The sequence below is a fragment of the Desmodus rotundus genome, chromosome 6 (assembly GCF_022682495.2).
Source record: "Desmodus rotundus isolate HL8 chromosome 6, HLdesRot8A.1, whole genome shotgun sequence".
Taxonomy (NCBI): domain Eukaryota; kingdom Metazoa; phylum Chordata; class Mammalia; order Chiroptera; family Phyllostomidae; genus Desmodus; species Desmodus rotundus.
The window spans coordinates 29,328,094-29,438,227 of NC_071392.1; the positions used below are offsets into that span (position 1 = coordinate 29,328,094).

Here is a 110,134-nt window from a genome sequence, read left to right on the forward strand (position 1 = left end):
TGCCTTAAGCGAAATCATAAAACATTCTCATAGGTACAGAGAAGAGATTGGCGGTTAGTAAAGGTGAGGGCATGGGCGGGGCAAGTGGGCAAAATGGGTGGAAGTGGTCAACAGGTACAGACTGGCAGTTATAAAATAAATAACTCCTACAGCTCTAACATACTGCATGATGTCTACAGCTAATAATACTGTATTCCATACTTAAAAATTTCTAAGAAATTAAACCTTAAAATTGTCATCACAAGTAAAAAGTATTGTAAGTATGAATGATAATGGACGTTAATTAGATTTATTGTGAACATATATATAAATATACATATATAATCATTATGCCATATACCTGAAACTAATATAATGTCAATTTTATCTCAATTTAAAAAATAATTTTAAAAAAACTAATTCACATCTAATTTCCTGTGTTTATTCTCAAATAGGTTCCAAAGAGAAGAGATGAGTGAACACTCTCCCAGATCCAACCTTGGGCTTTAGTACTTAGTACCAAGGCTCACATCTAGTTCTCAGAATTGGGCATTATTTCAGTTTGGGGCTGACAGGGTAATTTGATATTCCAATGTTTTGGTCCTAAAACTTGTACAATACCATCACCCCACTTCAATGAATCTTAATAACTCCAGTCAGTAATAAAAGTTGGGGTGATACTCCAGTGACTCAAAGTTGTAAAAATGAGCAATGCATAGTTTTGAAATCAATTGAGGCAAAAGAAGGTAGGATGTGGTGGTATTTTACTAGACATATTCTAACATCGGGTTGATGTAAAGAAGATATAAATAATGATGGAAACTCTTGGAAAAGAAAGAATGTTTTTCATTGTTTTTAAAAAGGAATTTTATTTATAATGAATTTTCATGCGAGGCTGTGTTGGGATACTGCATCTACCTATTTCTTTCTTGGCTTGTGACATGGACTCCTTGAGAACTAGCCAAGGATACAAGTCATGTAAATGATAATTTTAATTAAGTGATTTGCTTATGTAAGGACTATAAGATCAGATATAAAACAGTAATTAATGACTTTTCAGAGTTTCACTTGCTCTATTTAGAGATTGTCTTGGGTCAAATGTCATTCTGTGAATTATTTTGAGTTACCAGGAAGTGGGATTCCTACTGTAATGTGTCAGCTACCTGTAGGGATTATCTGGGAATAGAATAAGGGAATTTCATAGTGTGCTAAAAGGGTGTCTTTGGAGGTTAATTTGGGAGGGAAGAACCATCTAGTCCAAGGGTGTCAAACTCATTTGCACCGGGGGCCACATCAGCCTCGTGGTTGCCTTCAAAGGTCCGAATGTAATTTCAACGCCTTAACAATAAAGGAGTAGTTACATTTATACAGTCCTAAAATGATTTTGGCCCTTTGAAGGCAACGACAAGGCTGATGTGGCCCCCGGTGAAAATGAGTTTGACACCTCTGTATCTAGTCTCTCTTTCTCCTACTGATCCTTTTGGATTCTCAAATACTAATAGAAATAAACATTTAAGAATGTCTTTTTACTCTAGAAAAAAGCAGATGCCAAAAATTAAGAGTCTTTTTCTATACTAAATGATGATGTCATAGTGCCTCTTCCCAAATGACTTGGGCACCCATGGTGGGTTGGGGTGCCTGGCTGGAGAGTCATCGGGTGCTCTCCTTCAACTGCATTAGGTATCTCAGTGTCCGGTCTGCACCCAGCACTGTAGGCCCCAACACCTGATCTAGTGTCTGGCACTTTAGAATAAGTTGATAGTTGTTTAACACACATTCACATTTATTCATTTACCCATCCATTCATCCCTCTGTTCGTCCATCCATCTATCCATTTACTTGTTCACTCATTTAATTACTTAATTATCCGTACAGATTTATCTCTACGTATATTCAAAGAAGCCAGAAAAAGAATAAAGGGTGTAAGATTGGGTATTTACTTAATCTATGGCACATTAAAGAAAGCAATTGAACACACATTTATTCATGAATCTATCCATCCATCCATCCATCTGTCATCTAGCTATCTAGCTATTTATTATTTATTATTTGTCATTTATTATTTCTCCATCTGGATTTCTCTGTACATATATTCAAAGAAGCCAGAAAGGGAATAAAGAGTGGGGGTTGGATATTTAATTTCTCCAGGAAAATATTAGATGCTTGGGTAATAAGTTAGCTATCACGTATTTTATAGGTAAGCCCCAAATATTTCCTCCCTCTCGTTGTGCACCTTATTTATGAATTCAAAAGCATTCATCTTAGTTTTGGTTGCCATTATTATTCCCTGAATACTCTGTTTACCCTCCTCACCATTAAGCTCTTCTTTCTTCTTGTAATTCTTGATTTATCTGGAATTCATTTGTGTATTTTTTGAGTAAGGATCAAAAGTGATTCACTAATATCTAATTGCTTTTATGTGTTTTTAAAAGTTCTGTATTTTCTCATTGTTGTGTTACTTATTTTGTGTTACTGATATAATTTATTCAAGAACAGAACTCAGAGCTCCAATCAGTGAAACAAGCCTCTTTCAAGATTGACAAATGAATGTACATTTGTGTGTTTTAAGTTAATATGTGTGGTCCTCGTTTTTAACAATTGTTTTCATTAATGACTGGCATGGACTATACTGGATAAAAGGGGTTCTTGAAGCAATTTCTGCAGCTATAAATAGACTTGTTGATATCCCTCTGGGAAGTCACTGTTTTTCATAAAACTGGTATGGGTTTCAACAAATATTACCATTGCTGTATACAGTTGAGTTTAATGTTCTGTACTGGCCTTGTAATAGTCTTGAGGCTCAGCAACTTTTATTGTTTCCCTTAAGTTTTGTTTAATCATGTAACTTATGGGGAGGAGTAGGGGTCAGGATGGGGAGGAGTCTAGGTATAAAAAACAGGGATAGATATATTTCAATTTCCTTTCAAGTGATTTGATTACTAGCTTTTATACCACATTGTTTAAATAAATAACCCACCAAAGAGGCATTTGATAGTCATTTGACTGTGCACCCCTCCCAGTTTCTCCAGTTCCAACCACCACACTGTCCCCCATGGACGCCTGTGAACTCTGGGCTAGATGGGCAACTATTCAGGGCACCCTGCTTCTGGGGAGTTTTTAGTTGTTTCCATATTACCGCAGATCTTTGCATTTAGTTTGTCACCATGTGCTATGTATCCTCAGTAAATCCCTGTGTTTATGCGACCACCATGTCACATGAACCCAGCAACTCTTCAAAACTGACACGTCAATGAGTCCCCTTTTCGGGGTTTTTTTATTTTTATTTTTTGGTGTGGTGGGAATGAGATGGCTAGGTTTTTTTCCTGTTTTATTGGGACCTAATTGACATGCATCACTGTCTAAATTTAAGGTGTGCAGCAAAATGGTTGGATTTGTATGTATTGAAATGGTTACCACTATTAAGTTAGATCAGGTTTTCTACATGCAACTTATTATTAGACAACTCTAATGTCATTATTTTGGAAATCTGATAGGATGTGTGCCTCCCAAACCTCATTTGTCACTTTCAGATCACTTTCAATCACTCTGATGTCAAAAAACATCACTACCTGACTTCATTTGGTATGTCTTTTTGTCCTCACTAATGTTTTCAATTAATAAATCTCAAGTATTCCAAGTAAAATTGGTCATAAATTTTGTATAGGTCAATAGAATATATTGTGTGGCTTTATGTGTTAAAGCTTTGCAGCTTTAAATTTTTGTATTATGTCAACAGTCACTATTAATTGTGACTTCATTTTACACAAGTTTTGCAACTGCAATAATTTAGTCAACTTCCTGGAGTATTTGGATAATTGATACTGGCTTGCTTGATGAATGTATTCTTTAGTCCACTACCCCTGCTCCATTTCCAAACTTGCCCCCAGCTCCACACTCCACACCCCTTCTTCCCATCCCCTACCCCATCCTCTGGACTCTTCCCCTATTGCACCACCCTCCTCATTCCTCCATATTCCTTCCCTCTCCCCTCTACCACTCCCTATTCCTGTTCACTCCCCCACCCTATCCATGCCCCCACCCTGTCCACTCCCTTACCTCTCCACTCCCCAACCCCAACTCCCCCACCCTGTTCCCTTGATCATGGTGGACGCTGAAATGATCAAGACACAATTTGCACTTAACCACTAAATCTTTATTAATTGAATTTATTATAACATCAATGCAATATTAGTAATTTGAGAGAAATATAGAGTAAACAGAATACAGCAATAATAATGGGAAAGGGTAGAGATATAGGTAGAAGGTGTAGGGGCAGAGAAAAGAGTCGGGGTAAAGAGGAGGGCCACCGATGGGAGCAACGTTTCTCATTCATCATTTTCATTTCTCATTCATCATTTTCATAGAACTTCCATGAATATTCATCACAATTCATCATTATCAATGTCACTTCAGTAACAATTTCTCCAAGAGTATCTATCCACCCTGTAACTCTCTAAAAGACTGCTCACAATCTTGTTCCCTGGAGTTAATACCCAGGGCAAAGAGCCTTTATTAAATGATCAATTCAGTCACCTTTTGACTTTCTTCAACTAAGGTTTTTATCCATGTTCAAGTTACCCTAAACAGGTCAGTCTCCCTGCAGTTCCCTCCAAGTCTGATTAAAAAAATTAAGGGTAGCAATCACAAGGTAAATGATCACGAGTAAGCATATGCATCTACTTATAGAGATATCTAGTATATAATCATGCTGCTTAACTAATCCCACCCACTTAAGACTACTTAATAATCCCTCCCTCCCCTAAAATTACTTATGTTTATCTATATCCCCTATTACTTAAACTGATTAACAAAAATTTTCCACAGACCAATTGTTATCATTCTACAACCTGAAGCAACAAAGAACTTCCAGTCCCACAAGATGTGCATTCTTTCTTTAGATGACAATGTCGGGTGGTTCCCACCCAGCTTCTCATCTCTGCAGGTGGTCCTTCATTTCCGCCCAGGTCTTTCCCAGCAGCGCTCTCTGTTGCCAGCCATGGAATTCAATCTGATGTTAGACGTCTGTGGTAGATGACAACTGGATCAATTCAGGAGTCTAAGAGGTACCTGCAAACTCAAACAGAAATCCAGACTGCACAGAATCACTGTGCCCATCCTATTTCGTGCACCTGCTGGTACACTTTTCCACCTCCCATGATTTAATCAAACTAACTCTTCATACTCCAGCACCTAATACAAATACCTCATTGCTCAAACTAAATCGACCCTTCAGAGATATATAACAAGTTCTTCAATATCCTAGCATGATGACCTTAGCTAGTTCTCTCCATGTTTGCCTAAAAATGGGAGCTCATCACTTCTTCCTTGATTTTTAAATCAACACTGCCAATTTGGGCCAAAAGTCAATCAATTCTGCCAATTTCTTTCAAAGGGTTGACTATTGGCTTTGTTTCATAATTCTGATATTGACTGATTTATCTCCTTTATGTTTTTATTCTGCTCCCTTTCTAACTTTAGAGATTTAATTACTTTGCTCTTTCCTCTCTTAAGAATAAAGGCATCTGTTGGAATGCCAAAAATTTTTTAAGTATCCAATTAACATAAATTTGATCAATAGCAACAAAATGAATCAATTGAGTAAAAGGAAACTTAAAATTCTGATGCCGTGTAACAATTTGAGATGACTTATCCTTAACACCTACATTTACAGATAGCAATAGGGCACAGTGCACACTGCCAAACATCTCGCACAAGCTTTACTAAACAGCCGTCTGTGTCAGGGACTTCACCCACGGGCTGTTCACCCATACCACCGTGCTCTCCCCGACTGCTGTCGCCGGCCAACATCTCCAGATGTGCTTGCAGTGATGGCAAATGTCCGTGTGCACACGCTGCGGCTGCAGATGCCAGCCCATTTCTAGGCCCCCTGCAGCTTGAAGATCAATTGACAACTGTAAGTTTGACACAGCACAACTTGAATTCAAATATATGGAGGATGGATTGGTATCTGAGGTAAACCGAAGTGACGCTTCAAAACAGTCCAGAAGCACAAATGCACCGTGTAAAAAATAATCACGTACTCTAGAACACATGAGTGACTGACACGTTTCCTGATTCCATTGAAAAAGGAAAAAAAAAGTCGTTTTGGATTAAAAAGCCAATTGGGTATCTTCTTTGACTTTTGCATATTTTTGGTGTGACTTTTAAAGGCCTAATTGATAAAACTGAACTTACATATGATACTAAAAGAAAAGATTGAAGATGAACAAGATGAACTATTATACAAAACTCCAGTTCTGAGGAGCCTCTCATTCACAGTGTTTGTAAGAGAAGTTCACAGTAAAGAGATAGTTTACACTACGTCACTTACCAATTGTAATTAGCTTCACTAACACACTAAGAATTGGATAGTGCTCTGTAGTTCAATGGAAATAATTTTTGAGCAGTCACCACTTTAAAACACTATTAAAGGACACCACTAATCTACAACTAAAACATTTAAGTATTTAAACATGCAAGAATAAGTATAGATGATAGTGAAGATGTAGAAAGATAATGTTGATGAAAAATGAAACTTCACCATTAAGCTCCTCTTCCTGATAGGCAATTTAAAATATACACCGTGTTGCTTTCTGCTGCCTAAACCATGTTTTGGCAATTGGGGATCGTGTGTTGAAACACGAGCTCCTTGAAGCCTGCTTCTTTCTCTGTGCGTGGCAGCAGAATGGAGTCTCAGCAACCAGGCAGGCAGGATGACACAAATCCTGCAGCTGGGTTAATGGCAGTAGTAAAGGATTAAACAGAAAGGGAGGTTACACAAACAGTTCAAGGTAGGAGCAAGGGACCAGGATGAAGGAAGTCAGGCAATCCCGCCTTAACACAAAGCATCCAGGAGCCACCAGGGTATCTCACTGGACTGAAGACAACACTTGTGTTGTCTGCTGCTTTGAGTCAGAGTCACTTGAGTTGCCTTCTGAGGCCTTTCATTCATTGGCAGCTGGATTTGAAGCTCACTGAAGAAGTCCATATCCTCAAGACAGTATCCAGCACCCCAATTTCTCTTCTTCAGAGACACCCCTTCCAGGCATAACAGTGTGGGTACTAAAATCATTTCCCTTCCCTAGGCATCCTGATGCTACAGTTTAGTGAGGGGCCCGATGATGAAATGCCCAGATGCCTAAAGAGGCAGAGATGTGGGCAGATGCTCCTAAGACTTCCAGTAATTGATTTGCTAATTGTTAGCCCTCATGATTGACAGGTTTCACAAACATCTAACACACTTGGAGCCACCAACAGTCTCTGGTTACCAGGTCCAACATTTTGTGGAAGCCAGTGCTGGCATGATGGTAAGGTGTTGTGACAAAGCCAGATTTCTGGGGTACATGTGATTCACACCAGGAATGTGAAGGTACACTCAGCACACAGGAGTCTATCTGAAAGGGTGCCTCCTTCTCAAGCATGAGGTGCATCTGTTGCAGGGACTTTGCCTGATCCTGAGAGATCTGGTTGGGCTGCTGCTCCTTGAGAATTAACAGAACCATGAAAGAGGAGTTTGAAGATGGTGAAGTTTCTAAGGGACAGCAACAAAGATCATGGAAGCCAGTTCACACTGCACCAACTGTGGCTTCCTTAATAAGGCGTCAGTTCTCCAAAGAGGTGAGTACTGCAACTGCAAGAAAAGTCATGTCCTCCTCCTCCTCTCCCCCTCCATACAGAAAACAGCATCTCCTGTGTGTGCATCAGCTTCTCTGTAAATAATAATCCAGACTTGTAAGATTTACTGGGAAGTACACTTATTATGAATTTCAGCATGGCAGTTAAGGTGGAAAACAGAGATAAATTGTTGGTCAAATTTCTGTCATTCCCAGAAAATGGTGGAGATCTTTTGGTGCTTTTAGGTTGTGTGCCAGTCCAGGGTGGCCCTGGCCTGTAGCCGTTTCAGAGGACCGCACCTCTGGCTGGCCTGAAGATAGAGATTGAGAAGCTGCACAGGAACATTTAGAGGGCAGAGATCCCAAAGGACATGACAGTTTTTCACAGGGGACTGTAAGACGGCGGCGGCGGCGGCGGCGGAGGCGGCGGCGGCGGCTGCGGTGGGGGGTACTGGGGTACCGGAGGCTGGCGGTACCAATGCGGATTCCAGGTGATCATCACAGGGACATAGAGCGGGCGTCCATGTCCATCTCGTCCCACTGGGTACCAGGCAAATCCAACCGGGTAGGTTGGGTAGGTGCCGTATGCAGGGTACGTGGGGTATCCAGGTATCTGAGGTACATATTCAGTGTACGCTGCCAGGTGAGCTTGGTCATCCAAATTTGGAATCGACAGTCGAGGATACTGATTCTGGATGGTGAAACTGTTGGGAGCTCGGCAGTCGTAAGAAACCTGCAGCTTCCATCCTCTTTTCACTTGCAGTACTTGGGCTCCGTTAGGTGCGACTGTTGGAGTAATCAGCCCATCTTTCACATGCCTGGCCACGAAATCACGCAGAGCTGCCATTTCAGGCTCGGACAGCGAGTACACGTGCCCGCTGGGAATACTGTGAGCTCCAGGTATCATTTCTATGTTGGGGTCCACCAGACGGTGATCTGGGTAGACGTTTTCATCCACTGGAGTATACACATTCTGGACATAGTAATACCTCACTGGTTGGTAAACTCTGTATCCGTCAACTGGGTAGTAAAAGGACGGCTGTGCTGGTGGAGGGAGAACTGGTGGGATTGGAGAATACATCCGGCAGTGGAATCGGCAGTATTCAGAGTCGAAGACGATCGACCGAGTGCTCCAGGTGATGTTGGGATCATGTGTGCTCAGCCAGCGCACCCCCAGGACGACGGGGAAGAATGGAGACTGAGTCACATCGAATGACAGCACTTCACGGTGTTCTCCCAAGTCGACTACCAGGTCATGGGTTTCGTGGACAACTGGGCCCGATGCTATGGGACGTCCATCAATCGCTTCCACAAGTATTGGCCAGTCCTTGATTCTTAGAGGAATTGCATTCTGGGCAACATATTCGTGATCAATGAAGTTGCCAGAGGCACCAGAGTCAATCATGGCTCGGACGAACAGGGTGTGTCTGCCCGGAAGATGAATCTGGAGCATCACTTGAAAGTGAGATGAAGCATCATCTGGTGGGGACCTTATTATTTCCGGCCCGGTCGCTGAAGGTCCCTCTACAGCGGGGCCGGGGAGTTTCCCGCCGGCGAAGCCTTCGAGGCCTTGGCAGGACAGTTGTCAGCGTAGTGACCTCCATTCCCACAGTAGAGACAGAGGTTCAGCTTTCTGCGTCTTTCTTTTTCTTCCTGGCTCAGGCGCATGCGCGCACCTCCCACAGGCTCGGTGGGGTCCACCTGGTGGTGGTTGGAGATGCGAGGCAGCACCAGCGCACGCGGAGGGGAGCGTGGCTTGCGGGCCGCGGCCGCCCTGGCCAGCCTTCTCTCGATGTGGATGCACTGACCTATCAGCGCAGACAGCGTCTTGGCAACTTCAAGGCGAGAGAGCTCAGCCTGAATGTGGTCGCTGAGGCCCTCGTGGTACTGGTCAATCAGCGCTGGTTCATTCCAATCCAGGTCCTGGGCAATCATCTGGAAAGCATTGGAATAGTCGACGACTGACCCCATGCCTTGGCGCAGACGTCTGATCTTGCGTTTGGCTGCCTCTCGCCTCTGGGGGTCTTCAAAGACGTGCTTCATCTCGGTCATGAAGGCTGGGTAGTTGTGCATCAGGTAATGAGCTCTCTCCAGCTTTGCGGATGCCCAGCGGGCAGCACGGCCGGTCATCATGCTTGTCACGAAGCAGACGCGGACACGATCAGCTGAGAAATCTCTGGTGCTCTTTTCCATGAAGAGTTGGCACTGGGACATGAAAGGAGCCAGCATGTCTGGGTTGCCGTCGAATTTTTCAGGAAGGTCTTCTTGGCACTCTTCCTCCTCGGGAGGGGGCGGGGCTGCAGCAGCTGCAGCGCCATGGAGCTCGAGGTCATCCTCCTCTTCCTGGGGGGTGGGCTCCACTTGCTCTCGAAGGTTTGAGTTCTCCTCTGTGAGCTTCTGCACCTGGTTCTGCAGGTTGTTGTTCTCCTCGGACTGCCTCATGACCTTCTCTCTAAGGTTGTTGATCTCTTCAGAGAGATCCTCCCGCCCACGTTCAGCCAGAGTGGGGATGTACTGGTCTGACTCGCAGCAGTTTGGGGGGGAGGTGGGGTCGTTGGGGGGAGGAGGAGGAGGAGGTGGTGGGCAGTCGGGCCCCAGGGTGAGAGTTGGGGTGGGAGGGGACCTCCCAAGTGTTGCTTCAAGCCTGTGGGGATGGAGGCCTGGATCTTGGCCTCCTCTTCCGCCCTTTCTTCTTTTTGTTTTCAAAAGCTTTTTGTTTCTGTAAATGAGGATAAAAGCATAATTCAACATGTCGAAGCAGCACAATACAAAGATTTCAGCTTTAAAGTACCTACTAAAACATATATTTAAAGTATCTCTCTTTAATAGTTCATAAACAAAGTCTTACAAGCAGACAACAGATAATAAAAAGCACCCCCTCTTTTTGATGTCCAAATGTTTACCTCGTCAAAAGTCACCTGTTCATTATGACTCAACAATACCTAATTGTATCAACAGTACACTGCTTAACTCTACCAACTATAAAAAAGTACTGGGACAGTCCAAACAAGTAGTTTGAATCCAGGGAGCCAGGCAAGAAGCTTTTAAGGTAAAGATGGCTGCCAAATCAATTACACAAAATAAAGCCAAAAGGATAATTGTTATCAAAGAAGTTATCTGAATAACAGATAATATTCCAGCCACTAAGGAGAACAAAACAAAAAATGCCACAAAACCCACGGGACTAAATTACTTTTCTGACCTTAATTCGATTTCCCAAAGAGAATTCTCTATGGGACAGAAATGGCACTGAGCAGCAATACATGTGTATCAGTGTTCCTCCTTATCATGGAGGCAATCAACAAAACGTAGTTGCTATCTCCTAGGAGAAGCTGGGCTATATATATAAAGCGGGACACTGGAAGAAGCCCAATAATAGTGCATCTCAAACTTATAAGATTTAATTAAATGATGCAGATAAAACATTGTGAGTTTTCAATAACTTGGCTATTATAGTTATTAAGAAGAAAACAGAAAAATAACTTTGTGTGTAAAGAGGTTAGGATTAAAACAGGGATGGGCTGCAACTATGGCAACTTGGGCATGTATTTCCCACCTAAAGATATTTTAATACTGCATTAAACAAATCCAGGGTCCCATTTGACCTGTAGGTCACCAGTTTGCAACTCCTGCTTTATAAACAAGATTTGTCCATGCAGCCCCACCCCAAAGTTTGTAACTTACAGTGGATTGAGGCTGAACTCCTAGAGGTGAGTAGTGTGGGGGTGGGGGTATGGGGGAGAAGAGATTAAGTGTCCTAATTTGTGTATAGTGACAATAAATCACATACAAGAAATCCCCACACAGTGCCTATCTACTTCCTGAATACAGGGTTAAATGTTTTTAAGTACAATTTATTTGAACTTTCCAATATTTTTTAATGAGCATCAGATTCTCCTTTTTGGAAAACTCTAGGAAAGTGCTCAAAAGTTTAGAAACAACATGAATAAAGCAGGCAGACTGCCTATTCACTCAATTTTAACTTGGCAGGCCTGTTCTCTGGCCCACAAAGGTAAAAATGGATACCAAATTAATTACATAAAATAAAACAAAAAAGATAAACACGTATTATTCAGAGAAGTTAGGTCGAAAATAGCTATTTCAAATAATAGGAGGGTAGAAGTATTAAAAAAAAAAAGGTGGTGGTAATCAAATATATTTAGCTCTGTCCCTGGCTATAGAGAAATACCCCTTCCTTCCTTCTTCCTAAAACCCCTCCTAATCCTTCAGGACCCTCCCTTGCCCCAGTTCCCTTACCCACAGCTACTTTCCTTATGACCTGTGGTGTTGGTGTGGACTCTCCAAGGAGTAGCTGTACAGCAAGCAGAATCCTTAAGGGATACATTTACCATGTATCTTAATACTTTAAACTTTCTGTTTAAAGTACTGATTGACCAGTACTTTAATAAATTAGGCTACAAAAACAATGAATAATTGACATTCAAGATAAACTATTCAAGTGTAGGAAATAATTAGAAGATACAATACAACATAGTTTGACATTTAGTTTCATTTCCAACTCCTTAAAAACAACTTTATTGGTGACACTTAGAACATAAAATCACAAGACAATGCAATGTTTATTTATTAAATGTAATGAATAAAGAGTGTTACTGTCCCATTAAAATCCTAATAAGCACAGATCAGGTGACTCAAGATGCCATTTCTGTCATCTAAACATTAATACTTTCAAAATACAGAAGACTTCTGAAAAAGCCTGGTACAGCCGTCTGACCCAGGTCAGGAAGGTTAAGCTACATGTCAATCACAGTCAGTAGGGTGGGCCTTATTGAGGCCCAGGTCTGATTGTTTTAATCATCTGCAAAACACAATGATAGGTTAGAAATTAATAACACATCAAGAAATTAGCAAATAATCACTGAATTGTTTAGGCAAACAATATCAATAAGGGTTTAAAATTCAAATGCTTTTGGTAGACAGGAAAGTAATATAAAACAGAAGAGACTTAAGTTTACACAACAGGGAGGGGCTGCAACTATGCAATATGGGGATGTATGCCCCCTCTCTCAAAATACATTCAATTCTTTTAATTCTTTAAAGTTTTTTAAATCCAGTGCTGGTCAAACACGTTCAGGGTCTCATTTGGCCTACAAGCAAGATCACCAGTTTGAGACCCCTGATCTTTATTAATATCAGGCCTCAGGTCCCCACCTGTAGGAATTGTAATTTTGGAGTGGGACTCTGAAGTTCTAAAAGAGGTAAATGTCCAGCACACAGTACTTTAACCATTAAAAGTGCTGGGTAGTGGGCAGGCAGGTTAACTATTGTAAGCAGTTTTAAAACATTTTTAACAGCAACTGGAGCACAGGTTAACAAGGGAACAGGAGCATTGTGACTGGATTTGAAATTACAGAACTATAGATCCTTAAATGTCCCCTTAATAGTGGCTGGATTGGGGAGGCGGGGGTCAAGAGGCCTCTTTCCTAAAACCTGTAAGGACACCCAGCATAAAGCCAAGTCACGCCATTTTTACATGTGGAAAAGAGTTCAGTGTTAGTCTATTTAAAAATGAAATACATACATTTATTTAATCTTTGATTCATTAGGATGATCTCTAAAAATTTCTATTCCCCAAACACACCAAAGAACCATAGTAGCCAAAAACTGCTGTACATTAAACGTCCCATTAGGAAACGACGTTTCGTTAAGCAATTCTTAATTGTTTTATATTTTCAAATGTTCAAATTTCTTTGTGAGTAGTATGTGCACTATTTGTAAAATGCAAGTTCATTGGGGTGGAGGGATGAGGAGAAAAGGCATACAACTGTAATTGAATAACAATAAAAATTTTTTAAAAATTAAAAAAATGCAAGTTCATGAACATGCACGTTTTTACCACTGTTTTGAACTTCTTTAAAATGCAAATAGCAAATTTCCAAGAGGAGGGGGTGGGTCAGGGTACCAAGGTGGGTAAAAGAGGCCTGGGGACTTACTGAAAGCTGTAGTTATTATAAGCACATTTGTATACTTGTTGGGGGGTGGAGTGGGGTGTGGCAGATTTTGGGGAGCCATAGCCCCCAACTGCTCCCCACAACAAAGATTTGGCTCATGGTTTGTAATACATAAAACTACATTTTAGAATTTTTTCATTTATTTAGAAACATAAACATGGTACATCTCACTGGCAGAAAAGTATGAATTTGTTTTATAAAGGTGTTTAATAATGCCAGTTAAAACCCTCAATTTATATTTTGTAAATGTAACCACATTGTTAATTATAAAAATGTTAAATATGACAATTATGTACCATTAAATAATCCACTTGCCCCAAATTTAAATTATTTTGAGTATTTTAAATTTAGTTGTTTTGTATTAAAGTTACAGCTTACATTATTATAATGTAAACATTCATACTTTTTTTAAAAAAAAAAAAATCCTGTTAAATGTGAGAGAGATAAGGCAAGCAATGCGCCACGGGAAAGAGCCAGGAATAAGACACCAGAAAAACCCTGCAGACACCAGGGAAAACACCGAATAAAACAATTTACTCTAGTTATTTAACATGTATTTAATGAGTGCCTGCCATATGCCAGGCAGAATTAATAAATACGTAGGTAAATTAGCCAGGGCTAATACCCTAGAGTTCCAAGGAAAAAAAAATTAGCTTTATAAGCACACAGATAAACACCTCATCCTTGCTCAGAAGCCAAGCCAGCAGCACCAATGAGCCACTTAAAACTCCTGTGAAACAGTTCAAGTTGTTCCTTATTTTGTATCCACCAAGGCATGGAATTCCAATAGGTACCACCATAAAGGTCCAGTAGTGTTATACACACACACAAAACCAACCTTAAATGTTAAAGTATTTAAAACGTTCTATTTTTCATTTGTAGTAAAAACATTTAGCCGGATTGCCTTTTGAGTTTTGCTAGCCATGCCAGTTTAAAACCGTCCTTTACAACCCACTATCAGGATTTTAAATTGTGGGATCATGCTATGTAACATATGCAAAGCACTTATACAAAGTGCATGTCAATTCTAGGTATAATTATTGTTTTTAATTGTTCTTTATTATTCTTATATTAGATTTTCGAGGACAGAAACTAAAACGGGAGCACGGGGAAACCGCAGGAGGGCGGGGCTGTGCAGCCTGGCTGACACAGAGAAAGCCCGCAGGCACAGACGTTGTCCTGGTGGGGGGGGGGGGGAGCTCATACTGCGCAGGCGCGTGAGGCTCTTGTAGGGCGGGGCCGCGGGCCAACTCAAAAGAGGCCGGCTCAGGGAGGGGCCAAGCTTTGGACAGGCGTGGTCTGGGGGAGCCCCCTCAGAGGAGGCAGGCTCAGAAAGAGGCGGGGTCTGGCGGTACAGCCTTGGGGGAGGCGGACTCGGAGAGAGGCGGGGTTTGAGTGAGCCGCCCGGGGGGAGGCGGGCTCAGAAAGAGGCGGGGTCTGGGGAGGCAGGGTCTAGAAGGCGCGCTTGAGGAAGGCGCGCTCTAGGAAGGCGCGCTCTGGGAAGGCGCGCTCTGGGAAGGCGCGTTCTGGGAAGGCGCGCTGCAGAGGAGGCGCGCTTTAAGTAGGCGCTGGGAGGCGCTAAGCCCGCTGTGAGCAGATACTGCAGAGAAGGCATGCTAGAATGGGCGGGGCAGGTCCGAGACGGGCTGCATGCCTCTCCCAAGATCCCCCCCTCTCCATACCCCTCCCACCAGCTTCCAACAGCCAGATTCATTTCATGCAACAAGAGCAATCCCTCCAGATCCAATCCACCCCCCCCCCCTCACCAGCCCCATGCAAGCAAACCAACAGTTCCCACAAACTGTTGCTGGACGCTGATTCGCGCCACCACAACTATACCGCCACTTCAATCAAGTCCAACTAGGAAAAGCAGTCCGCTCTGCTTCCAACAAAATATTCTCTTTTACACTTAAGTTAGGACCCCTCCACTCCACTGCTATAGCAGGAATGGTGTGGGCAGAATATTAAACACTAATTTTTGCCTGAGGCTCCATTTTGTCTACCACCACCAGCATGCAGCGAACCGTCCTGCAGAAAAACATAGTGGGAGCCATTCCAAAAAAGGTATGTTAGAGACAAAGGGTGGGGTCCCCACGCTAAGAAGACTAGAGTAATTTTTACTCTGCAGCTCATATCCCTCTACAGCTCTTTTCTTTGTAGCGTCCAACAGTGCAGCTTAGATAACTCTGCAGCTGTTACTACTTTGTAGCACATTTGAGGGTATAAATTGTTCTACCGCTCATATACCTCTGCAGTTCCTGTGCAGGGTAGCGGAATGAAGCGCTGTTTTAGTGCAATTATTTCTTTTTCGTAGCGCTAATCTGCAGCTCAGATTTTATAGCTCATTTAAAGCGCAAATCAGTCTGCAGCTCATATCGCTGCAGGTCCTATTCGTCTGTAGCGAACTGGAGCACCCATCAGTCTGTAGCGCAATTGAAGCGCTTATCAGTTTGTAGCGCAATCGAAGCGCTTATCAGTCTGTAGTGCATGAAGCGCCAATTAGTTTGTAGCGCGTATCACTGTGTAGCGCATTGGAAGAGCAAAGTCCAAATTGGACCGTAGCTAATGTCTGTCTGCAGCTCATGTCTGTCCGCAGCTCATTTCTGTCCATTACCCGTATCTGGACTTCGGTCCTGGAAATCAAAGCCCTGAAGGCTTGGTTTCACCACTCTGGTTTGGGGTACAGCCATGAAGGCGTGACAAGGTTTGCATGGAGATATTCAGAGTGCTACTCCATCTCCTGCAGTTCCCAATAAGAACAGGGATTGAATGTGATCTAAAAAAAAAAAAGTCCTCACCGCATACTCACCACGCGAGGACTCCTCTGCGAAGACAGGGAGGACCGGGTCCCACACCTGTGCCAGGCGTGGGCTCCGCTGGGTGCTCCGCAACCCGGAGTGGCTCCGGTTGCGAGCCCGCTCAGCGGACCTTTCGCGAGGTTCGGTGGACCCTCTCCGCTGTTCTCCCAGGTCGCAGTCAGGTTTCTTCGACACACACCAACCGAAGTTGAAGCGCGTGTACTCCGAGCACGGACTGGGAGCCTTATATAGGCAGAACAGAGGAGGGGGGCGCCAAATCCCAGCGTGCTCTGCGGTTAGGGGGCGGAGGGGGTGTGGGGGCGGGAGGGATGGGGGTGGGGGCGATGGTCTCGCTACACTGGCCCGCCGCTAGAGGGAGTATGGGATTAAGGAGGGGGTGCAGAATGCTGATGCTGAACTGGCCAGGCTGGGAGGAAAGAAGAAAGGGAGGGGAGGGGAGAATCGAGGACTGCCGGCCTAGCCAGGCCAAGAATGCAATTTCCCTGGTGGTGGGAGCAGGGCGACCCTTGTGCTTGGACTGGACAGGGTTGGGGGACACGCAGGATGAGCCCCTCGACCACTGGCACCTTCTTGCTGACAGGTTAGTGGTCCGCGCGCGCGACGGGAGGTACTGAGGCCAACAGGCCTCTACCTCCCCATCCCCCGCCCAGGTTTTGGGTTCCCCGGGTGCATTTTCTGGGTGTCAGCCCCTCTCGGTGCCTAGGTTCCCACGGCACCCCCCTTCCAGGACACCCGCACTCCACTTTCCGTCCTTGTGCGTTGTTTCTCAGGTTTGACCCATCGCCTTTTCTTTTTCTCTGTGCCCCCGCAGGCCCCTCCCTGCCCAGAGAGCACAGAAATGATAATCGTCAATTTCCATTGCCAACCCTGTGCCCCCCACTCCCACCCCCACCTCCATCATTGATGGTGGTCCTCTCCCGATCTCTGCAGCAGAGAGCTAGGAGTTTTTGCCCATTTTTTTCTGGGGGGCCCCGTTAGCCCTCTATTGGGGCTCTGCCGCCCAGGGGCGAGCCTTTAGGAAATGGATGTAAAAATGCGTAACCCCTCTACACAAACACACCTTTTTTTTTCCTTTTCTTGAATCTGATCCGAAGAGAACAGAAAAACGTATATTTGAAACATTCCTCCCTCCCCCGCCCCCCCCCCCCCCCGCCTTACTAAGCGCATTTCTTGGCGGCGGATATTTCGTTTTTCTTAGGTTTTAAGGAGCAGGGAAGCGGAATCATGAAATGCTGGAACTAAGCAGGCATTCAGGTCAGGGTTAACCCGGCTGGGGGGCCAGAGACGCTGCAAACGGCACCATTTGCCCCACCAACTGCACTATTTCGAGAAGGCGAAAACAATTAAAAACAGCTGTGGATGCCTCCAATGTGCTTGGCGGGCTTCGGAGGCTCGCAGCCATGGCCTTTTGGTGGTGATTACGAGGTTTTCGCAGAGACCAACTCTCCCTGCACCGTTACATTTTTATAAATCTTGTAGAGAGAATGTGTACATTTAATCACGGCAACCTCATGGTAATCCTTTGAAGCGCGTTGCCGAGATTTTGCCACAAATATTTATGTGTTATCTCTACGTATTAACGTATATATTTATATATGTACAAATATATATCTTTTATGTTACAGAAAATTGCAATAAGCTACAAGATAATTAAAATACTGATGAGGAAGGATGCTTAAAAAAAAAAAAAAGCGTTAACGCGGATTTCCATTTAAGCGCCCCAGAGTGTTAGATGCCCCAGAGTGTGAGAAAACAATCTGTTGATAATCTGAGCAAAATAAGTTAAAATGGAAAAACAAATTGTCTACATCTGAGTAAGCTTCCTTAAACGGATGAGACACATTTGTATTTGAAGCTAAAATTCAGCGTATTTTAGTATCATGGCTACAGATTCTTTTATACGGAGAGGATAAATAAGAATTTGACCCATTATAGATGACAGGGTGGCAGGAATCTTACTTAAAGCGAGCCTTTCTAGGAGTAAACAAAATTGTAACAGATTTACTGAGATTTTACTTTTTTTATCAGAAATAAAATGTTGACCATTAGATTATGAATGAATGAAATACAGATTTCCAACAATGAAAGATATTTTTTGAGGAACTTGGGGGGAACACAATTATACTTTTTAGCAGTGCCTTTTAATCTTTAGGATGTCCACTCTTTTCTGCAAGATAGAATAATTTTAGGATTTCTTACGTTTGCTAGAGGACTGCTGCGGTGACCACGGAACTGTCAAAATCTTAGGTTTATTTTAATGCAGAAAAGTTACATCACCTAGTTGTTAACTAATAGGTATTCTTTTCTTAAAAGTGGTATTAAAAATTAGTAGAGCTGGTAGGAGAAATTTAACTTTAAAAATTATCCCAAGACTTTTAAAGTTTGAACCAATTGATTTTTTATTTGAAAATGTTAACCACTTTTTTAAAAAAAAGCTTTAGTATTATTTTTATTAGAATAAAAGTAATTTCTATTCATTTTACAAAATTCAGGTAAAAATACTGCAGAAAACCGGGAAAAAAATACAGAAGAAAATCAAGATCACCTGTAACCTCTTTATTCTAAAATAATCCCAGTAAACATTATAGAGTTTACTTTTTCAGAATTTCTCTAAGCATATATATATATACATAGCTAATATATATTTTTCAGAGAGTTGCCTGTATATAAATTCTGCAATTAAAAATGGGGTCAAATTAATTTTCTCCATTATTTTCTTTCCAAAGAGACTTACCTGTCAAATAATTACATTTTCAGAGTCTTTAAAAAGGAAATAATATTAATTACTTTTTCTACTTAAAATTTTAAGTGAACATTAGTATATGAAGATTTATAACCAGGGAACTGAGAATTTTCTCTGATCTCACTACTCTAGCATACACATAGTTATTATTTTGGTGTATTTCCTTGGGTTGTTTATTTCTCTACATATGAAATAATTTTTACTTTGCCTTAGAAATAGAATTTTCAAGGAAAAATAAACATCAGTAAATAAGTAATTTTGATTAATCTTTCTTATCTATAACAAAATGTTAAAAGTAAAAACAAAATACACAATACTTTAAGTAATAGACAATACTTTGAGTAATATTTTTGTGTTCTCTAAAGCAATAAAACAACACTAAAAACTAACCACAAAAGTATTAATACTTTTACTTTTTTGACATTTAGAATCATAAGTGAATTTTGGATTTTCTCAGGTAATTTGTACCCAATGTTGACTGTTTCTTACCCATTTTGTACAAAATTACGTTTAAGGCAAAAAAAAAAGTTGCTAATGTGCATTATCTATTTTATCAAATCTAACTGGGCGTTGTATTTAAACATTTTAATCCATCTTAATGAGAATTTGCTGCGGATCTATGATGCTGTTGGTTTACCACCTATATGTAACTTCCAGTTTAGTGGGAAATTGTATTTCAAACCAAAGTGGGATTTCCACCTGCCAAATAATAACTAGCATTCTAGTTGGACATTTTACCTATTTCATGACAATTTTCCATTTGTGAAGCTATTGATTTACTTAATGTACTTGGCTTAATTTCTCTGATGTAGGAAAATTGTATTTCAAAACAAAGTGGAATTTTCACTTGTCAAATAATAACTGGACTTCTTAGTTGACATTTTTCCTGTTTTAAGTGACAATTTGCTATGGATGTATGAACCTGCTGATTTACCACATATATTTGGCTTCACTTCTAGTATGGTGGGGAGGTTTATTCCTAAGCAAAGGAAAATTTTCAGTGGTCAAATATTAACTGGACTTAGTATTTGATAATTTCATCCATTTATTATAAGAGTTTGCCATAAGCTTAAAAGCTTGTGATTTACCTCATATATTTAGCTTTAATTCTAGTACAGGGGACAAATTGTATGTCTACGGAAAGTGGAATTTTCACTTGTCTGTAATAACAAATGCTGGTGCGAGACATCCTCAAAGAGGTAAAGATGCCATGTAACCAGTTTCTAATACTGGTTTCCCACTGATGAAAACCGTGCTCCAACCAAAATGCTCAAACAGTGAAGAAACCCCAACTTGTCAAAATTTCTCAATCAAATAATCAAATTGTTTGGGATTCTAATAAGTGCAGTATTCATAGATCACATTTTCTCCCAAGTAGTCCCATGGTTCCTTTTTCTTTTTCCCTAACTGACCACACTTACTCCGTATGACCCCTTACCTCAGTTCTAACACCCCTGCAAATCCTACTGCTGGTTCTACTCTTAGTGTTAAAGGGACTCTCAGTGAATAGAGGATACGGGTGTTATGTGTCGGCCAGAGATTCTTGGGCTGGAGCTCTGTTGCAGTCAGGAGCTTCACAGACATATTAACATGACGATTTCGTTTGTCTTTCCATTCTTTCCAACGAGCAGAGACAGAGAGACAGACGTGACAGACAACACACATGCAAAAACACTCAGTCTTTTTCTAAACTTTCAGGATCCAGTCTGCTGTCCCCCTGATTTCCAGAAATAAACATTGAGCCCAAAACAGCAATGCAAACTTAAAAAATAAGAAAGAAGCTGGTGTTTCTAAGGATCAACAAGTCTTTTCAAATGACTGTTTTTTTCTGATTGGGGTTTTCAGGTTGGTGGAATCAGATAGAGAGCCTCAGTGCTTTCAAAGCTGTTTCATGCAATCTGCCTCCAAGCCAAATGCTCTCTAAGCAAAATTCCTGGTATCTTCAATTTTTCGAACAATGTAACTATAGCAAAGGCAGTATCGAATAAAAAATGATCTCCTCAGACTGGCATTAGAACATTTGTACTGATGCTCCTACCTTTCTGGTATGCATGTGCATATATATTTTTACCTAAGTATAACTTTAATATGTGTAGTTTTTTACACTTTGTTTTTAAAGATGAATGAACTTTGCTTTCAATAAAGCATTTGTCTAGGCTTTAGGATACTCCTGTGTGTGACGTGGGGTATAGACTAGCAGGATTGCTTTGTGAGCGTGAGGCCCGCTGAAGCAGCACCTGCCAGGTGTGTGGATTACTGAGTTTGGGTCCGGGAATGGTCCCTGATGAAGGACCACAAGCCTTTCGCTTGGTATACCTCTTCAAAATTTTATGAATGACTGACAAAATGCTAGAGTGCTTGCTTTAAAATCCACAGATGACTTAAAAAGGAGTAACTGTTACAAATAGATAACAGAACTTAGCGTTAACATGGATTCAGTAGTCTGCAATGCTATGCAAAAAAGATTTTATACTAGTAAATGCATCGTAATTCATTGAAGTATGAGGAAAGGGGTGACTTTATATGGTGGTGATTTTTTGAGGAAAAAGGTTAATATGAACTAGCAGCGTGATGTGGTTGCAAAAAAAATCAAATTTACATTCTAATACTAGTATAGTGTCCATATGTCACAGAAATTAATAGTGCCCTGCTCTAATTAACGACATCTGTAGTATTGTGTCTATTTCTGGCTGTCACATTTAAAGAGAGATGTTGACAAATAAGACAACTTCCAGAGCAGTCTGTGGGGATGGTGAGGGTCTGGCAGCCCTGTCACAGGAGCTATCCTCAAAGGGTCTGCAAATGTTTAGCTCGAAGACTAAAAGTAGTCATAAAATCTTCTGTTTGCTTTGGAAAGCTGAACTAGTGTCAGTGGATGAAAGGTAGAGATGGATTTCACCTTTAGCTCTTCCTAACAGTGCAGCTCAGCAAAGGAATCAACACTTTTACTCCGTCTATTCTTTTAAAATATCAGAAATATTCACCTTTCCTGCAATGAATATTAATTCCAAAGCCACAATAATGTTTTAATATAACGTTAAGATACTTGTGATGAAAACATTTTTTTTTTTTGTGATAAGCTGTCGGAAAAGAATAGCCCTGTGTGTTGCATGTTGATTTCTTAGAACTTGAAAACTCCTGCAACAGGTCGATTTAGCACATTCCATCCTCCCTTCTCATTCTGTCCCAATCATGGAATTCTGAGAAAGCTTTTCTATTCTTTTCTTGCAAGGTGTCCTGGCCTTTACTTGCTTCCTTGAATCACTCCTTCCCTGAGGTTTCTAGCTCACTGGGAGCAGGCTTCTCTGGCAGAGTGACCGCAGATGCTGGGGGTACCTGGGATTAAGGGGAGTAGGGCACTGCTGGCCATTTGTCCAGGACAGCTCAGCCCTTGGCTGGTAGAGACTCTAACTCAGGGGTACATGTAGGGGAATTCTTCCTTCTGCAGTCCTCCCCACCCCCCTTTACATGTCCTTGCAGTGCGTACAGTGTTTTGCTTTATTTTCAACAGAAACCAAAACCTTTCAATCAGAAGTGGTTTCTGACATGGTGCTCTTTTATCAGTTTAGCCTGGTTTCTGACTGCCTCAGGGAAACAGTCTCAGTGTCTCCAACATGTCTCAGGGCAGATTTTTCTTCTTCATCTGCCTATTGATTATTTATTTTGATTGCCATATCTAACTTTGAAAATAGGATCCCTTAGAAACAATTTATATGCACTGGAGCCTTGAAAACTGAGGGCGCCCAGTGAGAGATGTGAAGAAAGAAGAGAACATTCTTCAGTTATCTCTTTGAACCCACTTTGTCCTGCTTCTTTCACTTCTGCCTCTTCCCTCCACACCCAGTCCTTTCATCCTCTACCCAAATTGGTAGGTCAGAAATACAGCCACGGTGTATAGTATATTTTTAATGGTGAACAAGTCTCTCCTTATTTTCTCTTTTATAAAAATGGTCGTGCACTCCTGTGGGACTGTAATAATGCACAGGGCAACTTCTGATGGCTGGCTTCCCAGTTGTTGAAGATGCCACAGGCAGTCCTTGGCTGAGCTCCTATTTCTGAGAGAGAGAAATCCCAAAGATGAGCTTCTGGCTTGTCACCGCGGGCTCACCTGACCCACAGGCGGCTGGCTGCTTGCAGTTCCTTGAATGTAATGCTTACTCCTGCTCCTGGGTTTGCAAAGCATATGGTCCCGGGTGTTTAAATCCTAAAAATTTGAGAACGCATTTCAGAAATGAATAAGATGCCTCAAAATATGAGCTGCTGGCATGATTATTAATGTTGGATCCTCTGAAAAACAATGTTAGTAAAGATAAAGCGCTCTTTTCTTCTTTGATCACTTTGGTAGAATTTTTATTTTTTGTATCTTTATCTAAGAATTTAATGCAATATGGATGCATTAGAGGTTTCAACGTGCTCTGCTACTTTAAAAGCACTCATCTTTAGCACGTCTCACTTTCTGCTAATGGCCTTGGACTAATCAGACTTTTGGAATAGACCTGCAGCATTCTGTGCCCCAGGAATCGCCGCGGCATCTGTGGTGACATGGAAGGCAGGCTTTTTCCTTTCTGACAAACACAAGCCGCTCATTTCAAAACTATTTAGGAGTTAGGCAGCTCTGGTGTAAATTCTTTCCCATTCTTTCGCTTTTCACTCATTCATCTGGTCACCCCTTTGATTATTATGGAGATTTGGGGTTCACTGCAAATTTGAAGGAGATCACAGTTAATTTTCCTATGATAGGTAAGTGAAACATTTTAGTTCCCAATTTCTTCAGCAATAGGCGATAGAAGTAAAGTTGATTTTTCACCTTGGCATGCAGAAAAAAAGGAAAAGTAGAGCCTGAGGTGGTTTTATTTTTTTCTCCTTAGGAAATTGGTGGTTCTCACTGAGCAGTTAAATGACATTGGCTTTTTTCTCCTATGAAATAGTTAATCAATGTAGCACCTTTAACATCTTTCATTTTCTGTAGTTAATAGAGTTGATTCTAATCAAAGACCAGTACTGCAGAAGTGGAAACAGAACAGGTTGCTACATGTGCTTATCAAAATTTGAAATGTATGTTATTTTTTTTTGTGTAGCTGGTTTACTTCTGGGAGTTTAGCTTACAGATATATTTGCGAAAGGGCTCAAAGATAAAGGTGTAAGGATGTTTATTGTAGTATTGATAGTAATAATGAAAAACTGGACAAATAGTGGTCATCTTTACTAAGTACTAATTCTTTTATTCATGTATGTTGTTGATGTCTCCTGGTTTGGAGACCCCGTGTGAGTTGCCAGGGAATACGCCGTCCCAGCCATTATGGAGCTTTTACACTATTGGTGTTGACAAAGATTAATCAAATAATCACACGTATAATCACACATGTGAATTATGGTGAGTGCTCCAAACACTACTAGAGTTTCTCGGCTGGGGATTTAGCCAGACAGGGGGATTAAGGAAGGCTTCTCTGAGGAAGTGCTCAGAGCTGAAGGATGAGTAAAATTCAGTGAGGCGAAGAGGAAAGGTATATTTGGTAGAAAAGAAGGAGCTCTGTAGAGGCCATGAGGCAGGTTGACAGGGCAAATAGAAGGTGCTGGAAGAAGTCTAGTGCGGTTGGAGTGGAGAGAGAAGGGGGAGCACCATGAAAGGAGGTTAGATAGGAGGTGAGGGAGCAAGTTTTGCAGGACCCGCTAGACCACTTCAAAGAGTGTAATCCTATGGAAAGTCTTTGGAGGGGTTTAAACAGGACAAGATCAGATCCGCATTTCAAACGGAGCACTTTGGCTGCTTTGTTGCAGAAAGGGTTGAAAGGGTCAGGACAGATTGCAGCAGACCAGCTCGAAGGCTAGTTTCTGGTTTCGTAATCTGGGCTAGAACTGTTGACCTCCTGGGCTGGCGATGATGGGGTGATAAGGATAAGAGGGGCATTTTGAAGAGTAAAGAGTAGCAGGGGTGAGTCAGGGATTGAATTTGGCCAGGCAGAGGTGCCAAGGACAATTTCTAGATTTCTGTTCATATTGTGAGGATGAGAATGCATGGCGGTGAATTCATAGGATGAGGAATGCCAGAAGAGGACCAGACTCTACGGGAAAGATCAAGAGTGCTAGTTTGGACAGGCTGAGGTTGAGGTGCCGCTAAAAAAACATTGTGATGAAGCCACACAATATTAAGCTACGCAGCCTTAAAATGCAATGTCATGTAAACACGTTCAAGAGAGACGCTAAGTGAACACTGTGTGATCGCATTATATAAGAAAATTATGTGTGTATATATGTGTGTACAAACATGTTTCTATATGCATAGAACGTGGGAAGGTGCAAAGACTATAAAGAGTGGCAATGGAGGGATGGCAATAGATACATGAAAGGGGATTTTCATATTTTACACCTCCTGCTGGTTCCATTTGAATGAATTACAATGAGAATGTATGGCTTCCATAAAAAAAAAAAAAAAGAAAAAATTAATGACAGTTTCAAGTAACCAGCCAAGATGACAGTATTTTCTCTTTCAGAGTATTTGTAATTAGAAAACCTTGTAAGCATTATTATATTTTATTTCAAACAGATTTCCCCCCACAGTTTTACTTCCTTAATCTAGCAGCTCTTACACTTTGCCTTTTAATCTTCCACTAGATTGCATTATTATAGATGCCACAGAACTTACATATCATTTTGTAGTCTGCCTTTCACTAATTTTATTAATTTCAAAACAGTCCAACATTTTGCCGATGAGGACATTAAATTGCGATGGTTCATATAGTGACTGCATATGTTATGTATCCCTTTTGTTATGGGTCCCACTGGTGCTCCTTACTCATCTAATATTTCTGAGTTAAAAGACAGGTAGCACCTAAAAAGTAACACCACAATAACCGTGTGTTATTAACCGTGTGTTAACCACAATAACTGTGATGATGGGTGCCACACTTTTCCCGGTGATCGCTTTGTAACTTATGTAAGTGTCAAATCACTATGTTGTACACTCGAAAATAATATGGGATTGTATGTCAACTATACTTTAATTAAAAAGAAATTGACATTAAAAAAATACAGATAGTACCATTTCTGGGTAGTGGAAACCCAGTAATACTGTAAATGCCTTGGTTGGGCTTTTTGAGTAAAGCTACCAGAAGTAGATAGCCCTCCCTTTGCCATTGACTTCTATTAAACCAACACTTACTCTTTTATGGACATTAATTCCCCCCACCGCCCAGCTGTCATATGTGTAATGCAAAGTTGAATCCTGTGCTCATATACTTTTGCTTTTGTTGCGTTATTTCCTCAGAATAAACCCCCGGGTTTATGAGAGTCAGAGGGTACAAGTATCAGTAGAGCTCGCTTCTCCTGGTGTTTGCCCTTCCTCAAAAGGTTAAACGGCAGCTCTCAACCAGTATGCCTTGGCGGGTGCTGAATTAAGACTTGCTCAGATGCCATCTTCTTAGCCTTGTGAGAGGCTGCGGAGAGTTTAGGAGGGCGGGCACCCCTGGGCTGTTGCCTTTGCTTGGAGCAAAGGTAAATGCTCTGAGCATTTACCCCACGCTGCCTTAGAAATACTATCATTTTTCATGTAACTTTTGTCCGTGAGAAAAAAGAGAGTGCTATATCTTATAATACCAACTATAGTGACACAGTTTTCATTTGAACATCTATTTTTTAAAAACATGTAAAAAAATCTAAAATGTTCTTCATGTTAGCTGAAGATTAAAGGTAATAACAACTCACGGTTTTTGAGAACATTATTTGTGCTGAACAGTCTTAAGCACTTTTCTAAAGGTTTTCAATATATCGTTTTGTTTAATACTCACAGTGTCTCTATGAAGTGGGCACTATTCTGCCCCTACCAGATGAGGAAACTGAGGTCCAGAGACAATGAATAACTTGCCCAACAGACAAAAATTGGGATTGAACCCAGACATTCTTTCTCCAGAGGCTGTGGGTGTTAAACACTACTTGTTTGTTCTCCAATTTTATTTCACTCTGAAGCCTCGTGTCTTACCTAGCTTGTGCTGAAGTTATAAAAGTCTAATGACTTTTAATTGTATTAAATAATTACTTACGCTGTGCCTTGCCAGACTCTTCTGTTCTGACAAAGTGTGGAGGCTTCTTACTCTGGCATTCTTGGTTTGAAGTCTTGCTATTGCACTTCTCGTAGGAATATCTTTTCCTGACTCCCTTCAGAGGTGGGGGTGAGTCGTCCTCCTCAGCAAATCCTTTTTTTCTCCACAGGTTCCAACTAATGTTTTAACCTTGTGCTTTTAATGAGGGGTGTGTGTGTGTACATGGTGTGTGGAATCAATTTCCATGGGCATTGCCTGCTTGCTAGCTATTTCTAACCCAGCAGTTCAGGGGAAACTTGTTATTTTCTGGAAAGAAAAATAAATTGAAGATGACCTACTAGTAATAGTAATAATAATCATAATATCTTAAATTACATTAAAAATGTATAGTTTACAAAAGGCTTTTCCATTTAAGCACATGGGGGTTGGTTGATGAGGAGACAACATGAACTTTGGAGTCAGTCAAGAAACGGGTTCAAAATTTAACTCTGCCACTAACTAAACGTATGACCGGGGATGAGCTACGTCATTTCCTAAGACTTCTTATCTTTGTAGAATGGAACTACCTACCCTTCTTCACAAAGAATGCTCACTTCACAAAGCTGATAGCATAAGGATTAAATAGTTAATATGTATAGATCCTTTAGTAGTGCCTCTCCCTTAGCACTCAAAACATGGTAGCTAATAATAATGTCAACTAACATTTTGTAGGAAAGAAAAATATAAAACTAACATGAGACAATTTAAAAATATTATGGATAGTTGCATGAAGGAAGGGAAGAGAAAATGTAGAGGGCAAGGGAGCGACACAGTGACGTAGGGAATGGTGAGAGAAGGGACGTGGTGGAGGGGTGGACGCCATGCATTCAATTTATGGAAACAAGGTCAGGGTCCCCTTCCAGGAAAGTATGAATGGACATGAAACATTGGACTCACCTTGGTTCTAAGGTGAGTGTATTAATCAGAGTGAATTTCACTTGGCATTTCCTGCTGTTTACTTGGACAGTGATGTTGGAGTAAGTTATTATTTATTACTTCTATTCCTTGACATTCTGATTAGCTCATCAGCAATCAGGCACTATTCACAGCTCTTCAGTTGCTTTTATTAAGTAGCAAACTCCTCCCCCAGTTGGCAAATTATTCATGTTTGGGAAAGAGTGATGTCTCTTGAGAGAGTGCTTGCCCCAGGCCAGATGACACCCAATCGTGCTGCTACAGGACTCAGAGTGAGTCATGGAACTTTAAGACAAACTTTGAGTATTGTATGGTTTCTAGGGAATATAAGGGCATGCCAGCCACCTTTGGATTAATTCCAGCTTTGATGATTTTTGAGAGGGAGCATTGAGGAATTGAATAATTTATATAACTTGATATGCTAGCTAATTTTGTGAATATGTTCTTAGCTGGGGCTGTGTAAACACACTGTACATACTGTTCTTTGCTTTTGTGTTTATGAATTAGAGCAAAACTCACATGCAGGTACAACTGTAGCGTAGGTTTTCATGGGCCCGGGAGCACAGTGGAGTTCCTTTCAAGATTTCTGAGGATTGTCCTTTGTCTTTATAAAGAGTCCAAGAGCTAGTCTATACAGGTTGACTTTTTTTTTATACATTAAAATTAATCTTGAAAAATTATATAAGAGAACACTTTTAAAATTAAGTCATATTTTCCCATCCTAACTAAGGAAACTTGTTGCCACAGAAAAAAAAATACTGTGGTCCTTTTTCGTATGAAAATCAAACTTTAAAGTATTCGCCTTTTTTATGCGTATTCTGCCCTTGCCCATGTACAGATCACAGTAATCTTTTTTGTGCAGGAAGTTAGTCGAGTTGATCCCCACCATTGAAAACGAATAGTTGTCACATTACTGAGATTGGTCCTTCAAGACTTGAATGTTTAAGCAGACACACCATCCATGGCATTCTGCCTTTAGTGACATTATCTGGTGAGTAGAGACATAAAAATCCGTCTTTTTATTTAGATTTATTGGGCTGTGGTCTTCTGTGGCCAAAGTAGGACTTTACATGGAGCAATATGAACTTTTAAAAATGAATGTGCTGAAAGCAATGCTGGCCTTAAAATAGAGCGGTATCTATGGGATGTGTTTAAACTGTTTTATTCTGCCTCTATTTCATAACAATTGAGGCACCAAGCAGCTTTGTATTTTGAATCGTGTAAAAGCCGACTGCTCTGCCCTTCTACAGGACCTGAACGCCCGAGCAATGGTATGTAGATTCCCAGGCAAGGACACAGAGTGGCGTTAAATCTCATGCTGGGTTAGTCAGGTTCTAAAAGCCGGAGTGTAAAACAAAAAAATCCAATAGAGTTATTCTAGTAATTTCTTTAAGTTGCCCTTAAAGTACAACATGTGCAGTTTTGTGTATGTAACTCCGAACAGTAATTCTTATGCACAACATAGTCTGGAAACCACTGGGCTAGAATAAAGGGAGGAACAACAGGGGTGCTGTCTGCACACTCCAGCTATTGTTTCTTTATGGTAACTCCCCAGCTCATGGGAAAGGGGAGAATTCTAAAGAATCCCGCTTGCCTGCACGATTTACTCCATTCTTCTTTAAGATCAAGCCTCTGTGCTCTTCAGACTTGTTAATATATTCGGTTGGTAATTTAAGGATTAAACTAGACAATATACATGAAAGCACCTTGCTCCGGACCAGGTGATGTGTGTGATGGTTGAAGTGTTGCTTGTCCTTGTTCTTTGGAAAGTTGTAGAGAAGAATTTGCCCAGCTGCTTCCTGTCTTTCTAGGTTGGGACTTCCCACTGTCCAGCAGTGACTTAACATGTTCTTGAGAATTGGCTGCATCTGTGGGCCAGTTATAGGCAGCAGTGGGTAAGGTTTTCGTGTCTGAGGTTTCATATCAGCCCTACATTTGGCACTTATGATGTGGCTCAGATGACTGTTCTATGTACCCTTGGGATCCGTTGGTCTTCTCTCGGCCTTCTAGAGTTCAGATTTGTGTGTGATGAAATTGTGTAACCCACCTACCTAGACGTTCCATGGTGAAATTGCAAATCTGTGTTTTTAAATGTTCTTATTATGTATTTTGGGGGTGTATGCACAAATACATGTCTTTAGAGAGCCGCCCAGGTGATTCTTATGTAACCAGCATAACCCTGGGAAGTAGGATATTTTGCCACAAGAATCTATGAACATTTCTCACCCTATTTCAGCTTAAATTATTTAGGAAATGACTACTGTATTTTTCATGTAGGTTGAAAAGCACATAATTTCAGTTATTAAGTGAATCAACCATTTATTAGGTGAATCAGCCATACGATTGGCCTTTTGGTAGATATGAAATTAGTACACTTAAGTGTACATGTTTCAAAAATTGAATAGCGATCAAGTCAATTACTTGCTCGGGGGTGCGAGGGCCTTTGATTTCCATTCTGAGGTATCTTCTGAAATGATCAGGTTTTATTTGCTTGTTTTTTTCTAATAACTTGAGTTTTCAATTTTTTCCCCACTTTGGAAGGTAACTTAGTATTTCTCATAATTTAGTATAAGTTCAGAATTTTACTTAAAATTCAGTTTAAAAAGGAAATATACATTTCATCTCTGATTTACTGAGATGAGGAGCCCTTTTAACATTAAGTTTCCTATACCCCAATAAATGTTTCTGTCTTCACCTTCTTTTTTATTCCCCTCTCCGCCGCCAACAATCACCCCCTGTTGTCTGTATCCATGAGTCCTTTTTCCTCACTTTCTGATTCAGGAAGTCTTATCTTTACTTGCATGTACTTGGTCCCACCCGTTCCAGTGTCTCTCGGACTGTGTCTTGTCAGCTATGCTCCTTTGCTGTATCCTTCATCTCTTTCTCTCTCGCATGTCTTTCCCCCAGCTTATGCATAAAATCTGTTACCACACACTAAAATAACCAGCCCTTCTCTCCACCTTACTCTGCTTCAGTCTGCCATGTTATTTTATGTATGTTTCTCTACTCTGGCCAATGTTCTTGAAAGATTAACTATTTGCTACCTCTACATCTTGCTTCTACACTTACCACTTTATCGGAACTCCATGTTAAAGGAGTCACTAGTAACTTCTCATTTTTCACATCTCGCTGTCTTTTCTAAGCTCCCATTGAGCTCTGACCTTTTGCAGTATTTGAGGATGCCGATCACACTCTCTGTGTTGACATCTCTTCCATTGACATATGTGACACTTCAGGCTCAGTTGTCCAACCTTTGTGATTGCCTGTCCCTTATTTCTTTGCTGAATCATCCTCTGCTTTGGCTATATGAATGTATTTATTAACATCTTCTTCCACCTTTGCTGTCCCTCCCACTTTTGTGCATTCCTCTTTGCTATATTTCAGCTCTAGGAGATAGGGCAAAAACGTGGGGTACACCCTAGGGGGTTCTTGGTATGAACCCAGAAGACAATACCTGAGCCACCAAAGGAAGGGAGACCCAATGTCGCAGTTAGGAAAATGGGGCCCAGATATCAAATCTGAAAGGTAAGGATGACAGATGGGAAAGTAAGCAGTAACACTGGCAGTTTGTGTGATGGGAAATAGGATGGACACATGGGTCACAAGCATAAATGTGTATTTTCTCCAGATCACTTGGTACATGAGGGCCTAATGCGTGTTACCTGGGCGCATGGTCTGTTTAAGGAATTGCGCTGGGGCTTTGGCCTCAACAGTTATTTCTCTGGGGGCGGGGAACCTCAACTCTGCATCTGAAGGACCATTAGATTCTCCTATGAACTAGAGCTCTAGTTCATTTTCCTCCTGGATGGTTTCACCTGAATATGTAACTGGTCCCCCCAATTCAACATATGCCAAATTAAATGTATTATCTTTCTCTTGAAACCAACTCCTTTTGCGGGGAGGCTCCTAATATATCATTGTTCTGTCATTCTGAATCAAAAATCGAAAGCTGTTTTCAATTCTCCTTTTAGCCCACACCCAGCAATTAAAAAGTGTGGTCAATATTATCTCCTTGATGCCTTGCAACTGGCCCTGCCTTTTGCTTCAGCTGCTGACTTATGGGCTGACTTCCACTTGGCACTCCAGAGATGGCCCCTATTGAGTATCCTTTTACCCCAATTCTATTCATCACTGCCAAAGCAATGTTTCCAACACTGAACTGTGAATTTAGAAGACAATTTAAACTTGTCATAACATTCCCAGCCAGAGATAATTGCTTCCCCTCAGTGTTTCTGTAGCACTCAATGCTTTGTACCATTCTGTATTTATGTGTGGTTAATATATATACTCTATTATATATTATGTATATATTGCTATGTGTGAATTATAAATCCCTGTAGATTGTGAGGTCCTTGGGGGACAGGAACTGTACCTTATTTACCTGCAATTATCATATATTCCGTGTATTGACATGCACGAAATATTTATTGAATGGAATTAAAGAGCTAGCGGGGCTGCAAGGAATCTGATCTCAATTAATAGTAGGTGCTCTCTCTATATATATGCAAGTCATTTTGATGTAACATTAATTTCATTTTTTGTGCATTTGTTTTGTTCTGAAAAGCTTTATTATTAAGCCTTGCTGATGGCATAAGTGGAACAGTTAACTGGAAGACCAAACAGGCCAACAGTTTTATTATCAGCAGAAAAATGGCTGCTGGGAAGGAACGTGGTGAGTTCAGGTGGCAAATCTCAGCCCCTTCGGGGGGTCAACTGAACGTCTGCCTCCGATGTGCCCTGTCCTTTTCCAGTCATGTGTGGCGATTTTTTTAAGTCAGTCTGAAAAAATTATATTTTGCTTCCCTAATCCTCTAAAACTTCTGATTCTCTGTGTTCTTAATCCATTATTATTCCTTTTTTTTAACTAAAATAATTTTATATTTTTAACCTATTGTTGCCCCTTATCCAGTCACTGGCTTACCACTTACAAAAATTGTCCCAGTCTGGCTATTATAACAATTTACTTACCACATTGAAAGACAGAAAGATGTACATTTAGCATAAATCTTTTCAAAACAGTATTTTAATAACCTTAGAAAAATGGTCATACAATATTTTGGCTAATTGTGAGTGATTGATATGTTTTGCTATTAAATAACTAGATGACACTTATTTTGTATTGGAAAGATGAGCTGACCATTAAATGATTGATTGTTCCTTCTGAATTCTTCTTTCATATGTATAAATGTATCCATTAGCAATGTGCTGGGACCTTCGGAATACTGCATTTTATCAGGGAGAAAAAGACTTACGTAGTAACCAAAATGGTAGTTGTTTTCCAAATATCAATTATTATCACAAGCTTTCAGTTCATGTTTTATTTCTTGTTTATTTGCCTTTATGATCCCTCTTACTCCTCACCACTACCAGCACACACACACACACACACACACACAATTTCGACTGTATGTAGTCGTGAACATTCATAATTTGGGGGCAACGAAAGTGTCTATAAAAACAACAATTTTAAAATATTTTTAAAAAGAGCAGTAATTTATGAGCCAAGATGGCCTTGCTGCCAAATAACCACACCCCCCCCCGCCCGGGTACCTAGCAGGAGTGGTTCCTGGCTTATCCCATTTTCTTTATGTGACCCTCCAGCTGGGGTCACTGACTCTTTCCCAGCTGGCTCCAAATTATCCCTCGGCTGGAATCCTCCAGCCCCAGATCTGCTTTACAGAAAGACAAAACTTCTCAAAGTCTCTTTTACCCCCCTTCTTTGAAACAAATCCACACACGCCATTGATGATGTCGGTACGGAAACACAGAGTTTTGTAACAGTAACTCCCCATGAGCAGATTATAAAAACGTGTCCTAAAAAGCACTAGGTGCACTGTTCCAGGACCTGCCCCCATCATCTCGTAGTCCCCACCCTACCCTCTTCTTAGACATTCTCATGAGATTCTCTCTGATTTCTCTGAGGAAATCACCCCTGGCTCCCCATATCTGGCTGCTTCCTTAATCAAGCTGAAGGCCTTCAGCTGCTTTGGCACATCCACTCGTCCTAGTCATGGTCATCAGATGGCCCTCCGCGTTGCCACCTGCAGCGTGCTTCTGCTCTGTCACCTCCCGAGGATGTGGGGCCTGCCCTGATTCTCAAACCTGACTCGAGATCCCAGAGACTTCCTGTGGGCTCGACACCATGTTGCCCTAAATTACAGTTACCATTTGCTTTTCCTTCGGTTTCTTCTCTTTAACTTTGATCCCTAGAACTTCTGTCCTCTTTGAGCTTGTCCCTACATTTGCTTTTGAATTGCCAAAAGGTACTCTCTAACCAGCTGTTAAACACAGTGGAGTCATCGACTATGATGCTGTTCTTTGATTAATTCACTACTTCAGACCCTTTCACGTAAAGGTACTTGTCTCTTCCAATTTCAAACTTCATGCTGCCATTGGACCTCAAACTGATGTTCTTCTTGGGACCTGAGTGATAACTGTAGTTTTCAAAATAGAAATGATTAATGCATCTGGAACCAGCTGAAGTAACTAGTTCAGGTTACCACATTCTGTTATTTCCTCAGTTTCTCTTAAACTCATCCTTTAGCTGCTTCTCCTTTTCTGGTCTCTTTATTCGATTTAAATTCTACCATTATGGTTCTGTATTATCAAAATATACAGACAGCAATTAAGTTTCATCAGAATTGTTTCCAGTAGATTACTGTATTTAGCAAAGGCATTAAATTTTTTTTAAATCCTCACCCAAGGACATTTTTTTCATTGTTTTTTAGAGAGAGGGAGGGGGCAGTGGGGGAGAGAGAGAAAGAGAAGTGAGAGAGAAACATTGATTGGTTGTCTTCTCGAGCACCCCAACCAGGGATCGAATCCACAACCTGAGTATACTCCCTGCAGGAATCAAACCCGCAACCTTTTGATGTACCAACTAATTGAGCCACACTGGCCACGGATAGCAAGGGTATTTTAAATGCTATCTCAGATCTATCAAATGTTCTGTGAGATTTTTTAAAAATCCTCACTCCAGGGTATGTTTTATAGATTTTAGAGAGAGAGAGGATGGGGGTAGGGGGAAGAGAGAGAGAGAGGGAGGTGGGGCAGAAAAAGAGAGAAACACCGATGGAGAGAGAAACATTGATTGGCTGCTTTCCACATGTGCCCCCCAACTGGGGATTGAACCCACAAACTTTTGTAAATGGGACAATGCTCCAAACAACTGAGCCATCTGGCCAAGGCTGTGAGATGTTCTTGACCATGAATCCCAGCCATCTGTGTTTGACAATTTCAAGAGAGAACAAAAGATTATAAGAGCATTTAAATAGGAAAATAAGTTTGGCAATTGTATTTTTTGTGTAACTTTCTTTTTTAAAAAATATATTTTATTGACTATGCTATTACAGTTGTCCCAATTTTTCCTCCATTGCCCTGCTCCACCTGGTAGTCCCTTCCCTCCAGCATTCCCCCCCCCCCCCCTTAGATCATGTCCATGGGTCATGCATATAAGTTTTTTGGCTTCTACATTTCCTATACTATTCTTAACACACACACCCCCGCCCTGTCTCTTTTGTACCTACCAATTATGCTTCTTAATCCCTGCACCTTTCCCTTCATTATCCCCCTTCCCCTGCCCAGCTGATAATGTTCCAAATGATCTCCATATCTATGATTCTGTTCCTGTTCTGGTTGTTTGCTTAGTTTTTTAGATTTAGTTGTTGACAGTTGTGAATTTGTTGCCCTTTTAATGTTCATAGTTTTGATCTTCTTTTTCTTAAATAAGTCCCTTTAACATTTCATGTAAGAATGGCTTGGTGATGGTGAACTCCTTTAGCTTTACTTTGTCTGGGAAGCTCTAACTGTCCTTCCATTCTAAAACCTTTGCTGGATAGAATAACCTAGGTTGTAGGTCCTTGGTTTTCATCACTTTGAATACTTCTTTCCAGCCCCATTTAGCCTGCAAAGTTTCTTATAAGAAATCAGCTGATAGTCTTATGGGAACTCCTTTGTAGGCAACTCTCGGCTTTTCTCTTGTTGCTTTTAAGATTCTGTCTTTATCTTTAATCTTTGACATTTTACCTATGATGTGTCATGGTGTGGTCCTCTGTGGGTCCAAGTTGTTTGGGACTGTATGTGCTTTCTGGACTTGTACGTCTACTTCCTTTGCCAAATTAGGGAAGTTTTCTTTCATTTTTTTTCAAATAAGTTTTCAAATTCTTGCTCTTCCCCTTTTCCTTCTGCTATCCCTATGATTTGGATGTTGGTACATTTGGAGATGTCCTAGAGGATCCTTACACTATCCTCATTTTTGTTATTTCGTTTTTCTTCTTGCTGTACTGGTTAAATGCTTATTTCTTCCTTATGTTCCAAATTGTTGATTTGAATCCAGACTTCCTTTGCTCCACTGATGGTTCCCTGTAGATTATTCTTTATTTCACTTAGTGTAACCTTCATTTCGTCCTTTATGTTGTTGCCATACTCAGGAGTTCCTTGAGCATCCTGATTACCTGTGTTCTGAACGCTGAATCTGAGAGGTTGGTCATCTCTGTTTCATTTAGTTTTTTTTTGTTTTTTTGTTCTGTTCTTTCATTTGGGCCATATTTCTTTGTCTCCTCAATTTGGCAGCCTCCCTGTGTTTGTTTCTGTGTATTAGGTTCAGCTGCTTTAACTCCTTGTCTTAGTAGTGTATTCTATTGTAGAAAAAGCACCTATAAATTGTGTGGGGTGGAGCCTTAGGTAATCGCCGGGGCGGAGCAACCTACTTCACCACCTTGTGGCTCTATGTGGGGGGAGGGCTCGTAGAGGGGACATTGCTGGTGCCTGGCTTCTGGAGGTTTGCCCAGCACTTGCCCCATTTCCAGTCACTTCACCCACTTCCCATATGTGACTGATGCCCTTCCAGCTGTTGCTCTGATGTGAATCCCAAGGTGGGTGGGTTTTTGTATGTTCTAAGTCCCTGTAGGCCCTGTAAGCCTAGTCTCCTGAAAATCTGGTAGTTTCTTCTGCCATCCCAAACCCCACTGGTTTTTACAGCCAGAATTATGGGGATTTATCTTCCCTACACTGGAATCCTGGGCTGTGTGGTCTGGCCTGGGGCTGGGATCACTCACTCCCAAGGTGTCCCTCCTGGTTTTTTCCACCATACATGAATGTGGAATTGTTTATTCTGCCACCGTTGCTACTTCTTTGTGCCACACCAAATCTCCACGCTATTCTGCCTGTCTCCACAGCTCCGCCCCTCCTACACATCTGGAAGAATGTGACTTCTTTTATTTCATGGTTGTCACACTTGCATACAGCTCGATTTTCTAGTGGTTCTGGGTGTTATTTGTTTCGGGATCTGGTTGTAATTCTTTCTATGGTTGAGCGAAGAGGCAAAGTGTGTCTACCTCCGCCTCCATCTTGACCAAAGTCCACCTTTCTTTTCATATAATGTCCCAATTCTTAATTTTAGCAGTGGAATGGTGCCTTATCTGAAATAGGATTTTGAGGAATTTAAATGTCCCAGACCAACACTTTTGGCATATTCTACCTCAATATACTTGAGGTGGTTGCAAAAATCAGAAAGAACACTCTAAATATGGATTCATTTTTCTTTTTCCTATGGTGGGGGTAGAAGAACTTAATTTAACCCTGGAATAATTTAAATAAAAAGGAATAAACCTTTGCATTACTCATTTACATACTTTACTTAAACATCTTCAAATTCTTCTTATTTAGGGCAACTCATGTTCTAAAATGGGTTAGCTTTAGGTTTACTGAAAACTTCTATTGCTTTTTTCCCCCTAAGAAACAAAGAGAAAGTCAAAATGATCATGAGCTGATTTCCTAATTATTTTCAGCTTAAATGTTTAAGTTTAATTGGACATGCATGGGTATAAAGTAATATGTACTCAAATAATTTCATAGAATTCTCTATTGCCATCCTAAAGGAGGCTCTTCCTTAGCTTACTGACACAGTCAAGAGACTGTGTGGCTTGAAGACAGAAATATCTCTCTAGATGCCTTTTCCCCCCTCTTTTGTTGGAGAGGAGCAGTAAGTACTCTTAGGGCTTAAAATGTATTCTTTGCCTCTGAAAAGTGGCAGAGTCAGGAGGAAGGATCACCACCTTCTATGACTTCAAAAGGCCATCTGCCGAGATGTTTCTCTTTCTAGGATCTGGCTTTTAGGGCTGAAAGGTCTCCTTCTAAACTTCCAGATTTTTCTTTCTTTAAACAAAAGAAACTTCAGGTTTGTTTCTTGAAAGCATTATTGTCAACTCACTTTTTCCAGTGGTGCAGTATAACTATGATAACTTTCTGAAATAACAGAACGAAGTTGGCTTATTGGGTCAAATTTTGATTCGTCATAAACACAAGAGAGAGAAGTAAGTTAGGGTGTTATGCAACACAACTAGCTTACTGTAGTGGGTTTCAATAATAAAATGCACAGCATCCAAATGCATTACCTTATGTTTTCAAAGGAAATACATATTACCTGGGTTCAAGTCCTGGCTCTTCCTCTTACCAGTCTTATGGCCTTGAATCTGTCAGTCTCGCTGGGTTCAATTTGCTTAGGACTGAAGGACTGAACTCTTTAGGAGAGCGAATGCATGCCGACTCCAGTTGGTGGTGTCCGTCACGAATTCCGAGTTAAGTAGAATGATGCGGCCATATCCCAGTAGGAAATACGCTACGATCTGTCTCGTAGTAGAGATATTTAGCATGGCCAGGCAGGATGGCATCAAAAGCCCTTTTCAACTGCAGCGTTCTATGAGATTACGTTTATTGATCACCAATTCGTAATGGTTTGCAACCACTTTCCAACTGACATTTAAGGAAAAAAACAGCAAAAACAAACACATTATTATTACATGAAAAATCAAGAAATTTAACCCAGTTTAGAAAAATGGTTTCGGTAAGTGGCTTTAGTTGGGGGAAGGGAGAAGAAACCCACTGTTTTTTTTTTTTTTTTGTAGAAAAGGACCCAAGTAGTAGTTTCTCTTCTGCCTCCTGAAGAAAAGTGGCCATATCTCTGAGGAATGAAATTTAAAAAGGCAGTTTGATGCCTTCTTGGTGATGACTTCTATAGTTGAGGCATGGGCTATTTATGGCTAAAATAAACACAGTAACTGACCACCTACCCCCGCCCCCCACTGAATGGCCTGCAGCACTTTGATGTTGAGTAAACTCATAGGTGAAGAGCAGACTGCTGAGAAAAGCTTTTGTTTCAAAGCCAAGATTTTGAAAGCTGGATTGATAAAACGCAAGGTACATCTTAGGAGAAAAAGCAAAACATTGGTTGTGTACCTGGCTGGATATTGATGTGTCTCAAAATATTTTTCACAGCAATTATTTAATTTAGTGATTAACTTTCAGTTTGACTTTAGAGATAACACATTAAAAAATAAATTAGGAAGGTGACCATAAGTATATCAGCCTTGGAAAACCCCGAAATGAGTTCTCTTGGTGCAGAGATAGCAAATGGGATTCATCTCATAATCAGTTCCAATGAGTTGGTAGCAGCTTCTTGGAATGTGTGTACAGGTGCTCTGAGACTCATAAAGAACTTTGCACTGTTAAAACTATAAAATGTAACACAAGCCTTATTTTTCCTGTCAGTACCTACAAGTTTTAATGATCAGGGATGATCATATAGTTAAATAAGTTAAGCAGCTGTATTTTGGGTATAACTTTCTTTTTAAATGATATTCCAATCCTTACCTTTTGCATGGGGCTGGTGATTCTTTTGCAAATAGGATATTGAGGAATTGGGATGGCTGATTGCTTAGGCAAAAGCTTATTTTACATGTCGTACCAGGTAAGTGACTGGTATTATCTTTATAATATAATGAAGAAGATTCAAAAATCTTCTTCATTATTCTTATCCCGAATTATGTCCTAGATAAAGCTTATTATTAAGACAATACTATGAACAGTTGGGTCATATCCCCTACATTATCTAAGGAATTTACACTCATAAAGCAACCTTGTTATGCTCCCCAATGATCAGTTTACATCTTCAAACTCTAAACATGAGAGACAGATTACAAAACTGAAATGCTTTTGAAAACAGACTTTAATTTCTTATTAATACATGACTTATCAATTATAATGTTATAATACTCTTAGTCTGGCTTAGCTATTGCTAAAGGTAATATATCACTTCATCAATAGATCTCTTTGCTTAAATTATACATTATATTTCCCACACATCAAACGTGTAAGAAATTATTTTATACAACACATTGAATTCATTCATTTTGATTTGACAGTTCATATTTATGGAAGAGATGGATTGAATGAAGACTTTCTAGGGAATACTTATTTGTTTCCGAATGCACGTCACGTGTGGAGTTCACGCTGCCATCCCCGCAAGTAATGCCTGTATCCCACCTGTAGAAAGATCATTTATTCAGAAGTATACTGCGTTAACTAAGAAGCAGGGTATACGCCACAAGACGGTCTTCGGGTAGTCAGAAATAGGTGCTGCGAGGGCAGGCTCTTGCTTCTCACGTCTCGCAGAGCGTGCATTAAGGCAGTACCGATTTGTTCCTACTTTAACGCGCAAGCCCACCTCACTTACTAGTCTGCTTTCTAAGCCTGTAGCAGGTTAATAGTGGCAAATTAGAAAGGCTAGAGAAGCTGATATAGGAAACATACTGATGGCAATCAGAGATGACAGCTGACAACTTGTCCTCAGATGAGAAAAGAGAAAATCTATAAGACACACAGCCTTAAAAAGCATTAGCTAACCAGGACCCGCTAGCGCTAGTGTGATCGGTAAATGACAAAGCAACCAGACAGTCCTTGAGGACGTCGCGGTGTAATAGAACAACAGAGTGCAGTAATTGATGTGCCGAGTGATGATCTTCTACCATCGTGAGAAAGGATCGACCTCGGAGTACTTTGGAAAACTCGGTCCTCAGACATGTTTCTTTCCCGGGGTTCCTAGTAACTAAGATTTCACAGTATTTTCTTAAACCATGAAAATTAGTAATTGATGATATAAAGGGACCCTTTGAAGCAATTAATTTGTCGATAACGTATCTATGAGAGAAATATGCACATAATAGGCACCTAATAAAGGTCACTTGGACATGAATATGAAATTCTGACTTCTCAAAGATTTCAGAGGAAAGACGGCTTTAAGATTGAAATATAATCTTACACTCAGCAGCTAGTTCATCCTTATAGCCTGGTACTTGTTCTTGGTGGCACAGAAAAAGGTAAGTGTTCTCTGGACTTTTCTTTTTAGAGAAGAGACTTTGTATGTGCCCGTATGCCATTAAAAATAATCATTGTAATAATCATTATGTGCTATAGATTCATTAGCAATGAACTACCACAATCCTTTCAAAATTTAATGTTTACTAAATACATCCAAATTTGTTTTTGTTTTTAAGTAATTGTAAATAAGCAGACCCTCATATTTTCATGACAGTGTTGCTCCCGTAGGGAGCAAATGTCAAATGACTAATAAAAGAAAACAGGATGCTATTTAGCTGGATTGAGGTCCTCCTACTTTGTTGCTATTGCCATCATCGTCTGCTCCTTGGTTCTTGGCTTTCTGCTGTCACATATATGTATTGTTGATACAGTCTGCAGTTTCTATACCTTATGATGAATATGGCACAGCTTTGTGAAAAGATTTTGCTAGCATGGTAACAAGGGACATTGGAACTACATTTAGAGAGGGTGAAATAATTACTCTGGCCACACCTGAATACCTTTTCATTCTTCTCAACTCAGATATGTAATTTTTCCTTTAGACATATCTGTTACTTATGACTATGGCTTCAGTTTTTAATCTTGGCAAGTCTGGCTACCCTTGCTGTTTGAAGATGCTGGTTTAGAGCCCCTGTGAGTTGAACTTTTGGCTTAATTGTTTTTCCCATTAATGGTGATGGATTTGCACAGATTTTAGCCACATGGTGGTTTCCCGTTTCGTTTGGATCCAGTGGCATGTTTTTGCAGAGGTAATGGATTTGCAGCTGGAGACGCTTGCAAAGCCCTGTGATACACAGGCTGCAGACCCTGTGGCCTCAGCTTCATTAGCATGGCGCTGTACACATGTATATTTCAAAGATTATTGGATTTTGGTACTGTGGATTCTTAGAGTGCTTAAATTTGATTTTCAAGACTTGCTTTTAAGGAAAACAATATGCTTCAAGCTTACCGTTTGAGTAGTACCTAGACATAGGAGAGTGCAACATGTCAATCACAGCCTTTGTAGGTGCCGGCGCCGATCCTGTCCGCATTATTTATATAGCTCATGTTTAGAAGAAGAGCCTAATTCTCTGTGTCATTTGTTGTGTTCGAAAGGAAGTGAGGTGTGACTACTGCCCAAATAGCCTCTGTTGAAGAGCGATTTGTTTTACAAGTTAACACACTGGAAAGGGTACCGTAAGGGAAAGGTGTGGGTGCACATAATTTAAACTGGTGCTACAGAAAGAAAGTATTACTTTCAAAAACAAAACACAGTGGCTTAGTCATTTTCCATGTTTGAATGATGAATGTGGCATACATCTGTATCGTGTTTTTCTCCAAGTAAATGGTGTCCTATATACTTAAAATGAAGCGGGCTTCACTGTGGAGTTGCCAGGGTAACTGACCGGCAAGCAGTCGCAGATTGCAGGGAGGCAATAGAGTGTGCACGCATAAGGAAATGCACGTGTCATCTTAAAACCCAGGAGAGCCACAGTGGACTGTGGTTTGGCTCTGCAGTTCGCAGCAATGTTTTTCATGAAAGCAGAAGCTGAGATCGATGTTCTTTACCAGTCCTTGAAGTGAGATGTTCTGCAGGAGTAGGTACCCTTTCATGGTTTCATTTCAGGACCTGCCAAGGGCTATATAGAAAATAAAATCATTTCAATATTTATTTATCTAGCTATCTTTTTATTTATGTAATGCATTTTTAGAGAGAGGGAGGGAGGGGGAGAGAGAGAGAAAAAAGAACATTGATTTTGTTGTTCCATTTATTTATGCATTCATTGGTTGACTCTTGCATGTGCCCTGACTGGGGATTGTCCCCATTGTGTATCAGGACAATGCTCTAACCAACTGAGCTGCTTGGCCAGGGCTTCAGTACTGTTTGATAAGGACAACATTTCTTGTTGCTTTTGAGCTAGCTCTTGCTCCCTTATAGCAGCCAAAACTAAGGGAAAGTGTTAGTAATTCATAATGTAAATGGAAGAAGGTAACAGAAACTGCTACACACATATGAGAACTTATTATAAAATTTAAATTTAACTTGAATATTGTATATATTTAGTCCATAAACCTGAGACCTGTGTTTACCTCTACAGTGCTTTGTATTGGAATGAATCCATCCATTCACTAGGCGTTGGTAAAGTCATTCAAATATGCCACATTCCTTTTAGGTGCTGAGAAAATAATGAAGGTAAGTAAAATTCAGTGCTGAACTTCAAGGTGTTTTTTAATCTCCAGAAGGAATAAATTAGATCAACTCTGAAGAGATTTCTTTAGATTATTGAAAACATTCCTGTGCTTTGGATGTAGGATTGTGATCTAGATGTAAACCCTCTTTTACACGTAGCACGAAATAACTGCTCAGCAGGAGTTCACAACTCTCCATAATTTGACTCTTCTTCCCAGTTTTTCTCCCTACCTGAAATACACCCCAAGATGTAGCATCACTGGTTTCATTTCCTTCCTTGAAAGAACCCCACAGTCTCCCACCGTTGTGTCAGGCACGCATGTTCACCGCAGAAATCCCCGAATTCCCATCTCTGAGTTTCAGAATCTTGCTAGTACTTTAAAAATCATATTGAATTCTACTCCTTTAAAAAAAAGATTGTAATTATTTATTTTTAGAGAGAGGGAAAGGAAAAGAGAAAGGGAGGGAGAGAAATGTCGATGTGAGGGAGAAACATCAACAGTTGCCTCTTGTATGTGACCCAACCAGAGACGGAACCCAAAACCCAGGCATGTACCAGGAGTTGAACCGGTGACCTTTCCTTTGTAAGACATCATCCAACTAACTAAGCCATACCAGTCAGGGCTTGAATTCTACTTTTTACATAAATCTTTTCCAGCTCTTTCTAGCCTCTGTTGCTCCTCACCATTTCCCCAGGTATTGTCAGGGCAGTTTACTCCTCTGGGATCATACCCAGTTAGGTGGGCATGGGTCTCCCACACCAGATGGTGAACTTGAGGAAGGCTGAGCCTGGCTCTCCTCCATCTCTGCCTTCTCCACAGCACTTTGCCTTTCGGGGGTGTTATGAAATTCACCTGGTGAAAAATCTCAACTTCTCATCCTCACACTTTTTCTATGATTCATGCACCCGAATTTTGGAATGGGAGCATTTCTCCTGGTGAGTGAATTGTTCTTGGGTCAAATGGCTCGAAATGCCGTGGGGAGACCACTTATGCATACTCACACAAAAGAAATTGGGAAAGAATGAGTCGCCCTGCGTACCCAGGTTAAACCTAACTTGCAGCTTCCTTCCCTCTATTGCATCGCCTTTGAAGTTATGTTTAGTAGTGAAGCTATGTATACGTGAAGCTACAAGCCAAATATTTTTAGTTCAGTTTTACATTTTTGGCAGCCATCCACAGAACTTGCAGGAACAAGTTTTCACAGATAAAGAAACATTTTGTGGGAGTTCATATTTTTATGCTGAAAAATCGACTTGTCAGGGATCTTGCTATCCAGGGCTTTTTAGTTAGTTGTGAGCTTGAAGTGAGCAGCGTTTGTGTTCTGAAGGTTAATTACTACGTTTACAAATCCATCAGTGATTAAGAGAAATAACTGGCCTGATAGAGTTTATCTGTTTAAAAATTGCAGCCACTAGCCAGTCAGGAAATAGAAAACCAAAAGAGATGGTAGAGGTGACAAGGGTAATGGCAGTAATATGTTGGCGGAGACGCTGACATCAGAGGAACAACAATAGGTGGAAAACGAATCAAACCAATTTGGCCATTTCGGGGTACTGCCATCCTGTGTCTTAAGTAACCGGTACATCATGAAATCTGTCCCACTTCACTTAAAGCAATTACTGGCACTGAGTTTTACCATGCAATTGTTATTGCTTTAGGATGTTGGATTATACTGCATGAATTATTAAATGTCACAATCGGGCAAAAGGGAATAACTCATTTCTGGGAGAGTTATGGGAAATAACACTCATGGAAAAGGTATCGTTGCATTATTGTAAGTTTAATGAAAGTTGCCATACATATATGAATATTTACTCTCATGTGCTTCGTTTAGTGAACACTTAATACAGTATAGATTCTGACCATTAAAAATTATTCTTTATATATGCTTTGAACAAAAGGGAAAAAAAATAAACTGTAGCCATTATGTAGTCGGTCAGTTCTTATGATATATTTTGTGGGTAATAATTTCATAAAAAGAAATTACCAAAAAGATACTATTCATGTCTTCATTATTTAATAACAATTTAAAATATTAAAATGTGCATAATTTTGCTCACATAGTATTTGAAAAGCGTCTAAACATGCCAACTTTAAAGAGTTGTCTGGTGCTTTGTGCTAAAACCACTTTCCTTTAAACAAACTTCTTAACAATGTCTTGCATGTTGCTTCAGTTTTCCCAGAAATTTTTACACAGCAAAACCCTTCAACCCTCCATTACAGTGGAAGTGGGTTATCTAACGCAGATCTCATTATTCGTCTCTTATCCTTCCTCTTCGCTTCCAGTGTACACCATCCTCTCAAAGGTGCACTCGGATCGGGACGTGTACCCATCTGCTGGCGTCCTCTTTGTTCACGTTTTGGAAAGAGAGTCCTTTAAGGGAGAATTCCCACCTTACCCAAAACCTGGTATGTCCTGAGTGGGGGAAAAAAGTGGTCAATGTGCTGGTTTTGTCTTTTCGTTCAGTGTGCGTAATCTAGGTGACATATGCTAAAATCTTGTTAACGTTATTTGAAATGGTCTAGGTGCATGATAAATGCATCCTTGTAAGATATTTCCCATTTTAAGATGAGAGATTTAATTACAGAAGGAAATAATTCATTTTGAATTTTAAAGAAAGCATATTTTTGGTTTCTCAGCCTTGAGTTCTGCATTTCTGACAAATGACCTACCTATATTTACATAGAAGTAATTATAGTTGTACAATTACGACTTTTCATATTAAAACTTGGAATCTTACATAGTACATTGATTTTTGGAAAACTGTACATGTGTTATAGAAAAGAATGAAATATGGTATTTAGAAAGAGTTCTCAAAAAACTTTTTATAATATGAAATAATTTTATATAACTTTATAACAATATAATGAAGATTAATTTTTTCCTTAAAATAATACCAACTACAAAGTCTTATTTAATTTACTATTGGTTTAAATTATGTTCTGTTGGATTGTCACAAATGCTATGAAATTAATGAAGAGATAGACTAGCAAGAGAAAATATATTAAATTATTATAATTCTTCCTTAAATAACAAATAAAAATGAATTTTGTGAAAAGTATAGCATTAAAATTAATATAAATATTATTTTTATATTATATGATAAAAAGCATAGCTGAACACACTCATAAAATATAGTTAAACATGTTCTTAACAGCATTCTAGAATAAAAGCTGGTCTTTTCATCAATTATTTTAAAAATGTTTTCTTTTGTGGCATTCATTCTATGTTCGCAAAACTATTTAGCTAAACCTTTTGAGCAGCCCCAAGATATGAGAAGAAAACATTCAGTTAAGAGCATAGTTTCTGGAGACAGCCAAGATTAAATTCTAGTTTTACCACTTACTAAGACCATAGAGATGTTACTTAACATGGAAAATTACATATTCCATCCATAAAATTAGGGCTAATGACAGTACTACTTTTGTAGGTATATTTAATAATCAGGTGAAATAGTGCATGTATAGAGTCCAGGCACAAAAAACAGGGCCAGGCATGCGCTAATAAATGATGCTATTACTATTGTTTTTCATTAGTAAATGTTGTCATTTCTACAGTTCTTTTGGATTTGTAACGTCTTTCTCAACTCACCTTCCATTATTTTATTATGATAGTTTTGTAATCTTGAGATGTTCCTTAAGATTTGTTTGATCATGTCCAGAGTTTCGTGAAAGGAAAGCTCAAGAGAATGAACACATCAACATGATTGGATTTTTCTAAAAGACAGTTGTCTCATTGCCAGAACTTAGTGACTCCTAGGTGACAGAAAAAAAAGAAAAAAGAAAATTTCCCCTGAAGTTGCATGAGTCTGCTTTCTTTGCTACATTAGATTTTAGACAAACTAAACAACCAAACGGGTTTTTCTTTACATGGGGCCCAAATCTCAGTTCCCAGACGGATTTGGGAGTTTTGTGTGTATGTGTGTGTTATGTGTGTTTTAGTTTGCTGCAAAGGTAAGAAAAGAATTTTAGACAGAAATATTTTGATTAAAAACTACCAAAGCAACATGTGTGAAAATATCTGACATATCTTAATGCTGTGTTTCTTATCCAGGTGAGATTAGTAATGATCCCATAACATTTAACACAAATTTAATGGGTTACCCAGACCGACCTGGATGGCTTCGGTATATCCAAAGGACACCGTATAGTGATGGAGTCCTATACGGGTCTCCAACAGCTGAAAATGTGGGGAAACCAACAATCATTGAGGTAACTTCTCAGAAAGAACAAAATTATACTTTACTTTTTTGTAATTTGAATTTCAAATGTTGAAATTAAAATTACATGGCAGTGGTTTCCATTATTTTATGCATAGAAACACACTAAATAACATTTGGAAATGTACCATTCCTTTCTGCTCATTTACACAGTTTTTTAAAAATTAAATGTATTGGGGTGACATTGGTCACTAAGATTATATAGGTTTCAAGGGTACTTTCTATGATACATGATCTGTGTATTGCAGTGTGTGCCCACCACCCAAAGTCCAATCATCTTCCATCACCGTATATTTGGCCCCTTTACCCTTTACTACCCCCCAACCCTCTTCCCTCTGGTAATCACCATGCTCTTGTGTGTCTGTGACTTTCAGCTTGATTCCCACATACGAATGAAGTCATATGGTTCTTAGCTTTTTGTGACTGACTCATTTCTCTTAGCATAATATTCTCAAGGTCCGTGCGTGTTGGTGCAAATGGCAGTATTTCATCTTTTCTTATGGCTGAGTAGTATTCCACAGTATATACGTACCGCATCTTCTTTATCCGGTCCTCTATTGAAGGACACTTTGGGTGTTTCCATGTCTTGGCCACTGTGAATAATGCAGCATTGAACATAGGGTGCATATATCCTTGTGAATAAATGTTTTCAAATTTTGGGGGCAGATACCCAGAAGAGGGATTGCTGGGTCATATGGTAACTATTCTTAATTTTTAAAAAATTCTCACCTGAGGATATGTTTATTGACTTTAGAGAGAGAAGAAGGGGGAGAGAGGGAAAGAAAATATTGATGTGAGAAAAAAACGTGGATCAGTTGCCTCCCATATGTGCCCCACTGGGGGATCAAGCCCACAACCTAGGCATGTGCCATGACCAGGAATCAAACCCGCAACCTTTTGGTGAATGAGACAGTGCTCCAACCAACTGAGCCACCTGGCCAGGGCCTATTCTTAATTTTTTGAGAAACTGCCATGCTGTTTTCCATAGTGGTTGTACCAGTTAACATTCCCACCAACAGTGAATGAGGGGTCGTTTTTCTCCACAACCTCTCTGACACTTGTCATTACCTGTCTTGTTGATAACAGCCACTCTAACAGGTGTGAGGTAGCATCTCATTGTAGCTTTAATTTGCATTTCCCTAATAGCTAGTGAAGTTGAGTATCTTTTCATATATCTGTCGGCCATTTGTATGTCTTCTGGGAAGAAGCGTTTATTCAGGTCATCTGTCCATTTTTAATTGGATTGTTTATTTGGTATTGAATTGTGTGAGTTCTTTACATATTTTGCAACCCCTCGTCACAGCTGCTGTTTGCAAAATATCTTCTACCATTTGGTTGGTTGCCTTTTTTCATTTTGTTGGCAGTTTCTTTTGCTCTTCAGAAGCCTTTTAGTTTGATATAATTGCATTCATTTATTTTTACCTTTTTTCCATTGTCTTTGGCGTCAAATTCATAAAATCTTCTCTAAGACCAAGGTTCATAAGTTTAGTTTCTATGTTTTCTTCCATGTAATTTATTGTTTCAGGTCTTTTATTTAGGTCTTTGATCATTTTGGATTCACTTTTGTACACGGGGACAAACTCTAGCCTAGTTTCATGCTTTTGCATGTGGCTTTCTGATTTTCCCAGCACCATTTATTATAGAGGATTTCTTTTCTCCGTTGTATGTTTTTGGCTCCTTTGTCAAAAGTTATTTCCTTGCACACAAATGGTTTTTGAGCTCTCGGTTCTGTTCCATTGGTCTGTGTTATTTACACATTTTTTTGTTTGTTTATTTCAGCTTTTATATAAAAACAGGCAATCCAAATTAGTGGAAAAATTAAGACATTTAAAAGAAATAGATTAGTATAATGTGGATTCTATTTAAGAAAAGAAATGCAAACTTATTTGCTCCATATTTGCATTTCATGTTCATTGAGATACAGTCGTTATGCAGACATTTTATGAGCCGCTGCCGCACTCTGAGCTTCACGCTAGGTGCTGGTGAGAGAAAGATGAAGACCAGGTGAGTCTAGAAGCCGAAGCACTGAGTGGAAATCCATACCTAGCCAGCACTGACAACACTGTTACACTAAGAGGGCGTGATGCAGAGGTGTAAGAGGGTAAATAGGGATTCACTTCACAAAATAAAAGGAAGGCTATCTTAGGCAGAAGAAAAAGCACATCAAAATATTGAAGGTATTAACGATCACATCTGTCTCAAAAGGATCAATGGTATATATCTGAAGACAGTGCCACAGATCATTGGGGACAAGGACGTTTACTTACTGGATGGTACTCAGACAATTGGCGAGCCATGCGGCAAACACAAATTAGCTTCTTGCTTCACAGGAAGTGGAAAACTCAGGTCTAGATTGAGGATTTAAACGTGAAAAGCCAAAGTTTATAGAAGAATTTTGTGAGTTTAGGTTAGGGAAGGACTTTGTAAATAATACCTAAGTATTTTTATTTAAGAGAAAAGATTGATAAATTTTTTACTATATTAAACTTGTAAACCTCTGTTCACCAAAATAAGCCATTCAAAAAAAAGACAACCCACAAACTGGAAGAAGATACTTTAAATATGTATATATCTGACTAATGGTGGGTATCTAAGATTTAAAAAAAGGACCCTTATAATCCAATAAGAAAAAGGTATGAATAGACATTTCATAAAGAGGAGATATAAATGCCAATTCAGTAAAGAAGCTTACTCTCAAATTAAGATCACAAGGAGAGTTTTACCCCCAGTAAAATTCATGATGGGTGGATGTGGGAATTGGCACAACCCCTTTGGAAGACAGTACAGAAAATTTCACACAAATACATGTCACTGTGCCCCGTGACCTAGTGGTCCCCCTTCTAGGTACATATCCAAAGGAAACACGTGCAGGTGTCCACTTGGAGGCATGTACGGTCATGCTCACCAAGCAATATTTGCACAGAAAAACCCGGGAACCCCACAAAGCAAAGGCCACCCGAAAGTTCATCAGCAAGAGCACAGGTGACTCAATCACGGAGCAGTTACGCAGTGAACATTCACAGCCACGATGGACCTACTCTTGCCCACTCACAAGGATGAGTGTTTTAAACATAATGTTGAATAAGAAACACCAGTCAAAAGACTACATACAGTTTACCATTCTTATTGGCAAGCTCAAAAAACAAGCAAATTAATATATTTCAAGCATACATGCATTTATAATAAAACTATATTTCAAACGAAGGGGATGATAAATACAGAATTCAAAATGGCTGTTTCTGGTTGGAGAGACGTAAGGGGCTGGGACAGAGAAGGATGTGTTGAGCGAGGATTCACAGGGGTTCATTATGTTCTCATACCTTATAACTAAGATAGGAGGTTATGAATATGTATCAAATAATATACTAAAAATATAATGATGAAAATTTAGCTTATCCTTCATCTAACACAAGTAGTAAATATCCATGTGTTATATATGGGCATGTTAATTATTATTTATTATTTTTATGTCCATATATGGTAACGTGTTTACAATATTTTTAAATATTCTGTTAATAAGTCAAGAGTTGCATATCTTGAACTAACATTTAATCATATAAACCCACTGATTATTCATTCAGTAGATATTTGTTAAACATCTGAAATAGATCAGCCACTCTTCTAGAAATAGGGGATAAGAAAGCATGCATGCTTTTTTTTTTTTTTTATTTTACCTGTCTGCTATGAAGGACTTCACATTAGTGTGAAAAGGAAAATTTGATTAAGAATATTATAGTATTTACATATCTCATTAAATTGATAGGACTACATTCCATTATAGTTGTTTAAAATTAAACATTAAATATAAATTCAGATAATAAAATTCTTCCTCCTGATTTGTGAATTGTTATTCACTCCTTATAGCAGCTGTGATATTTAAACAATTAGAATTTATAAAATTTACAATAATTAGATTTGTGATAATTATGGGAAGGCTAGCCATAAAAATATTGCCACTCATTTGAAAATGTCTAATATTGCTTTCTGAGTGTTAGCTTTGAGATTTTATAACAAATAGTAGAGGATTGATACTTTTTTCTCATTGATAATATTGTATGGTGAAATTTTTTGTAGTGTGAACTTTTAAAATCATGAGGATTCCCAAACGAAATCTTTATTACATTTTTTTCATTTGCTTTATTGTGAACAGTACTTCCTATAGTTCATTTTAATGACTAGTCTTTATTTCAGTGTTAATCTCATTAATCATGTGTCCCAACAAATATGGCAAGGAAGTCATTAAGAAATCAGACAAATTGTGGAGAGAGTTCCTTTAACTTTGTGTAAAAATATGCTTTTTAGAATATGTACCTTTAACCACCTGGCTGGTGTAACTCAGTGGATTGAGAGCCGGCCTGTGAACCAAAGGGTCGCCAGTTTGATTCCCAGTCAGGGCACCTGCCTGGATTGTGGGCCAGATCCCCAGTATGGGTCATGCAAGAGGCATCCACTCACTGATGTTTCTCTCCCTCTCTTTATCCTTCCCTTCCCTTCTCTCTGAAAATAAATAACATCTTTAAAAACATAAAAATAAAATAGAAAGAATATGTACTTTTAAGTACTGTTAATGGTTTGGAATTATCTCAAAATTTTGATTTTTACTACTTTTGCAAATATTTCTGAGTGTAATTTGTTTGATTTAAAGCTCATATGTGATGCTGTAAAACTCTTTGATATTCGTGTTTAAATGGGCAAGACCTTTCTCTTTAGTTTGAGTCAGTTTGCTTTGCTCTCTTGTCCCAGCGCCAGCCACAGCTGCAGCCCCTGCCAGAAGGCCAGTGCTCGGATGCTAAGACCTACCCAGTGCTTTTATTTTTTTCTTTTTGAGGTACTGCAGACCTGTCTGAATGATTTCCTATCTGTTTTCAAGTTAATTATTCCTTGACTTTTTGAAGTATTATCCTGTTTTTGGCCTTTGCTTTGTTTGTTGTTTGCAGTGGCTGTTTCTGAGTTGACTTTGATGTAAGTTCATTGGCTCTGCAAATGTTTACTAATATTTGAACATACAAAGGGATTGATTTGTGTTTTTGAGCATGTTCTGTAAGCATTCTAGACCATGAACCTTACCGCTTCATTCCAGTCGTGAGATAGGACTTCCAAGGGGTCATTTGTGACACTATTTTTGACCGCTGGGCTTGTTTTAAAGTGTACTTCCAGCTCAATCCTTAAGCTCCAATTAAAAGTACAGAAATACATTGTTTTGGTTTTTCTGAAATCTTAGAATGGCACCCGTAAGTAATTCATAATGGTTAATCCATTTACTAATGGTGCATCTGCATTGCGATTAGCACTTAATGGACTTCTGTAAAAAGGTCCTTCTGGCTTTAACTTGTTGTTTCAGCATGTTAAATAGACCTGACTAATTATTTATTTTCCCATAATATTGCTAAAAGCTCTGAGTTCTTATTGTCCAGAGAAGGGATGTTTTGTAAGTATATAAATAAATAATGAAAATGGAAAAAACAATAATTTGTTTTTATTTGTGCTTGATGTATTTCATTTTCTAAATAACATTTCACTTCTTTAATATGATTTTCATTTTCCGATAGATAACTGCCTACAATAGGCGTACCTTTGAGACTGCAAGGCATAATTTGATAATTAATATAATGTCAGCAGAAGGTAGGTACGAAAAATATGTTGCTGATTGCTTCCATATTTATAAGAAGAATTTCATTTTGCTTTATATCTGTGTAAAATATAGTTAAGGATTTTAAAGTACCAGATATCTACTATAACTCATGAAATAGTAAAATGTAGTAAAGAAAATTAAGCAGTGTTTTGTTTGTTATAAAACATCATGATGTTCTGTGGTGCTGAAAAGCTCAGGTGAGGGAACCAAACAGGCCACTTATTTCTCCGAGGCTTAGCTTCATCATCTGTAAAATAAAACTAAGAACAGACTTTCTCTCATAAGTTTAGGATATAGATTCCTTGGATTAGGCTTGAAATGTGCTTAACACGGGGCTCAGCAGAGTGCACAGTCAGTAATTATTAGCAAATTTCATTAAAACTTATCACAGGTCGTAGTTCAATTGTATGTGACTAGAAAGTGTTGCTGATGGACAGAAGTAAACTCCACTTTGAGTCAGTCTCCCTCCTCATAGCTAATCACACATCAGCAATTGCTGGAGCCTACCCACAATTGAGTTACATAAGTTCAAATTGTAAGTGATTCCCAAGGATTTGGAAGGACACAGGAAATATCCCTAGAGTTACAATCTCAAATATTCTGACCCTACTTTCATATTTAATTGGGAAAACTAAACATCACTGAAAACTTTGTAGGTGAAGTGTATGTATCATGGGGTACTCTTCTCCGTACCACACATCATGTGTGAAGGTAACAGAAGAACGGACACAGCATCCCCCCTGCTCCCGCAACCACTGAAAACAGTAAAACAATATGTATCCTGGGTAGGGGAATTCTTACTTCCATTTACCAGTACAATTAAAAACAAATGAGCAAACTCAGAATAGTTTATCAGAACCTACTAATTTGGCTTTCATGATAATTCAGTAAAGGCCAGGTTAAAAATTGCCTCCTTCATTATATGAAAGAAAACAATTTCTATAGAATAGATACCACAATCCATAAGTGGGGAGATTGCCAATTGCAGACCACAAATCTGTTAGTTTAAAATGTTAAATGACCTTCATATATGAAAACCAAGTCCAAATGCCAGTTCAGTAGGCTTGGACAGAAGAGTCCCTGTCCCCTTTTTCACTTCTCACAGGTATTGACGTTTGGATCAGGGAGACTTGTTCCTGACTCCACCTGCATCGGGATGCTTGCATCCAGTCTAATCGGTCCCTGAAGAGCTGGAATACCCTTAATGAGCAGAATAATTGCAGTTTCCTTTCCTCTAAGGACTGCAACAATACAGTTAGATAGTTACATTCCAGTGGGCTTGGACCACTGACCTCACCACTGTGCTCTCAGAGTGACTCAACACCCTTTGTCAGATATGGGAGTCCCTATTAACTGAAAGGTGGCCTGGTCTGCAGTGTGAACCCCTTCTTTCTCAAGTCCTGTCTCAGTCCTGTGGATCCAGAGTCCACAGCCATCCTAATAGGTGTTACTGATGTGTGGGGACCCTTGTCCAAGCAGATACTAGTGGAAGAGTGCTAGACCACTGTAGTACTGAAAAGTTGGCTTTTGGGGCTATTTATCTAAAAATTGGGTTTTGAAAGTGTGTTGATGAGGGAGTAAGATTGGATGGGTTTTGGAAGCCTCCACTTTTACTTCAGGCAGAGCTGCCCTACTGCCTTTTACAGAGAGTTCAGGGGCCCCAAACTGTGAAAACCAGGGAACCAAGTGAACATGCATTTATCCTTGCTGGTGTGGATGGAATCTCTGTGGCCCTAGGATGCACGTCTTTGAGCACGACCTACACACACGCCGCTTCTCCCAGACCACATTGGGAAAAGAAATGAGTTGAACATCGGGACAATCACACTCAGTCTGACTCCTTGCCCAGCTGCCTCCTGCTTTGAGAGGCCTAGTGGGAAATTAGTCCTGTAGACTCACACAGCCTGGAGCTCATGGAGAGTACACAGAGTGATTCTCTAAATTGGGTTTAGTGCCTCAGAGGCCTGCCACCAATCTGTTGGCCTACTGTTCCCTTGGCCTCTGTGATGTCCAAATATAGCAGGCATGGGATTTCCCCAAAGTTAGAAAGCTCGGGTGACTCATCTCTGGGAGTCCTGGCAGCCACGCTTGGCTGCGGAGACAGCAGGCAGCTGCCCAGCCCAGCGCCTGGAGGGGCGTGGCTGCAGCCAGTCTTGTAAGGGAGCCACGAAGCCTAAGCCGAGTGGCACAGACGAAGCAAAGCCAAATCAGAGTTATCCAGAAAGGAACACTGATAATAAGAAACAAGTTTTGGAGGCTTGTTTAGAAAAGTGGGTGTAAAAACACTGAATGAAGTGAATAGAGGATAGACTTCTAGCATACTCAGAACTGTATTTGGCATTATTTATAAATATTTTTTTATTGCCAAGAAACTGTTCTTCATGACATATTTCTGCATGACTCTCTCTCGGTGTGGGGAAAAATGGAGTATGATGAAGCTGTTTATCTCTATGAAATAGAAAATGTATCTATAACACAAGAAACTTATCTACATAAAAGAGAATACATATGTCATATTTTGAAAGATTGCAGATGGCCTTTACATCAAACAAATCCAACAAAACCGTAAGCAGAATAAATGGCAGTGTGAGAGATGAGTAACTGGGGCCTTAAAAAACTCAATCTTTAGGAAGAGACATCACATTCTAGAAAACTCTTGAAAACTGTACAGCAAGAATATCTACCCTGACTTCATGGTGGCATCAGATGGCCTTTAATATCAAAGAGGCTTCATCGAAAACGCAGTCATTTCAGTTATTTATAGTATAGTTTTTATTTTTTATTAAGAGGGAAATACTTCGTAGATTTGAGTTTTAACTAAATAAATCAGAGGGTATACATAGTACAATTACTGCTAGGCAATTTAAATCTGTGTACAGTCCAGAAACATTTTCTTTTCCTTTTAAGGGAAGAATTCAGGTAATTAACCAGTTCATATTATTATAGTAATTGCTAAAGCTTCATATATTTTGTAAGTTCTTCCTCTGTGCTAGGAGCTCCGCCCACTGAGCACTTCATATTCAGTCTCCTTTAGCTGAGATGAAAATCATATTAGTTCAGATGATGGTAAATTTCTGGACCTTGTTAAAGATCAGTTTCCCCTCCTGAAAGCACAGAGAGCAGTACAAGTATGCACTCATCCTCTCGTCGTGAGTACTAAATGCGATAACTCATCTCGATCCATTAGCTTGGGCTGCCTCATAGTAAGTATTAAAAAAGCAGCCTTTATTATTATAGAAATATTATTAAGCTCTTCTTTCTCTTAATAGAACAGTTAGAATATGGGAAATGATGGTTTATGTTCAAGAGTAACATTTGAGAAACTGATATAAATCATATTTATTCAGAGTTTCTTATACTGAGAATTCACGTTGGCCATTCAGTCGGTTTAAAACATTAATTCTGAAATCTTCGGAGGGAAACATTGATGTGATGTTGGGTCGGAAGAAAGCCGAATCTCTAACTGTATGAGATAGGGAGTTTCATGAGAAATTTAAAATATAATTTCTCTAGAATGTTTAATTATGGAGTGATCAAAAGAGTGACACTGCTCTAGTTTCAGAATTCTTATTGAAAATATAATCAACAGTTACTTTAGTAAAAAAGAATGTTTTCACGTGCCCCAGGAAGATCAGAGAACAGCCATGGACTGCGTCACATTGTGGACTGCAGACGGGACATGGGCCCATAAGATTCCAATGGCGCCGAAAAAGTCCTGTTACCTCGTGGTACCGTAACATCGTAGCCCAACACTAAGCTCTTTTTTAAATAAGTTGAGTGTAGCCTGAGTGCACAGTGTTTATGAAGTCTACAGTCATAAACAGCAATGTCCTGGGCCTTCACACTCACTCACCGCTCCCTCGCTGACTCACCCAGAGCAGCTTCCGGTCCTGCACACTCCATTCATGGTGAGTGGCCTACTCAGGTGCGCCATTTTTATTTTGTATGCCACATTTTTAAATGTTATTTTTCAGTTACCCTTTACCTTAATTATTATTTCATATCAGTTTCAGGCATGTGGCATACTGGTGAGACAGGGTACTCTGTTTTTACCGTACCTTTTCTCTGTGCAGATACACCCGTCCTTCCCATTGTGCTTTAACCACCTGCAGTACCTTGTGTGGGGACGTGCTGGTCCAGTACAAATAGCACTGCTTAAGGATGTAATGATGAAATGAGATGATGTGTCTGAATAAACCTGTCAATTTTAAAACGCGTTAAGTACAAAATACTATTCCTGCCCACGTGGAGTTCTAGAAGGGCTCCTTCTGCCTGGGCGAGGCAGGGGAAGAGGCTGGCAGGTCACTGGTGCGTTGGAAGTGGATTTGGCCCTTTCTTAAGCCAAATTCTGTCATTGTCAATTGCCCTGCCATGCCCTTGGGTTTTACTGCATTGTAGATCAAATTCTGTGTCAAGTGTATGTTATGTTTTCAGGTACGTCCCCTGTTGTACAGAAAGCCTTTAAAGTCAGTATTAGTATCATTTTCCAAAGCCAGGGTGGTGACAGAAATCAACAAATCTGGAATTGTTCTTTCGCTTCTCTTTCAAAAGACTTACTTCATTAAAGATATCAACTTTTTTTTTTTTTTTACCAAAATTAGACTTCCCGTTACCCTATCAAGCAGAATTCTTCATTAAAAATATGAATGTAGAAGAAATGCTGGCCAGCGAGGTTCTCGGAGACTTTCTTGGGGCAGTGAAAAATGTGTGGCAGCCAGAGCGCCTGAATGCCATTAACATCACGTCAGCCCTGGACAGGGGCGGCAGGGTTCCGCTCCCTATTAATGACATGAAGGAGGGGTAAGCAGACCTTTATCTCATTGCCTTAAATATGAATTTTTAAATATGGTGATCTTATCAAACTTATTATAGCGGAAGATGGCCTATTGCATTTTTCTTTTTAATAAGAAATGGGTATTGTAAAGATATGAAAATACTAGCAATTTTGGATATTGACAAAGAGGTTATATTCATGGTTCTTTATATCTGATGTTCCAGGTCCTGTGAAATCTAACTGTAGATCCGGATCAGCAATCATAAATTATAGTGCTCAGTCTTTGTACCTTCCCTAGAGAAACTGATTATTTAGGGCCCGGAATTTCAAAGGAAATTGATGCCCCACTTATCAGCTGTAGAAGGACATGCAGACTACTGTAACTTTATTCTAGGAAACTATTTCTTTGCCTTTAACATTCTTTCCACCATGTGTCTGTGACCGATGGCTGAAGTGAATTTTGAAACCCATTCCTAAAGCCTGGCCTTGTCACTCACAAGCTGGATGACATTAGGCAAAATGCTGTGCTTCTCTGTGCCTGAGCTTCCTCATTTGCTCCAACGGGGATTTTACTCCCCCTTGAATCTGTGGTAACAATTAGGTAAAACAATGTCTTTGAAAGAGCTTTATCTGTTCTTAAGCCTTACAAGTGCAGAGTATGACTCATACGCTTGGAGAGGCTAAGAAGCACTCCTGATGCCTGGGCAAATTGAAAGGCTTGAACGTCAATGTCAGTCACACTTTGACCTTTAATTTCTAATCTGTAGGTTGAGGCAGATCTGCCCCCCTCTTTTTTTTTTTACCGAATTCTATAAACATGAGATGTGGAATGAGTTACATGGTGTGTATTGTAGCGTATCCCTTTCCAGCTCCTCCTTCATCCATATTGCTGGTGACGTGTTTACTCAGTGGTATCTGGAATTACCTAGAATGCCTGGATTAGTACGAATTAAACTTGAGGGCAGTGGTTAAGGAGAACTTTGTTGGAAATAAGGGAACAGATCACAAATAGACATAGCGGAAGTAGACGGGAGCAGGCAGAAGCGGGGTAAGGGGTAAGCTGTGAAGTCCAGTTTGCAAATTTCAGAATTAAATTGCACCTTTCAAGTGTTACAATAATGTATTCTGAACTCAGCCACGCACACCCAGAAGTGCTTTGAGTAAAATAGTTGCTTTATCTCTTGCCTGTTGGGTGACTTTTTATATGAAAACATAATTCTAGGGTTCAAATGTTTTACCTCAGAGTTAACAACATGATTCTCTAATCAAGTAAACACTGTGGAAAGAGATTGGACAGAGGTATCCTCCCAGAAAACCTTCTCCAAATGGGGAGTCTTTCCAGTATTTGTTAAAGGAACGTCTTCCATGACGATTGTTAAAACGTTGAGCGAAGATGTTGGAGGGAGCGGCATGAAAACCAGGCGTCGGTAGAGGTTTCCATAGTGCTGCTGCCGCCTGGGCTCAGCCCTTTCTCATAGGCAGTAGAGACCCCACACATAGAGACACTTCTGGAAACAACTACACTAAACTGAATAAATAACTCTCTCAACCAAACTCTGACGTAAAACATGCCCCCCGGCTATGTCTAGCCTGCGAATTGCCAGCAGGCGCTGGAGTAAAAATATAGATGTTCCTGACCTCTGATTCCCCCCAGAGATTCTGAATCGTTGAGTCTAAGGCTGAGTCTGAGCATGTGACTCTAAATTAAGAACAGAATTTTTGTCCTTCAAGTACTTGTTAGAGAATTCAGTCATTAGCCGACTGACCCCCACCACCTGCCAGAGGGCGGCATGTGCCGTCGCATACTCGACAGTCAGCTCCCCGCAGTCATTTGGACCCTGTTGCCGTAGATCCCTTCCCAACTTGAAATGCGTTCCATGAGTTTCAGTTTAATGTTAAGCCATAATAACCTTCGCAAAGTATTCCAAAACTCCTTCAAAATAGCATTTCTATAAATTCTACCCAAAGCCAACTCTATTACTACAATATCCCTATACAAGCACTGATGAAATGAGACCCTCCTTGAATATAATTCCAGAACAAGAACGTGTCCCTGGGAATGATTTTGCCTATTTTCCTTAGTTGTTGTATAATTTCATGCTAACAATTTTTTTTACCCCTTATTGCCTTACATTTAGAAATAAATCCAATGTTTCACTCATCTCTCATGACTTTCTTTTTAATGGTGTATATCACAATTATTAATTTACATAATAAACTTTTTGCCTCTGTACTTTTTCTGAAAATAACATGGGCTACAAATCTCTTTTTAAAGCAAAACATTGAAAACATCAAGAGAAAGGGTTGGAGATAGCAAAAAACATTGCATCCCTGGAATCTATACTCCCACATTTCAGGAGTATTAAGAGACTAAAAATGTGTTCTTCTTTATACTTAGTATAAGCCTCAGTCTCTGATCTTTAAAAAAAAAAATCTCCATGAAACTATTTCCTGTTTCTTATGGCCATAATCCACTCATTGCAAATTTTCCCATAATTGCTATGTAGTGAAAGAAACAGTGAATGAGTAAGAGAATCTCTCGTAGCAGACCCTCAGAGTAAACATGTAGCCCTTCCACAGCCCCAAGCAGCATTAAGTGTCCACCATCAAGAACCCATTCAACAGTATCCCAGCTCCTCTCCCTTCTTGACGTGTTTTTCATCTCTGCAGAACTCACGGGCAGCTTTCATTCTTCTCCTAACTGTAACAGAAAACAACTATAGAGGTTTATGTCAGAGTGAGCAAACGCCTGCAAAGGAAGGCCTAGCCTCCTGGAAAGATTCCCTTTCACTTGCCAGACCCATAACCCCAGGCAGGGCCACTGCGCTGTGGCCTTGGTGCCGCTTTTACTCCTGACATGGAGCCAGAGGCCGGGGATGCTGTGGATGCATTTAGCCTGGGTTAAGCTGGTGGAAAGAGGAGCAGGTTCATATTTCATTCTAGACGTGGCATAGCTGCCAACCTAGGGTGAATGATGTGGTGTAAATGGTGGCTCTGAAGGGAATGATGGGGTGTGAGGATTAAAGAATATACTCACTTTTCGTAAGAGATTGTCAAACCAACCACTCTTTCCTCTGGTTACCAAAGCATGTGGATCTAGCCTCAATCAGCAACTGAGAATCCCCATTTATTCTCTAGAGAGTCTCACAAAGTATTCCCTTTATGAATTGCCTGCTTTTTTTGCCCTACCAAGGCCTCTCAGTGAGAAGTTCCACTCAGGAAGAGAATGTGAGTCAGTGGCTGCCAAATGCTGCCCTGATGCAAGGTCGCGATCCGGGCCAGACCCTGGAGCTCCTCTGAGTTGTCCCCATGTTTGGTGATTTACAGGATTGTCCATTATTCTTAAATAATGTGCCTCCAAGATTTTTGGTGCAAATATCTTTTCATTTAGGGAATAATGGTGATGTGAGATAGGAATTTTTGAAAAAAAGTGTTTAAAAAATAAAAATTGAAGACCCATATAAATCCATTTTATAAGTATACAAATAAATTAAATCAATGCAAGTAGGCTAATATCTATTTTTCTAAGTTCTTTGCACACATCCATGTTTTTCACTTGATAGTTTTTTTGGGGGGGAGTAGTGTTTTAACCTCTGGGGTACAGTGATCTAAAAAATACAGTCTATGTTCACAGTCTGTTAGGGTCCACTTAAGGAACCAGATCATTTAAAAAACAGTGTGGCGCCTGCCACAGGTGAGCGCTCCGCCCCCACGGCAGGTGAGTGCCTACAATGGGTACGTAGAGGAGGTGAATTGAAGTCTGACCTGAGTACAAATTAGCCTGCTCCAAAAACAAGGAAGGAAGACTGTAGGCAAGGGAACAGCCCTCAGGTAGGAGAAAGCGTGGCGGATTTGGAAACCTCCTATGTGGAGACATGGAGGACAGGGGTCCAGAAGTGGTAGTTACCAAGGAGGCAAAGCCCAGGCCACTAAGGCCTTGTGGGCCAGGGAAAAGTGTTTGGCTTTTATCCTGGTGCATTAGGGACCTTTGCAGAAAACGGCTTGTCTTAAAGTTTTAATCTTAGCAGGTGGGCCTACTAAGCCCACCACATGGCAGAATGGAGCAAAGCCAAAGGTCTCAAGACCTTTCTGCAAGCAGGAGACCCGCCAAAACCAGAGAGGTCCGAGCCCCTGTGCCTGTCCCTTTTCTGAGAATTCACTCCTTCTCCAGTGGAGAGGAGTAAGCAAGCAGGAGGAGTAGGGTCTAGAGGTCTCCTTTATTTTATTTTTATTCTGTATTAGGCCCTTTATTTAGTTTCAGTCTTTATATTTTGTCTTATTTTTTTATGGATGGACTGATTGATCACAGGTAGGCACAGAACAAAGGAGTGGGGTAGGACAGAGGCAGGGCGCCTGGTGCATTTGAGAGCTTCCAGTGCCCAGGCATACGCAAGGCATGTAGACGGTTCTCCTCTGACGTGCCTTTTGTCCCCTACATGCTCCAAAGAAAGAATAAAATACATTCTGTACTTAGACAGGTAGGTAAAAAAATATAATCACGGGGCCCATTTATCTGCCTGTTGCTGAAAAAGGCAAGAGTTTTAACTTTAAATGTTTTACCTGTGTCTCATTCTTCACATTTTATTGTAATGGCCTCAGTAAATGCATTTTCCCTCAAGGGAAATTGAGTTGTTCAGATTGGAAGGAAGAAAAGTCCCTTCTAAGGAACAAGTTCTATCTAGTGTTTACCAATTCCTAAGATTCTGAGGCACCATGTTCCGATAAGGTGGCCCGAGAGTCTTGTACTTAGTAAGCTCCCCTATTGTCCGTTCCCACACATTTGAAATTTGAAAACATGTATCTAAAATTATAAATGGTAAAGATCACCCTCATAAAAAATTCTAATTTCTGCCTATCAAAAAGCCAGCTGAAAGGAAAACAGGAGATTGTGAAAATGTAACTTTAGCGTGTATAGCGTAGTTTTTGTTATACAGTACATGGCCTCATGCAAAACTGTTTTGTAAAAAGCCAGCATGTTGCAACTTATTGGTTCTACAAAAGAAACAGTATATACACAATGTTTTTACCTACAAGGCAATTCCAGTATCTGCTTTTCTTGATAACATTTGTAGTCTGTTTGCATTTTATTTAATTAACTTATTTTCCCAGTTGTATTGAGATGTAATTAACATGCCGTCTAAGTTTAAGGTGTACAAATATAATGATTTTACATATATATATATTTATTGCAAAATGATCACCACAGTGAGTTTAGTTAACATCCATCACCACACATAGCCACACATTTTTTTCCTTGTAATAAGAATTTTAAAGACTTACTCTCTTAGCAGCTTTCAAATATACAATTGCTTGTGTTTTTAAACAGGTGTAATGCTTTTCATTCATTAATTTATTTGGCAAATAGGCTCCCTGAGGACAGTTAAAAAGACTGGGTACAAGGAGAACTGTGAAGGGACCCTCCTTTCGCTCCCTGTGGGAAGTGATGGTGACTAGAACTAGGCTCGTGGCAGTGGGATGGAGCAAAGTGGACAGGGGTGTATGAGAGTTCTTCCAGGGTCAATGTCAGAGACAGATGACGGATTGAATATGTGGGAAGAAGAACTCAAAGATGATGGCGCTTGAGCATCTGGCCATGCCAGTCACCGAGAGAGAAGAAGATAGAAGGAGGAACAGGTGGAGGTAGGGTGGGGTGATGATGAGCTCAGTTCGGAACATATTAAGTTTGTGAAGCTTATGGATCATCCAAGTAGAGATGAAAGTAACTTGGCGGTGTGAGTCCACTGTCATAAAAATGTTTCCACTTCTAGGCATCTCTTCTAAGATAGTAACATTAAAGGATATACACAGACGTAGTCTTTGCAATATTATTTATAACATCAAAAAATTGGGAGCAACTTACACGTCCAACTCTGAAATCATTGCTGAGTAAATCATGTGCACTTAAAAAATTATATTGCCATAACACTATAATTACAAAGACTGTACAATATGGAAAATGTTTATGATGCATTAAGTGAAAAAGGATACAAAGTTATATTTTAGAGATGATTGCAATTAGGCTAAAATATATGCATTTGAAAAATATTCTGCAGGGTACATTGGAAAGTGAAAACAGTTATCTCGGTAAAATTAATTAATTCTGTTTTATTCCAGGTGTTATATAATGTTGTATGTTGCTTTTTAATTTGAGGAAAAAAATAAACTTTTCAAAACACCAAAAACTCATTTGCCCACTCTTATGCCCACTAATGTTATCTTGAAGTGAATTAGTTTTTAAACTATTAATTATAAATGTAAATCAATGTCATGTTAAAGCAAGAGGACTGTTGTAAAAATATTTATTTTACTTCTGGGTTTACAGATATATTTCACAATTATCAAGGGAAAATATGGTCTTTCCTAGGCAGTTAATGGAGCTTAAAAGTAACTTGTTTTAAATGGAATATGTTTAGATTCACTGATCATCTACATACTTGCGTCTGTGTAACTGTGCTCAGGGCGTGGCTGCACACCCACATTGACACAGCTTTGAATTTTTGTGCTGTACTTAATTTGACGGTTAAAGATAACAGTTTTCTTGATACATAATTCACATACCATACAATTCACATATTTAAGGTATATAAACCAATGGATTTGAGGGTGTTCCCAAAGTTGTACAATCATTATCACAATCAGTTTTAGAATATTCTCATAATCCCAGCACCCCCTTGCCACTTGCACTAACAGTTCCTTAGCACCACCACCCTGCAGCCCCAGGCAGCCACTGTTTATTTGCTGTCTAGAATTTTGCCTGTTCTCGGACATTTCATGTGAATGGAATCATATAGTATGTGGTCTTCTTTCACTTAGCATACTGTTTTCAAAGTTCATCCATTCGTTCTTTTCTGTCTAATATTCTATTGTGCAAATATTCCACCTTTTGTCCATTCAGTTGCTAAGCATTTGGATTTTCACTTTTTGACTATTAGGAACAATGTTGCTATAAACATTCATGTACACATTTTTGTACGTACGTATTTTCATTTCACTTAGGAGTGCAATTGCAGGTCACATCGTAACTCTGTATTTAACCTTTTGAGGAATTGCCAGGCTGTTTTCCAAACCAAATGTCCTATTTTACATTCCCACCAGCAGAGTAGGAGAGTTCCAATTTCTTCACCTTCTCACCAGTACTTTCTATTATCTGTCTTTTTATGTAGTGGGTGGGAAGTGGGATCTCGCTGTGATTTTGATCTCTCTTTTGCTAATGGCTAATGATGTTCAGCACCTTTTTATGCTCTTACTGGATATTTGTGTATCTTCTTTGGAGAAATGTCTATTCAGATCCTTTGCCATTTTAATTTGGATTATTTGTCTTTTGCTATTGAATTTTAAGTGCCCTTTGTGTATTGGGTATACAAGTCCCCTTATTAGATTTGCAAATACTTTCTCCCATTTCTTGGGTTTCCTTTTCACTTTCTTGAAGTATGTCCTTTGAAGTACAAAGTTTTTACTTTTGATAAATCCAATTTATTTATCTATTTTTTTCACTTATGCTGGAACTTCTGGTATGATATCTAAGAGACCATTGTCTAATCCAAGGTCATGAAAATTTACGCCTGTTTTCTTCTCAAAGTTTAATAGTTTTAGCTCTTGCACTTAAGTCTTTGGTCTATTTTGAGTTATTTTTAATATGGTATGAGGTAGGGGTCCAATTTCATTTTTTTATAAGTGGACATCCAGTTGTCCCAACACTATATGTTGTAAAGACTACTCTTTCCCCCATTAAATTGTCTTGGCACCTGTAACAAAAATCAGTTTGTTAAATGTAAGAGTTTATTTCTGGACTTTCATCTCTATTGTGTTGATCTACATGTCTGTCTTCATTCCATTACTACATATTTTGATTACTGCTGCTTTGCAGTAAGCTTTGAAATTGTTCATTGTGAGTCTTCCAACTTTTTCAAGAATTTTTTTTTCTGGCTACTTGGGGTCCCTTGAATTTCCACACAAATTTTGGGATCAGTTTGTCAGTTTCTGCAAGGAAGACAGCTGAATTCTAATGGGTTTATTTCATTTCATAAGTAGCTATATAGCATTGTCATTAGCAAAAGAAATAATATTTAATTTAGAGTAATTTCCTAGTTATCTTTTTTCTTTGAAAGACATATTTCTTTACCTTTTTTAAAATTATATTTTACTGATTATGCTATTACAGTTGTCCCAATTTTTTCCTCTTTGCTTCCCTCCACCTAGCACCCCCAACTCCTTCAGGCAATCAATCCCCACAGCCTTGTTCTTGTCCATGAGTCATGCGTGTAAGTTCTTTGGCTACTCCATTTCCTGTGCTGTACTTTACATCCCTCTGGTTATTCTGTAACTACCTGTTTGTACTTCTTAATCGTCTCAAGCATTTCTAAGGTTACTTAAATGGAAAAAATACAATAAAGATTAAATGAAAACAACAAAAAGTATAAATGCTATTATCATCTTCTCCTGTATTGTGACTCACCTATTGGTCATTTGGGTGGAATTATTTCCCCTAGTTGCTAACAAGCACACAAAGAAAATAAATTTTATTTGCTTATTTTGTGTTTAGCAAAAAAGAGTTTATATCTTATATTAGCCTCAGGTAAATGTTTGAAAGACCAGGTACTGAGAGATCTAACAGTAGGGGTCTGTGAAGTAGAAAAGCTGAGACAGAACAGCAAAGTCTCCTTAAAGCTCCATACATCCAGGGGGTAATTTCACACTCATTAAATGAATTCAAGGGAAGGTTTATTACTAATAATTATTTACTATCTTAGTGATGGTATTATTTTCTAAACAATTTATGAATAATTTTAAAATGTAAGTAATCTACCCAATATAGTAATCAGAATAGGATATATACTTACTTTTGAATTAAAATAAGTAGGATGAAAAAAATTTTTAGAAATTAACATAGAATTGAGAAAGTGTCTGGTCTACCAAAGCCTTTGGTAAATATCGGTTGAATAACAGAAGGGATAAAAGGAAGCCCCTACATGAATCACTGCTTTTAAAACCCAGCCTCTACCTTAGGGGAGATTCCAGATAATCCCTCGATTCAAAAGGATGAATCCTGCTTTCAGGGTAGATTGTTTTTCAGTGTTTTCAATTTCTTTAAAGGATAACCTGAGAGTTTCACAATTTTGCAGCGTTTATGTCATGGTTGGTGCCGATGTCCCGTTTTCTTCCTGTTTACGAGAAGTTGAAAATCCACAGAACCAATTGAGATGCAGTCAAGAAATGGAGCCTGTAATCACATGTGATAAAAAATTTCGTACTCAATTTTACATTGACTGGTGCAAAATTTCGTTGGTGAGTTTTGATTATATTCTGTTTTCACAAATGTAATTAGAAGTGATGTGGCAGAAGATAACACTTGACTAAAACCTGAGTTGCTTTTAGGAACAAATCCTGGGTTTACTTTGTTCACTGAAATGGACTTCTCTTGACTTTAAGTATTTGGCAAGCTTATTGACAGTGTGTCCATTTAGGAAAGAGTATCTGCACTTTTGTTCTCAGTCCACCCTTGATTAGTTGCTGGGCAGGATTAGCCTGGCAGGTGGTCCAAATGCTCACCCTGGACATCCAGGTGGCTGCTAAATCGGGGTGAATTATGGAGTCAGTGTGACATGCATAGAAAGTCTCAAATATGCCTCCCCTCGCCCGCTCTGGAAGGAGAGACCAGAGTACAATAAAAGATCTGAAAATAAAGCAATATTGTGCTATAATTCAGTGTCCTAGAAACTCAAAAAATGTAGGGAAAGCTCAAGGGAAAAGGGAACAACTCCAAGCGAGGAAAGTTAGAATCTTACCCACAGCTCCATAAATATCAAATATTTCTAAACAACTTTTTTAATTAACATGCTAAAAGACTTAGGGAAACATGGGTAAGGTTTCATATCTGTGTGAGATATGTGAGATATGTATGTAATATTTTTTGATCCTGCTTTCTGGAATATGGGAAAAGTTGTTTTATTTCTTTAGTGACCTTTAGATTGAACTTCTGTCAACCCTTGATGATTGGTGGGGACTGAATTAGATCTAAGTTTAAAGTTGACATTTGAACAAAGTTATTGACACATAAACACAACTGTCACCTCATGTCTTAGAGAACCAACTGCAGGCAGCGTTCCTGGATCCAGCAGGGGAGAACATCTTGCTCACGTTGTAGCACTTAGCACCTGCGGCCCTTGGCCCTGGGCTCTTCTTTTTTTATCGCTTGTGTCTTAGGAAAGTAATACTCTTTCTTTGCTGTCTTAAATCAAGTAATATTACAAAGATGGCGTGGTTTGTGTCCTACAGATAAATGTTGAACTTTCAGAGCTCAGTATTTCAGTCCTGGTGGTCATTGTACGAGGGTCTGAGAGACTGGGCGGATGCATTCATAATTTATTTAAATAGGTGCCTCTAACCAGAATCCAGAGACAGTGGGCCTGACAGTGAAGGCCATGTTCCTTAAGCTGGTGCTGTGAAATGTTCATGTTTAGGAAGATCGTCTAATTTTGAAAGGTTTAAAAATGACAAGCTTTGAAGATTTTAATTTTTGTGGTAAGACTTTGCAAATAGAAAGGTTGGAAATTTTCCTTGTTTATTTTACATGTTTTTATTTATATGTTACATTTTCCACAGAAGATTTTAGGAAGCTTAAGTGAAAGAATCAAGGAATAAACAAAATAAATGAAATATAAAAGGAAAATCAGGACCTAAGTTTTTTGTTTTTTAAGTAAACCTGAAGTCAAGTTTGACAACAAGACTGCTAATGTCCAGTATTAAAAAGGAAGTTCATCAGTTATTTAATTCCCATTCTGGAAGGAGGCAAACCACAAGTTTTTTGGCAGAGAATAGGTTTTACTAGCATTATGTTCTTCAAGTAGAGTTTTTTGGGAGAGGATACTGAGAAATGTCACAAATAATTCTTCCCAACTTTCTTTTTTTTTGAGGGGGGTGGGGGATGTGGTAATAAATTCCACATGGCCATTTTTGTAATGGATTTAAAGAAACCCATAGCATAATTAAATGCAACTCAGTGAAAGCAGTTCAGTTACAGTGGGGGTAAATTAATATAGTACCAATAAGCATTTTTTGATTCTGGGATCGAATTCAGTAAAACGATAGCATTGGATGGGTTACGTAGTCCTTAGACTACTGTTTCAAAAAACTATTTCGGTCAGCTGGATGCCAGAAGGTTCAAGGTTGTAATCATTGAGAAAATGCCTCTCATTTCTTTCTTTTCTGTTTTGCTGACTTTGGAAACCACACCCACACGCCTGGTTATCAGCAAGTTTATGGTTTGTTAACATCCGCACTGAAGGTTTGTCAGTAGGCAGTAAGATATTTGCATACTAGTTTGAAGGACTTCTGCTTTGGAGAAGAGAAACTGGACAACTGCATACACACATGTTATGTATATATACATGTATGTATGCACAAGTATAGTGAGAGAACATCGAAAGTAGGCCAACGTACAACCTTCAATTTATTACTTTTATTCATTAGTTCTTCCTAGCTGCCCTCATAGCTGCCCTCAAAAATTGCAAGTTCAAGGTGATAGAGTAATGGGAAAAGGTTGCTTTTTGAAATTTGTCAGAAAATGTTTTGATATGCTAGAGCTTAAAATCTCATCATGTTTGCAGCTATTAATTCGATTTGTAATTGTCTTCTTTTGTATCAGGTTGATAAAACAAAGCAAGTGTCCACCTATCAGGAAGTGATTCGTGGAGAGGGGATCTTACCTGATGGTGGAGAGTACAAACCCCCTTCCGATTCTTTGAAAAGCAGAGACTATTACACGGATTTCCTAATTACACTGGCTGTGCCCTCGGCGGTAGCATTGGTCCTTTTTCTAATACTTGCTTATATCATGTGCTGCCGACGGGAAGGCGTGTGAGTACTTTAAAACACTAATAAAAAACTATAGAGCCTACTGAGATAACGACATATAAGATTCCATTAAAAGCTAAGTTTCATTTAATTCATAAAGCACTTTATCAAGGAATGGAAACTGTGCTCAAGTCGAACTACAGGATTTTATTCCTTTAAAAATGAATTAAAATAGTTTGGAGTCTAATAAATCAAATGAGGGGATATAGTTACTCTGTTCAAAAATTATGAAGGCTAGATGGCAGTTCCTGCTGGCAAAAACAGTCCCAAGAATAACTAAGGCTGGATATTTTGGTGACACAGGCCACCTGGAGTAAGCAGAGACTTCGGAATCTACGACACGGTCACTGCACTTTAACCAGATGGTCTTAGTTTGATCAGGAGTGATGGGCAGAATTCTTGCAACTGTTCTGCTGTCAAACAGGGTGACAATCTAAATGTTTAAATATATATACCCACACATATAAACCTAGCAGTAAAATAATGAAAATTAGTCTATAATTTGAGTAACGAGTATTCAGTTCATGAATAGTTAGTATGTCCAGGATATCAATTAAAATAATCTCCTGAGATTATTTGGAAGTCACAGTAACAAAGCCAAGGATAAAAAATTAATAAAGCAGCAAGTAACAAATTCTTCCATTGTTACATGTAGCCTGATTTCATCATGTCGTAGAATTTATTTCCAAGAGCTTGATTCTTAATCTCCTTTTTTTTCCCCATTTTTCTGTATGTTTTTCATCAGTATTCCATCTCTGTATGTGTACTCATCCAAGTAATGTCATTGGCCTGGTGGCAAATGCTGCCTGGTGGCATTTAATAGTAACAGTGTCAGCATTTCCACATCATGCAAGATTTCATGAGCATATAGTCTTAATATTCCAAATATCAATGCTATGATTTAATTCATAAATTTTGTTTTGTTTCTAGGGAAAAGAGAAACATGCAAACACCAGAGTAAGTGTCTTCTTTCCTGTTATTTTCTTTATCATTTTTTCCCACTTCTCAGTTGCTCATCATGCTTCTTACATGTGCGTCATGCTTTGTTTTCATTGGTCATCTCTCATAGTTTATTTCATGAGTGTGAAAGCTGCTTTCTAAATAGAGACATTTAGGAGGGGTAGACATTAAAAATAAAAAGAGGGTTTGAAAAGTAAGATTATACAGATAAAAACTAAACCTAAAATATTTCAGATTCAGAATATTAACTTGCCATTTATATTATGTGATTTCCCAATCTGCATTTCTATAAACCAGAGAACAGATGAAAAGACCTTTCATACACGTTTTCCTGACTCTACAGTAATAACCTACCATAAAATGAAACTTCTGTGAGTATTTATAAATGCCCCGTCAGAAGCAACAATATAAAAGCTCTGGTAGTTTAATCTTAATCGTAGAAATTAAGTAGAATGCTAGTTTGTTACTTAGGGCTGTAATATTAACACAGTGCTTTATAGCTTAGTTTAACGAAAGACATTAATTAAAAATTAGTTTATACTTTTCAGTTTTGCTATGTTAAAAGTATGTGAAACGCGTCTTTTTTCTGAGATAACTTGTAGAAAGCCCAAACTGCAATAATGGCCTCCTACTTTAAAAGATGAAATTTTTTTTCAAAAAATTTTTCAAATTGATGACCCGCTGGGATAATGTATGATTTTAAATATATGTTGTTTTATTTCTTTTTGACCTAGCATCCAACTGGTCCATCATAGTGCTATTCAGAAATCTACCAAAGAACTTCGTGACATGTCCAAGAATAGAGAGATAGCTTGGCCCCTGTCAACGCTTCCTGTGTTTCACCCCGTAACAGGGGAAATCATACCTCCTCTCCACGCAGACAATTATGAGAGCACTAATATGCCATTGATGCAGACGCAGCAGTAAGTATCCACTTGAAACAGTGATTATTAATGTGCATGACTGTGTCCAGTTCCTGTTTAGAAAGACCAGAGCTTTTCATTACTGGTGCTTTTGTTTGTTTGTTTGTTTATGGAGAAGAGAAAACACCGAAAGGATGTGGATGGTGTAGATCCCAACCCCACTGTGCTGACCCAAGTTAACAGACTTACTTTCAGGGAATGCTTTTACTACTTTTCCCACAATAATCCACCTTACTAGTTAAGAAATTGACACAGGTAATAACGTGTGTTTGCTCAGGGATGAGTTCCTTGTGCAAAGAGGGGCCTCTCCTAAAGCGTGACAGATGGGTTCTTTTTAGAGCTAGTGTTAGAATTATTTGGTTCTGTTAACCTATTATTTTAATATTGTCACCACAGACCCATTTAGTGTAAGTTGTTTTTTTGTGATCTGCTGGTATAGCAAAGCGAGCCGTTCTGATTTGGGCTGCAATCACAGTTTGTCGATGGAGACCTTCCTGTTGTGTGGGACTGTGGTCAGAACGCCTGGAGAGGTAGCTGTGAGGGGGGGTGCCGAGGAAACACCGGCTGCTTGTTAGAACACCGTGCTCATGCCCAATCAGTTTTGGTATAACTGTATTGTAGGTGAAACTGCCACTTATTTTTAAGAGCATGGCTCTTTTTTCTTTTTTCTTTAACCATATGTTAAAAAGGGCTCAATTTAGTTTCCCCAAGGAAGTCACAAGTTTGATTTTTGACATCCTCCTATTTCTCACTTTTGTAAGTCAAATGGAGAGAAAGGAGAATTCCTCTCCCACACAGACACATAAACCTTAGGATTTGAAATAAAAGTAACCTCTTACTGATTAAAGATTTGTCTGGGAACAGTACTGGGTGCCAGCATTGTCCAGTTGAGTTGTACTGACCAAGGGGGTGGATTTCTGTGTTCTCCGACGGTTAGTGAGACATCACAAAACCCACTTTACCAGGATTCGATACTGATGAGGAGGAGGAGTAGAAGTTCAATAATATTGTAAGAGTTCACAATTTAACAGTCTCTCCTGCCATTTTTAGAGGAAAATTGTGAACAGCCTTGTCATTTTACAAAATGAAAAGAGTTAAAGAATTCTTTATATTATTTCTCACATTATTTACCCAAAAGTGCTAGTGAAATGTTGATAAGTGTTCTTCAAATGTTGATATATATATTCTCAAAAATAAAATGGTCAGATACACTTGGGATGGGTTTGTCTTTAGCTTTTCTTAATCAGATGAGTTCTCAGAGCCCACAGTGTGTTGCTTTGCTTTGTGAGCCCAAGGGGCAAGGTCAGAAGAGGGAACTTTAAAGAAGACATTTTGGGAAATGCTTCTATTGACAATATAACAATAATATCAATTTTAGAATAGAGAATTATTCATTATGAGTAGGGGAACTTGACTATCAGTAAATCATTAAAACTTTATTGCTTGTAAAGTTTAAGGGAGGGGAAAAGTACGATTTTTTAGTTCTCCTTTCTAACCATGTATATCGAACATAAGAATAGCTCCTTAAAAATTATTTTGATTTCTTGTGGGTAGGATTTTGCAATATAAATAAAATGTATAATGAAGTAAACTTTCCTACCTCGTTTACAACCTAATGCGTCTCCCAGGTCCTTCCGTAAGCCCGTGAGGACTGTCATTATGTTGATCGGATCTCTCTATTTGTAAACGCAATAGGCTATTTTACTGAGATTTTGAAGCCCAGAAAACCTTCATATAATTCAGATTTCTGCTAATGGAAAAACTCCATTAGCTAGTACTTCTATACAAATCGGGTACACAGATAATTGGCGGTGCTCACAATGGTTGTTCCGAGGCGTTGCGAGATCATCAAGTGCACCTGACTCATCAGAGGAAAATTAAATTACACGCGGTGTAGTTTCGCCGTTGAGTGTATATTATCTTCCTCTTATTCTTGGAGGTGGATAGAATGTGCACAGTCTCTATGGTAACTCCCTATAAGGTAGAATGTGTGATTAACCTCATTTCCCAGCCATGCCAGATAATAGGAGATTTATTGTCGCAGGTTCCTCACAGCTGTCCTTTATGCAAATTCAGCTTTTACTCCTTAACCTTAAAAGCATACCCTGTCCTTAAAAAGTTCTATTTCAGTACCAAATACACACACATATATAAATATTTTGGTCATTTGAATTGAACTGAATTCTTAACTTCAAAATGAAATATTTGATGAGGAACGACAGTACTTGATAATTGGGTATATGCTTGGGTAATGCTGCCTGGTATTATTAATTACCTCTTCCTAAAAGGGCATGTATTTCTTCTTCACCTCTTCAAACTACCTGTCCTGAATTTATCACTCGTAAATCATTTGGCTAACTACTGGATTTTGTGTCTATTCTTCAAACTTGACACCAGAAATATTCACACATAAGGACATGGCTAAAAGTTTACATTGGCTTCTAGGCAAGACTCAAGAACATGGAAATTCAAAGCTGCATAGAAACATATTTGGGTCTTTTAAACAAGTTAACCCATGAGGCATAGAGAACCTCCTCATAACAGTGTTAGGTCTAGAGAATTTATAACAGTTATGTAATGAGGGGCTGTCACAGTTATTTCTCAATCACACAATTGTTTTATTTTGGGGCTTGGGGTTTGTTTTGTGGGGGGGGGTTGTTTTGTTTTTTTGTTGTTTTGTTTTGTTTTGCTTTGTTTTTTGGTAAAGTGCTTCGTGGGACTCCAGATTGGCACCATAAAGTAGAAATAACAAATGTTTCATTATTTACAGATGATAAAATTGAGCCACGGATAAGGGACAAATCTAAGCAGAGTCAAAACTGAGATTAGATTATTTACCTATCTTGGTGGAGTCAGGGATAAATATGTGGTCATTGACCTCAAAAGGTCAGAAGGGTCTCTGACTGGGGTTGCAGGCAAGGTGACTCAATAGTGCAGAGAACCTGGTGATGGAACATACGTTCAGAAAGGAGGGATTTCATTTGTGCAGTGCTCCTCTGCTTCTCGGGTGACAGAGACAGTGCAAACAGCCTGTTAAACTGTCACCAGGTACATTTAATTTCATCTTTGCTAATGTAGTTATCGTTTAATAAACTTAGTACTTTGGAAGGATTTTTCAGGTACAGACAAGCTGCAAAAAGAATACAGAGAGTTCCAGTGTCTTATTATATTTGTTACACTAAGAAACCAATCCTGATGCTTTACTATCAGCCAGATTTCAGACTTTTTTCCTCCAGATTTCACTACTTTTTCCCCTGATGTCCTTTTCCTGTCCCAGGATTCTGTCTGTCTGGGACGCAATAACTGGCCTGTCTTAGTCTTCTCCGGTGTGTGCAGGGCCTTACACCATCCTTGTTTCCGTTGGCCGTGAGTGTCTTGAGGAGCACTAGCCCCAGGTTCTCTAGAACGTCCCCATCCCCTGGTATGTCAGGCTTCCTGCCTCTGCGCTGTGCTTAGTTATCTTTGCAGTTCAGCGAGTAAATGTTACCATTAAGAGTCAAAAGTATTCTTTCCTCTGAACAGTCCCTAACTTGTTACAATTCATTGCTGGAAATCACATTATAACATAATTCTTAAAAAAGCAAATGTTGCTTTGCCCAAAAAATCACTGTTGTGATTAGGGTTATGTTTTTGACCAAAGATTTAACATCAAAAATATATTACAGACTTGCCTGATGCACCTCAAAGATAAAGCTTTGTAATGATTTAAATTAAGAAAGTCAAATTCTAAGTCATAGAATTTTAGATCTGAAAAGGACAAGCAGGTCTGGCTTGGTTGTCCCAAGCCAAGTTGAAGGTCACACTCACCTGTGGACCTCTTACTGGTCCTGTGGACCTCTTACTGGTTAGTACAGATCTCAGGGCCTCCTTCAGGGGATTAGGAATCTGACGGACCGGTGTTATGGCGGAGCAGGGAAAAAAGTTGAGAAGTCCTGATTGAAACACTGAAAGGTCACAGGTTTGGGGATTCATAAGCCGAAGAGCTATTTCTGTATTTCTGCTGTGGCTGGAGGGGGGGATGGGGATGTTATTCACACTTTTTCACCACACTAGAGTTCTAAAAGAGGAACAAGTTCCTCCTAATTATCCCTGAGGGGCATGTGCCTAGGAAAGTAAGGAAGGGGGCAGTCCAGCCCATTACCTAGAGTCGGGGCTGTTTGTGCATTTGTGCTTATCAGCCTCTAGACTTCTCACACCTCCTTAAGCTGCCTGAGGAGAATGGTGTGGAGAGGTGACAGGTGGGTGCCGATTAGAAAACAGTGCCTGGATGGCACAGAGAAGTGCTAAACGTTGAAAAGCTAAAACCACTGGGAAATTGTATTCATTTGACAATTTTATGGCAGGCATTGGCTGGAGGATGCCAGCTATTCAGTTTTCTAAAATTGTTTTTTAAAGAAATATATCTTAGAGGGAAAGGGAGGGAGAAGGAGAGGGAAAGAAACATCAATATGCAAGAGAAACATCTATCAGTTGCCTCTTGCTTCTTGCACACCCCCAACTGGGGACCTGGCCCGAAACCCAGGTACGTGCCCTGACCAGGAATGGAACTGGTGACCTTTCAGTTCATAGGCTGGTGCTCAACGCACTGAACCATACCAGCCAGGATGCTTGGTATTTTAGGGGCTAGATCTGCCTTCTCATTATTCTTATATCAACATAAATATCTATAAGCTTTTCCTGAGTGGGAGGCATTTTCGTACAGGATTGAATGTAATGCATAATAGGGGCAAGTGCCTAAACATTTTCTAGAAAGATTTTAATTGGCTCTACAAAAATTTTCCTTATTCGTTATACAAAACATAGTACCTAATCCAGGGTAATTGGGTCTCCTTCATAACAGGAGGTAGGTTGTGCTTAATCTTTTGCAAATTAACAAGTATAAAAGTAGAATTAAGTCTTCTAATTAAATATATTTGGTAACTAATCATTTTAGCTTTTATCTGAAGTGTTTTTCCATTATTCCCTTTGGTAATAATAAGAATTAACTTTATGATAAAATTCCATAAGTAAAAAATTAGATTTCAATAAAAGTTAGTATCAGTTGAAGAGAGTATTTCAGGGGACCAAGATAATGATTTCTTACTGACAAGAAGTGTTAACCAGCTAAGAATATTTTGGAGCCATTAACTTTTTTTATTATTCACTAAGTATACAGTGAAGCACTAGGGTAATATCTCTTTGATGGGTTTTCTTTCTATAGGTTTGTATGGTATCATTTTAAAGCTGTGGTAGGTTTGCTTTTGGCTTGCTTTAAGCAGGGGAAAAACTAGAAGAAATAAATGAATGTCTCCTTTCTCCTTTATGCACTGATTTTAGTTAAAGTTGGGTTTTGAAGTTAAAATTATGCAGATCCAGGTGGTGTCCTTCGTCTTTAATCCACATAGTGGCCTGTCCCTTAGTTAAACACTAAAAGTTACAGCTTTCAAATCAGCAAGGTCTGGACAATGTCAGTTTTGCTGAAATAATCGGGAAACTTCAAAAATACATTACTGTGTCTTATTGTTAAGTGACTCCATGCTAATTCAAAAGAGAAGTGTTTTGTAGTTTTGTATTCCACATAACTAAACTGGCATTTGTTTTCAACTCTGGCACAGATTATATGGATTCATACAAATCACTTAACCTTTCTTTGCTTTTGAGTCTTCAAGCAAGTAGGAATATAATGGGTGGATAATCATCAACCCTGCTCATAGAATTACCCTATAGGGTATCCAAGAATATCAAATTACCTTAAAATGGTTGTACAAATAATAAGTAATTGCATACTCCCCCCAAATCATTTATTTATTAATTTGCAAGTTATTACCTTTGCCTTCTTAAAGAGTGAAGTTTGTGCAATAGCTCATTTACATAATTTCCTATTTAAATGTATGTAATTAATGATGCTAAAATTAGAAAATAATCAGTGCTAATAATTTAGAGAACTAAAGTTTTCTTAAGTCTTTTTTCTCTGCAATGCCATTTACACAAAATAATTGTTCAGTTAGTTTTTTAATAACTTAATTATTCTAAATAGTTTTATGACTTTATAAAGGTCCTTTCTTTGAAGGATTATTGGAATTCTCTTTGAAGTCAACCCCCACTATCCTGTATGATTGCCTTTAGCAGCCTGCTTTCCCTAAAGATGGAAATGGTTCCATTTTCTTACTGAGTTCTCTGCATCTTAACTAGAGCAGAGTTTTTCATAAGCATTTTCCCAATATCCTGAAGCAGTGCTCTTATGGGGTACCTCTCTTCAACTCTTAAATGGGATACCCACTTGGAATATGCCCATCGTAGAAATATTAACACTTCTAACACTCACAGGTTCACATGCAGTCGACAAGTTTGGGCAACCGCAAAGACAGAGCTCTGTGTGCATACCTTGGAGACTCCGGGGACGTTGAATCTCCCCGTATTTTTTGTTGAGCACCTTTTTGCCCACATGAGCACTTTGTGATGGAGTTGAACTTCCGAGGAGTGCATGTACATTGTTCAGACGTAACCACTTGGGACACGCACTGCAGATACTTCTAAATCCCCAAACCAGTGTCATACACACAGTTGCTTTCTCATACATCTTCTCCAGGTTTCTTGCTAGCTCGTGCACTCTCGTCAAGCCTAGCCAAGGCCACTGCTGTGTAGAAAGTTTAGCAGTGTAACAGAAGAGATAAAAACGGAGGCTGGAGAAGAAATGACCAGGCGGTAGATAGATTTTGATCAGTGTTTTACAAATTTTGTTCACTGACCAACAGGAGAAGGGGTTCCAAGGACTTCATTTAAATACCAATTTTGAATTTTGGTACCCTTGACCTATGGCTTTTGAAGGGCATTCTTTGTCATCTTTGTTATTTTTATTTTGTCAAAATGCATTGATTTAATCCTTGAATAGGCGAGGAAGAGCTAGAGCTGATAGGAAGGAAATGAAGAAGGGTGTGTGTGGGTGGTGGGAGGTGCTGCATGAGTTTCTTATGTAGAAAAGACTCAAATTAGTTTTACCTAAGAAGTTAAAACTCAAATTTCTGCTGCCTTCCGCCCCGCAAAAGCCCATGAAATGGCATTTTTACTTTTGTAGTAAAGATGTTTGTTTTCCCATCTTTAAATCCAGAACTTATTTCCTCTTGTGGTTTATAAATTTATCTTCTTTACTTTCATTGTCAAAACCACTATAAATACTTAGTGTGAAATGGAAAGAACAAACAAAGCAAAAGAAAAAAAACCCTCCCTGAGGCCACACAAGGATAAATAGGGCTGATAGGTAATAGCAACAAGGAATGTAATTATTAACATGAATTATTAAGTAACTTCCTTAAATTGAATTAGAATTGATTTTATTTCCTTATTAACAGCATATTAAAATGGAACTGAAACTTTTTTTAAAAAATCACTCAGAGTCATTAACATTCCTATAGATTAATTTAAGAGTTGAAACAGTAGTTAACTAATGTACTGTTTTCCACTTTGGATTGTTGTGTTTGAAACCTAATATTTGCCTGGCTGAAATAATTTTAGATCAGTGGTTTTCTAACCCTGCTTTTTGGAGATTTCTTAGAAATGCCCTAGGGGCCAGCTTGCTGGGGGAGGGAGGGTCATAGGAAACAAAGCAGGAAGAATTCCCAGCTCTTGTCTCGACTGGGGGCAGCCTCACATTTATCTCTTTTGTACGTGGTGCTCTGCTTAGGATTTCAATTAAAAGGAATTCCATTGCTGAAGAGAAACAAAAAAACTTTGAAAATCCCCGGCTTGGATCAAACCCTACTCTGTAGCAAGGGGCTAACTCCTAGAATTTCTCCCACACAGAATCTGAATTGTACATTTTTGTAAACTAATTTTAATATCAAATTTGAAACTAAATGTTATGTGAGTGTTACTAAACACATGTGTATCCTGTGAATCTCTGTAAGTATCCACACTTTTGCATGTATTCATTCAAACAGTGTTTATTTCATGCTTATTGCTGGGGATGCTAGATGAAACACTGACTGCTGGTGGAGGCACTCTGGGGCCATGAGACACGTGAGGGAAGCACGCCGACAGCATGGGAAGCGTGCTGAACGGTGACCTACTGGGATGGTGCTTCGAGAGCAAGGAGGCACGGAAGAGGTGTTGGAGAGGTTATTTTTTAATTAGAAATAATAAGTTAAAATTTAGTTAACATTCCTGTGGGTTATTTTTAAATTCAAAGAGTAATATGTGTTCAGCGTAACAAATTTTGAGTTGAATTTGCAAGGACAAGTGGGAGCTGGCGGTGGTGGTGGTGGCTCTGTTTCCGTAGTCAGGGAGGCCTCCACTAGGGGCCAGATACATTGGTGGCCTTCTGGGGGCACACCAAAACCTGGGAACTTAGTTGGCAGGTGGGTATAAGAAAATAATGAAATGTGTGTTACCTGAATGGCATAACCAGAGCTGTGCCTGGAAGATCAGCTGACAGCAATGTGCACAGTGCACTGTAAGGGGGCAAGAGTGGGAATGAGGAAGCAGGTCAGATCAGTTGCAAAGATCCAGTGAGAAAGGACGCTGGCTGCAACCAGCTTAGCCATGGAGATGGGAAAGAAGGGGTCAGATTGAAAAAAGTTGAGGAGAATGGTCCAGAGTACCCCAGTGATTAGATGTGAGGAGTGAAGGGGAGGGAAGGGCCGGTGATGACTTGTATATTTTGACTAGCACAGTTGGGCAGATGGCAGAGGTCATTTCCTAGGATGGGGACAAAGGAGCACAGATTGAGCATAGTGAATGAAGGTGGTTGTACATGCTGTTCTGTGAGTGTGTGAGTGTGTAAACGTGTTCTAGACCTGGATCTGAAAGTGTGCAGGTTACAGACCCAAGCCCCTGTGTTCATATCTTTATCAGCTCCTTTCTAGCTATGTAGCAGTCTTGGACCTCTAAGCCTGTTTTTTCATCTGTAAACTGGGGGAAATAATTCCTATGTCCTAGGGTTTGCTGTAAGATGGAATGTAGCACATAGTAGCAACTCCACAAATGTTACCAATGTTGTTCTTGTTTATCTTCCTCAGACTTCGGTTTCCTCATCCATAAACTCAGTGGGGGGTTGCTGTACTCGATGATTTAGGGGTCCTTGCTAGCTATAAAGTTTTTCATTCTGTCTGCTCTTTGATTACGTGTATGTAAGCAAACACAGCTTTACTAAAAAAAATGTTAATCTTTTCTAGGAACTTGCCACATCAGACCCAAATTCCCCAACAGCAGACTACAGGTGAGTACTAAATAAATTGATGTACTCATAAGTTGATACTTATGAATGAAGCTAATAGATTAAAAGACAGTTATAGTGCTATATAATTTATTGGTTTGAGCTTTGCCGAGTAAGGCAAAAACAATTGTCTTTCCTTAGAGTTAGAACTTGAGCATAACAGATTATTGCATAGATTGGCATCAAAGTGATAAACACGGGGTCAATGATCTTAGGGCAGAAACACCCATGGAGGTCCTGTCTAATTAAGGAAGACTGAATGCAATCCCCTTCCTTCAGCGAAGCTGCCTATTCTTTCCCTTGGTATGAAAGATTCTGAGCTTAGATGCATCCAGGATTTGTCTCAGTAAGTGAGCAGCTTGAAACTGACTCTTACAAAAGGCAACTATTGTGACTAATCACGGAGGCTTCAGGGGGATGAATGAGAAATGGTTGGCCTGTGCTAATGCCACTTTTAAAAGCTGTTAGAACACGACCAAGGACAACACGATGGTGGGCAATTCTCCCTGGACTATTCTATTTCCCTAGGACTTGCTTTCTTTAAGTTTATTTCTTTCAAGTGTCCCTGAAAAATTTCCACAGCCAATTATTTCATTCATCTCGGTGCTGAGTAGATAACTTATTCATGATTGTCTTCTAATTAGTGGTTGATTCTTAATTCTAATTGCCAGGCAACCAGTAATGCCTTTTTAGCTCTTTTGGAAAAGCAAGAGAAGTTTTAAAGATGTAAGTTGGCTGTGGAATCCTGAGTGTGAATAGTGGTATTGTGGTAGGGAAGCTATGAAGTACATCTCTTTAAAACGTTCGGCACATATAGAAATGTACTGGATATTTTTCATTCAAATGTTATCCTCTCTATTACTTACTGCTTTCGGGAATTTAAGGAGATTTTCGTTTGACAACTTTTCAAAGATTTGAGGCAAGTATAATGAAGTTGTTCATCAGATTTTCATTTACAAAATAACGTTTATCAGAATTTTCCCCCATAATTTTGATGACTTGTTTTAATTAAATGCTAACATGTTTCAGCAAGACTGTTCAATATATTGATGTAAGCATTCAGGAGATTAATGAAGGAACAAATTTTGTTATAAATATGTTATATAAAGAGCAAAAAAGTAAATGAATCCCCACTACATCTAATTACGTGGCTCTTATTTTTTTTAAAGAGGAAATAAATATTTAAGCATATTTCTACAATGGAAATGCCAAAACTACTTCTTTGACGTCACAGACTTCCATCTCTCCTAAGGGGTCTTTTCTCTGATTCTTAATTATTTTGGGCAAGGAGTTAGTAGAAGGGAGACAATTACTCACAAAGTAGAAATACTTTTTGAGTATTTTAAAAATCCAGATTTTACTTGTTTCCCCATTGAGGAGAAATAAGGAAGCCTAAGTAGATGACATTAGGGAGATTTACTTGATAGTTATATAGATATTTAACAAGTAGGTGTTAGCATGCTTCATTTTAGTAATAGGCAGCAGTTCCAAATGTAAGAACAATGTATGCCTATGCAAATGTGAGAAGAGCCAAAGAATTTCCCTGGAGGCATTTCAGGTTGTTCAAGCTACTTTTAAAATTATTTTTCTAAGTCAGGTTTTCGGGAATAGGCATTCTGCTTGAGTCAAGACAGCTTCGATCTCCTTTTTAGTTAACACTCTAGCCTATTACCCACCGTCTTGTTTTCTTACATTTTTCTGTAATTTGCATATTATTGACTAAAGTGCACTATTTTCTCATGGTTGTTTTCTTTCTTCATCTTGTTTTTGGTGAGTCTTCAAAGAACCTAAGTGCTGAGAGAGAGAGAGAGAGAGAGCGTGCACGATCCCCTGGCATTTTTAATAATTGTGATAGATTGTTGTGTTTCTGCCTCAGATAAATGTAAAATCAAATAGAGTCATGTCTCCTGGAGAGAAGAGCGAAAGGGGCAGGTCACATCCTTTATTCCCATTCTATTCATGTGAATGAAGAAAAAATAAAAGTTTGTTGCTCAGTTCCTGAGGTGTTCCGTTCTGTCTGCACGTGCACGGGTCCGGTGCTGCCTCCCTATTTCCGTGGCTGCAAGACCTCTCCTCCGCCCTGCTTAGTGCAGTGCCGCCAAGAGGCAACAGGATTTGTGCTTGAGTGTCAGGAAATGGCAATTTGATTTTCCCAAGTACCTCCGAGGACTGTGCTAAGTGTCACAGTTTTATTGTCTTTTTTATTAAATGTAATGAGGCGACAGTGGTAAATAACACTGTACAGTTTTCTTTGTGAAGCTATTTTAAGCACAAGGTCTGTCTCTTGGATACCAAGTAATTTTATTTGTAGCTGCCTATATGGAATTTGTTAGGGGAGAGCATATTTTGAAGTTTGTTTTATTTAGTTGTTTTCTTTTAAATGATCATCAGAACTTTGAGAAATGAACTAGCCACGGCCCTGTAACCCTGGGACGTCAGCCCCAGCTGGGATAATAGAGCTAGAAGCTGACGATAGTACACCCCTTTGGACCAGGCCCAGGCCGTTAGGATCGATGCCTCTCCTGGTTTTCTCATTTTCTCAGCACTTCCGACCCACGTGATATTTTCTAAAAAGCCACCATTAAAAGGTACAGTCATACACCCCGCAGTCAGCCGCATTCTTTTGTTTGCTGTGGGAGGAATTTTCAAGCCGTGCCTTTTGACAAACACAGAACATTGTAGCTTTGGCCCAGGAAAGAAAGGACTCAATTAGAATTTTTCCTTTTGAAAAAATTTTAAACCAAGTGCAGAGAAAATATTTTAAATTATGTTAAGATGATAGAAGATCACTGCTTGTCATAATGTGTTTTGCTCAAAATCTACAAGTGTCCATCCCTGACTGATACTTGCCCACATTCGTTCTTACCCATTGCAGGTAAATGGTATCCCTGAAGAAAGAAAACTGACCGAAGCAATGAACTTGTAATGCAACAATATAGCCGTTATAGCTTATTTCTTCTCTCTTCCAATAATGCATGAGCTCTTCTGGCGTGTGGTATGCATGTCGACAGTATTAAGTATGTACCAAATAATGCAATATAACTTTGATTTTACTAATGTATTTCTTTTGTACTTAAAGCATTTTTGACAATTTGTAAAACATTGATGACTATATATTTGTTACAATAAAAAGTGATCTTTAAAATAAATATTATTAATGAAGCCTAACGTCTGCTGACATTTACTTCAGAAAGGGTCGATTGCCTCCTTTACAGTGGGAAGCTTTTGTTGCTAAGGAACAGGTTCATGTGTTCATTCTTCATTCAACGAGATTTTATAAGCATTTCCAATAAATGTATAAAATGTCCGTGCTCTGTGTTCTAAGTGAGCAACCCATTTAATTTTTTTTAAAGTGATTTTAGGGAGAGAGAGGAAGGGAGGAAAAGAGAAAAAGAGAGAGAGAAGCATCAACTTGTTCTAATTACTTATTCATTCCCTGCTTGTTACTTGTATGTGCCCTGACTGGGGATCGAACCTACAGTCTTGGTGTATTGGCCAGGGTTAAGTGAGCAACCCATTTAAATAATATTTTTATCCTTGTGGCCCATAAAGCTGATTGTTTTATACAGCACTCCTTGTCATGTCTTATAGGGTTGGCTTGATTTTATGGTTCGCAGATTGGATGATGTACCGTTCGTGAAGGACCACTGAGGCAGCATAATTACCTGACTCTATAATCAGATACTCGCTTTAGAAGCAAGCCAAGAACTATTACTAAAAAAAGAGAAGAGTTACCTACTGATGGTGACATGAATTAGCTCCAAAAAACTCCAGGCTCCCCTTTGATAACACTGCTTTCAGTGCTTAGCAGAGTCCCCTCAGACTATGTCAGTCTGCTTCACACAGTTTGGATCAGCGTGGCCATCAGGCCGTCCGTCTAACAGGGACACTGGGCCGGCCTCACAGCCTTTCCTTACTCTGCTCTGGGGAGGTTTTGGTATTACCTGTTAATTGGCCAGAGGACACACAAATGCTACCTAAATCTGATTCCAAAATCCACAAAGACTTCTGTTCCTACTGTATGCAACTGCTCGTCCTCCACTTAGAGGGAACGCTTCATCCTTGACATTGGAAACCCTGCCCCAATCCACTCCTTCCTGGGACTTAACAGAGGGTATAGGTTATTGGATTTCTTAAAAGTTTATCTCCTATGCATATGCCTTCCCAAGACAACTAGAGCATTGCTTGCTACTTGCTGTTCTTCAGGACTGAGCATCTTAAAGTTGTAAATATGTTGGGTCCGGTTCATGTCCTAGGAGGAGGGAAAGCTTGCCATGACTCCAGATGACTGGACTATGGCACAGCCACAGAGAACCCGTGAACTGTTGCTCTGGCCAGTGGTACCAAACTGTTGCTGGTAGCCCAAGTGAGCAGGAGATAGTCATACACAATCCATAAATCAGGAACTGTGGATCAGGGATCCGGAACTTTATTCCTCTGTTCTTGGAAAAAGGCCACTGCAGGCATTAGAAAATGTGGTTGGAGTTAGCATCAGTTTTCACACTGACCCTGTTGAGGACTTAAATGGGGATAAGAAGAACCATTGGCCAGCATCTCACAAATCTTTGACAAGTCCCTTAATCTCAGCAATTTCCTCCGGAAACGGGATGTTACCTCTGACTTTATATTTTGATAGGAAGAGTCCAAATAGTTTCCCGTTGGTGGTTGCTACCCTAAGGGTTCTCACTGTACGGGTCACAAAGAGTGTGAGGACCCTGCCACATGCAGCGGATTGCCATCCCAGCTACATATCCTCATAGGGGGCAAACGAACACACGGTGAGTTCAGGGGCTCAGTGGTGAATGTGAAGTAGAACCCGTTTCTTCACATGGCCACCGTAAGGCATGGCCCTAAAAAACCCAGCTGCAGTGGTTTTCCGCACTTCCAGGAGTTCGAGAAAACTCAGATTTAGATTTTAAATATCCCCGGAAAGTTTGTGACTTTTCCTTCCTCCGAGGTACAGTCACCCAATAAGTTGTGACTTCTATTCGGGCGAGTTCACCTCTGTCGGCGCACACTGGTGACAGAAAAGAGCATTAGGTAAAAATGTTCAGGCTAAATTTGAGGTCTAGAGAATACCTAGAAGATAATTAAGTAGAAAACAGTGCCAAGGTGGGGGTCTCCGAGTACAGATACAGCGAGTAGGTGGGGTGCGGGACCTCTGGGGTCAGCGGGCCAAGATCCGAGCTATCATTTCCTAGGTCCTGACTACACCCGTTGAGTGGGTGAATACAAACCTTCAAGTGAGCCATTTTAAGATGGAGCTGCTTCACGAATTTGCATTTTGGAGTTCCCATGGAATGCCCTACTAGCCGCTCATGTATTGTATGCCCAGTATGTTAACATGAGTCATGTTCTCAGGACACTGCCGCGAGGCAGACAGAGCACAGGCTCTGCCCTCAGGGGGTTTGCACTCTGGCAAGGAAGACAGACATTAATCAAGTGGTCATACCAGTAAACATCAAAGGCAATTGTGATTGATGCTACGAGGGAAAGTAACTGGTGCTATAAAATCTGGTCCCAGGGACACTGGACCTAGTCTGTGTTGATATCAAAAGGATAAGTAGAAATTCATAAGACTAAGGGGAGAAATAAAGAATGCTTGAGGCAGAGAGAAGAACATAGCTCAGTCCTTTTGGAAGAAGAAATCCTAGTGACTAGGGTTCTGTTAGGAAGTCCAGGGCATCCCAAGTGTGGGTACAGGGGGGGATGTTGGGACAGTGGGAGGAGGGTGAACCCAGAGGTAGGTAGGACCGAACCACGCATGATTTCAAAGGTAGAAAAGCCTGAAGCATTTTAGGAATGTAGGATGGTGACGTATTCATATTCTGTACTTTAATACAATCAATCTAGCTCTAATATAGAGAAGAGATAGAGTGGGTTGGCAGAGTGGGCATGAATAGATCAGATAGGGGACTCTTGTAGACACAATTGAAAAAATAATAACTTTGATTTGAATAGTGGTGGAAGAGATGGAGAGAACAGACAGATTCAGGAGCAATTAAGGAGAGTAAGAAAAACAATTGGTACCGATACTTTGAAAGGGTGTTAAGGAAAAGAAAGGGGTTTAATGCTGATTACGGGAGGTGGGGGTCCACATGGGGCAGTCCATTGGAATAGAAGATACTAGAATAGATGATTTTGTGGGAGGATTTTACATACAAGAAGCCAAAACAGAAAAGTGCCTGTCTTTTTGAAAAACCTTTCCTCAGTTTTATTGAGATATAACTTTCGTATAACGTTGTGTAAATTTAACATATACAATATAATGATTTGATACATTTATATATTGTGGAATGATTACCACAAGTTTAGATAACGTATGTCACCTCTCATAGTTACCAAGATTTTTTTTCTTGTGCGAACATTTAAGATCTGCTCTTAGCAACTATCAAATATACAATACAGTATTACCATCCCCGGAACTAATTTATCTTATGACCAGAAGTTCGTACCTTTTGACCACCTTCACCCTTTTCCTCCAACCCCACCCCTACCTCTGGCGACCACAAATCTGACCTCTGTTTCTGAGAGTTTGATGTTTCTACATTCCACACATGAGACCATATAGCGTTTGTCTCTGACTTTTTTCACTTAGCACGAGGCCCTCACAGTCCATCCATGTTGTTGCAAATGGCAGAATTTCCTTCTTTTTGGCTCAATAGTATTTCATTATCTAACTCAAAATATTTACTGAGCTCTTACATGTGCCAAAGGTCGCTGTAGGTGTTGGGAATGTGGTTGTGAAAGACAAGCGCCAGTCTTAAAAGTGGGTTTTATTGGATCAGAAATCTGTCCCTTAATGGCACCCAGGTAACTCTTCTGTTGTCTCTCTTGTGCCATTTTCAAACAATACACAATTCCTTTCTAAGAAAACAATTGGGAATGAAATTGATTTTGTTTATAAATGAATTCACAAAAAGCAGCAATACAACAGAAATATTGAATTTGTCCCCGCCCCAAATGTATCACTCATTTGGGAGGTGATTCCAGGAAGCGAGTGTGGAAGCAGAGGGAGGATGTTCGGGGGTTCAGAAGGAAAGCCAACAAAAGTCACGTCATTGATCTGGCTATCATTCTGGAAAGCAGGGAGTCCTACCACAGGTCCTCTAATATATTGCGTAGGATGCACTTCAGAATTTCCCCTCCCAGTAACAGGAGAATGAGACTCATCCAATGACTCACTATCCGAGAGTGAAGAGTTGCCCCGCCGGGCATTAACGCCCCTGCATTACGTTGGGCTTTGGTTAGGAGCAGGTTGACAAGCCCCCAGTGCTCTGGGGGAAGCTCTGGCACGGAGAAACTGGGAGGTGCTGTGCAGACTTGAGGTGAGAAATTCAGGCCAAAAGCTGAAGAAGCTATTAGCAAAATGTCTTGTTAAAGGGACACTTGGATTTTGCATAGCTTTCATTGACATACAATGTTAAAAAGCAATTACTGTGTCATTACTTCTTCTTAGTTGACGTTTCACATTGAAGTGGGAGGAAGTCAACTTGTGATATACATGAGGTTAATATATAAGGAAGAATTGCCTGATGAGGTTTTTGCTTGATCACTGGAAACTCATACCATGAGAAGGTTGATGTTTCATTTTGGGGAAAATTGTTCACGAGCTGTGTCAATGTGACAAATACATTCCTGAGTTCACAGTTGCTTTACACAGTAGAAGTTTACTAGTCACTTCCAGCCCAGTGCAATCAGGCCAGCCTTCCTCCATCGTGAATGCTATATGATCTGGAACATGCGACATCCAAGATTTCTACGGAAAACAAAGTGAGAACTGCAGGGTCATGCGGACTGTTTTTAGGAGCTGGGCTTCCAAATGTCATCTGTTACTTTCATCTGTGCTCCATTGGCTGGGACTGTCATATCCCCCCAACATAATTGCTGTGGATGCTGTGAAACGTAGTCTTCCCGTGGACTCAGGAAGAGGAAATAGTGCAGCAACCACGAGCGTGGGGGCTGGTTGAAACGTGCGGTAAGTGCTTATGGACTAGCAGCTGTACACCGGGGGGCAAGGGAGGTTTACAGTTGTCTATGGAAAATGATACAATAATAATAATAATAATAATACGAGAATAAACTTTCACGTGTAACTGTACTTTTGCTCACTGTGTATATAACGATGAAAAATATAATTATGTGAATAAGCAGTTCTGTCATTCCCAATGACCCAAATTGTGAGTTAGAATTTTTAATTCAATGGAAATAAAAGTAACAACAACAACAATGAGAAACTGCCTAGATATATTGGGGTGTCCAAAAATTCGTTTGGTTTTTTCCATACGATGGCTCTAGTAGTGCTTAGTTGTCTTTTACTTCGTTTGAGACAATTTTGTTAGATTGTATTGTGGCAGCTGTCATCAGCATGAATTAAAAAAAACATCAAAATTGGTGAATTTTTGTGCGGCCATTTTAATACTGAAGATGGAAGAAAATATGCAACATTTTCAGCAGGTTATGCTTTATTATTTCAAGAAAGGTAAAAACAACTGAAACACACACACAAAAGATGTGTGCTGTGTACAGAGAGGGCGCTGGGACTGATCACACATGTCAGAAGTGGTCTGTGAAGCTTCTTGTACTATTGACATTTTGGACAAATAATTCTTTGCTGTGGGGCTGTCTCATGCACTGGAAGATGTTTAGCAGCACCCCTGGCCTCTACCCACTAGAAGCCAATAGCAGGAGGAGCCGACATACTCAAAATACCCAAATCAATAAAATTATTGTTGAAAATGAAAAATGTCTCTTATTTTATGGAAAAAACTAAAATTTTTTGACCAACCCAGTAATAACCAAGGTAGGTAAGCTAATTTTGGAAAAATATTGCATTGAATTCTTGTAGAAAAGTATATGATTACAAGTCACAACCCCTTATGAGCAATTCCCAAATCCACAGATCTTCATTTTTGTATAAGTTCATAAAAATCCATTTAATGGTAGAACCTGAACTAAACAAAAATGAGGATGCTTATTTTGTCCTTCTTAATCCTTCTTGGTGTGATGTTTTGCTATGGAAATTTTAACATTTTATTACCAGGTATTGCCCTTAACCCCACTAAATGTGTTGTATAAGGAACATAACTAGCATTCATTACATTTATAAAATCTGAACACAATTAAATAGTAAAGTAGACCTGGTCCCTAGAGTTTCCAGTAATGTATTGTGGACTTATATTACTAATTTTATAAATATTTAATTTTTATGTGATTTTGTATACTGAGCTTCTTTTTATCACCTAAATGTGGAGTCCTGGTGTGTGCCCCAAACGAATGAAGGGGCAAACAATGACGAAAGCCTGGGATGAACTTGTCTAACACAGTAATATATTCCTCTTTTCTCCTCCAAAACATAGCAAAAAACCTTACTGAATTAAGTATCAAGGCCACTTCATTCGTCCATTCCCTGAATATTTAGGATTTACTATGTTCTAGGCATTGAATTATGCTTGGGAAATAAAGCAGACATAATGTGATATGAAAGAATAAACAAGGTCTAGTGTACTGTCTGGCACTATTTGTGCTAAATAAATATTTGTTCAGGAAATCAATCTCATGTCAGTGACTAAAGGCTGGGAAGGGTAAAGAAGTGTTGCAATCCAGAGTGGAGAAAGCGGCTACTTACTTACTAAACGATCGAAATCGGTCTGTTTTAAGAGAAAACATTTAAGATAAAATTGGAGCAACGATCGCCAGCCAGTCATGCCTAACAATCTAGTCAGATGAAAGAGCATGAGTAGGGGCCCAAAAGCAATGGAAAGAAACTGTGATTATAGTTTCTGCCCAGCACCTATTCATCTTCGGTTGGCAACCTTCCCTATTATCCCTGGGCAACCATCCCGACATACTTTCAATCCAGGTGCTCCCACTTGAATTGGCTCCACACCCATCACTAGATCTCAGGCCTGGCGAATCAGATCACAGACTCCCTCTGGACACAGGTCAGACCTCTGACCCAGCAGGCCTGTGGGATGTCAGTCAGTTTCACTGAGGCTACGGAGAGAGAGACGAATGTGCTCTTTCCTGATGGACTTGAATCAGGGCCAAGAGGGCACAAAAGAGGGGAGCCAACAGAGTGGTCAGAAACCCGTTCTTTTTGCACTGTAGCCAGTAAAAGTAGGTTTGCTGACACTTCTGTCTCACCAATGTGAAGGGGCCCTGTGTGGCTGGAGCATTTTGAGTGAGAGGGTGGTGGCATAAAAGACAATTCAGGTATAAATAAATCAATCCAACACAGTGTACACCTTAAATTTCCACAGTGTTATAGGTCAAATTTATCTCAATAAAAATAATTAAGAAAAATTAAATTGTATTGGAAATGCAAAAAAAAAAAACCCAATAGCTTCAATTTTTTTCTTTGAGAAGATGATCTTGGAGATGTAAACAGAATTCTTGTAGTCTTATAGACCTTTATCAAGGAGTTTGCATTTTATGAGCATTGGAAATTAAGCATTTGAAGTAGAAAATTAACTTGATCCCATTTACATTTATTTATTTTTATTTTTATTTGTTTTAATTCACTCTGGGTCAGCAAATGGGAAGTAAAGACTGCTGAAAATTCTCTCCTCCATAAATGAGAAAACTGACTAAAAAAGGTCAAAATTAACATTTTCCAAACTCCGGGAGCTAACCAAAGGCTTATAGCATCTGGGGAGAGTTTATGCACATAAAGCAGTTGAATCTTGGGAACCACAGCAAGCTTCCTGGCATTTTAACCTGCCCTGTTCTCAGCCTCCCCTCTCCAGCTCCCGAGTAGCTTTGAAAATAGCCTGCAATCCTGATACAAACCAGCGTTCTGGTAGCCAACAGCGAGGACAGAATGGTTAGAGTTCCTTTAAAACCTCTTTCCAAGACAATTGTCATTATTATGTTACCTGTCTAGTGGTTCCCTGGATGACCATTTTATTTACCTGACTCAGAGCGCACCCAGTAAGAAAAACCTGGGGCATTTGGTGAAAACAATTAGAGGCAAATTGTGACCTTCCTAGCTGCCTGAGGTACTAACAACAGTTGGGGTAAAAGATGGGAGCAGAGGAGTGATTCTTCTCTAAGTATGTTTGGTATGATTCTAACCTTTAGAACCATATTAATGTCTAACACACGCAAAATGAGTGAATACAAACTAAATAAATACATTAAGCGGGTAGATATCCCAGTAATAGGAGCACCCAAAATGAAGCAAGCAAGCAAACAAATGAATGAATCCATACCTTGTAAGTTATATAAATGTCTAAACAGTATGCTATACAACTAAAATTAATATATATGGAATGTCAACTGTAACTGAAAATTTAAAAAGAATTTAAAAATGAATCCAACTGTATGAAAAATGAATATTTTAGCCATACTCAAGTGGTGGGGGGTAGAACTCACTTATGCAATTGGAATATAGTGTTTAGACTATTTGCTTGAAGTTAACAGAAAGAATTCTAAATATTATATTCCAGTAAGTTTTTTTTGTTTTTGTTTTTGTTTTACTGTGGTATGGGTCTGCAATTCTGAAACCTTGGTTGTGTGTTAGGACTGTACAGAGAAGTAAAGATTTTGTGGATAACGGAAGCCAGGTTTGTCACCTTGGGAGAAGGGACTTGCAAACTGGAAAGGGGAGAGGCTGCATGGAACTCTGCAGAGCTGGAACGGAGTGGGAGGGATCAGTATCAACCTGCAGCTTTCAATGAACAGACAGATAGAAGAAGTATGTGTGTGTGCATACATACGTCCACATATGTCCTAGTTCTATCCACGGAGAGAAACTAGAAGCAATAATACCCACAACACCTAGCGGCCAAATCTTGGTTTCTAGAAGCCCAGGCTCCTTGAGGAAACGGCTGGCTACAGGGCTGGGACAGGGCAACTACTAGATGAACTCAGAACATTCCCTTGTGCCAAAAAATAAGAAAGTGCTCAAAGAATCATGGGAATTTATTAAAATAATTCAGGAGCTAGCTAGAAGAAGCTTACGCTGGCCAAATATGGGACAATTTGATTAATAAAATAAATTTAATACTGTATTATAAATAATGTATTATCAGAGTCCCTGAATCTATACTGATATTGAATGAATGAATGAATGAATGAGTGTTTTCTTACAGCAAAACACCAAGTAACGTAGAAGATGTGATAGAACTATAAAAATCATGATTTTGCAAGCATCATAGAAATAACTATTCAATACAAGAACCATAAATATATAATTATATAGAAACCAAGACCGGGACCCTAGACATTCTAAGGTGTCACTGTTTCCAAGTCCTCCCAATGGACAGAACTAGAAAGTATGTAGACGTATATATGAACACACATATCTTCCATTTCTGTAGTAAATAGGATATCTACGTAGTCTCAAAATATCTCCCTATAAAGTCCCCCCTGTGATTTCATAAGTTCAACTTTTTAGCATCCCATACATAAGCAAGAAAAAGGAGTATTTGTCCAATTTATTTAATTTAGCATAATGTCCTGGGGGTTCATCTGTACTGAAGCATGTGGCAGAATTTCCTTCTCTGTTAAGGCAGCACGATATCCCATAGCACGTCCCCATCACATTTGCTTCATCCGTTCCTCTGCTGGTGTGCGTGTGGGTTGTTTCTACCTCCTGGCTGTTGTGAATTATAGGGCAGTGAATGTGGGTGTGCACATATTTCTTTGAGATCCTACTTTGATAAACATATTTCAGCAATTACGTAGGGAAAAACAGTAACTTTAACAACTCTGAAATCAGCTCAAAATAAAATTCCCTCAAAATAAAAATTCTTAAAGATATCACTCTAACTAAAATATGAAGAATGGCCAGAAGGCGAAGATTGAATGCAGAGAAGAGTAACCATTCAGGAGTAGAATGAGGAATAAGAAATGGATAGAAGTACTTGTCTTTGGGAAACATTTTATGCAGAGTTGATAGGATTTGCTAATAGGTTAGAATGTGGGGGGCAAAGTAATCACATTGACTTCCAGAGTTTTGGACTTAGTTCCTTGGTATATTTTTGATCCATTTACTGATTTTGAGAAGGCTGAGTGAAAAGTAAATATCAGGGATAAAATCAAGAGTTTATTTTTGAATTTTTTTTCTAGTGATAAAGGTCAATTCTTACTTACTCGGGTAGAGAGCAGGCTAGATGTGTCATCTCAGAAACGTCAATGCCATCTGCCAAATTTTTGTGTATGTAAGTTTGTGCTCAGTCTCTGAAACACACTTTACTGGCCACAGCAGATAGGATTAGTAAAATGTTAACTAGGTATGTATACAAATGGTGGGTAACATCTATATCAGTGCAAAGTGTTCAAAGGTTCAGTCACGTATGAAGATAATGAAGTCCAGGGGTCTTGTTTTAGGTGAATGTGTAACAAAGGGCTATCTTAGACAAACCTAAAGGAGAGCAAACACATTTCAAAAGCAAATAGTCACAGTTGTGACCTAATTTATCTGTGGTGATTTCTCATGTCAGAACATTATTGGAAAATTGAAATGAATAATTAAAATTGCTTCCACTTGGTGTTCAGTGATCTGAACTTGAGATCGTGTGCTCCGAGTCAGAGTCACTGAGACAGAAGAATTCTGTATTGACTGTTCATGGGATTCCGAGTGAGACCTAGCATTGTACATTAATGCCGTATCTTGATAGATGCTAATCGTGGCTTAGACACATAAGGTCTTTTATAAAAGAGCTCCGATCTGTCATGTTTACCAACTCTGCATCAAGTAACTCAAAAGCCTGTAAAATGTATTATGTGAGAAATGGGAAGCGCCTAAAAATAAAAAATGGGATGGGAGATACAACCTTCAACTAGATTATATTGTTTGTCTTATTTTTTGATGTGTCATTTACTGCTGTAGTTCTGCCGTGTAACAAACCACCCCCAAAATAATGGGCATTGCTTTAGGTCACTGTGGGTCAATGATTTAGGGTAAGTTTGATTGAAAGTCTCTTCTAATCTAACTTGGATTTCCTCACGTGTCCTAGATGGAGCTGGCTAACTGCTGGCTGATCTAAGATGGCTTCAGTGGGGATGGTGGGCAACCTTGCTTTCTTCCAAATCCATCTATCTCATTTAATTAGGCTGCCATGGACATGGTCTCATAGCATGGCAGAATCGCAGACAAGAGTAACTCCATCATACAAAGGATTAGCAGGAAATGTGCATCTTCTTTCAAGACACTCTTGGTGATGCATTTGCTAACATGCCATTGGTCAAAGTGAGTAAAGGGGCTGAGGCCTCAGTCAGAGTGGTAGAAGAATATAAGGTCACAGGTTGACTGTGAATATGGGCGGCTATTAACTGAGGCCACTGATGCAATCAATCTGCCATAGTCTGCACACTGGTCCTGATTATTCATGTTCCTTCCACAGCAAAATCACTAAACCCCTTTCCGGACTCCAACTTCTCCTCCAAACGTAGCAACAGCTTACAAAGTGCAGGATTTTATGATCTATATCAGGTTCAGAGGCTTCTTCCTGGACATGGTTCCTCTTGATATGGAGACATGTACCAAAACTGTGAATGATCTGCCCAACTCCCACAACTCAACATGGAATGGTGGGACAGGGACTTGATAAACACAGCTGATGCTTTTTTTTTTTTTTTTTTTTTTTAAAGAGGGACGCTTTGGAGACACAGATGCTTTGGAGTCATTGATTTGTTTTCAATTGCTGAATGGAAATTATCACAAATTTAGCAGGTTAGAACAATACGAATGAATTGTCTTACAGATTCTATGGGGCAGGAGTCTGAGTATGGATTTGGTGAGTGCTCTGCTCGGGGTTTCTCCAGGCTGACATCAAGGTGTTGGACTGGGCTATGATCTCATCTGAGACTCAGGACGCTCTTCCACGCTCACTGATTGTTGGGAGAATTCAATTCCTTGTGGGTGTAGCACTGAAGTGCTTGCTCTCTGGCTGGCTATGGGTTGGGGACAATATCAGCTCCTACAGGTTGCTCCCAGTTCTTTGTCACATAGCCCCCTACACAGTTGTTTACAACACTGTATGGTAGTTTCTCCTACCTGCAGTTTCACTTTTTGTGGTTTCAGTTACCTATGGTCGATCGTAGTCTGAAAAAATTAAATGGGCAATTTAATTTAAAAGAGCTCAGCTGCTCCTTTAAGGGCTCACTTGATTCAGTTAGGCTTATGCAGCACGATCTCTTTGTAAGTTAAATAAAAGTCAACTGATTAGAAACCTAATTGCACCACATTTATTAGTCTCTTCCATACTCCATGAGAATGGGGCGATAGAAAGCATAATTACACCACAAGTGTGAATATTGGAAGCTACCTTAGAATTCTGCCTACCGCTCGCCCCAAAGATTCATATTTTCCCCAAACATTTGCTTTTTTCCAATGTCCTCAAGAGTACCACTCTGAAATGGCATCTATTCAAAGTAAACCATTCTCATCATCTAAGCCTAATTTCATCGTTTTATCAGCTGAAAGTCCACAATCTCTTTACCAACATTATTTAAATCAGATGCTGACAAGAGACTCCTGGGTATAATCTACGAAGTGCAGTTCTTAGAGTGTGATTCCTCTCGACCTGTGCAGCTGTGGACCCGGAGAGGCAGGTGAGACTACACTGCGAGGTTCAGCAGGTCAGGTGTATTAAATGCACTTCTGACTTACAATGTTTTCCATCTGTGATGGGCTTATCCGGACATAGCCCCATCAGAAGGCTGGGGGCATCTGTAACGTATAATAAAACCTCTGCAGTGAATACTGTATGGGGCTGTTGCAGGAATAGCTAGTGACGCAGAGCCCCAATACATGAATTGCCTCACAATTGTGAGTGAGTTTATTAGCATCTAAAGTAAATGTCAGAGATGGGCTGTTTAATACATAGTATTGGCAAGTAGGACATCTGAAACGAAATTAAGTTGGCTCCCTACTTCACATCATAAGATATAGAAAAAAATACAAGTGATTTCCTTTATCACTTGGGAGTGGAAAAAATCTTTAGCTGCTCAAAAACTATTCAAAATCCAGCCATAAAAGAGAAGATTTACAAAATCTTCTATGTACAGGGTGGGGCAAAAGTATTTACGAGGTTTGCAGTTGTTCATGTGAAAAACAATATAATAATTAATAAATGATAATACAAGAATACACTGTGTTTTGCGTAGTCACAACTGCATATCTTATTTCGGCCCACCCTGTGTATTAGAAGAAAGAAATTCTGCAAAGCAAAAAACAAACCAAGAAAAACTATTTGTATATCTCACATCACACACAAAGGGCTCATCTCCCAAACATGTAAAGAATTCCTCTAAGTTGATAAGAGAAGAGCCGACAATAGATAAATGGAAAAGCAGTATAAGCAAACTGCTCATAGAAATAAAAATATTAATTCCTTTGAAGTGTGTGAAGAAGCATAACACATGTTGGGGCTCTGGGCCTGGGGCCGTGCGCGAGCGTTGGCGCACTGCTGGCTGGGAGTAGAGATTGCTAGGGCCCCTCAGGAGGACAGTCTTGCTGTAAATATCAGAATCAAAAATGCACATACCCTATGACCCAGTAGTCCCACATCTGGGAACTTACACATATTCTCATATTGGTGGAAAATGGCATATCAAAAGCTATTCACTGTAGTGTTATCTGTCATAGTATTGCTTGGAACTAATTAATCAGGGAATGGTGGATTTCTTTATTGGTAAGGAAACACTGTATCAATACAGGAACCAATAAGAGAATGGTGCACTGGTGACGTGACCCTCGTGCCATCTACCACCATGCCATGGTCACAAAGAATGGCAAGACTATACACATAGATAGGGAGAGATCTCCAAGGAATGCCCTCGGAGTATTCCTCAGTAAAATACACACACACCTTGAAACCCGGAGAGCGTGGTGTATTTCATGTTGACATCAGTGAAGGAGGAACACGTATTCTTGTTTCCTTGTGTAAAGGAACTTTGTAAGAATACAGAGAAAGCTACGTGCAGTGGCCACACATAGTGGGGGAGTAGTAATCATGAGAATTAGCAGATGAGGGACTGTGGAGGAAAAGAAAACTTTTTCCTATCAGCCTTTAGTATTTTTTGTTTTCTGAGTCATCTAAATATGTTCTCTATTCGAAAAGAAATACATAAAAAGAAATCATGAAGGAAGCTGACCTTGAAGGAAGAGGCCACAGGACCCGGACTGGCGCCAGTATACATTCCTATTTCTATCTCCACATACCTCCCCTGGCATTTTAAAGATGACCAGAATGTGGAGAGGCTCACTCACCCTCTGGTGTCTTCTTTCTATCTCCCCTTATAACTGCACTGGTATTTACAAGGCTAGCACCTTGCCAAAAATGAAGTATACACATGCTTCATGCGGGAAGTGATGGGCAGTTTTAATTTTTGTTCCAATAATGTGCCTGTTCCTTTGACACATCTCATCTCCGATAATATTAGAACTCTGAGGGAAGAATTAAAGATAACCACTGGGATGGTAGAAGCAGGGTATAAAAGGTTTAAATCAGTAGAAAAAAAATAAATCCTGGATGACTGCAACATGTTAGAAAAGAGAAAACTAAATCACAACTAGTCATGAAGAAAATAATAATAGGATGGAAGGAGTAACACTAAATATTAGAGTTGGCAGAATAAACATGGGAGTGTAAAACGGCTCTGGTGATACATGCGGTGCAGCTGTTCTGTTTGGTTGGTTGAATGTGCAAATTTAAATAGTGACTGATGGGGGACCTACAGTTAGGGGAACATTTTCTAGGAGCATTGGAAACCAGGAGACCCATCATGCCCCCTGTTACACCACAAGGAGCTGTGGGGATGGAAAAGACCTGGCCGAGAGGCTCCTCAGGAAAAAAACTCGGAATTTGCTCTTAATCACAGGCAGATGGGCCATTGATGGCCCGATTTCTGCTCCATACAGCACCGACTCAATCATTTTATTCCACAAGATGTTTAAGGAAGGTGTGACCAAAAGCCCATTGTGGCATGTTAAAAAAAAGAAAGAAAAAAAGAAACTCAATAAAGCTTCTATAGAATGACAAGCTTAGAGGGATGTTGCTTCCTAATGTACCCTCCGAGTTACATGATTTAGGTAATGTAGCCCAAAGTAACAGAATGAAGTTATGTGCTGTAGGGAATCATGAACTATAAACCAGCCATAAGGTGGAGAAAATTCTTGTTTTTTTAAAAAAAAATACGAGTTTTTTATGTAAGAATATTAAAAGTAGATTTATTTGTTTTTAAAATATTTTTTCAATTTGCCTTCTAATTTATGGCATTTCTTTTGAACAAGAGAAATACTTTTTAAAAAATAAAAGTATTATAATTGTGTGTTTTGCTATCTTTTTAAAAAATATGTGTTTAAACAAGCTGTTCTTCCTGTACCAGAGATTAGATAAAAACTAAGTTGTATTTTTTTCCTCCTTTCCTTGCTTAAAATCCTGTTTATCATATTATCAGTTCTCATAAAAATTTTATTCTCTGTTTTTCCTTCTTGTCCCTTGATGTAGTCCATGAATTTAACTGTAAAAGTCTGTGTTTCTTTTTCACAATCGAGTACAAATGCTTCCCTCGTCATTCTGGGAAGGTGTGCTGATCCCATCTCCCTTCAGAGATCCCGCCGTGAGGCCCATTGCTGGCAGGGGCCCCCTTCAGGAAGGGGTAAATGATCCCGGTCAGCAGCGGAGGTGGGGCTGCTTTTACGTGATGGCAGAGGGGAAGAACGCATGTGGAGCTGAGCTCCTCCACTTGGGGTTCACTCGATGCTCCCTTGTCCCACGGTAACTGTGAATGAACACGTGCATCAACCCCAGCTAAAAAAGAGCATGATTAGCAAGAGCGCCGCCCCCTCTGGAAGGAGAATCTGGAGGACACCACCAGGTGAGCCTGCATAGCCGAGGGCAAAGGGGGTGTAGAATTCATAGCAGAGGAGGGAGATCTGAGCATCAGCTGGGGCCCAAAGTAATGGAACTAACTGCAGAGATAGGGACTGTGGTTTGTCTTAGGAACCTCTCTTTATAAAAGTGACTTTCAGAAAAAAATGGCCCATGGAAATCACGTAGGACAAACTCCCTGAAAAATGTGTGCGTGTGGATTCGTGTACCCCACCGGGGGTCAACTGCGATGGCTATGGAGACGCCCCGTTCACGCATCCCTTCGGGGAAACCCCACGCCCGTCTCCTGGGCCGCTCCCAGCCAAACAAAGGGCATGGGGAGGGGTTCACAAACTCAGCCACTCCCTTCATCCAGGTGCCTCTGAATGGGTCATCTTTGCTCTGGGGCTCCTCAACAGCCAGGCTAAAACTTTCTGTTTTGTGCAGGCAGAAGCTCCTCTTCCCCACATTTCTAGCCTTCCCGTGCTCCTTTCATAGGTGTCCCCGGGGCATTGTGGTTGGCGGAAAAGAGTGGAATCAAATGGCTAATGAATTCTGAGCTTGAACATTTTTACATAAAAGATTATAGTCAGTCAAAATAGAAGACAAGGGGTAACTTGGGGCAGTATTTGCAAAATTAGACAAAAGACTATCATCCTTCCTATACAAAGTACACTTACAGATTGCCAAAAAAAAAAGGACCAGCTTTAAATTACAGATGGATAAAGGAAGTAGACATTTTATTAAGAGAAAAATTGAAAACTGAAAGTAATTGTGGCTTGATTGTCTTACTGATTCAACCACCAAAAAAATTACCTTCCCTCCAAAGAATTCCTTCGCTCTGCATGAGAGTTTTCCAGTGCTTAAATATCTCCTGAGAGGCCTTTGCATTGAAGAGGCCCCTTAACATTGCCTTCTTTTAGGGTGCTTGGAAAAGGGAGCAAAGAGGGAAGTATAATCTCCCATCTTGAGTGGTCCACTGAACACCCCCTCCCAGTTCCATGTTCCTTCTTGCCAAAGGTCTTCTCTGCCAAGGCTCACTGCTCCCTGCCAGAGATCACAGACCAGGAATTCATCGGTGAGAGGTGCCCATTAGATGCTGCTGTTGCTCCCAAGGCTTCTGTGTGTAGGGGTGGGGTGAAGGTTGATCAAGGGGCAGCCCTTGCTCTCCTTCCAGGTACCATATCAGTTTCCTTCTGAAGGACTAGGAAAACTAAAGCCACAAGAAATAGAGGAATTCTCCTGAATCCTCCAGCATCCTCCAGGAAAAAGGGGGCAGTCGAGCCTACATTCTAGTGGGGAGTGCACATCTGATTCATGGTCCAGAGTGGAGCCATGCGTCCAGGCCGGATGGTCCCAGAGCAATAGCATGGTGATGTGGCAGTGGGAAGCAGGTGTCCACCGGAGAGGTCACTGCCTGGGCCTGAGGGCAAATGTGTACCAGGTCTAGAGGCTGTGGCCTGGCATCTGGTCCCCAGAGCAGTAAGCTCCAGAATGGAAACAAAATTGGCAGTTAGGGAAGGAACCAGCAGATACCACTAGAACTTTTGGTAATCTTAAAAAAAAAGTAGGGATGGCATTTGCTAGAAGAAAGACGGCGACATGGCGGGGATGGGAGGAGGAGAACTCTCAGCCTCATTTTTACGAAGAGTTGTGGTGAACTGTGAACATCGGCTACCGGGACATTTTATGAGCTATTCTGGATATGTCTCTATTGCTTGTCCAGGCTGGGGGGTTCTGAAGAAACTCTATGAGCTTCCGTGTTCCAAAAATGGATGTAAGATGGCTTACAGGGCTTGTCAAAATGTAGCCAGGTCACATCATGTGAAGTAAATGAAAGGGAGAAAGGGGGCAAGAATGAGGCTAATGCAGATAACGAAGACCAAAGTGTCCTGTTCTCTGGGATGGAGCACAACGTCCCCTCTAGCTTTTTATCAGCAAATGTGAAAAAACCAAGTCACAGTGTCCATAACATAGTAGCAAATGAACTGTTCAGGAGAAAGACAAATATGCCAATACAAAGTCCAAAACGAAATTACCCTTGAGAGTCACATAAAGAGGCCATTGTGTAATGTAATCAACGTTCTCACGGTTGACACAATGATGAATTTCATAGAACTGCTTTGTCAAGTGCCCTCACTGCTGGCCAATGGTTTCAAACCAAAGAGAAATGCCAGGACTACCTAAGGAAGATGAATGTACAGATGGACTTTGCTAGGTGCTAGCCTGGCTTAATTATGGGGTACGGTTGAAATGATCTGAGGAAAGATAAAAAACAAATCTTTAATGTTCCTTTACAAGGATTGTTTGCCACAGCCAAACCCATAGCTGATAGATGTGAGGTAGCTGGGAGTCCGATACCGAATAACCTAACCAGGAGTTCAGCCATTCCAGGGATCGAAGCGGTTCTAACAGGACACTGAACTAGCGTGGGAACGACATCTTTTGGGGGAAGTTTGAGTCCAACAATCAGTAGTTTCTGAGAGGAATACTTCTGAGAGCTTGTCCAAGATTCTCTCTAGCAATAAAGAAAACTAAACATGCACTCTTACACTGATGGGCTGCTTGGCTTCCAAATTTCTGCCCAACATGACCAAGTCTTAATTAATGTTAGACTGAAAAATATGCAAGGAAGGCATAACGAAACATAGGGGTCATTAAAAAAAAAATCTCCCAACTCCTGAAAAGCATCCAAAGAAAGTTTAGCTCTGAGTATGGTGATTTCCTGATGCTCTCCCAAGTTCAATGATTTGTGCAAGGATCATCAAGGTATCTGAATGAAGTGACTTTCTGTATAGAATTAATCAGGAAGTAACTGCACTTTGGCAAATATCTTGGTTTTTCTAAACTTTTAAGAGTTCTCTCTATACTCAGAATATTAAATTTTTGTCAAGTCCTCATGCTCTCCCCAATTTTCCAGCTTGTATTTTTTTCTATTTATATCTTCTGGCATATTGCGTTTAGACTTTTATGCGGTGGAATGCAGCAATTCTGGTTTTACCTTTTGCTTTATCCCTCGTGGCTCTTTCCCCATCTTGAGCGATTCCCATACATTTTTCTACTTTGTATCTTACAACGTTAAACCCATTAATCATGCTAAATGTCTTTAGAGTAGAAACAGGAATTTACTGCCCCCACTCCCACCGTTAAGCAAATGTCTTGGCACCAAAGAATATTTTTACTTTTCCCTAGTAATGCAAAATCAAACTATTACCTCGTTTTAGTATCTTTTGATAAAAATCTGTTTCTGTGTGTCCTCTTCTACTCATTAATCTATACATTCTTGCATCTATTACTCCATCCTGCTATAACTGTAACTTGGTATGTCTAAATATCTGATCGTACCAGCCCTACCCCTTCCATTACTCTTTTAATATTTCCTTTAATAGTCTGCCCCGTGTATTACTTCCTTTGTGTCCCCCCTTGTTTAAATCCTTATCCCAAGACATTTGCTCATTGCTTTCCTTTTCATTTTTTTAAACAATTTATTTTTTTAATCTTTAGTGTATTTTTTTTTTTTCCATTACCACTTAGTCTCCTCATACTGGGAGGGAGGGAGGGAGGGAGGAGGGAGGAGGAGGGGAGAGAGAGAGACAGATCGATTGGTGGCCCTCTGGCACGGACCCCAACTGGGAATCGAAGAGCCACACTGGCCAGGGCTATAGTTTCCACTTTAGATTTTGTAGTCGCTGAGAAAGTGCACCAAATGCTAGACCCCTCAGACTTCAACAAAGTGTTTTCCCATCACCTTTTCTCTCCCAAGTGACAGTGTCCTGAGGCGGGAATGCCTGGAAGGAGGTAAGGAAAGGAAAAGGTGGGTTCTTAGTTCTCATCTGCTCTCAACACCAGAGCTACGTCACTATCCCACCCTTGGATTCTCTAGGAAAAACACACCATGCCACTCCCCACACTATCTCCCACAGCCTATCTGCTGTCACAGAGGAGGGTCTATGTCTTTTATCAGCAGGACTTTGACCCTATAAATTGTCAAACAACACAAAAAACCAAACTGGCCTACTTATGAAGAAAGCTATAGTTAAAAATCAAGTACTCACTGCGATTAGACAGGAAGTAGAACAAAGATGGCTAAGATTTTTTTAAAAGTTTCAGATATAGAATCAAAATTCATTTTTATTGTGTGATGGCATAAGCCTTTAATACAACATAAACATTCATACTACTGGAGATATTTTTAAATTTGAAAATAAAAATCAAGGAAAAATAAAGTTAGTTTTATTTTTCTTCTTGGTTTATGTTAAATTTGGAATAAAAATCTTGATACCACTTTTTTTTACTAAGATGTCAAATGTCAGAGTTTTCATTGGGACGTTCAGCACAATTTTATCTTTGAACCCTCTAAAGACAAGGGGCATTTGATTTCATTGTTTCATGGTTCCCAAAGTTCTTGATAACTGTTACTTTTGAACATGGATAAAATACCTGAATGATAGTTTTTAGATTTTAAGGCAACTATTCCTAATGTGCACGTAGAATTTGGGCATTCCAATTTTGTCATTTTCAGATTCTGGACCATTATCGATGGCAGTTATGTAATGAATCTCCTCATTTTTACTATCATTATTAACATGAAAACAGACAGGGTTTTTTTTTCTTGGGTTAAGATGTGAAACCAGAAAAACTCCTTTAGAATTTTGGGAAGGTAGCTGACACCACTTTCTTCTCTGGAAATCATTGTTCACATGAGAAAATGAACCAGGACGCACCTTACCAAATAAGTTTTCCCAAATAAAAATTATCCTAAGAATGAAGAACAAATTAAGTTCATACATTTATGCAATCATTTTCAATGTTTTTGCAGGTAAATATTCAAATTGGCAACACGGGGTAAATTTCCAATCAAAATCAGCTGTCTTTATGTCAGTCTTTGCAATTAAGCTAAGAAGGTCATTTTCTCTTGAACGATGTAAAGAATTCAATCTCTCTCAATAGTTCCAAAAATCTTTGGGTACAATGCCATGGAACCTCCTATTACTCGGCAGGCCCCATGTGGCACATCCAACTTATCAAACAAAACACTGACCTGTCCATAATACAAGCCATGGAACGCATTCAGTTCATTTTAATGACTATATCCAAAATGCCTTCTAGTCATTTCCAGGGAATGAAATGAGTGTACTTAAGTTCTGTATCCTTGTGAAAGATCACTAATTTTAGTTTCATTTTCTAAGTCCAGGGATCACCACAACAGCACTTTACTAGTTATTAACTTTATTAATATCAGCCTATATCACACTCTCAGACATTCTCAATCCAATCAATAAACCATTTCCTTATAATGAATCCAACATGTGTGTTTCAGTTACTTGGTTACACTAGAATGCTCACTAAAAGCAGAAATAAATTTAAGTAACTAGATGTTATTATTGATACCTAGTTTCCCACAAATTATACTTTTCATAAAGTTTTTCCTGTAAGTTCTCAGCCATAGCTCCATACACTGAGGGAGATAATAGTTTTCCCAGTTAGCCTTCTATTTTCAGTATCTTATTTCTTTTTGGCATGTAATTTCTGCTACATTCAATGGATATGCTTTTAAAACTTACTATCTGTTCAATTTTTTCATGCATTTTTTTTCACTTAATATATACCTGAGTTTCACAGTGTTACACTTTTTAAAATTTCACTTACATTCAAGTCCTGCTGACATTTCAGGCTTTCGCTTAAGTCATTAATATGATTTTACTTATCCTGGCGCTCACTCATACATTTTCCTATGCACTGGCAATCGTTTTAGTGTTTATTTCCCAATGGTTTTTGTAAGCAGTATTATTTGACAGTCACAATTTGCCTGTTGAACATAGAGTAGATTTGACTTCCACTAAAAGCACAATCTTTCTTTTTAATATACATGGGTTTTTTTGGTTTATCTTTTCATATTCCTACTTTTGACGGTGACATGAGTTCAAAAGAAATAATTCTCTACTGTAAGAAAAATAAAAGTGTAAATGCAATGACAAGTGGCAGCCCAGCATAGAGCAAGAAAATAAGGAATGATGGAACCCATAGTGACTAAGGCTTGTTTTCCACCTGGTAGGGCTGGGGCTCGGCTCTGCAGGTGGAGGCCAGCCAGGACAGAGAGACCCTAACCCTGCTGCAGAGCCTGGCGGTATAAGTGGGTTACATTTTTTAATAACATTATGCAAATCAATGTCCTAAGCGCCAAATAAAGGTAGCATTTTTAGCCTCTTGTCCAAATGGCTAAGGCAAAGGAAAAGTATTTTCCCAAATGCCTTATCATTTCCAGGGCTGCCAACCTGCCTTGAACGGGGTTGGTATTTGACACCAGTTTTTGCAGCATTCATTCATCCATTCATTCATTCATTCATTCACGGCAAATACTTGGGGGTCATTGTTCTAGAAGCTGGGGATACTGTAGTGAATGAAACAGAAAAATCCCTGTCCTTAGATTATATTCTAATGGGAGAGATGAAAACAGAAAAAATAGATAAAAGGTATAAATATGCCAGAACTATGGAGAAAAATAAAGCTATTACAATAATTCAGGAAAGAGCCCTGGCTAGTGTGGCTCAGTGGATTGAGTGCCAGCCTGAGAACCAAAGGGTTTCTGGTTTGATTCCCAGTCTAGGGCACATGCCTGGGTTGCAGGCCAGGTCCTCAGTGGGGGGCGCACGAGAAGCAACCGCATGTTGATGTTTCTCTCCCTTTCTCATTCCTTTCCCCTCTCTAAAAATAAATAAATAAAATCTTTTAAAAATAATTTAGGAAAGAGCTAGCAGTATTTTGGAACAGGGTTTTCACATTGGAGCAGCTAAAAAGTTGAATTACTGAATTATGAATATATTTTGAAGATGAAGCTGACAAGATTTACTAAAATATAAGATGTTGGGCATAAGAGAAGAAGAATCAAATTTTTAAAAATCCAAGCAACTTGAAGAATGTAATTGACATTTACTGAGAAAAGAAAGATTATGGATGCTCTTATTTGTTTTTGGCCAGTAGTGAGAAAGCTTAGTTTTGGTTTAGCCTCATTAAATTTGAGTTGTCTTTCAGATATTCAGATGGAGAGGGGAAGTAGGCAGGTAGTTATCCGAATGTGAATTTCAGGGAAGAGGTTCAGACTGAAGAGATAAATTTGGTAGTCATCAGCATAAAGTCATGTGACTAGGTGGTTGTCACCGAAGGTGTGAGCATAGGTAGGTCTGAAGAATGAGCTTAATTGTAGTTTAGAGGTTGAAGGGTGTGAAAAAGACCCAGAACACAAGACCTTGAAGAAATGGCTAGTGCAGTAGGGAGAAAACAGGCCATGGTGATGTTCTGGAAGCCTAGTGGAGGAGGATGGTCGAAAAGGGAGGTGGTACATCAACTGGGTCAAATGCTGCTCACAGGTCGAGTAGTGCGAAGACTGAGAATTGATCGTCGGATTTAGCAACATGGAGGTGCTTGTTGATCTTGATGAGAGCAGTCCAGGTCTGCAGAAAAAGACAAATGAGGCAGTAGCTTTGGAAAAGCAAGAGATAAAGAGGAATTTTGTTTTTAAGATTGGAGAAATAAAGCCAGAACATCTTGGCTGGTATCGGGTCAAGCCTCTCTCTGCTTTGTGTAGATAGCACCTTACTGTATCTGTAAGAAAGGCCACCTTGTTTCTGGCTTGCAAACGTACTGAAGGAATAGAAAACAGTATCGAAATGGAGAGACCAGGTAATTGAGGCTAGAATAGTTCAAAAGAGAAGGTAGTGAAAATACTGGTTTCACAGAGAAGGTGGAGTTCAAATTGTACTTAAAAAAATGAGTTGGCTTCAGGGAGATGAAAAGAATGGGAACAAAGTTTACGAAGAGTATGGTATGTGAGGAACAGCAAGATTGGCCTGGCTGAAATTCCTATCACAAAGAGCTGGGTGATAAAAACTGCAGAGCTTTCACCCTCAGCTGAGTTCTGGCTTTGTCATTTTGGCAATGAACATTAAAAGGGTGAAATAATCTATCCATGATAGTGCTAGAATTAAAAATTAAAATCTTGTTAATAGCTTTGTGATTACTTTTAGCAATTTTCGTTATTAGAAAATTCTCTCAAATGTCTTCTAAATAAGGACTGCTAGGTATTAGTGAAGGTAAAGCTAACGCAACTAGCTAAAACAGGATACTTACTTTTGTGCGGGAAGCGAAGGGTTTCTACCTACGCCTCCATTTTCATTATGCTTAAAGCATGAAAATGTTGCCCTGCACACAAGAGAAGTGCTTCTAAGTAACCAAAATTTCCTTTCAAAATTTTGATTATATCCTATTTTTATCCTCTGAAATGGCATTTTATAATCGAGACATGATTTAAAGTATTTCTAATTAATCTACTAGATATTTTATAGCTCATATCCTCTACTTTTGGAAAATAGTCTCTTGTTCAATACTACTTTATGGATGTAACTTTTAAGGCAGTTTTCTAATATTTCTAATTCATATAAGACACTAGAAGAGATTTCATGAAAGACGAGTGAAGATTTAAAGGTGCTTTTCAAGTATGAGTATCTTAGGAAGTTTTCACCAATCCTCAAAAATCACCCCAAATATAACCAAACTTAGTATTTAGAATTTTGAAACAGTTGTCAAGGTCAATTCTGCAACAAGAAAGCACTGGAGTACATTTAAGGCAAGTCAGTACCTTCTGGGGCCAACGGCAGAATTCTCAATGTGATTTGTATTACAGGAAATCTGAGTAACTAACCAAGTGTTGTTTTCAACAAGGGAAGCTGTTAGGTTGAGCCATGCAAGCCTGCCAAAATTTCTCCATGTGTAGGTCCAAAATGACAGCATATTAGTGATTTAACACTGTTCAACATAAACCACTTCTAACTTGGCTCTCCCAAGGTTTCCTAGGTGGGTGAAAGTTCTAATCTAAAGGGGAGGGGCAAACTAAAGAGTGGCATTCTCCTAGAAACTGCACGCTCTTTTGGCAAAGTGACTTTTATTGTGTGTCACTTTGTCAAAAGAATAAGAATAACCCTAATTATTTTAAAATGGTTATTAAATAATGATTATTTAGCCTTGATGGTTTAGAATCTAGTAAAGGAATCAATATAAACAGATATATTTATCATTAGAGGTAATTTTACCAAACTTAAAAGCTCCCTAAGCTAACATGGAATAATTAAGCTTATTTCTAGAGAAAACAGTTCACATATCTTTAACATTTTAATTGGTCAACTTATCTTACAATGAAATGGTAGGATGTAAAAGTTATTTTATAAAAATAAGTACCTAAAGCAAATAGTAGGATCTAGCTCACAGGTACAGTGAGCGGTTTCTGGTGGCGGCTCTGCGTTTTTAAGGCCGGGTTGGCTATCTATAAAAATGGAAGATCTGGCAAAAGAAACTGGCAAGTGTTGGGGTATATTTCAGGCAAGCAAGTACCTTTTGGGGCTAATGGTAGAATTCTCAATGTGATTTATATTATAGGAAATCTGAGTTTAGAGAACCTCGGTGGCTTTGTCTCGATTTTAGCGTATCTCAATACTCTGTCAACTAACTTTTTCTGGAGAATGGTATGACTGAGCAATGATGCAGTCAGTGTCTGAGTCAATGCAGAAAACATACTAAACATGTACCTTACAGGGGTGCGAGCGCTGTGGCCACTTCTGACATAATAACCTCTTATCCGTAAAAACTCATGAAGAAAACCAAATACAAATAGAATGCATTTTAATTAGAAATGCATAATATTTTAACTATTTTATATAACTATATAAAAAATGAAAGTGAGGCATTTTAAATAAGAGCACGTGATAAGTAACAGGGTTTACCAGTTACTAAGCCTAAGTTTTAGGCTTCAGTTCAAAGAGGAGAGAAAACTTCCTTGTATAGTCCCTTAGGTGGAGGGACTAGTGCTGAGGCCCTGTTGGAGATATTAGTGCTTCCAAAACACCAGAAATACTGGTCATCTTTCTTTTTCAATTGTTTCATCAGGAAGAATCTTCTTCAGGTGATAAAACTTACAAGGTAAATTAAAATGCACTCTACCCACTGGCAGGCCACACCAGCAAGAATAATGCGATCGTGGTACTTGCAAGTTTTTGATTTATAACTATACTATTCTCTGCTTATAAGGCTGCGGTCGAGGAGGCAGAGCAATGAATCATTCCAATTGTCTATCTGAGAAATGTCAAAAGATTAAGTAAGGGCAGACGAAGAGAGAAAAGGAAAGAACACAGTTTTTTGTCTAAGAAATAGTCCTCAATTAGTGAGAAGGAATCACTAGCACATAAATCCAGTGCTAAAAAAAATAATAGTTGAATTTAAAAAATCTTCAAGTAAGACTACTAATAAATCATAATGCTTAAATTTT

General features: G+C 39.5%; 2 protein-coding genes across 4 annotated transcripts; one reads left to right on the plus strand and one right to left on the minus strand.

Annotated features, from left to right (window-relative positions):
- Positions 1–4,346: 4,346 nt before the first annotated feature.
- On the minus strand, positions 4,347–16,590 carry PEG10 (paternally expressed 10). The gene is given in 3 exon segments (XM_045185277.3): positions 4,347–9,143; positions 9,146–10,311; positions 16,363–16,590. Coding segments are annotated over 3 exon segments (2,340 nt in total). The 5' UTR covers positions 16,368–16,590; the 3' UTR covers positions 4,347–7,974.
- A 180-nt stretch (positions 16,591–16,770) lies between these two features.
- On the plus strand, positions 16,771–84,160 carry SGCE (sarcoglycan epsilon). 3 transcript variants are annotated; one of them, XM_053926430.1, is made up of 12 exons: positions 16,771–16,963; positions 45,730–45,852; positions 47,498–47,655; positions 53,213–53,285; positions 57,897–58,095; positions 67,192–67,354; positions 69,714–69,925; positions 70,853–70,879; positions 71,617–71,805; positions 80,955–80,998; positions 81,880–81,914; positions 83,871–84,160. In XM_053926430.1, the coding sequence occupies exons 1-12, from the start codon at positions 16,855–16,857 to the stop codon at positions 83,919–83,921; spliced, it is 1,383 nt and encodes a 460-aa protein (XP_053782405.1). In that variant the 5' UTR covers positions 16,771–16,854; the 3' UTR covers positions 83,922–84,160. The 3 variants fall into 3 exon arrangements, with proteins under 3 accessions (XP_053782405.1, XP_024432991.1, XP_024432993.1); XM_024577223.3 differs by lacking the exon at positions 81,880–81,914; XM_024577225.3 differs by lacking the exons at positions 81,880–81,914; positions 83,871–84,160 and adding an exon at positions 32,681–32,788 and having other exon boundaries at positions 80,955–81,009.
- Positions 84,161–110,134: the final 25,974 nt, after the last annotated feature.

What these genes read in the sequence shown, in the direction of transcription:
- SGCE (XM_024577225.3), top strand. Translation starts at nt 16,855, where the DNA reads ATGCAATTTCCCTGGTGGTGGGAGCAGGGCGACCCTTGTGCTTGGACT. An exon ending in GGCTGCTGGGAAGGAACGTG is followed by an intron (nt 32,789 to 45,729) that starts GTGAGTTCAGGT and finishes CTTCGCTTCCAG; the next exon opens with TGTACACCATCCTCTCAAAG. An exon ending in CCATTGATGCAGACGCAGCA is followed by an intron (nt 71,806 to 80,954) that starts GTAAGTATCCAC and finishes AATCTTTTCTAG; the next exon opens with GAACTTGCCACATCAGACCC.